The sequence below is a fragment of the Cloeon dipterum genome, chromosome 3 (assembly GCF_949628265.1).
Source record: "Cloeon dipterum chromosome 3, ieCloDipt1.1, whole genome shotgun sequence".
In the NCBI taxonomy this organism is placed as follows: Eukaryota; Metazoa; Arthropoda; class Insecta; order Ephemeroptera; family Baetidae; genus Cloeon; species Cloeon dipterum.
This window is the reverse complement of record NC_088788.1, coordinates 18,467,139-18,589,334: the sequence shown is the minus strand read 5'-3', so window position 1 is coordinate 18,589,334 and position 122,196 is coordinate 18,467,139. Positions and strand designations below refer to the sequence as shown.

At 40.7% G+C, this 122,196-nt stretch overlaps 12 protein-coding genes across 27 annotated transcripts; 8 read left to right on the top strand and 4 right to left on the bottom strand.

Annotated features, from left to right (window-relative positions):
- Positions 1-614: 614 nt before the first annotated feature.
- LOC135938344 (dnaJ homolog subfamily B member 4-like) lies at positions 615-2,560 on the bottom strand. The gene is made up of 5 exons (XM_065481959.1): positions 2,460-2,560; positions 2,155-2,403; positions 1,750-2,063; positions 1,201-1,372; positions 615-1,146 (listed from the first exon to the last, which is right to left on the bottom strand). The coding sequence occupies exons 1-5, from the start codon at positions 2,558-2,560 to the stop codon at positions 615-617; spliced, it is 1,368 nt and encodes a 455-aa protein (XP_065338031.1).
- A 22,547-nt stretch (positions 2,561-25,107) lies between these two features.
- Positions 25,108-32,578, bottom strand: eve (even skipped). The gene is made up of 4 exons (XM_065485857.1): positions 32,449-32,578; positions 31,285-31,387; positions 28,268-28,524; positions 25,108-26,464 (listed from the first exon to the last, which is right to left on the bottom strand). The coding sequence occupies exons 1-4, from the start codon at positions 32,500-32,502 to the stop codon at positions 25,964-25,966; spliced, it is 915 nt and encodes a 304-aa protein (XP_065341929.1). The 5' UTR covers positions 32,503-32,578; the 3' UTR covers positions 25,108-25,963.
- Positions 32,579-47,737: 15,159 nt separating this feature from the next.
- On the top strand, positions 47,738-48,899 carry LOC135940530 (protein N-lysine methyltransferase METTL21D-like). The gene is made up of 3 exons (XM_065485451.1): positions 47,738-48,002; positions 48,324-48,513; positions 48,573-48,899. The coding sequence occupies exons 1-3, from the start codon at positions 47,776-47,778 to the stop codon at positions 48,813-48,815; spliced, it is 660 nt and encodes a 219-aa protein (XP_065341523.1). The 5' UTR covers positions 47,738-47,775; the 3' UTR covers positions 48,816-48,899.
- A 357-nt stretch (positions 48,900-49,256) lies between these two features.
- Lnpk (zinc-ribbon metal-binding protein lunapark) lies at positions 49,257-52,563 on the top strand. Its single transcript, XM_065482356.1, has 9 exons — positions 49,257-49,556; positions 49,610-49,724; positions 49,790-49,831; positions 49,904-50,091; positions 50,146-50,332; positions 50,389-50,605; positions 50,660-50,821; positions 51,531-51,731; positions 51,784-52,563. The coding sequence occupies exons 2-9, from the start codon at positions 49,698-49,700 to the stop codon at positions 51,912-51,914; spliced, it is 1,155 nt and encodes a 384-aa protein (XP_065338428.1). The 5' UTR covers positions 49,257-49,556; positions 49,610-49,697; the 3' UTR covers positions 51,915-52,563.
- A 112-nt stretch (positions 52,564-52,675) lies between these two features.
- On the bottom strand, positions 52,676-55,669 carry LOC135938608 (3-hydroxyisobutyrate dehydrogenase, mitochondrial). Its single transcript, XM_065482361.1, has 6 exons — positions 55,510-55,669; positions 55,150-55,235; positions 54,899-55,077; positions 54,721-54,842; positions 54,322-54,659; positions 52,676-53,122 (listed from the first exon to the last, which is right to left on the bottom strand). Exons 1-6 carry the CDS (start codon positions 55,574-55,576, stop codon positions 52,934-52,936), a joined length of 981 nt encoding a protein of 326 aa, XP_065338433.1. The 5' UTR covers positions 55,577-55,669; the 3' UTR covers positions 52,676-52,933.
- Positions 55,670-55,807: 138 nt separating this feature from the next.
- Positions 55,808-58,950, top strand: LOC135938605 (interferon-inducible double-stranded RNA-dependent protein kinase activator A homolog). 2 transcript variants are annotated; one of them, XM_065482358.1, is made up of 8 exons: positions 55,808-55,960; positions 56,991-57,158; positions 57,562-57,661; positions 57,713-57,909; positions 57,956-58,041; positions 58,219-58,410; positions 58,464-58,647; positions 58,702-58,950. In XM_065482358.1, exons 2-8 carry the CDS (start codon positions 57,014-57,016, stop codon positions 58,749-58,751), a joined length of 954 nt encoding a protein of 317 aa, XP_065338430.1. In that variant the 5' UTR covers positions 55,808-55,960; positions 56,991-57,013; the 3' UTR covers positions 58,752-58,950. The 2 variants fall into 2 exon arrangements, with proteins under 2 accessions (XP_065338430.1, XP_065338429.1); XM_065482357.1 differs by having other exon boundaries at positions 58,464-58,662; positions 58,719-58,950.
- An 876-nt stretch (positions 58,951-59,826) lies between these two features.
- On the top strand, positions 59,827-66,316 carry CycB3 (cyclin B3). Its single transcript, XM_065482354.1, has 6 exons — positions 59,827-59,958; positions 60,199-60,563; positions 60,778-61,173; positions 61,236-61,661; positions 62,378-62,576; positions 62,637-66,316. The coding sequence occupies exons 2-6, from the start codon at positions 60,318-60,320 to the stop codon at positions 62,786-62,788; spliced, it is 1,419 nt and encodes a 472-aa protein (XP_065338426.1). The 5' UTR covers positions 59,827-59,958; positions 60,199-60,317; the 3' UTR covers positions 62,789-66,316.
- LOC135938603 (AP-5 complex subunit mu-1-like) lies at positions 62,972-65,520 on the bottom strand. Its single transcript, XM_065482355.1, has 9 exons — positions 65,380-65,520; positions 65,205-65,317; positions 64,987-65,140; positions 64,856-64,931; positions 64,578-64,799; positions 63,734-63,976; positions 63,434-63,676; positions 63,122-63,224; positions 62,972-63,069 (listed from the first exon to the last, which is right to left on the bottom strand). Exons 1-9 carry the CDS (start codon positions 65,442-65,444, stop codon positions 63,026-63,028), a joined length of 1,263 nt encoding a protein of 420 aa, XP_065338427.1. The 5' UTR covers positions 65,445-65,520; the 3' UTR covers positions 62,972-63,025.
- A 430-nt stretch (positions 66,317-66,746) lies between the features above and the next one.
- Positions 66,747-70,813, top strand: LOC135939906 (probable chitinase 2). The gene is made up of 8 exons (XM_065484514.1): positions 66,747-66,984; positions 67,978-68,199; positions 69,377-69,536; positions 69,593-69,689; positions 69,739-69,948; positions 70,002-70,205; positions 70,267-70,395; positions 70,451-70,813. The coding sequence occupies exons 1-8, from the start codon at positions 66,765-66,767 to the stop codon at positions 70,721-70,723; spliced, it is 1,515 nt and encodes a 504-aa protein (XP_065340586.1). The 5' UTR covers positions 66,747-66,764; the 3' UTR covers positions 70,724-70,813.
- An 839-nt stretch (positions 70,814-71,652) lies between these two features.
- LOC135940786 (protein XRP2-like) lies at positions 71,653-73,265 on the top strand. The gene is made up of 7 exons (XM_065485840.1): positions 71,653-71,799; positions 71,851-72,060; positions 72,117-72,289; positions 72,355-72,508; positions 72,567-72,732; positions 72,794-72,946; positions 73,016-73,265. The coding sequence occupies exons 1-7, from the start codon at positions 71,705-71,707 to the stop codon at positions 73,121-73,123; spliced, it is 1,059 nt and encodes a 352-aa protein (XP_065341912.1). The 5' UTR covers positions 71,653-71,704; the 3' UTR covers positions 73,124-73,265.
- A 563-nt stretch (positions 73,266-73,828) lies between these two features.
- Positions 73,829-75,278, top strand: RpL23 (ribosomal protein L23). Its single transcript, XM_065485392.1, has 4 exons — positions 73,829-73,929; positions 74,191-74,274; positions 74,613-74,741; positions 75,040-75,278. The coding sequence occupies exons 1-4, from the start codon at positions 73,917-73,919 to the stop codon at positions 75,234-75,236; spliced, it is 423 nt and encodes a 140-aa protein (XP_065341464.1). The 5' UTR covers positions 73,829-73,916; the 3' UTR covers positions 75,237-75,278.
- A 1,836-nt stretch (positions 75,279-77,114) lies between these two features.
- On the top strand, positions 77,115-117,930 carry LOC135940940 (bromodomain adjacent to zinc finger domain protein 2B-like). 15 transcript variants are annotated; one of them, XM_065486086.1, is made up of 31 exons: positions 77,115-77,441; positions 95,008-95,056; positions 99,948-100,070; positions 103,671-103,874; positions 103,933-104,070; positions 104,127-104,325; positions 104,508-104,531; positions 105,151-105,415; positions 105,479-105,704; positions 105,853-106,016; positions 106,071-106,395; positions 106,584-106,765; positions 106,818-107,029; positions 107,079-107,261; positions 107,318-107,399; positions 107,638-107,703; positions 107,847-107,892; positions 108,370-108,431; positions 108,656-108,863; positions 109,179-109,298; positions 109,353-109,610; positions 110,036-110,309; positions 110,367-110,613; positions 110,672-111,680; positions 112,033-112,178; positions 112,223-112,611; positions 112,809-113,046; positions 113,412-113,533; positions 113,588-113,732; positions 114,244-114,647; positions 116,729-117,930. In XM_065486086.1, the coding sequence occupies exons 3-31, from the start codon at positions 99,959-99,961 to the stop codon at positions 116,886-116,888; spliced, it is 6,210 nt and encodes a 2,069-aa protein (XP_065342158.1). In that variant the 5' UTR covers positions 77,115-77,441; positions 95,008-95,056; positions 99,948-99,958; the 3' UTR covers positions 116,889-117,930. The 15 variants fall into 15 exon arrangements, with proteins under 15 accessions (XP_065342158.1, XP_065342154.1, XP_065342167.1 ...); XM_065486095.1 differs by having other exon boundaries at positions 77,116-77,441; positions 105,838-106,016; positions 107,088-107,261; positions 112,238-112,611; XM_065486084.1 differs by having other exon boundaries at positions 77,116-77,441; positions 105,838-106,016; positions 107,088-107,261.
- Positions 117,931-122,196: the final 4,266 nt, after the last annotated feature.

The following is a 122,196-nucleotide window of genomic DNA, read 5'->3' as shown; positions in this document are numbered from 1 at the left end:
AAATCACAGTTGATACAAATACAGCAATTCATCGTAGTTGTTTGTTTTAATAACAGATTTAAATGGAATGGCAGGCGTGTCGCGTGGAGACATGTCTGTTTGCAATATAGGCCAACTTAAATTCCAGCTCTGGCAGGGGGGACAAAATATTCAGCATCCATTTAGGACACTTTAAAAAGCTGCTTATAAATGAAGTTTTCTTAATTTTCCGTGCAAAAGAGAGAAGAAAAGACCATCCTCGAATACAAGCTCGAGTCAGCTAGAATCCTCTAGATTTCATGAATTTAGATTTTAAAAGCCTTTTTTAATAATGATTTTGCCGACTCAGTTACCAGGGGCTACATTTTACTTCACCATAATTTAAAAAAAGATATCACCCTGAAAAATTGGAATTGCAAAAGAGTGACTTTGACCTTAATTTTTTTAAACTCAAAGGTTGTTTTAGAACCACTCTTCAGGGAGGGGAGTAAGAGATTTACGTTGATATCTCTATACTTGAACAAAAGCTGCAGACGATCTTTCGCAAACTAATTTTCCAGGATTTTTGAAAAAGCCTTAATTATGAAGCTCCATAATTATTATTTTGCTGAATAATATCAGCCGGTAATTTTAATTCAGTACTTTTTGTTGAAAGAAATCCTTTGTACCGGCTGCCGGACCAAATGATTAAGCGCTTCTGCGATGTTCCCTCTGCGATGGCCGGGCACGTCCGTCGGGAACGCGATTTTGAACCTGATCACAAGGTCTCCGTTCTCCACGTCCTTGCTGTCAAACAGGTTGGGGAAGCGGCCCAGCAGGTCGATCCTGGCCCTCTCGACCTCCGGCCGGTCGAAAGAGGCCCTCTTCCGCACCTCCTCAAAACTGACGGAGCCGAGACTGCTTCGTGACTGCCCCCGGACGTTGCTGGGGAAGAGGGTGCGTGGCTCCAGGGGGTGGCTGCCCTCGCAGTCCTGACGGTCGAAGGTTTGGCCGCAGGTCGAGCAGGGACCCATCTTGTCCTGGCACTCCTCGTAGAACTGCTGCTCGCCCACCCAGCCGGGCGTCACCAGGCAGCACTTGCGGCTCGGCGGCTCGATCGGCGGTGCAGGATATTCCGTGGCACAAATGGGCATGCCTTCGCCACTTATCCGCAGTTCGAAATCCGGACTGAAATTTATTTGGTTTAAATAATTTCTGCTTGATTAATAAATATTGTCTTACGTAATGACATCGGTGACATTGATGCGTAACAAACGCCCATCTAGAGTTGGTACTTGGATTATGCAGCCTAGAAGGGCTTCTGTCAAGGTCACTTTACAGTTGACGACCAGATCATGACGCTCCCTTGTGAATACAGGATGGGGCAGATCCTTCGTCACCACCAAAACATCGCCTGTTACATTGTAATTTTTTAATACAAGTTTTACAATTTTATTTTCCTGAAGAAAGAGAAAGTTGAATTTCTTATTTTTTAGCAGAATGTGGAGGCATTAAATACATACCATTTTGATTCCTTTAGTAACTAAATATTTTTAAAGGAAGAATTCAAAGAAATTTCCCATCACATAGTCAGTCTATATTTTTTAACCTCTCTGCTCAGCACATCCCGTGGGCTATATGTGATCACCCGGGTTCCAATAACATACCGCCGAGCAGATAACATAATATGGGGCCTGAGTGGCCGCAGAAGCTTGGGCCCAATGTGCTCATCTTTTCGCCTCCCCGCACCGAGATCTTGCATTGAAACGCCAGTTACATTTATTTTCCTACCTGGAACACTAAAAGGAGCTTGGTGCCCTGTTTTGGGGAAGAGGAACCCAGAGCCATTGGGCACGCCAGGGTTGATGTTGAGTTTAATTCTGTGCTCCTTGACCTCGACAAAGCAGCCGTGCATCTCCCTCCGCATCATAACTGCCTCAGCTTCGCCACCTTGCATCACCTTTTCCAGACTCAGTGGCAAAATCACTTCCTCCGGCTGTTCCCTAAACCACGGGCCAATCTTTCCGTCAGGTTTTCGCGTCGTAAAGTTCGACTGCCACTGCAGGAGCACTGGCTCCGAAGGGGACTCAGTTCCAAAGAAATTTCTGTTGGAAAAGAATAATTTTTTAATCATTTTTTTTTTGTATGGGGTTCAATTCTAAAACTGAACCGCCAGTTTTGTGGAAAAAAACTGACCTGTAAGTTTTCATCGCGTCGTCATGATAAGAGTAGGGTGGAAAGAAAAGCTCCGGGTCTCTGGCAGGTACTCCTTTTTTAACTCCAGCCTCGCCGAATTTGTCGTAGGCTGCCCTGAGAAGCGGTTGGCTCAAAACCTCGAAAGCCTCTCCTGCCAACTGGAACCAGTTGTGACGCAGCTCGTGGTCTTTGGGAGGACACTCTGAATAAGGTCGCTCAGGGTGGCATCGAATTGCTACTCTGGCGTAGCTGCAAGGAGGCTTGAAAATTTTAAAATATTTTTAAGAAAATAATACTTTTTCTACCCTGCTCTAATTTCCTCGGGGCTCGCCGTTCTCTGGACTTCCAGGACTGCATAGTAATCTATTCCCATTTTAAAAATTACAACAATTCCAAAATTTAACATTTTGTTGCAACAGAAAGGAAAATCACTACATATAACGGTGCTGCTCTGATTCCAAAAGCTAATCGACTTTCCTCGTCGTGCATTTAAGCGTTTGTATTTACCCTGAGGTGGTCCTTTGCAAAACCATAAAATCTTTGACGTCTCTTCTATTTGTTTCAAAATGATATTTTTCTAATCGTTTTATTGCTGGGAGATTATTGGCACGCTCGTCGCGAATGTACTTTTCTATTAATTTGCGTGCCAGTTTTCTGTGTCAAAAATGTGCTGACAAGGAGAAGGCGGCATGATTGAAGCTGCCGGCGCTGCCGCGAAAACTTTAAGCACACTCTCGGTTATTAGTTCGAGGAAAATTATGGCGGCTTTAATTAAAAGGGACCAGAGCGCTTTCAGTAATCGTTCCAATTACGTTTATGGTTTTATAATTTATAAAACTAACTTGAATAAAACAGATAAATCTTGATTTAATAATGGAGATCCAACATTTTATTAGATAGTTTTGCTCCTCTTCATGGCCTGATTACGGTCATAATTAAGTAAGCAATAAATATTTATGTGTCCACAAATTTAAAGATTAAGATCTTAAAATAGTTGCTGATAGTTAATTTTACAACAATTTAAAATATTTTGCATCGTTGGCTATGTTGAAAGTAGTGTTCAAAGAGTTTAATTATTGTTTGTGCCATTTAGCAAAGATTTACGTAATTATAACGTTGTGCAATAATGAAATCAGGACTGAAATAAACAGTTTTATTTCAGATTTTGCCTAATTTCTCGTAAAAAATCTTTTTTATGCTTTTTCGCTCGATTTTTATTTCTCTCATCGTGATCTATCCAACGGCGTAAAAAATAATTAAATAAATAATCCTGATTTTCATGAGGGACACAGTTTCACTGCTTGATTGTCATGCAAACTTTGGAGCTGATTTTCTCACAAATGGAAACAGTAGCTCTTTCCCAATTTTGAGAGGGTATTTCAAGTAAAGATAAAAAGGATTTATCTCCACAGATTTACTTCGAAAATTAAACCTTTGGGAACAACTGCTTTAGCCTGGTGTTGAAGCGGTTCATTTCACGTTTTAAGCCTGCAATAATTGCCCTCGTTGACAGCACAATAAATAAATGAAAGTTTTGCCACAGCGAGTGCAAAAAGGACCCAGGGGCTGTTGATCTCTTACTCGGAATTAAATACGTTTATAGCATATGATTACGCCAGCCGAAACACCGTGCGCAACGTTTTACACTTGTAACGAAAAATAACGCAGCGTGCGCAATTCGGTCGGCCGCTCTAATAATAATATATTAAAAATTTCGCCAAAAGATTTTTATGGCCACAAGTTGGCCTCAATTAACCGCGAGAGCAGCTACTGTTTCATCGTCGGGGCAAGCCTCCGAGGGAAATTAATCGGCGGCGCGCGCGTTTATTGTTGGCCAGAGGAGAGAAAGGAAGGAATCCGGCGCTGATTCGCATTAGCCAGCCGTTTATTGTGGAGCCAACCCTCGAAATTTAATAAGCTGCAGCCCTGAAGAGCCGGCATTGTGTTTGCTTTCAATTAGCGCCACACAGTTTTTGCTCAAAACAATCCTGGAAAAGCTAACTCTCATCGGAGTGCTTCATTAACAACAGTTTTCCGCTGTATAAATTGTATCTTTTAATAAACTTGACATGATAATTTATAGCACACACACACACACACACACACACACACACACACCAAGAACTCACATGATCTTAATTATGACAAAGATCAGCATGTGAATTTTATTTAGACTGCTAAAGGCTCAAATCATAAAATTAAAGAACGCAAAAATATTTTGATCGGATCAGTGACGAAGTGCTGTATTTTTATTTATAAATATTTTATTTATTTTTTGCCGCATGTTTTTTATCTCGTGAAGGATAATTTTTCCAAAAATGCATAAAATTGTGTTTTATATCTCGCTGGTTATTCAGAGTTGATCTCATTTCAATTTTAATTTTTTCTAACCTTTCTTTAAATTCTTTGTATCTCTTTTTGAGTTCTGGTAGTTTGTGAGGAATTAACTTTTTTCCAATACGTTTTTCTGCCTCTCGGCTTAAAATAATATATATCTTGTCGAGTTTTATGACGCACTGGCGAGGAGAGTTTTTTTCGAGTATGCGCTTCGATTTTATGATGCTGGAAAGAGCGAGCGCTTGTTTGTTTCGTTGGCAATGGCGAGCGCATGTCTCGTGCTGCCAACAATAAAAATCGTTTACACGTGGATTATTAGCTGTTTTTAGCATTCCGCGGGTATTAATGAGCTGCAGGATAAGACGTACCGACACACCATAAAGCGATCATCGCTGCACTCGCGGGATAATTAAAAATCACTCAGCTCGTTTTATGTTTCGATGCTCAACGAGAACAATGTGAGCGGTGATTGCATTTGTTGTCCAAAGAGAATCACAAGGTCTCATTATCGAGTTTTCCGCTCATAAAAAATCCAAATATTATTAAAGATCTTGTCCTCTGATAAAAATCATAAAATAATAAATTAACTTTTGGCCTCTAGTCTTGTCTCTATATAAAAAGGTACATTTTAGGGAATAAGGAGGAAAAATGAAAGCAAAAATAAATAATATGGAAAATCTCCTTTCCAACTAGGAATTTTTCGCTGTCTTTTGTCAGAATAAAGCTGTGTTTTCAGGGATTAAAAAATTTAAGATTAAAAAGGTATATTTTATCCGTGAAAACCGTCCGCATTTTAGCGATCCATTATTATTAATGGTTTATTAAACGCAAAATATGCGTGCAACACTCTACATCTAAAGGTTCATCAATTTTTACACATTTTCGCTGCTTCTCTCAAAGTAAGTTTTCTTGCTGTACATACACTTTTGGATATGATATTTTTCACAAGTCTCGCCACAGAACTTACATCTACAATCATAATTAGGCTCATAGTGAAACGTTGCATTATTACAGAAAATATAGTGATAGCCATGACAAGCAAATCTTGCAAAAATATGTCTATCAGGAAAATCAGGGCCACGCCAGTTGTCATTAATCATAGTTTCAGTCTCAAAAAATTCAGAGCAAATTAACAGTCTATTTGTTTTCTTTTCTTCACAGAACTTTATATACACATCAGTCTCTGGTAGATTAAATCTAACTTTTAAGTCAGTTACATATAAATTAGAGTCTTTCGCAATCAATTCATAAACATAACGAGATCTATTTTATGCTTAGAAATTCAAAGCACTTTTTTAAAATAGCGAGTTTTCACTCTTTCTAGATTTACAAAATCCATATTAGTTAGATGTGGCCAGATAATTTCAAATCCATATGAGGCTGTTGGCGAGATTTTAAGGTCGAAGAGTTTAACCGCAGTATTGATAGAAAGACTGTTTAAATTTTTAATGCTACAAGTAGCCATTAAAGCTGCTCGCACTCTTTTTTCTACGTGTCTCGAAAAGGACGTACCCGAGGTTTGGAACACAACACCTAAGTATGAGAATTCAGACACAAATTCAACATTTAAACCATCTAATTCAATTTTATCAGTTTTTAGCGATCCATTCAGTGTGAATTATTCGCTGCTGGCCGGCGGGAGCAACTAATTTTCCCCTATAGCAGGGCAATTGAAGCGTCGAGTGACATAATGAAGCCATTCATTTAATCAGTGACACACTCGCAGCCGCATCAATTGCATAGCCGCACACACAACGCAGGTAATTGGCCGGCGTTTGGTCGCATTGCCAGCCAGCACCTGCGATTCCATGCCAAGACTAATTCATTAACCCTCCCCAGAGCCATTAAACGGCATCAGTCTGAATTTATTGGCCAATTTGCGACTGCGGCGGGGTGATTTTTCAGGCGATTGAAACAAAAAAGGCTTGCCGTGATTTGCTACCTCGATGCATGCAAATCATTGTGAGAAATGTTTACGGCTTTACAAAATATGCAAAATATAATAAATTCTCCATTGACACCTTTTTCACATTAAATTTTTTGAGACATTTTCATGGAATGACGAGCGAGTCTGGATTTCCCGGGAAGGTATTTTATCGTTTTGGGATTTTAAAATTATACCATTTTCCTGGGGCTGGGCCGAACCCAGGAAATCATTTTCGGGAAAAGGAAAACTCGGGGCAAAAAAAATACTGGAGGGCGCTCTACTTTCTACCACTCCAAAAATGGGAAAACTAAATTTTCCGCAAGTTTACATTTAGCAGAGATGTACCCATTTTATTCAAAATCCATTTGATTTTTTCTTAAAAGATTTTTCATTGGAAAGAGCAGTATTGATCACACGATAACGCACAGAATACTTTCATTTAATTCCCTATTCATTTGCTCTAGAAACTCATTTATTGGCATGTGTATAATGCTGCCAAATTTTGAATGAAATAAATCGCCGTAATGAAGCAATAAAACGCAGCAGCGAGAGCAAGATGAAGTGATATATAGAAGGCTGCACAGACAGTCAGACACACAACACTTCATTTATCTGGCTGTGCCCGACGTTTTTCAAATTTCATGGCTGCTGCAGCGCGTGTGTTCTGTAATTAATTGGTGTTTTATTCGTTTGCTGCGAATCAACGGGTTTATCAAAAGCTGCTGAGCTCTTTATCGCGCTTACCAATCAAAACACCAGAGTTGTAAATAATGCGCCTAATAAAAAAGCTCTCGATTCAGTATGCGTGAGCTCAGTGTGTAGTTTAATTGCCCAATGATACATGACTCCTAATTGATTCAATAAAAAACTACTCGCTGCTTTCATGCGCATATGTCCTTAACAGCCATCATGCAGGCAGGGAGAGCTTTTTGCCTCTGGTGCGAGTATGGTGGTGTTACATCGACTATCAAGTACATTTGCCATGCTCTATGTGGCCAAAAATCTTGGGGAGGGGGGTGCAGAATAAGCTAAAAAATAATAATGCACTCGCTACGCTTGCCCTCCTGGGTAGGACATAATAGGTACACAACACGTATTTTCCGTTATGACCGTATTGTTGAGTCGCTTTCTTTAGAATTTCTTTTTCACTTGAATTTATTACCATGAATATTGTTCTCTTTGCCTTGTTGGAAATAAAAGTTAAGCAAGCAAATATGCAAGTTAAACTTGGAGCGTTTCAGTATACATATTAACCTGTACCGCTGGAAATTGGACGCATAATTTTTCATATGGACACAACATAACTATTGTGTTGTCAGATAGGTTCGTGCCGAGTGAAATGGGAAAGCTTGTATTGCTCAGTTAATGGCTTAGTTGGGCCAAGAGTTTAATCCAGAATTAAGACTGAAAGATTACACAATAAATAATCACAATATCGGTAGTAGTACTAGTAGTATAAAATCACAAAGGAGTCATTATATAAACAATTAATTTACGCAGTAAATTGCGAGTCGAAAATATAACAAATATTAATTGCCATAGTTATATACGTGTACAATATGCTTACCCCGGAAGTACGTCGGGTGTCTATTAACGGTGCGATTGGTTAATATATTAAGCGTCAACGAATTAAGCGTTGACATTGCCAGAGAGAGAAAGGTGACATGACCGTGTGCGTGCGAGGGTGAGCAGTCGTGAAGGTGGAAGATGGTGGCGCACGCTTGTCATACGATTACAAGTCACATTTTGAGGAGCGAATTATACAACTTTAGTTTACGCCAGAATGTGCTGAAAGCACTACACAATACCATATTATACGACTGACTATTTTTCTCTAATGTGAGCTGCATTTAACCGTCGAGGGACTATTTTTTAAACCAGGCGAACCATAATTTGTTGATAGATGCCCAATGGAGGGACAAGCACACGAGGTCGACGAAAATTTCTCTGAGTGATAGTTGTGATAAATCACAAGAATACTATATCCGGCCTACTGTTTACACAATGGAAGTGAAATTCTAGTTCGTGTTCTTGTGTTTATTTCAAACGGCGCAGGTTTGGAACCCCTTGAAGACGCTGTGAGCTATTATTCGCTGCACTTTTGTAATCGACTCTTGAGCGTGTTATATATTGGAAAAGAAAAAAGAAATTTCAGAGGCTCCGTCTAATGGAGCATAATGCACTGACCTTTTTGTTCCCATTTAGAGCGGTGCTTGGAAAATTTCCCTCGGGCAGAACGCTCTTTCACCTTTAAATTGCGCCTTAGGGACAACCCTGATTATTTTATTGCATCAGGGTCGTAGATGGAGAACAGTTAAGCAGGAATGCAACTACCCTTAGCTTCCGAGAGTTACAAAACCATGCAACGCTTCAATTTTCGCTGATGATCCTTTTCAAGTGGCGCGCATGCCACATAGGGACGTGAAAAATAGTACATTTGCTCACAAACCTTCGATGATGAGTGCGATTAATTTTTTTAATTAGCTCTGATTTGATTTCTTCACTGTCAAGGCTATCTCGTGTGATTGGAGTCAATGATTCACCTTTTTAAATAATCGAAAATGACGATCTAAGAAAAAGAATATTAACTTCTATATGTTTCACATCCCCTAGAACATTATGGAAAGATAAAGTTTTCTAGTTGGGTACAGTGACGACAGCTTTATAACATCATAGGATGAGCAAACAATATAAGACGAAGACGAGGCCTATATAAATCTCTCATGTACAAAAAATCGTAACGAAATGTGAGATATTTTTATTGGTGAGTGTTGAGCTGGCTGGTTTGTAAAAGGAGGCTCCGCGTTCGGACCTTTTTCCATTGTACACCAACCAAGGAAGATCTCCTCGCATATTATTGAAAAATCATTATGCCTAGTTAACATTTTAGTGCTTTATTGCTCAAGAAGAAAAAAGAACGAAATTTCTTCTCTCTTAATATACACAAACAAGAAGTGTTAAGGTGAATTATTGCACGGTGCGCTTTATTGCTGCTCCATCCTCACTCGCTTTGGCCGGCACACACTAAACCCATTTTATTGCTCTTTAAGGCCAAATTAATTCTTTAATAGAACTCAACCGTTTTATTACTTCTCCCACGCCGGCAGCTTTGCTTTTCGGCGGGCAGCGCGGCGGTGTTTATAGACACAAGATTTGCCCCTTGCGTGACAAATAAAAGGTCTCTTTCTTACGAAAATTTTTATTTTCTTATAATTTACATAACTCCTGATTTATTGTTGCTTTCATATATTTATAATGTTAAGACAATGTTATAAAATCCTTAAATAAAAATCTAAATATAGGGATTTTTGTTGAAGATGTACACCCTCCACGATCCACTTCTTTCACGGTTCATTTCTTTTGAGTTGGGTGACCCCTTGATAGTGAACAACACGTGAAAACTCCTCGTCTCAATGAACATCGCCAACTATTAACAGGTGCGCACCCGCCTCGATTGGAGGAAGCCTATTCCAGAAAACGAACAGCTTATGCTGCTACCCTCGCCCCGAGGTCTTGTTATTGAAACGCTATAGACAATCACCCTGCTTATAATAAATAAGGCATTCTATTACTTTGAGGGATTTATTTTAGGAATTCCCCTCGATGGCAAAGAAAAAGAATGCATTAAAATATGTTTAATTTTGTATTTACAACTTAATTTGTGAATTATTAATTGTAAATCAGAGGTTATATTGACTTATTATAAAATCCTACAAAATACTGCCCACTCAAAGAAAATAGAGGTAAATTGACTAATCTAATCACATAAATTCATTTCCCCCGCCGAAAAGAGCCTATTTTTTATTAATTATCCCATGGTTCCCTCTTTTTAATTTTAGCTCGCAGAGGCAAATTTTAGTTCTAATGACGAATGAACAAAATATCCCAAAATTGATTAGAGCAAATTGAAGTCGATCAAAAGAAGGGAAAATAATAATAATTACTGTTCATTTTTCCTCTACAAGTTGTACTGGCAAGCATTTTATAGAAAATCATATTCGTAAATAAATTAGATAGAGAAGAATGGGTGGACAAACACTATATTATATAGCATTCACCGCAAAATCGATCAATACAATAGTGTATGTCACGCCGAGCTGAGCCGTACTATCACTTAATTGTTCATCACGTATTCTTGCCACAAGAACTCTGCAGGAAAATCTTTCGTGCTGCAGTTCTTATTGAGTGTTGGCGGCAGGATTATTGCATGGCTTAATCGTTCTAAAAGAGAAGGATTTCGGGCCGAAACACTCTTCACTAATGGCGGCTGCAGCTTTTTGAGTGACTGCTGCTTGCATCGGCGCGCAATTGACGATTTATGTGGTGACTCTGGCACGTTCATCAAAATCAACTGCCGAGTTTTGGCACCTCTTAAAGAATATCAGATATTGAGATCCTAAGTTTAACTAAGAACCAGCCTGGTTTGGCTTGTATTTTTTGAGGAATTGCTAGCAGTATCGAGGCAATGCGAGATATTTGAGCATTTCGATGATCTATTACTGGATGCTCAAAGTCAGAGATGGTAAAGGTGGTTAATTAAGTTAGTCAATGTGTTAAAATAGGTTCAGCGGGCTGGCAGGCGCACCGGCCACTTTCTATTTTTTCCACCTTCCCAACGGCTTTATGGACGAAATTCAATAAAATTACTTCGCTGCGGAGAGGCGAAAAGATGGCCACATTGGGGCCAAGCTCCTCTGCGGCCACTCGGGCCTCGTGATATCCGCTTGGCGGTGTTATTGGGACCCAGATGAGCTCATAGCTCGAGCTCACAATCACAGCAGAGAATCAAGTAAAATAATCATACACGCGGCTTTGTCACCTCACATGAGGCTAGCTATAAACAAAATCATTCCACTGATTCTACATTTGGTTAAATGTCTTAATTCTTCTGTTTGTTAGTATTTTTTCAAAGAAATAATTGTCATATTGAACATTACAAAATTAAAATAAAATCCTGTTTGAAAGAGCGATGAAGCGTGACGGGAATAAGATATAAACGAAATAAGCTTTAAATTTAACAATGCGGAGCGAATGGATTGAAATTGATTAAAAGTGTGTAACTCGCTGACTGAACTTGGTCACACATCTTTTTGTGTTTCATTTCGTATAATTGGATTTTGAAACTCCGATCTATGATTACAGCTTAATGAAATACTCTATCCGCTTGACTTAATCTATGTATTTCTCTTATTTCACAATTATTAAACCCTCTTTTGATTATCAAATGCAATCCACATTCCCTGTTTTTAAACCTACGGTGCCGAAGCCTGCTGAAAAGCCTCTGCCGTTTAATAACTGGGGCCAGCGCCACCGCTCTAATTCGGGGATTCAAGCCGCAGTGTGATAAAGACAAATAAAGGCGCAACAAACCCCGCAATAAGACCGTCTAATGATCAATATCCAGGCACCTCATATTGCGACTTGCTAAGCCCCGAGCTCAGCCAGCGGGAAAGAGGGCGTGTGACACAAAATAAGCAGCTCGGTTGTTGCTGAATAGTTGTTGCACCGCTTCGCACACATCTCCCTCTATTGAAAAGAAAAACTATTGAAAAAGTTAAAACTATTAATGTTTTCCAATCTTTTGACATAAATTTTAGGAAACAGGTTGAACTCACTTCTCACCTCCCAATGTGAATTTAGAAAGCGGCGGAAATCAAAGCACAAAATTTGTTCATAGCATATTGACAAACGAATGGTGACTTCATAAATTGTCAGAGGGTCAGTGGCCTCATTTTTTGTATACAATGCCCCGAGAAAAATGGTTGCAATGCGTGCCTCACTTTGTAATTTCTAGATTTTTCTGCTAGGACTATATTTTTTCTTCCTTTCATATTCATAAAAATAAATTTATCAATCAATTCAAATTAATTTTTATAGAATTTCTGAATTTTGTTCCTTAACCCTAAAATATCAGGGATGGATGAAATTAAGCCAGACCACCTTGAAAAATCAAGTTCCAGTTTGTTTGAGTGAAAATCTCGATTTATTAATTTTATATTTACTACCCGCCCTCACATGCCACACACATCGTGTGAGTTTCAATTCTTAAAGAGGACTGTTCGTTTGCTTCAAAACGTCCATTCAGGTAAACTCGTGATTGAACTTCCAGAAATGGGCCCAGTAATTATTAGCTCTATATATGTGGATATGGGAAGGGCCAAGTATTTTGACCATTCAGTGTCACACAATGGTATATGTTCGCACCAGCTTAGTGTTGAACCATGAGAGGAATTAACATTTATTAGTGATTTGTCTGCGTGACAAATCGCTAACGTTTATTCCACAGCAGTCAATACATTATTGTCAAGCACACAAAAGCGGTCGGCTGCAAAGGAAACGTCTGACCGGCGAGCTTTTTAACCGTTAACAGAGGTCTTTTGATGCAAAGCCTAAATATGTGCACGGGCTAAACACCCTCGGAGGGTGGTCCGTTGCAAACTCGTCTCTCTGTCACAGTTGAAGCGAGTGACAGGCAACTGTGACTCGCGGCGATCGTGCCCAAAGTAAAACTTTCAGATTTTAATTAACTAAGAGCAGACTCGATTGTCATGTTATTATCTTGATATCAACACACATTTTAAATATTCGACGCGAATTAAGCAGGAAATCAATTATATTATAATAATTTAAAGTAGCATAATATTTTTAGGCTACAAAACCACCCTCAATAGACCTTCGCTAAGGACGAAACCCTGATGCCACACTTCTCCCCTTCCCACCATTCTTACTTTGGGTACGATTGCCGCGAGTCACAGTTGCAGCACCCTCATCACTTTCTACATCTATAATTGCAATCCAAAATTTTTAGTGTATTGTTTTCCTTTGGATATCATTCCTTCAAATCTGCGCGGCTATTAAAAGAATTGAAAATAAATGCTATTTCTTGTGTGTACATCACATGACGCCTTTCTGATGTTTTGAAACAGATGTTTTATAATCCAAGCGACTCATCCTATTCAATAAAATATTATTATAATTCACACACAAGTCAATTATCACTGCACAGACACGCACACATGCTCTGAAAAAGGGGAAAAGTTGCTGGCCAGCTAACGAGTTTGTAATACACTTGGCTTTGCTGTCGGAATCAGATTTTTTTATTCAGCTATGACATGCGGAAAGCACAGGGAGGAAAGGGGTGTTCCAGCGCACCCCCCGATTGTTGCGTCGGTTCTGGGGGTCAAGGGTTGTTATTCGGAGACGAGTTCATAAAATTATCCACACACACCGCGCCCCTATACTTTCGAGACAATATATACATATATTTTTACTTCCATTCGAGCCCGTCGAGCTGTGTTTTATAAATGTGTTTTTGCCTCCCTCGACGACGCACCAGCCGAGATAAATTGTGATTAAAGTCTTGTCAAAATATTGCTCGATGCGCGCGTGGATAATGATGCGCTGCTCATCTGAGGCTCTCTCTCGTTCTCTCGGGAAATGAATTCAATACATCTCTGCCCGAGCGCTTATTTGCCACTGCGAATGAGCAATCTCGCGCCAGAGTATCAATCTCTCACTCACTCGTGTGCAGACAGCTCAGCATTTATCGAACCGGGAAATCCTTTTCAAGTGCGGAATAAATCAAAATTATCACGCATTTGAATTTTCCCTAAAGTACTTGCCTGGTAAAAAATTGAAACAGGAAAATTTACTTTTAACGTTCCAAAGTATTGCATCGAATATTTAAAATATTAAAACGGCATATATATTCGTTACAACGCGTCACTACACTTGTCATCTGACGGACAATTCTGACATCATCGATGTTGAGGCAAGGAAAAATTCGGGGCTGGACAACACAACCCGCGGAATTTCTTTTGCAGCACTTGCAAAAATGCAGCAATAATTAATAGTCTATATTAAAATAACTGTTTATTGCTCATGATAAATGTTAACATGTAAAATAATGTTTAGCTCCTACCTTTTCTAAATTAATGAAATCCAGACTGACACACAAATTAGCAGACAATTAATTTTTTGTAAGAGAATTGTTTACAAGATATTTATTACCGGAGAAAACTCATTAAAACAACTCATGGCTGACCAGGATTTTAAAGCCTCTCGGAATTTTTCGACACCCCTGTTATGTTTGGTCAACCGAAATTGGAAGCCATCTTTGCTGTTCACGAGACTCGCGTGTCACGGGTTTCTCTATTTAATCTGTAAAAAGTGACCTATCACTCCTGCGTGAGGACTGTGCAAATTCTTGTGATAAACCAATCAACTTCTACCATTTCCTTGAATGTGTTAAGAACAATTTGACGCTGTGTCAAGCCTCCAAAGCATAAGCGAACTGTTATTTTCTTATTATGTCCTTGTCTGTAAAGAATACCTTCAAACTATTGAAATTCGTACACAATGGCAAAAATGACATGCATAGTGTCTCTGCATGAGCGCCCGAAGGAAGAGTTGATTCATCACGTTCAACGCTCACAACATTTTAGAAACAAGAACTGCTCCCACACGGAGAAGAGTTTTAATGCGTCGCAGTCCTTAAAAATCGGTGGCAGGTCGTTCCAGGGCTTGCATGCCCTGTATATGAAAATGCGCTCTAGCCGAAAGCGGTTCTCGCCAGGGGCCTTGCTGCAGGCGGGGATTTGTTGTCCCCTCGCAGGACGCGATTCTTTAACTCGCGGCGTGCACCCTCGCAAATTACGCGCCACAAAACTGAAGTCGCGGCGCCGCTTTCGGCCGCACGATGTCCGTGAGCACACGCCAGCGGAGGTCGCGCGCAATGTGCACGGCGAGCATTGAAGGGGCGCGTCATCAAGGGTTGTAATCGAAATGCAAGGGTAGCCGCTCTCACTTTCAAAATGCTCCTTGAGTGTGGGAAAACTTTGAGAGCCTTAGGAAAACTTGTCACGCAGTTTGAGGTGGGCTTTGTAATGTTTGAAAACGACATTTACGCTTATAATAGCGTACGTGTTGTGGGTCCATGACTAATTTGTGACAAAATAAAAGTGAAACAGCCTAGAAGATGCTGCTTGTCTTGTTCCCTCTCCCTTTTATTATTGGTCAACTATTAATAATAAAAGAGCCTATACGCATTATGCAGATAATGCAGTTTTCCTTGGTTCATAAAACGTTGAATACACATCAGCCTCTGGTAAGTTAAATTTATATTTTAAGTCAGTCACATACAAATTGGAGTCTTTCTCAAACGCAACGAGATCCTTAGATTTTCCAAACACTCTTCACCATTTGAAATACCATTTTTACAGCGTTTCCTTGGTCAATTTTAGCTTTGAATTTCCGGGGTTGAGCCTACCCCAACAAAAATCTGATTATTCGTTTTAAAGTGGATTGAGATGAAACCTATGAGTGAGTTTTAAAACAGCAATCAACTTGCTGCGAGGTCATTCGTGGCTCTGGGCAAGACGAACTAATAAAATACCTCGCTCTATCATGCATATTTTCGCCACGACTGCATGTGGGTTTACCGTTTGAATTGAAAGGCGTCACTGCAATATTAGTTTATTTTTGCTGGACCATTGTATGCGACTATATTTTTTATGAAAAGGATCAAGTAAACAAGGCCACTGTAAAGAATAGCGTAAAAAAGCTAATGTCTTTTCCACCCCTGGGTGACTGTGTTACATACAAAGCGTTCCACTAGCTCTATAGATATCGGCCAGCTTGGGCCCGAGCATGTAATAAATTTTTCTTTTGTAAACACATTGACAAAATATTAAAGCAAGCTTTTTTAAAGACGCGCTCCTGTTGGGGTTGCCAGTTCCTGGAAATGACCCTCATTTGTGAACGTGGGAAAAAATCTTAGACAAAAGGAAAACCTGCAGCTCAGGGTGCTTGTTACAGATAAATTATCTCTGCACTAAGCGTCCTCTTTGCAGGTCCATGCCCAATTTGCGCCGTTTCATAAATTATCTAGAAGACCTTGCTTGCGTCCGTTACGATCTCTCTTTTTTATGGGTTGACCTTTTATAAAAAAAGATTATACGCATGGCAGATGATGCAGATTGATTGTTTTTCATTAACACGTGCTATTAATTGTTCGCCTTTGCCGCCAACACAAGCGTATTTTCCATCTTTTTTTATTATGAAACTTCACACGCGCACGTAGAGAAGTAAGTGCGTAACACATCATCGTCGACTCTTAAAAGTTTAACACTCATTTCGCAACCGTAAAAGGGAACAATCAAGATTTTTATGCGCACCAGTGGCGAAATCATCTCCTTTCAATTCGCTTTGAAAAAATTGTCACCATTTTACATGCGCGACTTTTGTTGCATATCATATGAATATAAATAAGCGCGGTGATAATGCCACACGTGACACAATATTCCCCGCTTGGCAGACGCTACGAGTGAGCAGATAAACATCATATTAAATGCGTGCGTAGTAGCAGCAAGCATCCCTCTTTTATTTATCGTGGCCAATTTGTCACAGGCCACTTGATATTCATGACTGCACGGGTCATAATTCCGTATCGGAAAATGTACGATCAGCATTTAATGGCATGATGTATTATTGGAAAAAATGTAATACTGATATATCACGATAAGGAGGCAATAAGGACGGGTGCAAAATTCTATATTTCAACTCAAAATAACCTAAAAGATTGTCTTGCAATGATGCATTATTGAACATTTTAAGAATGTCTTATGTTCGATTATTTCCGTCAAGATTATGACAAAAATCCTAAAGGTTTAAATCATTCCTTCGTGAATAGGGCTTTAGTGATTGAAAAAAACAGCTCTATATTTAGTAACTGACAACATAAATAATATAATATCTTCATTTAATGAGATTCTGAGAGTTTAAAAAATGGTGCTTTAAAAGTATAGCACTGCTGGAATTTCATTTTTATCTCTGCCAGTCGATTCCAGACGGTCAAAATAGTCTAGTCAACCGAAACAGTCAGTCAAAAATTCGACTTGCTATGCCGAAAAAAAACACAAAATTGACGGTTTTTAAGGTTACACAGATTTTCGGCACGTCGCACGTCTTGTTGAATGGTCGACCAAGTGATTCAAACCCCAGGAATCGATTGACACTATCAAAAATTAAATTCTTCTTTAAAAATAAGACAGCATATGTGCGTGTTGTTAATGTTTTCTGAATTTTGCTACTAAAATACCTACTGTAAATAAAAAAAAGCCCTTAAATTCATGCGGCGCTGCGAGCTACTATTTCTTTTTTCGATTTAGGTTCAGGGTATTGTTTGTGTTTATTGATCAATTGTTTCTATGAACCGTTTGTTGGAAAATCGCAGTGAAACAGAGACATATTTTTAATTTGAATTTGATTTCACTGGACTTTCAACCAGTTTTACCCATGGTTTAAACCGTGGGAAAATACAAAGGACAATAATAAATTCCTCATTCAAATTTAACCTATTACCTAAGACATGCAATTCTTTGGGTTCATCCTGGCAATACATGGAACAAAGCATTTTGCCATTTATATGGGGCAATTTTAATCTATTCGATTTATTTTGTCTGCCAGCAAGAAGTGTTAACTAACAACACATATTTTTATCCTAAAAAGCTCATAATTTCTATCCTAACGGGTTTGTTAGTTTATTAAATAAATTGTTAAAAAAAACAGAGACAGAATTTTAATTTGAATTAGATTTCATCGGACATTCAACCAGTTAGATCGCAATAATATATAAAGTGCCGAGCGTTTAATTGAGAAGGACCCGGATCTAGCTGGTCAAAGTGTCATAATGATCAATTAATAAGAAGAAAACTCAAACATCCGATATGTAACTTTATCATCGCTCCTTTCCCAATTTAACCCGCATCTACTACGAAACTATGAAAACGAAGAATGACTCATGATAAACTGACAATATTGGCCTTTACATGGTTAAAGCTGATGACAATGGTAAAAATTCAAATTTCTTCCAGGTTAAACATTTTTTTCGAAATGATTTTTAATTATTTTGTTCAATTGGATTAAAATTAAGTTTAGTGAAATAACAACAATTTTCATTAACTGTGAGTCAACAATGTTTCGAGACCCACCAGATAGGAGCTATTCAGTGAAGCTGAAAATCAATGTTGTGTGTGTGTGACGTCCAATAAGAGCGAATCAGCAGCCACTCAAGACGGCGTTGAAAGGCATATTAATAATACTTTTAACGCGTCATTTAACAGTGTGCTATATGTGCATCAGCAAAGTAGCTGTTAGCCATGATGCCCCGAGTTATATGGTGCCCGCCATAATTAACTTATAAAAATGAGCATAGCGCGGCTACGCCGCTGCTGCTGTGTTCATGGGACCATAATGGCGTTCATGCGTCTCGAGACTATATGGAGGAAAATATATTGTATATTCTGAGTCATCACAGCATCCAGCAGCGGAGAGAGAGAGAGAGAGAGAGAGAGAGAGAGAAGACTAGACTCACACAAGGCGTATGATAATGGAAGTGCCATGAGAAAAGCAATATCACGCGCGCAGCACCAAGCTTGCCTCTGATGTGCCATATCTGCGCCCGTCTTTATTCTCTTTTGTGAGCTGTCGTAAAAATACGCGAACTGTGCTCATATTTCTTATTCCTCCTCATCTTCTTTTTTATATCCAACCTTAGAAGAAATGAATTGCTTCATATATAAATTGGCTGACGCTCCGCAGATCGATAAGAGTGTGCTCTCTCTATACTAGGGGACTAACTCGCGGATGTTTTCTGTTTCCAGACTGCAGATTCGGACAAATAATAGGTTGTTAAATGTGTTTTTAGATGTAACGGCTATAAACACATTTTCAATAATTTTTATTTAAACTAAATTTTGTGACAGAAGAAAAAATTATTTTTTAAATAAACTTATAACTTCTAAAAATGGAAAAATACAATTTTTATATACAACGATAAAAGCATCATGATGTCCAGCTTATAGAAACTTAGCTCCCGCCACTGTTAAACTTATTTCAGTAATAAAAATGGTATAAGGTTTTGAAACAAATGTGTCAAAAAAAGGAATGCGACGTGTGTGGGAGAATAAAGGAAGAATTAGACATTTTTGAAATAACTTTCTCACGGTTATACACATGAATGGAGTTTCATTAGACAAATTTGTGTTGGTGTAAGTGGAAATTACGTAATAAGTGTGCACCTTACGACGAACTTACAACAGCAGGTTCAATAAATGTTATAGGCAGTGATTCTTGGAGGTAAAAGATAAAATTATTAATTGTTTTTATAGGACCTGCTTCTGGAAAGAAATGACTTTAGGTAGAAGTGATAATTATATGGAAAGTATTTTGGTCAGAAAACTAATTGCAATGCTAATAGTGAATATATTAATAATTATCTACGTGTGTGAATTAGAGCGTCCATCGGGACCGGGAAATTTTCGGGAATACCTGGGAAATTCGGATCCCGAGCAGAAAATTTCAACGCCAAAACTCGTCTAATACCCAATCATGCTCCAAATGTCCACATATTCGGCAGGAACTGCTCCGATGGTTAAATTTGACAACATGCACCAGGGAAAGGAAAAATATGAAAATTAAATTTGACACCATTTACCCCAAATTAAAATTTTTGAGACATTTTGGTATGGACTAACCTGCAATGAATTTGTTTTCAGGTTTCGGGATTCCCGAAAATAATTAGAACATTTTCCCGGGACTTCAAATTTGTAAGCTTTACAAGTAAAGAGCTCTGGACTGGAATCCACGTGTTTGTTTTTGTTTCGCTGAATGGAATAGAGTCTTGTCAAGCCACACACGCTGAAACAGAGAAAATTGAAACCAAAAACAAGGGGAGATTCCGAGAAATCTAGCCAGGAAAGCTAATAATATAAGGCTCCATTTTAATGTTGAATAGAATCGGACAAAGCAAAATGCTCATAGAGGGCGAAGGAGGACTTTTCTATCATATCTTATTTCCTCATTTTAGTTCATGCATGCTGTTTGATTCATGCATTAATTTGTCTGTTAAAAATCTATCGCGGCGCCGTGCGAGGATCAAACGTGTCTCGTTCTCGAGGATTTTTCGTTATATTATGATAAATATATTTTTTCATATTTTTCCTAAATTAAAGCTTCAAAATATTTCGATTTATTTAACTTATCAATTCCTCATCCTCTCTATAGAGCGTTCGAGGCTGATAAAATATGTTGCAACTTCTGTCACGCCGTGCTCGTCTCACGGGCCACTTTTGCTTATTGTTAGCTGGAGAGGCGATCTGTGTGCCGAGTCCCTTTGGCAGCAAAGGCAAGGCAGGGGGGCATGATTCGCCGATGATGCAGGCTCCGATATCAGTCGGCCGCGCTATGATGGTTGGTCGGCGCGCCCATGGAGGGGCTCAGAGGCGCCGCTGCCATTGGAGCGGCGCCCACCATGGAGGACACATTTGACAAAGCGCCAGCCGCCCCATGATAACGATATTATGCCCGGAACACAAGCTGCCGCGCGCAAGCTCGCTCGCTCGTTGCCAGAATTTATGTCTTCGCTGCATTATTTAATCCCGGTTTGCATCCCCAGCGCCCGCCTGCTCGCAAAACGCTATTAACTGGGCTGATGCGCGCAGAAACCACCCTCGCTTCAACTATTTACTTTCATTAGCACGCGCTGCCGCCAGGCTAATTAAAACAGAGGCTAAATTGATCGACCAATGGGGCCCTGTTTTGTTTTAATCATTGACACTCATCTCGAAAATTCGCAAAAAATGAGTTGGCTAAATAGGAAAATAAATCTTGTGATAGAATGGTAATTTTTCCAAGATTTTATACAACCAGCACGACAAATAAATCTGGCATATTTTTTCAAAAGCCAAATCAGCTTCGCTCTTTCATGGCGTCATGGACTTGCATTTATCTACCACGGTGCATGAATCATTTTGAGTGTCTCAATAAAGAAAAAAATAATTACGATAGTCCAATTTAAGCGCACAAACCCGCGGTTGCTATTGTAGTGACTGACACCTGATGGCGTTAAACTTTACCCTGAGTTCACCTGTGTGCTATCTACTTTTAGAAAATGCTGAAGCATGCGATTTCTGATCGGCGTAGAAAGTTGTGAGTGCATAGTGCACCCTTACTGCACATTCACCTCCCACTGCACAGTCACTCTGCGGCTTTCAAATAAATTTAATCATGCCTTTTACTGTCAAAAAAGCTAACGTAATGGTTTTTGTTTCCCATCGACTTGCAACAAGTAAAAATGCTAACAATAAAAGTGAAATCGCAGGTGGCCGGTCTTTGTGCATCTTTTTCCTTTGATTTGCGGGCTTTTCAATTTCAATTCGTTTTTATTTTTCCAAATAAGCCATAATATTTTACACACACTTAAAGTCAAGAAAATCACGTTAGGAGAAATATGGCATCTGTAGTGTTAGCGATCAACCCGCTGAAACTTGTGAGTAAAATAGTAGCAAAATTTACCACTATACTGTAATCACTTGGCACACTGCAGCCTATACTAACATTAAATATTAACATTTAGGTAAACTTAGAATTTTAGCTTCAATGTGATAGTTAAAAATTATTTTGAACTCTCCGCTTTTCATTAAAAAAATGCATTCTCATGCTTTCCTCATTCAACATAAACCAATTCGTGACAGATTTGGCTTGTATGGAGTTGAACTAATGAGGCTGTCGGAAAAAAACGATTTATTTGATTTATAATAATAACGTTGCTGGTTTTCAAAAAGAAAAGCAGGTCTTTATGTATATCATTATACATTTTCGTCTCGGTAAAGTCGTATATAAGGATAACAATATCTTCAGCTTTGTGCGCGTTGTCATACATCGTTAGAGTATTCCCTTAAAGCCCTTAAAGTTATACAATTAGCTCCGGTGCCATTTGAAATGGTTTTGGTAACGATGTTAGAGAAATCATAAGAATTGTGAGGGCCAACGAACTCTGCTTTGTCATTGCACTATGCTGAGTCAACCTTATTGTTGGTTAATATGTACTATTTGCAACGCATTTCAAGAGACTTGCCCTAAAGATATTTAAGTGTTGAAATGACATTTCATTATCTTTAATTTTCCCATGGTTTAAACCGTGGGAAAATATAAAGGACAATAATAAATACCTCATTCAATTTTAACCTATTACGAAAGACATGCATTCTTTGGGTTCATCCTGGCAATACATGGAACAAAGCATTTTGCCATATATATGAGGCAATGTTAAGCTATATTAGTTGTATTACATCTGCCCGCAAGAAGTGTTAGCTAACAACAGATATTTTTATCCTAAAAAGCTCATAATTTATATCCTAATGGGCTTGTTAGTTTAATTAAAATATTGTTAAAAAAAGATGAGCATGTACAGTATGACTCATGGGACACCAATTTTGTTGGACGAGATTTTGTTTTTATATGCCATTAGGGTATCTATCTAATCTATCCGTATCTAAATTAATGAAATCCAGGCTGACACATAAATTAGCAGACATTGAATATTTTGTAAAAGAATTGCTAGCAAGATTTTTACTGTCGGAGAATATGTATATCCCATCAATAAATTCATAAGTACAAGATACTTATGAATAGCCAACTTAACTTTATTTAAAAGCACCCTGAATTGCACCTTTGGTCCTGAATTATTTTTGGATTCGTTTCACATTCAAGTTTTGCGATTAAATTAATATACACGCCCTTTTAAAATTGCGATAATCTAGAAATTATGAAGGCCTGTAAAATTTCCATTCAATCATTAATTGAATCACTTTAGGCATTCCCATTTGATCTTCTATTTTAAATTTTTTCTAGATTGGACATAAACTGGATGAGAAAACATTGAACGACTCTCAGCTGCAGAGCTCTAAAGAATCATAATTAAGTAGCGGAACTCTCCGTTTGCGTGGGAGCTGCGGGTTTTATTTTACGAGATCAAGAGGCAGAGTGACATCCAAAACCTTTTCTGGTTTGCGTTGGGTGGCTCCAAGTAAAGTGGCATTCCATTATATACAGCGGAACCCTTGTCTATATGGGAATGCTTTTTATTTCAGGCGCGCACAAATTGTCGCCGAACACTTTACTTCCTCTTTGAAAGTTCCGCCTCCATTTGTATTTTCATTTGACGACTAAAGGGCTGCGACGCGGGTGCGGAGCTGCGGACGCGTATAAAAAAGCGGCTTGATATTCTTGTTGAGCGACACGCACGCTCTCATTTTACTGCATAATGCTAGCGCCTAATAGCGGCCCGACAGCTTGACGACTCTCAATTATTTTCTGTTTATTTTGGATCGGGCCCAAATTCGATCTCGCCTCTTTTATAGCCTGTTCGGCCAACGCGAAATGCGTGTAAACCTAAAAGGGTCGTGCAATTAAAATATCTCGCGTGATTATTATCTGTGATTTCAGTTTTTTCTATGATTGTGTTTTTGTTTCGAGACTATTCCCGTCTTCATTTATAAATTGTGATCTTAAATGTACGTGTTGGTTTTATTTACTGTCCAAATAAAGTTTCGAGGGATTCACCGGCGTGGGCTTTACTCAAGAGAAATCCCAATCCGGAACGGGCTTAGTCTGAAAATATCTTTGAAAATCATGAGCTTTTGTAATACTTGCGTCACATATAGCTTGCAATATTGTGGTAATAATGCGTTTACAAATTTACTCAACCATATCACTCATGATATTCCCTGCGACCTGCCGATGGGTTTAAGGTTGTTTACCTTGGAGTGTGATAAATGATACACATCGGTGCATGGCATTTATTTTCCTAAGTATTGAATATACAAAGGAACAGAATAACTCAATAGCCCCTAAAAATCATAAATATCACTTTTAAACTTATTCTTTTCATGAAAAGAACGCCCTTCACTCGTTTAAGGATAGTGATTTACAACGTAGCTTTAATTTTAATCTCGCTTGTCGCCTCAAATATTTTAGTGCATTGCTTGACAATTTCTCCTCGACCAAATTCTGGGCAGAAGCGAAATAATACCAGAAAACGACCAGAGATATAATAATAAAGAGATGCAAACTCCGTGCCAAGTAAATCTAGGCAAAGAGCCGGAGATAAAGCCAGGAATAAATGAAAGAAAAGAAGGGAAAAGGCCAGCCAATAAGTGGCCATAATGGAAGAAAAAATTCCCGAGCCGAGTGGACGTCTCTATATATGAAAAGGGAAACGTCGCCCGCGCGTATTTTGAAAGGAATTGTGCTAAAGTTGCGAAACGACGAGAGCTGCGGCGGCAGAGGCGTCTCTTTCTTGCCCCTGCAAGTCGGCAGCCAGCCGGGCTTTATCAAATGAGATCAGGCGCCATCGAGCAATGTGCTATCATGCCCAATGATCAGTTGGCGTGGAGTCGCATCCCGCGGCCGCAGCAACTTTATGCCTGCATCATCACAATCTCTGCTGCTCAGCTCGAATCGCGTGCTATCTATCGCCCGGCCGAGACGCAATTATACGAGTACGCACTTTTATGGATGGCACGCCGGAAAATGAAAGTTTATTGCCCTGCCTCGAATGACTCACTCCGAAAAAGCAGCTTCCTCTTTTCATTATTATTAGAACCATTAATGCAAATATTGGGTGTGTACCGCAGTGAAATCTGATTTTTTCTGCTCTTGCTCCACGCTTGTTTCCTTATTATCAATATCTTAATGCGGAATTGCTTAATTGATGCACGCTTGACTAGCTACTGGAGCTTTCTATGCGTTTCAAAGTTTCATTGAATAATTATTTCTAGTTTTTTTTCTGGAATAAAAATATCTTTTTGGTATGTTTTCATTCGTTTTATTTGTTCACAGTGATTTATACATTTGAGCAACAGAAATTGTTCAAAAACTCATATAAAAGAAGCAGGTAACGCCGCTCCGACCCCCAATCAACCCTGCACCAATCTTATATAGCTATTCCCTCAGGAATGCGTCAACTATCTATTTTTGATCCACGCAATGCGTTTCTTAAATGAGTCATTGACCCCATTTTCCAGTTTATCAGTTGGAACTGGAAAAGAGCACAAATGACACCTGGGCCGATTTGACATAGAAGGAGCAGTGTACGCCAAATATAGAAACACTTGCTCAACATATATAGCTTAAACGTTAACCTAAGGTCAACAAATTCGAATAAACGTAAAACGTTTAAATATACTACCATTCAGTTCAGACCCATTTTCCATTTAGTGAGATAGGATTTAAAAATTGTTCCATTATGAGATGAACGAAAACATTTTATTGGAAACTGTCTATTTGGAACTTTACCGTAATGAGAGGAAATGAAATCCTTCTTTAAATTTCTTTAAAAATGAATTAAATTTGATTTATAATTAAATTAAGTTAAGTTGGATTTACCAGTTAAACAGGAACAATTTTAAAATTAATCCACTTCGGAACGAATAAAATTATTGATGGGTTAGACCATAATAAAGAATAAAAAAAATTGAAATCATCCGTATAATAAACCTACAAATATATTAACTAATCCTATTGTGAATTTCAAACTGCAAGGAACGTGGTGTGAAAGAAGCGTATGCGAGCTGTTGGTGATGTGCATGGATTTGATTTTTTATTGCTTTTAGCGTTATAAATAAAATTTTGATGAAATGCGAGGGGTGAATGGTTAAAAAAATTAACACGTTCCCTGGGTATGATAATCTATCAGCTAACATTTCAGTTGGAGTTGTCCGACTTGTACGGCTGAAAGAGTTGATGCGTTCGCGTGGACGTCGTGGCGGTGATGGTCTGCTGAGGGCTGCTGGGGCTGCCGAGGGAGCTACTGGGCGAGTCGGTTCTGTCCTCCTGCCGTTGGGACGGAATTCGCAGGCTGGAGGGGAAGGAAGTCAGCCTACTGGCGCAACGGCATGTCAACGGATCGGTGTGGCTGCAAAAGGCCACGTCGCCAGGCGGCGTCAGGGTCGGCACCCTGAGGAAAGAACCGAGCATCGGGGCGCTGCTGGCCAGCATGCTAGGGCTGGTCGGCTGTGGCCGCATTGGGTAGGGTGCGTAGCGCAGTGGGTTGCTGTAATACCCGTATGGCGAGTAAGCGGCGGGGCTGTTCACTGCCATTTGGTGCAGGAAGCTAGCAGCCAGGCTCGGGTCGACCATGGCAAAGGGCCACGTGAAGGCGACGCGTTGGCGCTTGTCTTTCATGCGCCTGTTTTGGAACCACACCTGCAACAATAAAGACCGATGATTAGCCTTGATTCGCGTCACGCCGAGCATACAGCTTTAAAATTTTCATTTTTAACAGAGCTGAGGGTAGAATTAGGTGAAGCAACCAAATGTGAATTACTCGTCAGAAATAAATCCACTATTTTAAATTTTATTCTTTTTTCTGACTCATCTCGCATATTTTTCTCGTCAAGGAATTTAAAAATTGAATTCTTTTATCTGTGAACCAATAAATTGAGCAACAAAAATGTTGTAATCACGATTAATCCTTATCCCGTACAACATTTTTGGAAATCGGCGCGGCACGCGGTTTCTTTTGAACAAATAAAAGCATTGATTTTAATAAGGAGTATTTCTAAAGGAAGATTATCAAGGTATTTAACTATCTGATTTCTTTAAATGTTCAGGTATGGTATTTCCCGACAAAGGGCAGAAATAAAAAAATTTATACGTAAGAAGCATTGAGCGGTTGTTTGGAAATATCGGATTTATTTATGTTTATGGCTTTTTTAGACCTCTATCTGCTCTAATGCACAAAATTATTGTTTTTTCTCTCAAAAAAATTTCCACGCCTAAAATTGTCCGATTTTTTTATTTTTAAGGGTAGAAAATATTTTCATTTCCTAAAAGAAACAAAAATCTTGACACGGTCCGAAGAAAATTTTCCAAGCCGGAAATGCGAGCGGTGTGGACAACAAAGTGTCCGCGTCTATTCATATTAATTAGCGCAGACGCGATGAAAACGGAATAAGAAAGAATAAGGCATGCGTCAGAGCAAGCAGCGCGCAGGTGTGTTTGGTAGGCAAACAGAAGGTGCTAACTGCTTGCAATACATAAGTGAGAATTAAACAGCAATCATGAGTGCGGAGAATGGAGAGGCACGGCGCTGGCGGCACGGTCTTTTGACAAAAAATGTGAGTGTTAACTACATTGCCCTGAAGAAGTGCTAAGTACTCTTTAATCCGAAATGTGTCCATCATATCCATTAGAGACGAGATGTTAAGAAATATGCGTGTGTGCGGCATTTTTATAGCGTCTTGTTCTTCCTCGCACGCCCCCGCGAGCCTGAACAAAACAAAACGCGGTGAAATCGAAACGGCTATTAATTCGTCCGCGCGCCATAATAATGTTGCAGAGAGGATGGTTTGCACCTGCGCCAGCCGCGTGCTATCCCATTGAAAATAGCTATACCATTATTTATCAAAGCAACCAAGTAAGTGATTATTCACTCAACGCGCTCGTCCTCTCCTATGTAATGTGCGGCTCTTGTAAACTTCACTTTCATCCTACTGTCTGCTGTTGTTAGCAGCAACCTGATTGAGTCCCAAACCAACAGCTTCAGCACGAAGCTTACGAGAAGTTCTTTAAAAATTTATCGAATAGAAGACTCAATTTTGTCGCCACTGTATTTCATAAACTCAGGGCTATACCTATTCTTTGGAAGGCCTCTTGTGTAACAAATCAAAACGTCAGGGCAAAAAGTAGTCTTTTTCCAACACACAATGGCATAATGATTTCATTTATTGCTTGTAAAAATGATTTATTGCTGAAATGTTGTTTGCAAACAAAGCAATCTCTTATATTTACTCAGCTTGTGTTAAATTTTGTTTTAAGCCCAAGCTATATCTTTTCGTAAATATATTATCCTACCCTCACACCTGAATAAATTCCATTTCTTGCTATTCGATCATAGGTGCTTATTTTACAAAGCATCTCTTTCAAAACAACTCCCAGGATTTGAAAAATAATATTCAATGTTCCAATCATATCAACCCTTCTCAATTTACGATGGTGATCACGTACCTTGATTGTGGCTTCTGGAAGATTAAGCTCGGCTGCGAGTTCGCATCTTCGCGGCCTGGAGACGTAGCTCTCCTTGAAGAATTCCTTCTCCAGGCGAGTCAGTTGATCACGGGTGAAGGCCGTTCTGTATCGGCGAACGGACTGGTCGCCGCCTGCAGCCGCGGCTGCTGCAGCAGCAGCGGCGGCAGCTCCTGCCTGTAGAGTCGAATTCATAGTGGACTCTAGGGGAAGTGGGCTAGGCGTTCGTCGCCTGCCGTCTGTAACAAATGAGCAGTGGATTAAAGGTAAATGACCTAGCTGGTGGGATTGGAAGGGTACATTTTGCTACCCCTTTCCTTGCTGCGCTGAGGACACGCACAAACAGGATAAACTTAAAAATATGTTTGCGTCGGTTCGCTGCCTTTCAAGATTAATGGATGTTACAAGATTAATGGTTACTTCTAAAATATAGAGGATGACACACAGAATCATCAGGGAAGAATGAGTCATGCAATTTTAAGTATTTTTTTAGGAAAACCAGCGATATATGCGATCTGATTATCGCCTACATTTGACTCTCTTGCATTGCAACGACGATTCAATTCGGATTTAGAAGGATTGTGAAAGCTTTCCAACACGCTAGTTGCTGATTTGCACCTTACCAGCATGCGTGATTTAATGTTTACAGGAACAAGTTCTTGGCGTTTCAATAAAAAAAGTACCCTGTTGCGGTACAATGAACGAAGAAGCTCCTCCATTGTGGCCATAAGGACGAGAGGTTACTATCGCAGGGGGGTCACCCGATCTCAAAAGAAAGACATTTAAAATGCTAAATCGCGTAACATCGAGCTGCGTTCAAAAGATTTTTTGGACAAAAGATATTTTTGTCTGTCATAATCATGGTGATGTTACTAGCTCAAGGGTGTGACCATCTTTGTTGACAATTTTGTGCGCATAGCGGGTGTCGACCCCATACATGGTGTTTCCAATGCGGTTCGTTTGTTTTCTCATAAAGAAACGTGAACTAACAATAAATTTTGACCTGCGCATAAACGGATATATGCGCACATCACACTGTGCTCGTGGACAAAAAAATCGCACCCCGCTTGTATTTTCAGGTATAGTGAAAATCAACCCCGCAGACGCATCACAGATCACAGACTGCAGTTAAAAGCGAGGCGACAGATTTCTCGTTACTTAAGTGGTTCAGGAAGAAGCAGATGATGTGAGGCAGGCGCTTTTTTAAAGACAAGGCGCCGGGCCACTTAATAACTCAAGCGCACCCCCGCCGCCGCAAAAAGTTGTCTCAATTAACGCACTCGTACAACTGCCGCAAAAAAATACTTAAAACCTTGTAACAATGGACAGTTTGAATAATGAATAATGGCAAAACTTTTGAAACGAGTATGCCAATTTGGAGATTCATATCTGCCTTGTAAGTGCAGCGCACTTAATTGTTGTCATGCGGCTGATGTCAGCACATAAATATGATGACAAAGTGCTTGCTGGCGCCCGGAAAAAAGGACTCTCGCGTCGCTTCCTGCACTTGAAATCCCGCGTGCGGCTTGGAAATAATGTTCTGCCAAACCAAACACGGACGGATTCAATGCAAATTGATATACATGAGTAAATCGGTAAAAATCACAGCAAGGTGTTTGTTGGCGCGGCGCATATTTAATAAAGCGTGCCAAAGCACCGTGTAATTACCAGGCATAATTGAAGGTGTTTAGAACAAATAAATTGCGAGCCACTTTGTAATTAGCGCAGCGGCCGAAGACAAAAAGTCGGCCGAGCGAGACCATTTGAATACGAAATGATAATCCCTGTGATAATAATAATTCATCTTGTGCGCAGATAACAAAGACAATAATATTCGGACATGAGCATGATTTATATGTTACTACCGCTCGATGACATGGGAATGTGCTCGTTTTATCGGTTTGTTTTTAGCGCCGCAAGCGGGTGATAATTAGCCGTTTGTTCGGCGGAGTTCTCGCGTTTCTTTTTTCAATGAAAAGGCTTCTCCCATGCGTGAAAATATGCAATTATTGTTCCATTTCCGCATCTATGCATCCGCGCGCGGTGCGGAAACAAAGAGGAGAAGAAAAATATTTATGAAGCTCGATTTGCTCTGAAAAAATTTAGCTCACGTAGCCTTTTGGAAACGCATCTCAACAAATAAATCGTTGTTTGTTGGCAAAGTGAATTGATTACCATCATTGAATAGAGCTGAATGACAAAGAAGGGAGAATCCCTCTATGTACGCGGGCAGTTTTTGTGGTGCAATATTTTGAGTGTTTACTGTAAGTGTAATGTAATTAATCCCTTTGCGGCACTTGACAACACCGACTCATTTGTTACGCAGTTACTACGTTTGTCATTTATGCCTCTGTTCGTTTTTTTTAATTGATGATACACTTTTTACGACTGTAATTTTGCAATTAATTAACAAACATTAATAAATGGAAATCCTTTGATGAAATGGTGAAATTGATTGCCTCCCGCGATTGAGGCACATATGATGCACTAAATTAACCGCGCCACAATTTCGAGTAGCAGGAGCAGGTTTCCAAACTGGCACGCTCGCTCGCGAAGGGGGTGCAATAAAGTAATTATTGAATGTAAATACTAATGTGCGCGCACGGTAGCGAGATTTCTCTGCTGGTCAGTCGAGTCATGAATCGCCGCCGGCGTTGCAGATGATAATATATTCCAGCAGCCAAAGCGAATTGTTCAGAAAAAGGCAATAAATTAATTTTTCGCCAATAAAAGTGGACGCGGCCGGCTGTAAAATTGCTGATCAAAAGCAGTTTCCAGCACGCAAATAATGAAATGCTCGAAATTTCGCAAAGGCCCGAATTCGTGCTAAAGCGATTAGTCCCGCGTAATGCGCCACTTGAAATAATTAATAACCAGAAAAGACGTAAGCTTTGCCCGAATTGCGCAATCGTTAACACATGCCGAAATGCGGTCGTTCCATAATTTTAATTACGATTAGCGAATCATGACGAGAATAATTTCAAATAATCCTATCTTACCTATCGGGTGATGATTGGCCAGTGAGGTCTGGGTCTGTCCCGGTGGTGATGGTGTGCCCGGTGGAGTGTGTGTGCTGTTATAGACTGATGGGGGTACTTGCGTCTAAAATCAAATAAAAAACAGCCTCTATTAAAAAAATATCCACTTTGTTGTCTGGTTAGAATCGAAGAAAAATTGCACCGAGTGCAGAGAATGAATTAACTCCTAACAACATAACAGGTGAACTTAATTTCCAGAGACTAAAAGCGAATCCTCAAAATATCCAAAAATTTCTGTCATACCAACTGATCGCCTTTCTTCCTCAAAGTTTTTTTATATAATTGTTTTTGGAAAAAGTCTATAAATGATAATAACTATCCAATTCCCCATGATACAAATCGAAACTGGTCAAGTGTATTAAAATCTGAACCACTTAATAAGTGATCAACCTCAAGTGTTTTATTTTCCTTCCACTTTTAACCCAACAATTTCATGCAGTTTCATGCCATACCATGAAAATTTGCAACATTTTTCTCTGTATTTCTATTAAAATTGCCAAATTTAAGCGAGTCTACCGTGATCTCCATCACCTACTCGCAACTAAATTAGGTGTTTTCCAAGTTTGTTCAACCTCTGGTAACAAAAATGTTCTATTGTAGGAGTTTATTTTCAAATAAACAGTTAAATAAGCGATAGTTCAATCTATTGAAGCTCAAGAAATCATCCCGATATTTGTAGCATTAAAGTGCATAATATGCATAAAGCGCGAAGCGTGCGATAAATTAAAATCAATCTAGATGGGATTGTCCCCGCAGAGCAGTCCACCATAAATTTATCATTTAAAACTCGTAAAATCTTTAGAGTGTAAAAAATAGTAATATTCCGGTTCACTCATAATCCGAGTGAGAATAGAGCCAACAGTGTGCGAGACAGGAGACGGCACGACGGCAGTGCATTTTTTGAGAACTCTTCGCGTGTATGGCACAACTCATGCGCCCAAACAAAACCAGAGAGTGTGTAAAACAAAATAAAGAATTAAACAACAACCCGCACCAACTTCTAAATTATTTGTGTAGTGATGGTTTATGTAAAAGAGTGCTATTCCCGCAGAAATACATAAATTTGATTGCAAGCCAATGTGAGCCCAATGAAAATACTGGCAGTAAAATTAAAGCTTGACTTACGAGATGAGGAAGGTAGTAGTGGCTGGAGTGTGATCTGTCTCTATGCTCGGGCATGACTTGATGATCGCTGTTTTCGTTGTTGCAGAGAAGGTGTGTTTGTGGGTGACGTCGAGCGTGCACTGAGTGATAGTTCTGCTGCTATGTACTATTTAGCTTCGACTAATATTTTGATGCAGCGGCGGGAGAGTTGGGGGAACGGCTTTGGCCTACCAAACTCCGCCCTTGACTCCGCCCTTGTTGTTAAACGGCTCCTCCTCCGTTCGAACAGAGCAACCGCTCACTATCATCTCTGTCTCATTAGCACAACATGTCATGTTTGTGATTTATTAATTTATTGAGAATTTCAGCCTGGCCTCTTAAAAGCAGGTTTTCTTTCATATCATAAGTCGTGTCGTTTAGTATTGCATGCTGTCAACAAAATGCTTATCAATTATTATTTTCGGCTTGAAATTCTTTAAGAACGTTTGTTAATACATATTAGATTTTCGAATTTTTAACAGGACATTCCCCATTCCCCCCTTGAGAGTTGCTTGAGAACAGACTTAAGAACTTCAGACATAGATATTGCGATGACTGGATTATTAGAATATAAGGCACTGCACCATCTCCCCCACTCCCCCCACTGCATCTTTGATCTCGCACGACATCAGTCGAACAAAATGTTCTCTCTCCAGCAAGGATGAGAAGCTTGATCTCATACCAATATAAGACCCGCACTACTTACGAGGTAAGAATATGTCTAATTATAAAATAATTGTTAATATTTGAAATCGATATTTTCATATTAAAATTATTTATGTATTATATTGTGTCATTTTAATTATTCATGTAATTTCATAGTCTTAACTTTACTACTTCCTACCACGAGACTAAATAAATAAGATGATTTCTACTGCTTTTAGTACGCATTTCTGTCACGGCTCCACGTATACCACAATAGTATACTGGACTCTCTCTCTCTCTCTCTCTCTCTCTCTCTCTCTCTCTCTCTCTCTCTCTCTCTCTCTCTCTCTCTCTCTCTCTCTCTCTCTCTCTCTCCTCTCCCTCTCCCTCCGTCAACCGGCACTGAGAATGGTAAAGTGATGCAGGCCGATAAAATTCAAATGAAAAATAACGTTGATATTTATGCATTGGTTTATACCAAAGAAATCCGATCATGCAATCAAACACCACACAATTATATAAGTGAAAAATCTTTTGCTTAAACTGACGGTATAGAATGGTAATAATAAGAACTATCACACCCTTATAGTCACACATTTATCTTTAACAGCTACTAAAATTACCCAACAAGAAAAGAAAATACATAATACAGAAATCGAGTTAATGTTCCATATATATTGCGTCCTCAAAAGCCCAATAAAAGTGACAAAAGAGCGTAAAGAGAAAAAGGTGCTTTTGGTCTGCTCGCGCATAATACGCACACCTAGCCAATATTCCTCTCGACATTTTAATCCGTTGATTCAATTCTACGGCTACGGCACAATAAATTGCGGCTAATTTCGTGGTTACGGCGGCCGACTAATTGATTGATGAATGCGCTATAAATATCTCGGATCAAGCCGGACACAAATCAGCAGCGGCCTATATTGCCCCTTAAATCACGGCAGCAAGTTAAATTGTTTCCCTGTGTGCGCCATTAATAATCAATACAATGCTGTTCCACGCGCTTCCTTCCACCCCGAGTGTAGAATTAACCCTATACAGAGGTCCAATAAATATATCCTGCTGCTGCTCTCGTTTTGTGGACAAAAGACGACTCTCGCTGTTTTACGGCCAATTAGTTTATTTTTATTTCTTCACACCCCTATTTCGTGCAAGCTGCGATCGAATCTCTACTATGGCACAACACGCAAGAGAAAATATAGAGCCCTCTGGTTGGAAAAGTTTTTGTTTGAACGACTTCCATTCAAATAATGGTTTGTGCGGTTTGTGTATACTCCGCTTCCTCTATAAAGGCCTGCACTCCCCTAACAATAAATTTAGAATAGATTTGAAACGTTAGGAGGTGATTAAATTTATTAATTTCAAAAGAAAATAATGACACTTGTTTTCGTAGGTGGCCTCTGGTTTTTCCCCAAACTGGAATGCCCAAAAACAATAGCAAAATGCGCGAAAATGCTTCAAGAAAGAAATCTTTTCCTCATTCGATCTCCCAGAGTTTATTTTCAATTTATTTATAATAATGGTCTCTAAACACGATGATAATGCAATACTCCCTTTTTCTATAGTTGTAATGACTCTTATAAACGATAGATTTATGGAAACGGTCATTGAACTTGACCTGGGAATGTGCGCGGAAGTGACAATACAACTGATTGTTTAACGACCTAAGCGGCCAAAAATAGACAAATTCCGATCATTTTATACCTGCTCGAAACACAACACGTTATTGTCTATTTTTCTAAGGGTCAAATCATTCTTCAACTAAGTAATGCACACGTCACCCTGGGTGTCCATTCACCTCCCTATGATCTATGGTGCAACCAATTTTTCGTTGAAAAGAGCGGCGGGGTTTTTCTTATACCGTGGGAACGTTGCTGATGGAAAACAGTCATTTTTTTATGAGTTTTCAAAATAAAATTAAGGTAAACCCGTCACGGCAATGTTCATGATGTGCTAAATTCCTTTTTTATGAGAAAATTATAAACTTACAATCCACTGCATGAGTCATACGACTATATAATAAAGCTATTTAATACACCCCTGCTTTTTTTGCTCTTTTTATCCCTGTCCGAGGACCGGGAAGGGCGCGCACTGCACTAGCATGAATGCTGAAACCCGGGTCCCAATAACACCGCGAACGGATAACATATGGGCGCACCAGGCCGCACAGGGACCCAGCCCACTGAAGGGTCACTACTTGTCTCCGCACCGAGGACTTTTTGTTTTGAAACGCTAGACATTCGTCCCGTGATACCAAATCACGCATGCTGGAAAGGTGCAAACCAGCAAGTAGCGAGTCAGCCTAGAGTTATGCAGCCGGCATGCAGGCTGTCACCCATCCTCCTATATTATACTGACTGCAACGGATGTTGCTTAACTTCGGTGATCTAATGAGAACTGGTGTGTCCAATATGCTACACCCTAGACAAAACACAAAGGTATTTATTTAGGTCAGACCCTTAATAAGCGAGTCTGTTTTAGTATGCGCATGATAATTAGGCTACCCTTAAATAATTGATGTTAAAGTATATAAGCCATAATCAGTCAAAGCAACAAATTTCTGTCCAGGGGTCGATGGATTTTGATGAAATTTTTTGCGTTAATTTTGCCCTAATTCACCAGTTGCATAAACCCTAAGTGTTTGAAGCCGCCAACAGATGGCGCCACCGTAGACTTCCGATTTTACGGCACTTCCGCTGTGATTTCAGACTCAATCTAGCTACCGTGCATTCTTCAATTAATTTGACAATTTGTTGGTAATCAAATGGCCCCATTGCGTTTTCATTAACGGTGTGAGGTCCGAGAGTCAGTTTCCTCCCTGAGGTTTACGAGTAAATAAAAACTCGCCCTCTAACGCCGATAAGAAGGTTTGTTTCTCCCGGATATGTTGAGGACAGAGCCGTGTGTGGTCCAAACTGACCTATTTGCATTAACATTTAAACTTAAATTAAATAAATGTTTCTTAATTGTGACTGTATAGGTGCCAACCAAGAGCAAACGGACTCAACTGACTTCCGAAATCCAGATAGACTCGGCTTGGAAAAAAATAAGCGGATAGAACTCAAACAAACCACTTACTAATATTTAGCAACCGAAAAGAACCTTCACGCACTAAAGCCACGAATTTAAGGATTATGTTTGAAATAAATGCTATTATTACACTACACAAACGTCAAGCGAAAGAATTTGATTGGTTCATTGTTCATTTAAAACGCGGTCCCTTTGAACTTTGAACATCATAGGCAATAAATTCCTGTTCAAAAGTGGAATTTTTGGAATTTTTTTATATTATTGATCAATAATAACATATTTACACAATCAAGATGATCTATGATATAGGAAAAGTTTTACTTAAGCGTGATATATTATATTACCGTGGATGAATGTTTATTTTTAATTTTTGTCAAATTTAACAATAATATGCGCAACCACATAGATGGGTTGTAGATCAGTAGATACGAAGTAAAATGGATAAAAAAACACAAGGAACAGGATTTTTGTATATACTTCTTGTGATAATTTTCGGGTCTTCTTGATCAAATCATAGGTGAAAAATGGAAAAAATAATAATGGTGGTACTTTGATGTGTGAAGGTTTGTCATTCATTGATATGCCTAAGAATATTCAATAAATAATTTTTAATCCTATAAATATTCTAAATTGAAGACGCAATTACATCAAATTTCTGGATCAAGTTGCTCAAATAAAGGAGTGTCAAAGCAATGGGAGGTATTTGAACAGTTCGGAGATCTAACACTGGCTACCCAATGTCAGAGATTGCAAAAAGTGGTTATAGTTTAGTGACTCGAAATGCTCAAATTGCTCAACGGGCTGAGAGGCGCACCTGCGCCAACTCGCTACTACTTGCTGGTTTGCACCTTTCCAGCATGCGTGATTTGGTTTCATTGGACGAATGTCTAGCGTTTCAAAAAAAGTCCTCGGTGCGGAGGCAAGTGGCCCTTCAGTGGGCTGGGTCCCTGTGGGGCTTGGTGCGCCCATGTTATCCGTTCTCGGTGTTATTGGGACCCGGGTTTCAGCATTCGTGCTAGTGCAGTGCGCGCCATTCCCGGTCCTCGGACAGGGATAAAAAGAGCAAAAAAAAAAGAAAGGTCGTTGATATTATTGTTAACCATATGAGTTATTAAAGTGGAATGATAGTGATTTATTTATTTATTTTAAAAAATGAAATTTCATGTAAAGTTAACCCTAACCGACATATTTTTTCCATGTACATCTGACCAAAAGTGCCCCAAAATCCAATTTTTCGAATTTTACCGGTTACGCCCTCTTGTTTAGCATAGGAAATTAATTGCTTCCGGGGTGAGAAAAAATATGAAAATTTAATAGTGAGAAGATAAAAAATAGTGCTTTTGAGTCTTGTAAGAAATTTTTTATTTTTTCAAAAATTGCAGATTTTCAAAAGGGGTCTGTGTTTGGATTCATTAAAATTCACTAGTTCATATTAGCGTTAAATTCAGAGAGTTGATTAAATTTCCAGTTTTCCCTCACTCAGCAAAATTTTCTCAAATTTAAAATTTTCGAAAAAAATTCGTCTGAAAATTTCAGATGTCCGTTAAAGAACGTTTAAATTGTTTTTGGGAAAAATCAAAATACCCAAAATTAATTTAATTTATTCAAGAATCATCTAAGAAAAAAAATTTCTTTCATTTTAATAATTTTAATGATTTTCAGAGGCAAACTCGGACCCTTATGGCTATCAGAGACTGCGTATGATATAAATAAATTTTTTATTGATTTTCAAGGACAGATTCATTGGCTAAAATGTGCGAAAATTTCAAATTTTTCTGATAATGAAAACGTAATTAAAATGATAATTGAGTTGCGCGCCGGCCACCTTCTGTAATTCAACCAGAAGCGACGGCGTGAAACGCCCCCCTCTGTTGGCCAGCAGCGCTGGGCGCTGACCAATCAGATTGTTTTTGCCAATTTTCTCCGAAATTTACAGTGCTGCACTATGTTTTCTCGCATGATTTGGAATCCTCTCATCAAGATCTATCGGACAGCCAGAGTCTTTTTTTGGGTAAATGCGGATTTTCAGAAAAAATCGTGATTACACAATTCCGTTGAAAATTCTCCATTTAAAACAATGCTAAGTTTGAGGCCGATTTTCTCGAAAATTTACAGTGCTGCCTATGAATTTTTTTAACTGTACATGATTTTTAGGACCCAATCTGTATGTGTGTTAAAGGATTTTGCGGGGAAATTCACTATCATTCCTCTTTTAAATGGAATTCCTGACGGTGTTAGCCCTCGGCGAAGTCGGATTATTCCTGGATTACTTTTTTGTGTGCTAACAGTGCGATAAATACTGGTAAACAGTTATTCAATATTAACAATACGGAGACAAAAAATGACTTGGGACTATAGAGGTCTGAGGTCTGAGAGCTACCCAATTTTTGTCAGCTGCTGGCTAAACCGGCTTACCCGCCCAAATCACGCGGCTGCGACGGCTCGCTTAATATAGGCGGCTGAAACGGGGTGCAAAATTCTGAAACGGGGTGCCCTGCGCTCGGTAATCGGTACATGGAACACTTCACCTTTTCACTGTCCTTTATAAGTTTTGTCTTCCCCATCGTTTATGGGATAAAAAAGCAGCATTTCGAAGATTTTCCGAGAATCATTTACCATATTTTCGCATGAAGTGTTGTAATGGGTTTGCCCATCTCTTTAGAAACGCGATGATGAAGCATTTTTTGTAAAGTCACGTGCTGAGCTTTTCTTTTATGTTGAAATTTTTTTTTAGAAAGTTGCCTTCTCAAGGCCTATTCAAAGGTTGTCACAGTTGAGCAAAGATCGTTATTCAGGGCTTTGTAAATAGTTTACTTTAGGAAGACAAATTGATTCCTGACACACGCATTACACGCATAATGAAACATTTTCAAAGGTTTGGTTCCCCAAGCACAGTCACAAAGCTATAGATCTCTGGATTGGTTCCATTACGTTAAGTGCGTGTTATGATTATATGACCGTGCTATAAGGTTCTGTAAAACTCACCAAATGTTTTTGAACTTTTGGGGCATTGAATGGGTTTTATTGGCATCATTGTCCCAAAACCCAGCATGAAGACCCCTTTTGTACATCAAATGTTAACCCCCGGATGCGCTTCCATCAAATTATCACCCCGAAAAAGGTCGAAGGAACACACGTTTCTGTTTAATTATCTTTTCTAATGTGCCCCTTGAGAAAGAAATATCGTTATGAGCAATAATGACATGCTTGAAAAACCCACTCGTGCTCATCCTTGTGAAAACAGAGATGTGATATCGTCAGTTTTCACTTTAGAACAAAAATCCACCACACTCAGAGGGGAACATAAACACGCAGCAATAATTCAGCAGGCGCAGCCACGCAGCAACTGCGCGTTTTTTGGGAGATCCACTTATATAAACAGGCTTTCCAGGCGCCACCAGATTTTAGCCTTGTCGCGCTTTCTTCCGGCACAATAAAGTTTAGATTGATGCAAGATGCAACTGCCACATTTAGTATCGTTAAACTTAAAGGGGCGCAATTATATACACTCTTTGTAGAGGTCAAATAAACAACAAATTAATTTTATTTGTAAGTAGAAATCTCGCGTGCTTCTGCCAATTCAATGGCATGTATCGACAAAACTAAAATGGCTTAAAAATTCTCCAATTTTCTCATGGTTTTAATTTTTTGAAATAAATTATTCAAAATGAATTAAACAGCTGAGCTTTCAAAATATATGTGTGGCAATGGTAAGAATTCGATCCCCGCTGAAATAAATTTGATTGTAAGCGAATTTGAGCTCAATGAAAATACAGCCAGTAAAAAAAGCTAAACCCGCGTGTTGAGGAGGCTCAGCTGATAAAGCTGGCGTTGTCTTTCTGCTCCGGCATGGCTTGATATTTTCCCATTTTCTTTTCACAGAATTAAAAATTTGAAAAAATCCTGCTTCTGAGTGTTTATGAGAGGCTGTCTTGGAAATTGAGGCATCGAAAATCATCTGCCCCGTTTTGGCATCACCTTTTAAAAGAAGTTCAGGAACTATTTTTATAGAGCAGAGATTAAGCGGTCACTATTTTTTTATTTGGGCTATAGCCATGACCACATGAAAGAGTTGATCGTTAAATATTATCTCATGCGGTTGAAAGAAAATTAAATCTGCGCAAGTTGTGCAAACGCCGACGCACCCTTAGCTTTTCTAATAGTCTTTGTCGGGAGTGGTGCAGAACAGAAGATTAAGCCTTTGCGAGAATGCTCACTCGGCTCGCATCATTTGCCGAGCCAAATAATAAAACTTTCAGTTTAATCAAGTGCGGATGCGCTGCTCTCCCCTCTCGCTGGAGAGCGTTCATTGATTTCCCCTGCCGCGAGGCGCCGACGCCACCGTCGCAGCTCGGCTGAGTGGCCGGTTGCTTCCTTCTTGGCCAGGCAGGCGCAAAGCGGCGACTCCGCATTTTCTCTCCGGCGGATGATAATGTAGTTTTCATTATTTAATAAAGCGAGGCGAAGCATTAATCACGCGCTGGCTGCGTGGCGCATGTGTTGGGATAAATTAACTGGTGTAAATTGAATGGGAGGGCAAGATAAATCATGGCGTTCATTACACCAGCTTAGCGAGCCAGCCTGCGCCTCTGCTCTGCACGCCACCTTCCATCCATCATAGGTCCCCGGGGGCTCGCCAACAAGGCCCCACTGCAGCCAGTAAGCGTACTCGTTTTTCCGCCGACCAGAGCTCTCTGTTTACGCTCTGGATATTTGCACAACTACGTGCTTTCCTGCCACAAAGGAATCAATCACTTCAGCTCTCTCTTCGTTAACAAACGGTGCGAAATAAATCAGAAACCAATTGTCCATTTTTTCGATTAAATATTGAAGGCATTTATCGAAAGTGGCTGAGCCATGATTTATCCTTCTGTACTTTTAAAGAGATGAGAGAGCTTAAAGCATCCAACGAAAAAGATTTTAAAGTTGGAAAATTCCTTAAGATTGAAAACGGAAAATTCTCGTTTATTTGCTGTACGCTCACGACGAGAAATTTCAAAATTGGGCAAGGAGAACAATAATCAATTGGACTGCATAGTTTTTAAATTTCTCGTCCTAACGAAAGCAAATGGGCCATTTCCGCATCTTGAGAGTTTCAAATATTTTTCATTCTTTGATCGACCAAGGCAAAATTCCACACTGACTCCCGTGTGAAAAAAATAGAATATTAACATCAATTCAACATGTTTAGATGAATTCGAGAAAATTATCCATTTGGAAGTTGGAAATTTTCCATTTATACTTTTAACCAAGTGAAATTAAAAAAAACTGCCTGGCGAACAATCATGGCGGGAATTTTTAAAGCTAGGCTTTGTGATTGGCCGAAATTGCAATACAAACCGGAGTTCCAATTGATTAAGTTATTGATTGATATTAAGAAACACAACATTTGACATCACATACAATGTATAAGAGATGCCAGATGACCAAAACGGTGGTTGGTTAAGGGCTGGGTAACTTGGCCACATGTTGGTTTTCCCACCTCACCAGCGGCTTTATTGACCAATTTACGGCATTTCAATGAAAGACCCTCCTGCGGGGAGGTGAAAAAAGCTGTCCACATTAGGACCAACTCACTCCAAAAGCTACGTGATCCATGTTATCCGCTGGAGGGTATATTTGTTATTGGGAACCCCCGTTGAGTTCAAGAAGTCCTTTGGGATGAACTGAGCAGAGAGGCTCCTAAAAAAAAATTGTCGTGAAACCATTAAAGAAGTGTGTTGCATATAGTCCTTTAGTCTGGGCACATTTCGGCTTTGTCCTCTCGGGAGAATTTCAACTCGTTGGTTGCTAATCTTGCCCTTTATTTCACTTATTTTCTCATTCTGACTAAATATTTTAAATTAAAATTACATAATATGAAAGATATAAACAAAGTAATTTGGCGTGCTTTCCCGCAGTCGGACAATTTGGCTTGCAACGAGGCTTAGTCCACTAGCCGATGAATATTTGATGCCGGCGCGTGTATAAACATGATAATATCTTTCATCTCCACTTATTACGCCATAACGCTTGGAGTGTGTGTTGCGGGGAGAACATATTGCCCGGCCGGTGCATCTCAATGGTGTGCGAATAAAGGGCTAAGAGAAGATAATTACTAGCCGGCGTGTGCACGGGCAGGGCAACAGCTGGAAATGAGCAGAGCAGCCTCCACACCTCATTAGCTGTGAAGGCCTTCTGCAGCCAAATTAAATTTCCCATATACACACACACACGCGCGAGGAGCTAGTGCGAGCATATTATGGCGGATAAGGAATCCTATGTTGCTTAATTAAGCCTGCTTGGGGAGGCCGACGACCGCAATATAATGGCATATCCTGGATCATGCTTTATGGGCTTTTATGCAAATAGGGGAATTTCAAAGTAAGTTAGAAATTACTTGTGGAGGGCAGAGGTATATTCTATAAATCTAAATATAAATAATTTAGATTTTGTTTTAAAGGTATAACTTCCATTTTGATTGAAGGTCACGCTTGAAAATTAATTCACGGAAGAAAAATTCCAAAAATTCCTAATTAGTAAAATGAAAACTATTTTAGGTCATACAGTATAAAATTACACAGAATCTGACATTGGATTTGCAGCAGGTATATTATTAACATTTATTAAATTTCCTATTACATGTCACATAGATAAATGTGCCCCTTTCGACACGCTCAAACAACAATAATATATCAAACAGTCGACCAAAATCGTGAAATATGTCTCTTTTAGCAAGGTGAATCGTACGGTGATTAATAGAATACAGTAGAAATTTTAAGGTGAAGATCGCTGTTGATTGCTAGACTATCAGGTGAAATTAAAATTTAATCTAGCGGTTCCTCTGGTTTCCTTGACTAATCAAGACAATTACCGACTAATAATTGAAGAATTGGCTTAATCAGCTAATACTATGTGAAAATCAATTCTGGGAGGTTCACAGTAGTGAAAATCAATGAGGAAAAATTAAATAACGTTTAATATTCGCAGATTAGCCAACCGGTGAAAATTAATTTTCCTCACCAGATTAAAGCAGTGCAGTTTTCTTAAATTCAATTTTTGTATTCTGTTTACAACAAACTTAAATAACTATGTATGTCTTTGTATAAAGGTAGCGCATAAAAATACGCGACGTGACTTATTGATGCCATAAAATAAATTACAATTTTTTTGGCAACAATGATCTTGTCCGAATTTCATCTGAATACCATTCGAAGGTAAAAACTATTTGTTAGAACATATTTTAAGTTTTACGAATTTTAAACTGTCTTTTTATCTAAAAATTACATTTTCAATGCGCGTATTCGTTGGAATAATCTACCGGCAGCTATGTATTTGTGTCAGACATGCGGAAGCAGGATTGAAACGCTGCACGATATGAAATGAGACTTACCTCACAATTTTTCAGCTGGCCATTAAATTGTAAATATTTTTAAACAAAGGTTTTATTATATATTTATCAGCTTTCTCTTGGCTTTGGATGTTGGCGGAGGTGTGAAAAAAGATTTGCACTGGGATCATTTTACCAATTCATGAAATGCAAGTGGTGTAAAAAAATAATACCAGCGGCAGCCGAAAACGGAAAAATAAAAACCAAGACAGCAAAAGAGGCGTGAAATAATAATTTTTTGCGCAACTTTTCCACCATAAATTAGAGAGTGGGCGGGTGGAAATGGCACAGCGGGTGCGAGCGAGTCGAGCGAGCGAGCGGCGGCGGCGTCGGAGAGCGAGAAGAGCAGTAGTTGATGTTGGTGAAATATTAATAGGGCAAATAAAGGAGTCCTTCTGCCGGTGCTATCAGCACGGCAGCCAGATTGGTGGGGAGATTGTTTTAACACACGCCGCGCACCTAGGGGTTGGAGCGAGCCATAAAGCCCGGCAATATGGCCGCCTCTATTCCCCGAAGATAAATTTGCGAGCGGGTGTGTATATTTTTCACTCGCACCGCTCTCGGCTCGAAGATTAAATTTGCCGAGGTTGGCGCTGGAATATTTTAAAGCAAGCAGCGCACTAAAGCGCCTCTGCGACTCATGATTCTCGCCATAAACCGAATCAGGCACTCTAATAACATTCAATTATTAAACAATAATCTGGCGCTGGTGCTGCCTCAGGGGAAAAGGCCTGCGAATTATTAACCTCTCTGATACTCTCTTATTCAGCACACTGGCAAGCTGCTCCACCCCAACCGACGCGAGGGCAGATTGCTTTCCCTCTGCCCCGTCTGCGCACCCCGCCCCGCTTTCAACCCACACCGCTCGCACGTTCGCTTACTCGTACTCGCGCCGGGATTTTAATTTACGGCACTCATAACCGGCCGACTGAGCAATCTTCTTTTATTGCCCCAGCACCGGCATAATTATTTTATCATTGCCTGATTTTTAATTAGCGAGCCGCGCGCTGTTCTCTCGCACTTGCCCACACGGCTCCTCGATTAAATCGCGCCAAATCGTGCTAATTGCACTTTTAATTCAGACCAAAATGGTTGCTGTGCAATTTTTTGCTCCCTTTCCCACCTTGCAACCATAAATAGTTTAATGTAAAAAGGGGTGACATTTTTTTATCGATAATTATAATTTGTTTCAAACTTTATTGATATTTATTGTTACCAGAAAATTAAGTCCACATTTATCAAGATTTTTAAACGAAAAGACAAAATCAGAATTGAACTACGAATAATTTTTCATTTTCACATTATTTGATGAGAGACGGGTTAAACTTAAAATTGGTACGAAAAAAAGGACACTCATTCCCTATTTTTTTGAAATTTTAGAAATAAAAAAATCACAAACATAACGCGAGCCAAAGTACCTCTTACGCTCAGTACGTCGACAAGCAGCAAATCAGCAGCGAGATCTATATACGGTTGGACGTGCAAATACGGACGCCGCGCACACGCTAAAAGACCGCACTATCGATAGTGCTCGGTTTTGCTTCCCGCAACCTGCATGGTGCACCGAGAGGGTCAAGAAGGTTGCCTGTCCCCCGTCAAGCCCAATCTTGACCTATACGAACCTCAAGCGTGGCACCCGACTATACGCTTAAAACCATGACTTAAAATCATAAATCCCAACATCCAAATGAAATATAGAGAAATATCTATAGAAACAGTTTGGTTTAGTTATATATATTCTGAGAATAATAGTTTCTGTGTTATTCTTCCTCAGCTGCATTTAAATTGAATCTGGAACGCTGAAAGGACGGGGAATGATGGCCAAGGTCAAGTTAATTCAATATGTAGTGTCGGACTTTTACCCCTAACATTCATGACACACTACAGGTAAAAATTTCCCATGCATCCAGGTTTAAGAACACCCACTTAGAAGCTGCGTAAACCATTGAGAAAGGCAATATATTTGCTCTATTGTATGTTTACTGTTCTGCATATATATAAAGGCGCACAGCTGGTGACATTCAGTTTAAAGCCAAAGGCCTCTACTTATTGTGAGCAAGATAGCATTAATATATTGTAATTTAAGTCTTTTGAGGGGAGGAGGGTGTTTGGCACAAAAGAAGCGTCTTGAGTAAATAGGTCAGTTCATTATTTTATTTTCCTTGAAATCAGACTTAAGAGACTCGTTCCGCCAGGGGGTCTCTCTATATTCATTAAAATGTTGCACCTTGCACCTCATAAGCGAAATCATCGTACTTTTTTAACCTAAAGGTCATACGCTTTCCACTATTTTACTATGCAAAATGCTCGGTCTGATGGGAAGAATCAATGTTAATACCTATGGGGCTGTGAAAAAGTAGGATGTTTTCAGAAAATAATATTATTCGTCTTTTATTAGACAGTTTTTATAACAAATTTAGTCACTTTTAGATGGGTTTATTTGGAAGATTCAAATGGTTTTAGGCAGTTATAAGTTTGGTTTAAATGGCTGATTAAATTTGCCATGATTCGTGCTCATTTGATGGTCGATGGTCCCACAATGATTTGAAGCTTAGAAATAAAAATAGAAATTTCACAGTCCTTTTTATCAATGCCCTATATTTTTTCGAGAAGTGTGAGTCCTCCATAAATTTATTGTTTCGTTATGCTAATAGTTAAATATCTTGCAGCATTTTCAAACTCATATACATATATAATACTGGCACTGCTGGGTGCACGTCGTGATAACCTCATTATAAAAACATATAAAAGTCAATGACTGAGTTAACCTTTGTTTAGTTGTTGCTCGTCCGTTGGGATAATCGTAAAGCCATTCGACAACATGAGGGTACTTCTTGCCTCAGCGCTGCTTGCTTTTGCGGCCAGCGCAGGTGAAATATTTAAGGAGTGCGGCTTTCGGAAAACTGATAACCTTTTTTCAGTGTTTGCACTTCCAGAGGTTTGTAACGAGCTATGCAGTTGCAAAACGGGACCAATTCACTGCGCTCGAGTCTTGTCACGGGTTGGAATCTTCCAGATGCAGTATCCAGGCTGTTTTAATACTTGCTTCAGCAACTGCTGCGAGGTGCAGAAAAATTCAAGTTCGATAGGTATATCGCGCCTATGCGGGTTTCCTCTTTTGCCGCTAAACACGCGCTTAAATCTTTTTCCAGGCTTCCTCAGTGAGATTAAGGAAGGCGCTTGCACAGATGACATTTTCGTTGAGGTAGCAACCGATTCAAATAATGGACCTGTTGGTCTAGTGGAACCTTGTCCTGGCTTGTACCTCGGTGCGATCCAGAAACAGAGGAGTGGAAATTGATGAGCAGTTGATTCGGAGTTGTAAAATTAAAACGTCAAAGCAATGGAATGATTTTTTGTTATTTAAATTTTTATTGTTTTCAAACGATTTAATAAAATTTATACTGATCAATATTGAACTTTAACCTTATTACGAATTTGATACCCTGGGCTGGAATGTGTATGGATGAAAATTGAAAATAGATTTATTTCTTCAAAAGCAATTAATTCAATATTGAGATTGGATGATCTTCGACGCATGAATTTCCATTTTTTTCCAAATGATCTCATAAGTTTGTCTTTGCGCGAAAAGTAGAAAAATAAGTGTTCAAACTAAAACTAAACTATATAAACCATATTATGAATCCAGCATTTTATAAATTATCACAGAGAATAGAATTTAAAGAAGTATGAATTTATTCAGAAAAAAATCGTGCCTCTTTGGAAAATAAATTGAAGGAAAAACCCGAAAAAACGTCGTCCCTCACAAATTTAATCAGGGTGGAAAAATGACTGAAAAACATTCTCAGCAGGACGACATAAACCTGTCTATCGAGTATTGTCTAGATGAAAAGATCGGGCGAATAGTTGAGGGCGCCTTTAAAATTATAAATTATAAAAATGCTACTGGGGAGATACTGGACATCTCTAAAAATACTGCTTCAATAATTTCAACATAAATTTTTGGTATTAACCTTTACTCCCGAATCAACATTCAATCATACACACATATATTCTCAAAATTTGATACGATTGCTTGGGAAATTGACAGGAAAAGTGGATTAGAAGAAGATGCTACTGAACCAGAGTAAATTTCAAATTTCCCTTTTATCCTGTTCTAATTTTGAGGGACATAATGATGTACCTATGATAATATGTAACGCCAATTTCGCGCCTCTTTTTAAAATCCCAGCTCTCCGGTTGGCTGTTTCCCGTTTATTTTGATACTGTTCTTACGACAACACGAACACAGGAAAGCAGCGATGGCAGCGTTTACACGCGAATTTGAAATTGAAAGCGAGAAAACAACGCTGAATTTCCACCAGAACGTCGATGGCGACGTCAGTTGCGTCGTGTGGGACGCAGCCCTTGTGCTGGCCGGCTTCCTAGACTGCGAAAACAAGAGGCGGAAAGGCTTTCTCAGCAGGAAGTCTGTAATTGAACTTGGCTCCGGGGTCGGATGTGTCGCTCTGGCCGCCGCAGCTCTTGGGTAATTTTTTGTTTTGCGGTACAAATTATTGCACAATCAGGCCGTGTACTGACTTGCATTATTATATTAATTTTCATCAACTGACATTAAACTTTTCAGTGATGAATAAAAAACACTGTTCAGAAAGGCTGTGTTTTTATTTGTGTTTCATTTTATTTATTTTGCTCAATTTAATAGTTTATGGACTCATTGCCCTTCATTAAAAATTATATTTTAAGCAAATTGGATGTTAATATGTAATGTTTTTAAACAATTAATTACAAATATAGTGTATCTCCACATCATTTTACGCAGTAATTTAAACATTCAGATATTTTTCAGTGCCAATGTAATAGCAACTGACCTGCCCAATGTTGTGCCTCTCATCGAAAGAAATATCGCAGCCAACAGCGATTCCATTCTCCAGTCGGGCGGTTCTTGCACAGCTCGGGTCTTGGACTGGTCTGAAAAGTCTTTTGACTTCATTCAGGCAGACTATATTCTGGTCGCTGATTGCGTTTATTACGAACAAGTAATTTTAACCTTGATGCTCAATGAAAATTTTCTAATCATTATTTTGTGTTATAACAGTCGGTGGAGCCTTTGGTCAGCGTTCTGCAAATGTTCAGTGATGACAAGACAATCATTTACCTTTCCCAAGAAGTACGAGACTATTCTTTGAAGCAGATCAAGTTTTGGGAGGACTTCCACAAGACGCTTCTCAAGTATTTTGAGGTGACAAAAATTGAGAAGGAGCGGCAACATCAATATTTTTATTCTGATGATATTTTGCTGCTTGAGCTTAAATTGAAAGAAAAGAGGAGCAACTCGTGAAATGTCTATCATTATTTGTGATCTCACATTGTCCATGTAATTAATATTAAGAGAATAAAATATCTTTATCAGCTCTAAATGGAATATTTAACTGTTTTGTGAAATTACAAACTCATTATGACCAAATCTTTAACTTTAACTAACTTAATTTATTTTAAAAACTATAAATAATTTTAATTTAACTTTAAAGAGGTGGATTAGAAAAAGCTTTCATTTGGGTTTTCTGAGTCCGTGCACGCTAATATTTTTGTATTCCATTTCAATTCCACGTATGTATTAAAACGATAAAAATAAAAACAAATTATTGAAGTCAAATTCTTTGGCAACATTGTTCATTTGATAACATTCAGCGACATTGAATGGAAATATTTGTGTTTGCCAATGAGTGACACTATTTCCCACTACAGAACAAACAACAAAGTATGAGCTGACAATGAGATTGATTTGATTTTATGATTGATAAGCACTGGATGGTAAGTAGGTGGCGCGTCAGCAAGGTCACGGAGAATTCAAACGAGCCAATGGGAGAGGTGCTCGACATTTGAGAGGCGAAATTCGAAACGAGTGCGAGCAGCTGTTATTCTGCGAGAAAGGACGAAGAATCTTCAACATCAGCCGTCGTCGTCGGCCAATTCGGCTGGCTTTGTGCTGCGGTTGCAGCCTCAATTCTCGATTTGCGTAGAAAACATCGAGGGGCCGGCCCTGCTGTTTGCGTGCGTGTTATGTGAGCTGGGCAAAAAGGTGAAACAACAGTGCGTAGGTTTGTTATGATTCTCATTACGCATCGTCTACAGGCTGCAGTCGCTCCCCTTTTTGACTATTCAAGCAAAACGCAGCAGTAACTTTACCGAAAAGGAAACTAGCAATTAATAAGTCGGCAATATGGGCATCATCATATCGAGATTCAGGGTACGTTTCTTTCTGTTTTTACTGATGGAAAGTCATGGTCTTACGTTTTTATGCTGTGTTTGCAGAAAAATATAACATCCAAAGAGAGACTGCAGTTAATTTCAAAGGTACGTGTCGTGTCAGATATGAACAGTGTACATAAAATATTATTCATCTATTATTTCCCTGATTCTCCTCAGGACATATCAAAGATCGAATCTTTTAAGCTGCACACTCAACAAAAACAAAGAGCAGTCGTGGGACGTGTCATTTTGTTCTCGGTACTACTCATCATCTTGGCAGCCTCTGCTCTCTACTTCTGGGCTATGCCAGATCGAACAATTGAAAAAATCCTCTACCTAGCACCCTTTCTACTCTCTCCATTTTTGTAATGGTCCACTTGGGGAAAAATACAGCAAGTAATGTTGACGTTTTATTTCAGGATCGTCTTTTTGAAAAGAATAATAAATTGGTACTACGCCAGGCAAATCAACCATAATGAAATTAAACTGATGAGACTGAAGGACGAAAAGAAGAAATTGCTCGAACAGGTGATGGACACGGAGACCTACAAAAACGCCAAAGAGATCCTAGAGCAGTTTGCTCCGGAACAATTGCGCAAAGAAAATGTAACAGCGTCATATCACAGTGAAAATGTAGATTATTTACTCAAGATAATCCACAGCTACAACAGCAGCAGCAGCAGCAGCAGAGTGTTGCTCCTAAAATGACGCCCCAAACTCAAGCTTTAGCCAGAACCAGCGCAAACACACTTCAAAGTGCACAATTGCTGAATCAAGAACTGCGGAGGAGAACGATGACTCCATTGCCGCCTCAGATTGCCGGTCAGCCTCTTGCCCAACCTCAACCCCAGCAAATGCCATTTCCTGCGCTACCACAAAGTAATCTAATTTGGTGCCCTGAATGAAATATATTTTAATGACCTTTCTTTTCAGGACCTCAGATGGCAAGGCCCATTCTGCCCAGAGAAAGAGGTGTGATGGACAAAATTGTCGAATTCATTGTTGGCGATGGTCCAGGAAACCGATTCGCTCTCATCTGCAGGCAGTGCGCATCTCACAACGGAATGGCTTTACAAGAAGAATTCGAGTATTTAGGTGCGATTTTATCTCTTTGCTAAGGTGAAGCTAAAATTCCAATTTAACTCAAAAGGGTATTGTGAAGGGTAATGATGGAATAATGATTAGACCAGCACACACAATTTTGAGGTTTTATTTTTGCTTAAATTAGCTGGAATTTTGTTTATAGACAATGTTAAATTATGATACAAAACGATTGGTGGTTAAATTTTTATATTCCAATCAGAAATTATAAATCCCCACAAGCGTTAGTTTCAAGCTTTGTAAGTTTTCAATAAATAAATTGTAGAGCAAAAAACTTAAAAGATTCTGAAAGCTGATAAAATTTACTATTTTTCTTTTGGGCCAAAAATTTCTTGCATAAATTTTATTTAGAAAAAAAACATATTATTGAACATGTAAAAATGAAGTAGTAAATAATTTACAATTTTTGTTTCCAATTTTCTCATCAATGACATCAATAATTGAGCTACAGGATGTGGTAGTCAGCTCTGAAATTTTTATAATATAATTTAAAACCGTCAATTAGTCACTGGCCAATTTTTGAGCAAGAGTAAAAAAATTAAGGAATTTTCCAGAGAGTCAAAAATTGCCTATAAATTAATTCGTCTTTTCAAGTAGAATCTTTCTCTTGAAACTAGTAAAACTAGTTAGGAAGTGATTTCCTTTATGTATTACTATCATTTATTTTCTTGTGTTGCTTATAGTGATTAAATTATTATTTCAGCCTTCCGCTGTTGTTACTGCTTTTGTTGGAACCCAGCACGAAAACAGCGCCCGCCAGCGCCTTTGCTTTGTCTGCCCTCTGCTCCAAGCGAGTTAGAAGGAGAATCAAGCCCATCGAGCGATTCTGAGCAAGAGGAAGGGCCCACTGACAAGCCAGACGAGGAAGGGACTCGTGAGGAAGTTGAGGAACAAGCCCTGAATGGTGAGAAGTCTAACATTAATTACCAGGAAGTATAAAGTAGTGTGGATTACAGAGGATGAACAAGTGGAACAAAGCAAAGAGGAAGCCATTGAACAAAGCGAGCCGGTGTTGAACAAAGTTGAGAGCAGTGAAGTGCAAGAATCGGAGGCGATTGTTGAGAAAGAAGCTGACGAAGCAGCATGAGATTGGAAGTCATTGAAAGGATTGAAGATGAGTACCTGCCACGTATGACCAATTTGATATTCAGCTCCAACTTACAATCAGTTTGAGCTGTGACGAAGGAAACGCCGCCAATCTCTGATTATTTAGGATTGTTCTCATCGACAAAAAAATCTCTGGTGTCAGGTTGAGAGGAATTTTTGCTTGGATTGTCCAATTTTTGCTTAGCGAGTGTGCATGAAAACTGTTAGTGTATCTGTAAATAATTACGTTCCTCTCACATCAATGCACTAAGTCACGTAGATATGATCAAAATGTTATTGTTTCTATATTTGTAATTCATTAATCAACTTCTTGTTTTTGCCAAACTTCTTCCCTTTTTAGACGTGTAAGAGTGTCTGTCAAGTACTTAAATAGCTTTTGAAGATATCCGCATGAAGATGCTTGCCAAATCAATTGAAGTGCCTTAAAATTTTGAATCAATCAACTGTCTAAACTGTGTTGGTGGCAAGCAGTTGTATTTTGCAATGAAGTCACACAAAGTGTCAATAATCCCACTGGCAACATGCTGTTGGTTATGGAGTTTTAATTTTAGTCATTGATATATATTTGTAGATATTGTTAACGGTTTATCCAACTTTTATTTATATTCTAAAAATAATTAAATCTAAAATCGCATTGTTTCCTTTTCAAGAACCCATCTCTTTTCTGAGCTACACCTAAGAAATTATACAATATAATTTATATCAGGAAATACAAAATAAGCAATAATGAAACTATATCTATTTAAGTTAAGCGATCTTTTGTTTTATTCAGAAAAATATCACGCTCAAGAGTGTTTAAACTATGGACAGAAAATTTATCAAAAAAATTAAATGGCACTGGGTAACAAAAATAACGTGGCATTATTTAAAAGCAGGCAAGGCACTATTTGAGCTGCTTGGAAGACAATATTTAAGGCTTTTTGATTTAAATTCTCATCCCTTCCCGGCTGATGACAGATCTAATCCTTTCACCGAAAATACAATTTGGGACCTTGTGATCTAGATTTTTTGACCATCCTGGATGAACTTGTAAACGCTGGAGAAGTCACGCACCTCCAGACCAGCTTTGCACATGAGGCGGTAGATTTGAGAGGCAAGAGCGCCCATCGGAATCGGTGAGCCTGTGCGAGTCGCCAAGCCCTGAGCCAAACCAAGATCCTTGGCAATGAGGCCGCTGTAGAATCCACCCTGCGAAAGAAAATTTTTATAATTAATATTATTCTGTTCCAATTGGGATATTTAAAAAAAAATACCGCAAGTGCGGTACATCAACCAGAATATTGTTGGTGACGTTTTTAATTTGAAGCCAAAAGCTCGAGTGCATTTTTGGAAATTTAATAATTTTAATTTCTCAATTTTTTTATCACTCAGAAGCTAGTTAACAAAAATATTTTTGATACAGGTTATGATATTAAACGTATCTACACTGGGAAAGTAAAAGGTTTGATTGGAATTGTGTGCCCCCAGTTTCTTGTTACAACACAGAGAGATAAATTATGTAGCCTCATGCGGTCGCGGCCCCTCTCTTGCGACAACCACCAATATGATGGAGGGACACAACTTGTTATCTGCTGAAATAGCTAGATAGGATTATTATACAGCTGCACATAATACTGTCTGTCATAAGTTGTTAGCAATTATACTGCGAGCTTTAAAATTTAATTCAAACTTCCATTACCTCCTTGATTAGGCAGTCATTTTTTATAAATTTTGAAGAATTTAATCGAGGAATGAAAAAATCGACCCTTGTGAAAGCATAATGAGCGCGGGTATTTAAATTTTAAGTTTTTTTTTAAATATGATGTGGAAAAAATTATACAATCGCACAAATGGGATATTTTTCCCTCTAAGTCAACAACTTTTTCTTTGACCTTCTTCATCTCTGAAAGATTTTGAAGGTGAATGGTCCAGGTACCAATACGAAATATTTATATTCATTTTTAGGAACGTAAGATAAGATTAGCTCCAAGTGATACCTCCTATTTCAAGTTCAATTTCCCAGAAAAGGTTCTAAATTTTTCTACTATTACAGCCCAGTATCAGGGGGTTACTTGTCTAAGAAGAAATAAACCGAAAAAATTAAAGGTAAAATTCCAAATGATGGTTAACAGTTGTTTCAGCAATGTTCCTTTAAAGGCTCATGTAAGATTAAGGTTCAACACAGCCGCAGTCTCATCATCAAACTGTTATGAACTTACGTGCCTCAGTTAACCAACAATTCCTAATTGGCAGTTACTCCAGAGGGAAAATAAAAATTTCAAGAACCCAAAATGCAACCTGAACGTAAAATCACGGGATCTTATAAATTGGATTTATGTCGGCATGTGAATTTTAAGATGTAATTTTTGGTCTCACAATTTTCATCATTCTAAACCAAAAAATCTTACTTCATAGTCCCGAGCAGAGGGAACATTTGGCATCAATCCAGGAACAGGATTGTAGATTTCAGACGACCAGCAGCGTCCAGTGCTGTTGTTGATGATGTCCATGAGCTGCTTTCCGTCAAGGCCGAGACGGATGCCAAGGTTCATCGCCTCAGCCACGCCGGCCATGCTGATGCCCAGCAGCATGTTGTTGCAGATCTTGGCGGCCTGACCCATGCCGATGCCTCCGCAGTGGACCAGCTTCTTGCCCATGCCGCTCAGCACGTCCTGCGCCTTTTCGAATATCTGCTTGTCGCCTCCGACCATGAAGGTCAGCTCGCCGGACTGGGCAGCGATCACACCTAATTTGAATGAGAGTGGTAGTAGGTCGTTTACAGATTGCCAGTATCTGCAGGGTTTTACCTCCAGAGACAGGTGTGTCGAGGAAGAAGGAGCCCTTGGAGTTGGCAATCTTTTCAAGAGCGGTGGGGACAGAGGGATCGACAGTGCTAGAATCCAGAAGAATCGAGCCACTTTGGAGACCCCTGAAGGAAATTCAGGTTGATTGACCGCACAACCATTTTGATTCAATGATTCGTACTCAAAGACTCCGTCTTTTCCGGTGTACACATTGGTAACGATGTCGTTGTTCGGCAGCATGGTGACAACGGTGCCAGACTGGGCAGCAACATCAGCCGGATTTTTGGCAACGGTAGCTCCGGCCTTGGCCAACGCTTCGGTGGCCGCTTTTGACACATCATAAACTACGAGTTTGTGGCCCTAAATTGATAAGGCACAGTTAAATTTCCATATCTTTGAGCATGTGTCATAGCAATTTTTGTGAAATGTAACCTTGTTCATCAGGTTTTTCGCCATGAAGCCGCCCATGTTTCCAAGACCAATGAAGCCAACATTTGTGGAGGCCTTTCGGCTGGCACCTTAAAAGAAAATATTCAAATGGCAGATCAAATTAAATTGAAATAATTCTTTAAAAATAAATTTTAATACATAGATACTCTCTTAAAAAAGCGATGCAAAAATTATTGCAGTGATAACAAAAGTTTTTATATAGCTCCGAAGGTCATCACCCGTGGGCTAAACTGCCAATCGCATCACACCACTAAATAATCGTTCCAATTAAGCCGGCCAGTTAAAGAATTAGACCAATTATGACAATCATGCAAATCCCAACAGGTTGGATGAAATACTTACGTGTGAAAATAATGGCATGGCTACGAGAGCACACCTGGAAGCTTTTTGCCAGTGTAGAAAAGGCCATTTTCGAGAGATGAAAGTGAAATGGCAAGAGGTAATTTTATTTTCGTCCGTATGTGTGCGCCGTCCAAAAGCAAAAGGGGCTCGCTTGAGCCTCTTGACCTTGAAATCACAGATGATGTTGCGGCCGCCCTTCCCATCCCGCCTGCCAATTGGCCAATGAGGATGCCGTTCGTCGCCGAACTCTAATTAGATGGTGGGGACTAGTGGGTGTAAGACTTCTCCTACCGGCTGGCTCATTCAAATATCAAAAAATGTAAACAAATGAGCAATGAGCTTCAGTTTCACAACGCTTTACAACAAGGAAACGAGCATCACGTTCGTTCTACAGGTGCAAACAGTACAGAAGCGTGTAATTCGAAATTCAACTGTTAGCTTTTCCGGAAAGGTAAGGTTAAAAACGTCTGACGAAAGTTTTGAACGATTAACAGCCTTATTAGAACCAGATTATTAGGACTTGCCTCTGCTTATCTTAAACATTTTATGGATTTATGGGGTTTATGTATGTATGTATATAGTTTGTTTTCATTGATATCAGGTTGACTTTTTGTTTTTTGTGCCTACATTTACACATATGTAAATACATGTTTACAATAGTGGCGGACATGCTCCCCTAAATACATACATTAGACAAAAAACCAGAAACCAAAAAACTACATTATACATCAAATACATAATATCGAATCTCTTTTAGAGGACGTGCTGCATTACATTCGACAGGTATGGAAGACTCACGCTTTCCGATCACTCACACTTCTCGCTCTGATGGGAAGAATCAATATTAATGTCCTATCCTAGCGAGAATTGTGAGTTGGTGTGCGTCTTCCATCTTCCATATCTATGTAAATCCCCCAAGTATGTATGTAATAACCGCAGAAATTTTCACTCCGCGCATCGCATTTTTTCTCATCGATAGTTTGGTGATTCCCCACTCAAGTGACACTATGTATATGTATTACTGAAATAATCATAACTGGGAAACAAGAAAAAAATCATCTGTTCAGTTGATTATTGCATCCAATTTTTAAACAATAATTAATTACATTTCATATTTTTTGAGGAATTAATTTTTTATTTTCGAACTCCTGGTTCAAAGAAAAACCTTATCAGTAGAACCTGACACATTACAAGTTCTTTTTTTTCACTTACAACCAAACAGTTTGCTATAGGTGTTTATGCACCTAATTAAATTTGAAACGTTTTACAGCTCACTAGCTCAGCCAATATCCAAGTGCAAATTAGAATAATTGTCAAAAACGGCGTTGCTATGCACTTTTAATTCTAGATTTGTTTAGTGTTTGAAAATGCGCTCATGTAAATGAGAGAAAGAAAGGCAATGAGGGAACTAAATAATAAAACATACAAATTTGAGATAGATACATAAATAAGATTTTTAATAAAATTGCAATTATTTCCAGATAAACATCCAGTTATTCTAAATATGGCTGCCAAGACACCAGTGTCTCGTCTGCAGGAAATTTCCACCAAATTGAGAATTTCTCCTCCTGAATATGAGCTCATCTACAGCAAACTTGAGGGCTTGAGTTCTTATTTCACATTCAATTGCAAGTTCCATGGCAGATCAGGTGCGTTGAATATTTCACTAGAGAGAATTCGCTTGCATTGAATTCTTGGAATTATGTTCAACAATAGGAAATAAAATATTATGCTGATTGTGAGCCTCCTCGATATTTTGTGTAGTGATCAGCAGACTCAGCTCAGCAGAGTCGTTGTTGCTATGATTATCAGATAACATAAAAGCACGAAAAGCACGAAAATTTCACGTTATCTCTAGGACAAATTTTTTCATTTTTTGTTTTCAAAAGGTGATAGCGATTTTGCACCTAAATCATTTTTTAAACACAATGCACGTTTTAATTAGTTTATGTGTATTAGACTGCCTCTGCACAATTTAAAATAAATTTCGCACAATTTTTCAAAAATTGTTAATGAAATTTATCACAATGACATTATTTTTTACTGCTTTAGCTGAAGGATCTGGGAGAAATAAGCGAGACGCAAAACACGAAGCCGCGGATGCTCTTCTGCGCTTGCTGGAGACCGATGAAAATACTAGACAAAACCTATTGTAAGAAAATTTAACTCAAAAAGCCATTATTTCATATGCTTTTTTTTGCAGGGACATTGTTCCATGTCCTGTTGTCCTACCACATGGCAACAAGGTTCAAAGAAACTTTGTAGGTGACCTGAAAGAATACTGCTTAGAAATATTACGTTCCTCAGAGAAGCCCGAATTTGAGGAGCGCGGTGCTTTTGGCCCATCTCACGACCCTACCTTCACAGTCAGGTGCACCATCAGCAATTTCAGTGCTGAAGGTAAAGCTTTTTTATTTATAAAACGCCCTAAGTATGTTTTTATTAGGTATGGGACCTACTAAAAAGCAAGCCAAGCAGCTTGCAGCCAAGCAAGTCCTCGAGAGGCTTCTTTCCTTGAGAGACCATGAGAGAGTGAGTTAATCTTTTGGCAAGAATGTCTTCGTCGCAAAATTTTGAAGTGATGGCTGGCTAATTTTTAATTAATATTTTAGTTGTTTTTTAGAGCTGGGCTCTTTTTATTTTATTTAATTGGTGCCACTGGCTGGGACCTCTTTTTGGGTTCATTATTAGATTATTTGTATGTTGCAGGAATTTGTGGAACCTGAAGAGCAAGCTGTGCAATATGATGAGTCTGACATGAGTGAAGAAGAGAAACTAACAGTTCAAAAATACTATTCAGCTTACAAAGTATCCCTGCCCAAGCTAGAGAATATCAACAAAAGCAATGAAATTTTCAAGAAATTCCATTACAGGGATAAGCCTGCCCTCAGGAACTACCATGTGAGTTTCTTATTGATATCGTACTATTAATTTTATTTGTTTATTATGATCAGGTTGATAAGCATTCCAAGGAAGGCTGGGATGCGTACTCAACCCTCCAGGAAGTTTGCAAAGGGCTTGGAGAGGATGATGAAGATGTGAAAACCTATTTTTGTAAATTCAAGCCCAAGGTCTCGCCCAGTGATATATCCAGCAGCAGCCTTGACGACTCAAGCTCCTCTGAGCCGTCTGTCAGTGGTGAAAAGCAAAAATGTAGACTAAGAGCACAAAAGAGGAGACAAGTAATATAAGTTGTTGTTCTGTTACAGCTCTCTTCTCTTGTATGTTGGTTGCTCATGTGAGACCTATTGACCTGATTTGCACTGGCTCCGGTGAAACCGTGGAAGCGTGCGTACAAAATGCATCAGAAGAAATGCTGTATTTGCTTTACTGCTTCATGTATGATCACTCACCGTTTGAGGTGGAAGAATAATTACAATTAATTGATGCATTTATTTTTCTTTTGGAATTGCAAATAAATTCTAATGTTTTATGGTAGAATCTTGTTAGCTTATTTGGAGAGTGGAAACAACTCCAAAATTTGCCAATTGGCAGCATTTAACTGAGTGCAGATTAATTTTGAACTCAAAACCACACTAAACAAGATGTTTTAACTTTTTGGTAAAATGTAAAGCTTCCCTTTTCAAAAGCAAAATATAATTCACAAAACAAAATGAACAAAGATTTAATTTAAAAAAAAAAAAAACGAAGAATAAGGGTCAACTTCCAAATAATTAACCAAAAGAGCATCTAATGGCTCCAATGAGTAACAGACCAAATGCTACCAAGTTGAAGCATAACGATTCCGAATTTTCGCTTATTCAACAATTAAATCAAATCATATTCCAGAGGAGAAGCGCTTGGATACACAAGTGGAAGCAAAAAGCAAAACCTTTCTCTATTTCGCTTGCTAATAAAATTGCAGACGAAATTTCTGCCAATATTACTGGAAGCGATTTTTTTATTGGAAAGTTAATTTTAAAAAAGTCAAGGAGCTAAAGCATAGGCAAGAAATGATCGTTAAAACTTTTTTAGTCATCTTTGTCTCATGCTTATAGGGCATGCATACACTTTTAGTGTTTGAATAAAGCTTCCCTGCTTCCGTTATTAAAAAATTGTTATAAACAATCAAATAACAAAAAGTTTTTGAGAGCGGAAATTTGCGGAACTGATCGCTTAAACGCTATTCAATTCACTTTTAGCCCTAAGGTCGCTAAGGTCCCTCAAATTAAATGGGTCAGATGACAGAAATAATGTTTAAATGGCCGGCTTGTTGTTTAAATCCCTATTGGCTGACTGAAAAATTAAATTGCTGGAGGTTTGGGAACGTCCAATGAAAATGGGGAAATGCATTCAAGCGTGATGATGATGGTAAGGGTGGGGTTAGCGCGCTAACCGTCATCCTTGATTCTAGCATCTCCCGTCCTGGCAACGCGGCAACCGTCAAATTTTGTCAGTTACTACCAGTTACCTATTACACTCACACGAACAAGCACGAACGTGAAAAAGGTATGTATGTGATATTTACATTATCGTGGGTATTTAATTTAAAATGTGCAACAGTTCCCAACTTAAAGCAGTTAGAAGGTTACAATAATAAAATCTTGATGCTTACTGTGAGCACGGAATTGTTGTCAAATTTATATTATTATATTTTCAAACTTTAAAGTGACATACGAACTCTAAAAACAATCCCATGAGATCTCTCAAAAGGACAACGTGACTCTGTTCTTTTAATTATTTTTTCAGATTTTGGCTGTCTCTACTTCGATTTTATTTTGGCTGTGGGATTTTGCTTTATTTAAGCAATTGTAAGAAAGTACTAAAACCTGCCACATTACAAGGTTTAGAATTAATATCTGCGAGAAATGCTGAATTTTGGCCGCAGTCGAGTTGTGGACGGAACTACCCAACCGTCAAAAATGTCTCGCAATGCGACTTCCCACAACTTGCCACGACTGTTCCGCAATGAAAACATTCAGCCGATCAGAAAACTGCGTCCTGTGTCCCGCGACGATAATACTGCGAAAAACAAGAGGAAAAATGTACTCTCACCCTCCCACATGATGCAAGGACTAGGCACGAAGAGATCAGCCTTTGCCGACGTTACAAACGTATGTTATGATATATCTTCTAATTTTATAATATGCCGTGTAAGTTTGGCTATATAATATAATTATGTACCTACAGCAAAATTTGCTTGCCCATTTTTTTATATTGTCTTTTAAACCTCTTAATAAAACAAGACACAAATACAAGAATCGTAGTTTAAAATCTAACCAATTTGGTCTGTTCAACTGCTAAGTGCTAATATTTTACAATTTTCAGGGAATGCAACGTCTTCAAATCCCAAGGAAAGTGTTGAGCATTAATGACAGACTTAAATCAAAAACCTCGGCAGCAAAGCGCCAGCCACCGACAATTAAGGAGGAGGTATCCACTGAAGAAGTGAATGCAACCCTTTACCTATCAGCCCTTGAGGAGCTGGATGGAAAAGCACAGTCGCAACCCGAGTATGAGACCACTTTGGTCAAGGTGCCAGAGAGGGCCAGTTCTGCTCCACCAGTGTCCGTCAGAAATAAAATCCAAGCCAGAGTTCCGCACATACCCACACCTCACACACCTCCTCCCGGAGTAAATGATTTTGACAAGGAAACTGCTTCTGACACCAGTTCCATATCTGTGTACGCAGCGTACATTTTCTCGTATCTGAAGTCGCGAGAGGCAAGCTGTCTATTCCACTTTGAATGAACACAATTTTTTATTTAATGCATTAATTATTTAAGGATAAGTACTCTGTGAAGCCCAATTTCCTGGACCAGCACACCGAGATCACAAACGACATCAGGTCAATCGTAGTTGACTGGATGGTGGAGGTTCAAGAAACCCTAGAGCTGAACCATGAAACGCTGTATTTGGCAGTAAAGAACATGGACCTGTACCTGTCGAATCCGAAGTACCCCAACATGAAGGATCCTGCAGCCAGTCGTCCGATCAAAAGAACTCGCCTGCGCCTAATCGCCTGCGCCTCAATGCTGCTGGCCGCGCAGTATGATGAGCGACTGCCTCCACCAACCTCTGACTGGCTCCAGATGTGCGACAATGACTTTACTGCAGCTGAGTTGAACTCTATGCAGCAGCAACTCTTCTATGCCCTAGACTTTAATCTAGGTGCACCGCTGAGCTACAGATTCCTCAGGCGCTACTGCAGGGTTAGTTTTCAGGATTTACCAACTCAATTAAAATCTAATATCGAAAATTTAAAAATTGGCCAAGTGGGATTTGATTTGTTTGCTGATTGACAGCAGCTGTTAGTTTTAGCAACTTGTTTTGCAATGAGCAGTAATGAAAAGAGCTTGCTACAGTTAAAATTCAAATTTTAATAACGCAATAATAATTGTAATATGGCGCTCGCCCTTATTTCCTTGGCAGGTTTTTGTCGAGATCTATCCAACGATATGACATATGACACACTTTTGGGGAAACTCTGTTGTAAATAAAAAATATATTTCATGTAGGGAGGCAGTCCTTACCGTTTGAAAAAAAATGCAAAATTTACAGTTACCATTGGCTTTAATTGATTCCATATTGATTTGTATTTGCATTAGGAGCAAAGATTTTCCATAGTTTTGCAGAATCATTCCTCTTTTTAAATTTCCCTATAATTGACCAGACACTATTTTCACCAGGCGCTATCAAATTCCTAAAATTGCAACTTCAAAACATTCTGTAAAATTGTTGGACAGTTAACTCTGGCTGTAATGTTAAAATTAAAATATTTTAATTGGAATGGAATGGGCATAGTAAAAACTGGTTTTATCCTCAAGGGGGCTGATTATGACAGCATCGCCATTGTCCTTTTTTTTTTTAAAAAAAAATACTAATTCCCTTGTGTCAGGTGGTAACGAAACAATTTTATGCTCTGCAGGCATGCTCAATTGACATTGACCTGCTGACCCTGGCCAGATACATCCTGGAAGCAGCCCTGATGGACTCTCAGTTCTCTAGCGAATCTGACTCCCTGATGGCGTCAGCAGCCTTGTGGTTGGCCATGTGCATGGTCAAGGCCCCGAGCGACAAAGCCGTCCGTCGGGATCTATGGAATGAAGGCCTTCAACACTACACAGGTGGGCTTTTCTCTCTATGAGCCTGGTTAACGGTGTTTCTAAACGTCTCTCTGTTGACAGGCTACAAGGTAACAAACTTTGAGGGGCTGGCAGCGCGACTGAATGCGTGGATCAGGAGTCTTCCCAAGGTGCACCTCAAGACGGTGTACTCAAAGTACTCGCACAAGGTGTTCCGCAAGGTTGCACTGATCCCTCCGCTCGCGGATCTTTGAACCAGGCACACGATAGTCTTCGGCCTTCCTTCACTGTACTCATAGTTTTGACTTAGGTGGGATTTTTCTCGCTTTTAACCTGGTGGGGAATTTTATGATTCTTTTCATATACATGATTTGAACTTAATCGTTTTAAGAAACAGTGATTTTGCAAGGGTTTTAAGTCTTATTTCAAAATGTAGATTGGTGAGTAAGGAAATATATTTGGAAGGAAGGAATCATCAGACATGTTTAAAATCAACCTAGCACAACCTGGTAACTTCCTGACAGGGTCTCAGAGTCTGAAACAGGAAGCAAAATTAACAATATGGATTGATTAAATTCGTCTATTACTTGTAGTGATTTTTATCTTGGACGTACTCCCGTTAACCGAAACTCCATTCTGGCCAATTTTCACACCACTCCAGCAGCAATCGCTGCTCATGCTGAAAACGGCCTGAAAGAAGCGTTTAAATTAGATGACTAATTTTTATATTTAAGTGGGGTCTCAGTCAGCCGCATAATTTTCAGAGTTAGCAGCTTGTCAGCCTGATTTTTCCAAATTTTTTTTTTACCAGTGGCTGAAAACGGAACCAAAAAGCTGGCTGGCACAGAGCGGCTGGTTGAGACCTCTAATCGTAATCACTATCACACACACACACTCACCTCAGCTGAAAATTTGACTTTTGTGCTCTTTACATCCGCGTTGCTCAGAACTTCGAATTCAGCACTTTTGCTCTTCAACTTTGAGACAGGAACATCCCATTTGATTCCGTTCTCATCCTCATACGCAGTCCCAACTGACATGTTGAATCTACTTATTTTCCCCGCAGAATTGAATTTGAATTCAAGACGCTGGAATGGAGTTTTGATTGGCGCCAACATTAATTTTTTGCTGATCACATTTTCCTGCAAAGGAACGTTGTTTATTTCTTTGAAAGAAGCTTTGGCTCGATGGAAGTTTACCGTTAATGTAAAGTCTAGAGGAGCCAAGCACGAAGTTGAGTAGTGAAGAAGCTCTGACTTAACACTCGATGGATTGAATTTAACAGTGGTGCTTGTGTCAGATGCCATTTCTATTTTCGCTCGGGGCGCCAGAGCCATAAATTTCATGGGGGAAGAGTGCGATATTGTCACTAAAACTTCTGGTCGATGGCTGGAAATCTCATTTATCGTCACACTTATAACTCCAGTTGCAAAAGTCTGGTTCTGAAATCCGTTATTTGAGCACATTTGACATTTATTCTGTAGAATTCACTTGAAGTATTTCCCATCGTCGAAATTAAAACCAGACATTGTAGTTCCTAGTTGCCAAGAGCGTCAATTTACTTTACCAACTATGATTGGCTTTATATCTCAATCATACTCTATGTTGAAAATTTTGAAATTAGTACATAATTTAATATTAACTCTGGTTGGGGCTATCACAAAAAATAAATTACACAAATTGATTATTTGTTGCATTACCTTTTTCATGTAAGCTGTTTGCTCTCCTGAGAAAAAGATGAAGAAACATAGTCCTGTGAATAAGGCAGGCGGGAATTTTTTTCCTACAAAATTTCTATTTTACTCAGAAGAGCAAACAGCTTCTATAAATTAAGTATTGAAATCAAATACAAATAAATAATATTCAAGCAATAAATATTGTTCTTGAAAAATATTTATCAGTGTAAATATTAATTTATTTACTAATTTTTACAATGAAGTATGGCAGAGATGTAAAACCGAAACTAGTCAGAAAAATAAACTGACGCTCAAGGTTAAGCAATGTCTGGTTTTTATATTTTATCTTGATTTCTTTATATTTTACCTGAACTTGGTGAATTTGTTCAGAAATGTGGAAAACAAAGTGGCTCTTGCTTTTTATTTGAGGATTTGGATTCCAGATTGCAACTTTAGTCTTATCCTGACGCTTTTCCTGCAAAGCGGCTTGGATCACTTGCTCCGTCAGAGCAATACTTTCAGTCTGTGGTCTTCCAAATGGAAAATTAACAGCCATTATTTTGGCCAGCTGCATTTTCAGATCTGTGCGCTGCAGGAAAATTTCACACTAAGCCTGGTATATCGATTTTAAAGAGAAAATTTTACCTGACTCAAATCACCACCTAGTCGTTCTGCAATAGCATTTAAACAGTCAAGAGTTTGCGCCACTTCCAACACAGAGCTTTCAAAGGAGTGACTTTGAATTGAGTATTATTCGTATCTGAGTCCACAGTTACCTTTGTGGATCCTCGATCAATGGTAATGCACACAAAAGCAATCCTCGGTGTTGCAAAATCACTACTGGTTCCAAATTCTCATCGCCAGTGGAGACTTGAAATGCTGGAGCCATACAAATTTTATCACATCGGTCTCGACTAAACACAAAGCTTTCTGAAATGATTTTGTAAAGGAATAAATTATACGTAGGCAAGAAAAATGTATCACGATTTCGTACCTGAATTTTTTATCCCAGTCTCCACAAGAACCGCTTCGACAAATTTATTAGGCTCAAACAGTTTCTGGTAATTGTTGGTTTTTTGAGCTCGTAACTCAACAGTTGGAAAGAGCCTAAGTTTTTAAGAAATAATGTTATTGTTCTCTGAAATGACAAACTCAATTCAAAATCATACCTTTGGAAGACGGGTGCACCTTCGTTCGGGCTAATGACCCAAAAAGCTCTCAATGCAAACGGCATGGTAGTAGTTTCAAAATTGATTAATTCTGTTTTTTATTTTAATATCTGACCATCACTGGCGCTATGAAGCTGTAAATAATGATAATAAACACAGTCACAGATCACATGTTTTGTGTTTACGCTTAGTACAGCAATTCATTCGTACAGCGCAAGCTCAGTCGAAAACGAGGGGCGGGAGCATAATGAATCTGACACGCACAAGCACAGTGCATAGAAAATCTTAAGAAATATTGTGAATGTCATGTCGTATTGATATCATTTTTTTAAGTTAGAAGAGAGTTAACTCTTTTAAAATTGCTAGCATTTTTAAAATGGACAGCATATTATTAATTTTAATTAGTCAATTGTCAATTGCAAAACATTAAGGCTTCTTAATTTTGTCACTTTTAATTTTGATATTTTTATATTTTGAATGTTTTAGTCTGTGCATATATGCAAACATTTCTTTCTTTTAACTTGGTAGTATTATTATACTTATGTTGTGAGCAAAACTTTTATATTTTTCACGGAATGATACACAAAATGCGACATACTTGCTAGTTTAGCACTAAAATTGAATTCTATTAAGAAATTAAATAACGGATGACTTCAAGTGCCAATTCTTTCTTAGTTTTGGAGATTGAAGTAAAACCTATATAGCAGGACATTATTGTAAATTTATGTCCTAGTCGAGTTAAAATTTTTGATTATTCTCCCTTTTTGCCAAAAGTCTATTCTATATATGACGCAAATATTTTATAAGGGTCAAGCTGTGCATTTAAAAAGCTTTTAATATTTAGGACTGCACCCTTTTTTAGGGGCTTTATGAATATTGATTTTGTATTGACATATTATAAGTAATTAATGGCTAAATAAACATTTTTTGCCTAACCCTGACTTAGTTTTATTTTACCAAGGTGGAGTAACTTAGATTACTAATTGAAAAAAGCAGATTAGAGCCACTTGCAATTTACAAGTTTTTCATAGACATTCATTCATTCTCTCTTGCCGGAACCCGTAAAAAATTAACTATTTTTAACTTAAAAACCACCAGCCACATCCTAGCTAACGATGAGCAAGCCTCGCTGACAGTTTGTGTAAACGTGTTAGTCAGCATGAGCGGACGAGGAAAATTGCTGTTCGAATTAGCATATTGTTAGCAAGAAAAATGGTCGCTTTTAGCAATATTTTCTCAACAGAGGGGAAAGGGCCGTGCAAGTGAATCAGCCTTCTTTGTCAGTTATACGAAGCGCCGGTCATCTCTCCTCTCTTCGCCCTAGCAACCAACACCCAGTCCCAGTAGATATGATACTTTTTTATGGGCTGTGCGGCCGGCAGGGAATGCAAGTGGTTCGCCAACATACGCGGGTATTGGATATAATTTACATCGTAGGCACCGGGCCCCACTTCTCTCCACTTCTCCTCCTGAGGCACGGACGGCTTCGGTGTTACCTGATTCTTTTGCGTCGCCGAGTAGCCGGCAATACGCGAGACACCATGGAGGCACTCATCACCTTTTTGCTGCTCGTCTCCACCCTGACTGCTGCCCAAGCTTACTCAGGTAAACAAATTCGACTTGAGGGTGATTTTATTCATTTTAGAATCATTATCAACACCTTAATATTGCTTAAATAGTGGCATTTAAAAAGTTTTTAAACCAGTTTTAGCAATTTACTGTTTGAAAATCTTTAATTTATTTACTGTTTGAAGATACTGGATTTTAGCTAGGCACAAAATTATTGCGAGGATTACCACTTCCCCAAAATAAATCATATCAAGGCTTAAAGAAATTTAGGAGTCATTACATAGTTATTATAAGGATGCGGGGCTTGTGGGAAAAGAATTAAATAAGCCAACTCAAGACATACGTTTTATTTATAACGAAATATTTTATTGCTTGCCTAAAAGGTAAAACCACGTTTTAATTTTATTTTTCAACAACATCTCGAATTCAAAGGATGTGCGATTATGGTTGGTACATAAAAATGTTAGATACTTTTTAATTATTTCCTATTGAGTCATCGTTCTAGAAATGATTCAGACATTGAGCTGGGGGTTTTAAAGTTAAATATTTTTCTAACGCGATAAATTTCAGTGGCCTTGTGTTGTTTTGAAAGATCTGAAGAAGCGTTTTAAACACATACATTTTGTGAAAAAGCAAATCAAAGTGTGAAAATATCACGTCGCAAACCAAAACAAACTCACGAGCATGCTCGAGATTCGGCACTGACTCACATTGTCAGTTTCTCATTCTCACTCTACTTTTGTGCTATATATAAACCATCCGTGCTAACGGTGCATTTTGTGTGATGATAACAGCACGCTCACTCCGATCGCTCCTCTCACTCGCCGCGACTCAAAGCAATTGCAGTAAAGTAAAATGCAATAAACAGTAACAATCCTCGCAAAAAAAGGCGGCGGAGAGTTGAAGGAGCGAAAGTTCCCACGCACGATCTGATATAGTTCTGAAATCCAAAAACACGCTTGCTCGTTTCCTTCCGCCCCCAAGACCGCGGCTGCATCGCTAATTTCAATTTTCCCACAATGTTTGCAGATTTGAAGGGACACGGCCAGGTCGGCAGTCATAAACGCGAGGTCGTCTGCTACGTCTCATCGTGGGCCGCCTACCGCCGTGCGCCCGGAAACTTTTCCCTCACGGACCTGGACCCGACGATTTGTACCCACCTCGTGTACGCTTTCGCAGGGCTGAACAGCACCACTTTCGAGATCAGGTCGCTCGACCCCTACAGGGACTTGGAGGAGAACTATGGATTAGGTGATTTTACTGGAATTAATTAATAATTAAGGCTGCATATATGCGCGTTTTATTTTTATTTTTTTGCAAATAAAATGTTTTTCTATTTTGAAGATATTAACTTAAAAAATTACACTGATGTGGTAATAAATTACACGAATTATATTATGTATAACTCAAAACCTCAAAAGACAACAGTTTTGACATAATTGAGCAAAATTTAGACGGTTTCAGAAGTCAAAATTCATTTACCGTCAGTTTCATATGTTTTCCTTGTCATGAGAGTTGAATATATACGTTCAGTAAAAATTCAGATGGTTTGCATGGTAAAATATCAATTATTTTAAGTATTCAAAATTCAATGGTTGACGAATTCAAACCATTATTATTATAATCCTGCAGCTCTGAGAAAAGGAAAATATATCTTCAACTTTGCATCTATTGGAAAAAAACACTCCTGAGTTCTAGATTATTTTTTAGTTCTTTCCATTTGGCCTTGACAGGATTAATAGACCAATATTTTGTAAGAAAAGTTTGAAAAAATTAATGGTGAAATTTCACGGTGATAAATTATCCCCCTCAAAATTGGTTTTAACTTTAATTTTGAGCTCCGCCAGAATAGATGTATTTGGATTTTTTGTTCGTTCCCACTTTAAAAAAATCACGATACATATAAAAAAACGGCATTAAAAAAAGTTAGAAAGGGCATCATTTCTGGCATTCAACTTGATAAAACCTTGATCTGGAGAGCTAAGTCAGAATGGGCCCAAATTAGACGCTACAAATACACGTTAAAAGCTTGCAAACACGTACGCCTTGCAAAGGGAGGGAAACTGTGCCGCGTAACATGCATTGAGCGCGGGTGGCATAGCATTCCATTGTTTCGCTAACAATAAGCAGATAATATTGTAAGAAATTAAACAGTGATCACGAAAAATCGCGTATATATGAAAAAATATACAACTGAAAAAATTAAAAAAAATTAAGGATTGATTTTAAATTATCTTCTGGGAATTTTAATTAGTTTTGAGCAAAGCAGTTGAATATTACTTAGGGCTTAAGTTGAAAAATATATTTTTTTTAAAAAAAAAGGCGCAGGTCTATATTTATAATTTAATTTAGAGAAAAACTATGTATAGGAATTTACTCAATGTTCTACACACATGTCTTTAAATAATAGTCCCATTTAAAAATATAGGTTGGTATCGAAAAATGACTGTAATGAAGAAACAGTATCCACACCTGAAAGTCACCATTGCCATTGGCGGCTGGAATGAAGGCTCTACTAATTATTCCAGAATGGCAGAAGACCCGCAAAAGCGACAAATATTTATCCAAAGCGTCATCAAATTTTTAGAGTAAGCACCAATTTAATCATCACTGTACAGTCAAATAAAATCGAAACACTTTCCAGCAAATTTGATTTTGATGGTTTGGACCTTGATTGGGAATTCCCGGCGAATCGCGGTGGAAAACCCGAGGACAAGGAGAATTTTGTTACTCTCGTCAAGGTGGGAAAAAAAATAATTTTTCAACACACCTCATTGAATTCAATCCTAGGAACTGCGAACTGCAATGCCGAACAAATTGTTGACCGCCGCTTTCGGCGCCGGAGAGACCATTATCAAATCTGCTTACAACATTCGCGCCCTTTCGACCCACCTGGATTTGATGCACATCATGGCCTACGACTATCACGGTACTTGGGAAGGAAAGACAGGCTCTAATGCGCCTCTGAGAACAGTCGATTCGCACGATCCTCTTTCAATTGTGAGCCACGCCAATTGTTCGATTTTTTCTCAATTAAATTCCCGTTTCTTCAGTCCTACACAATCAAACTTCTGAAATCGCTGGGGGCGCCTGCAAGGAAAATTGTGCTTGGAGTGCCAATGTACGGTAGGACCTTTTTGCTGAAAAAACCGGCGGTCGGGGAGGACCAACAAGTGCAGCCGTTTGGTGAAGCAGCCCAAGAAAGAGGTTTCCAGGGACCTTATACCGGCGAGGACGGCTTCATGGGCTACAACGAGGTATTGATTAAGACACGGGATAATTACTTTTGTAACACATGATTAATTAAAACAATTGCAGATTTGCAAAGAGGTTGAGTCTCCCTCAACCACTTGGAGACTGATGTGGGACGAAACGAGCAAAACGCCCTATGCAGTGAGTGGCGATAAATGGATTTCTTACGACAACGAGAGGAGTGTTGCCGAAAAGGTTTGCAGACGAGAATTAAAACAGATGCATTATAAAATAGTGAAATATTTCACAGGCGAAATTCGCGATTGAAGAGGATTTGGGAGGAGTAATGGTGTGGTCCATCGACACTGACGACTTCCGTGGCGACTGCCGCTCCAATGGCGAGACTGGAGGTCACTTCCCTCTCGTCACCGCCCTGAATGTAGCCATGGCTCAGGTGATCAACGAGCGCAGCTCAGAAGTAATTACGACGTCCACCACTGAGCAAACATCAGGTTCTTCCACTCTGGTCACGTCCATTGCAGTCTGCGCCATATCATTTGTGATGATGCTCAGAAATTTTTAATCAAAGCCAAAAATATTGTATTTTGATGGGATTTTTAAAGAATGTACAAAAAGTAATAAAAAATGCGAAAACTTTTAAAGTTGCTGTGAATTTGAAAGTTTCAATGTTTACAATGTTTACAATAGACCCTAAAAAATGGGCTGAAATTCCAATATTACATATTTAAAAAGGGATCAAATTTTTGCTCGGGGATTTTTGAAAAGGTGATATTCTTCAGAGGATAATAACTGTTGCCTGGGTTTAGATATAGATAAAAATAAAAAAGAACATTTAAAATTTGGTGTTATACTTTATTCTCATTTTAAAAAATCTTTCAAACAAATATATCAACCAGATTTGATCCGAAATCGATTGAAATGATTTAATTTTGACTTTTCGAGGTCATCGTTGGGAGGCCTCTTCAAGGCTTTACCCCCGAAAGCGGATTTAATTAAATTAACCTGGTTAGAGCAATACTGGTGTCGTTTCATTTAATTTTCGTCACGAGAAACTCAATTCTGAACTCATTTTAACCGCGTTTTCACTCCCGTTGAATAAATGGAAAATCATCGCACTGTTTCAAGGGATCCCCGCTGATGCTTCAAGACGGTGTTAACTGATGGTATACACAATGATGTTTTTATTTGAATCACTAATTTTTGGAGTAAATGTTTGGCTACGAAAAATTCAAAAAAATTCTCATTTTATCTTTATATTTTTTTTTTATCTATTTAACATCGTCTTAACAATTCTAGTCTTTATTCCTTAAATTCTTTTATTGGAATTTTAGATTCAATTTACGTTTGTTATACTTCAGTTATAGGCAACACGTTGAATGAACGAGAGCACAGGGATTTGAACGCTAGGGGTTGCGTGCCGCTATATATTGATTTTTCAGTTGAGCGAGCGCCGCCCTGGGCAGCACCTGCCGATTTGGACGCACACCAGTTTTTGAATGTGGTATTTGCCATGCATTTCTAAGCGGATCACGCAGCAGACACAATGGGCTGTATTTTGTGCAAGTTTTACAGCGAGTTTTGCACCAAAAAAGCAGACGAATCGTGTTTGGTCCCGGAACCAAAAAAGGAATACTCCTGGTAATGTTATTTTTCTCTTCTGATATATATTTATTCACTGAACATTCCCAGGGACAAAAAACCAAAATTCGATCCAAAAGATTTCACCATCGAAGGAATAATTGATTCGGAAATCGTGAGGGAACCAAAAACAGTCAATGGCAGACAGATGATAGTTCAAAACTGCAAGAACTCCAAAATTTTTGTTCTGGACCATTGCAATTCAGTCATCATAGACGATTGCACCGACTGCCAAATCATTTTGGGACCAACCAGTGGAAGGTTTTTGACCTTTTTTTAAGTAATCAAAGCCATCAATTATTCAATTAAATACACAGTCTTTTCGTGCGTGGTTCGGAGAATTTGTGCCTGATCGCCTTGTGTGGGCAGTTCCGCGCCCGCGACTGCAGGAATATAACTGCTTTCTTGTGCTGCACATCACAGCCGTCAATTGAAGCGTGTTCAAAACTGGATTTCGGCTGTGCGCTCATACAGTATAAACAGCTACAAGGTCTGTTCTTTTCATATTATTTACCGTACACGCCAATTTCAGTTAAAATAATCTCGCCCTCGCAGGTCAGATCGAGAAATCCGGCCTGAGCATTTTTAATAACCAGTGGAATCTGATTTACGATTTCACGCCAATCGCCTCCGACGACCCAAATTGGCAAATTATACCACCGGATAAAGTCACGGAATTGGTTCAAATCAGTGAAGAAAACGCCGAAAGGTGCTAAAATATAAGATTTTCTTTAACTCTCTGTCAGGAAAATAATCTGATTTCTTAGATTTGAACTGGTAATTGGTGAAAAATCAAAATCACTTGTCCCCTGCTCACTCGGATCACCAGATGTCGGAAATTTTGCTGCGGAAATTTGCATTGTGGCAATAACAGAATTTCGTAATCAGGAGAGCATATTTGCTCTTGAGTTTATTGCATCGCTAAATCACGAGGCACGTTCTATACACGCAAATAACAATAAATTTATTTCACAATTTAATTTATTTATTGCAGGAAGACTTACGTTTGACACGAACTAAAGAAGCAAAAGTCTGTGACGAGGACATGAAAAAATTAAATCCCAACCAGAAAAAGCTGGACGCTAGTCTGGTGAATTTAATCGTGCTTCAATTTGCGGGATCAAACTGTGTAGCTAAATGTCAAGAAGTGCGTGCAAAATTTGCAGTGTTAAAAGTTAAAACCTATCGAACTGACGGTAATATTATGGAATTTCAGGCAAAGGAAAAAGGGAGTACAAAATTTGGTGAAGAGATGAAGGAAAACGTTCACATCTATGACCGTCCATCTGGCAAGCAGCTGATAACATTCATGCAAAGTAGCTAAAGAAGGACGACTTAATCTGACAAGAACAAAATAGCAAGGGACGCGATTAAATCTAGTTTTATTTTTGGTCTCTATGTAATGTATGTCAGTCAGTGAGCCAAAAAGCTATTTGTGTTGTAATAAATAAATGAATGGAATATAATTATTGTATTTTAAAGAGTCGTAAAACTGCACGCAGAAAGATGGGAAACAAGTTAAAATGTTTGTAACATATTATATTGTCAATAAAATGAATGTTTTCTTGTTAAAATAAATGCAATTATTTTCATTATTTTTTCTTTCTAGAGAAAGGTAGCAATAATTCGAGTGAAATATATAATAATAAAGATGATGATCCAGGCGTGAAAATTACGAAAAATGTTTGATTTACCAGTTCTTATTGATAGTTGCCAATGAAGGCAGAATTACGCAAGGTTTTCGTAATTTTCAGTTGAAGTTAAATGCAGCTTCCTCGGTGCATTCGAACTACCCGCCTATATATCTACATAAATGTCCCGCTCAACTAGTTTCGGCTGCTGGTTGCAGCCATAATTCATGAGCTTACTGTTCCGTCTGCGGGCTGAGGATAACTAACAATAAAATGCTCGATATACACCGAGGACGCTGTATTTAATTTAATAATTATCACTATTATTGAAATATCTGCAGTCGTCTCAAATCTCAATGAAACACACTCCTCACTCCTTTCCTTCCGCGCCACTCTCGCTCGAACATTCCACACACGCACATCGACACCAGCGCCGCCAAGCTCCAAGTCACAACAACTCTTTAGTCTTGGCTCCATCGCTTCACGATGTCGAAGAGAGGTAAGTTCAGTTTTCAATTTTTATCCTGATTCATCATCGAATCAGCATGTGTTATCGTTTTAATTTCTGCAAAATATTTTTCTCGCTAAACATAAATATGTAATGCCCGATGAGTTTTTGCCTGAAGTAGCATCAATTCCGAATTATACCAGCCCCAAACAAACCTTGTCGGCATCGGTCTCTCATGCCACATGGATAACACAACACACTGAGTTAATGCCGGAAACTGTGAATAATATCTTGATTTCTGGATTATTTTAGGAAGAGGAGGATCCGCGGGAGCGAAGTTTCGCATCTCCCTGGCCCTGCCAGTCGGCGCCGTCATCAATTGCGCCGACAACACAGGTGAGAACGACTTTGTACTTAACGTCAGACTTGACCCCAGATTTGTGTGATCAAACAAACACGAGGGATCCAACTTAACGAGAAATTTGGACTGAAAGATCGCTTTGTACTTTTTCAAATGTCAAAGTTCATTGCCAATTGAACCAGAGATGGGAATTACAATTCTAAACAATCTTCCGGACTGATAATCATCGTACATGCATCCAAGTGCAGTTCTTCCATTTTCTCTTAATGATTTTAAGGGGGATAATGATATTCTGCATCTTTGTAATCTTCTTTAGTATCCATTTAAATAAAATAATTCCTCTTACATATTTTAACACTGATTCAAATTTTAGGAGCCAAGAACCTGTACGTCATTGCGGTTCAGGGTGTGAAGGGTAGGCTCAACAGACTTCCCTCAGCAGCTGTCGGAGACATGATTGTTGCTACAGTGAAGAAGGGAAAGCCTGAGCTCAGGAAAAAGGGTGAGTACTTTCCTTCTAAACTCATAAATCATAGCAAAATATTGCGGTTAAAAATCTTGATCTGATTTGTATATAAATGTTAAAACACTGAATTTAATTTTCATGTACAGTGCTATAAAATAAGAAATCGTCTATTCAGGAACACTAGTATAAAAAATCAGTTTCAGTTTCTAAGTTTTTATTGATTTTAAAATTTTTGCAATCCTGGAAAAATTGGAATAATGAACAAGTTCTCAGTTTTCTTCAGTTATTAATATAATATTTGTGCCAAATTTTAATGAAAATTTATTTGTTTTAGTAATGCCTGCAGTTGTCATCAGACAACGGAAACCGTTTAGGAGGAAGGATGGATCGTTTATCTATTTTGAAGACAATGCAGGAGTGATAGTAAACAACAAGGGAGAAATGAAGGGTTCGGCGATTACTGGACCCGTAGCTAAAGAGTGCGCCGACCTCTGGCCGAGGATCGCATCAAACGCCAACTCTATTGCTTAACCTATTGTATCGCTCCTCTTTAATTAAACTTCAAAAACAAAACTACATGATTTTTTGTCCCGGCTCATTTGAGATGTACTTACTGCCACAGCAGTGTTTGATAGTGAAATTATTTAATTTGGTGAAGTGAAGAAATAAATACTGATAAAAATAGTACTATTAAATCCATTTGATATATTTTGCGATAAACTTAGTCTTTCTTATCTCTTATTGAAGGGGAAGGTCATAATAATTTGAAGATTTAAATCTTATTTCCCTTCGTATAAATTTGATTTTACTGCTGGTCAGCAGGGAGGAAAAATGAAGTAATTACAAGGGATATGAAAAATTCATCTATTTTTGAAGATTATTGTAATTTGTACCCTTATTCTAAACAATTTTTTTAAATTAATGAAGACACTAAATTTGAAAATTTGCTATGGCAGCGTCGGTTGCCGTAACCTCGTACAATTGGTTTTTTGTATTGATTGTTTCAACTCTAAAATTAGCGTCATGTCGCAGTTATAGGCCACTGCCACAGCGAATTATACTTTTGTCATGAAAATGAATGATAATTTTACCTTGTTTAAATGCTATATATATGTAGCTGTTTTTCTTTATTAACAATGTGAGGTCGTATGTAAATGTTAAACAAAGGAAATTCGACAAAAATTTGTCATATTTTGATTTTTTTCAATCAAAATAAACTACCAACACACGTTTTAATGAGGCATTATTTCTGGGTAGAGAGCTTAATAGCTTCATAAGCTTTCTACATCTGGGAATTTTAAAAGGGGTGTTGTGTATGGGCGTGGTTCCCCAAAAATCTTGAATTCTGCAGATGCCAGAATCCGCGGGTGATTAAAATGTGTTCCATTTTACATACTAGATTCTTTTGATGAAATCATGACAAAAAACGATTAATGTTTAAGTTACAAATTTAATATAATTTTGATTTTGAAAAGGTGCCTTAATGCTTAAAATTCATATATAATTTGATCTCATTATTTAACTCTCACAGAAAAATGTCGACAGTGTATTCATCAATACATTGTCGAAATTACTTATAATTTTGGAACCATGTGTGCCTAATTATTGAGTTTTTTTGAATCTCCCACGAATTTTCCGGTTTGAGTAGTTCGACGTGCGGCCAATAGGTGGCCAATCCATTGCGTTTCCCTCGCTGTCACGTGCCAATGTAAGGATAAGGCACGTGCGAGAGTTGATTAGGGGGAGGATGAAAATGATAAAAAAAACTGCTGCATCGGTGGGGCACCCGCAAGGAGGTGGGAGAAGGGGTGATACTCATTTACTCATTGAGTTTAGGTGGACATGAGCATAAATAAATAATCGGGAGTGGGTGGCTTGGAGAGGCGTTATCAATAAACCAAATGGAATACACGCAGGAGCGGAGGGAATGAATAAAGTGTGTATGGGAGAAAGATAATGAACATATATTTATGTATGCGAGGGGAGAATTTTGGGCATTTACTATATCATTATTTTCCGTTTATGTTGGCAATATTATTGCGGTGTTCGGCTCGCCACCTGTCACTTTCGCAGCAGGAATTGATGATATCAAGAAAAGGGTTTAATTATTGCAGCGTGCAACGGAAGGAAGGAAATTCATCGGGAGCGGAACTACGCGCGAAGACGTCAAAGGGTTGCGAGCGGCTAAATCAATGAGATAAAAAGCGGCGAATATCGTATTATGCATGTTTTGATTAAATTTGCGAAAATCGGTCAGGTGCGTGAGGCGAAGGTGGAGCGGCGGCGCGAGGCGCCGCTGGGTGGCGCCGCCGCCGCGCCCCCGCTCGCGCGGGGCAGTTTGCGTGGCCAGCGGGAGCGAGCGAGCGAGCCGAGCAAACACGGGCGGGCAGGGAAGCAAGCAAGCAAGCGGACATCTTGCAGAGTGCACGACACATTACGACGGCTCCTGCTCTTGCCCCCTCCCCCTCGTCTCTCTCTTTTCTCTCTCGGCCGCTGTGTGCCGGGCGGCACGGCACAGGCAAAGGAGGAGAGGGAACGAACGCCGTTCGCGTTTCGTTCATTTGTTACGAGTGCAAGACCGGAGAAGAACCGTAGTGTTGTTGTTTGGTGCGACAGTGCCCGAATTTGCAGGTCAACCCCGCGTCCAAGCCCCGAGTCTCGTCCGGACGGATCGTCCGAGTGTCCGAACGGCGCGCGTGACGTGTGCAGCAGGCCCACGGCGGCCGCGGAACCAAGGTAGGCCCCGCATCTGCTCCCTAATCGAGCCGATTTTTTGTGCTCTCTTCTCGTTTTCCTTCTTCCGTGACTGCGTGTGGGGAATGCAAAGCTGCTGCTGCTGCTCGCTCGTTCGCTCGCTCGCTCTCGCTCGCAGCCGTTGTTGCTGACTGCCGAATTATGTTTGAATCGGGACCACCGGACACCCGCGAGACACACGGACGGACGAATGGATTACGTACATACGCTGTTTGTAAACACGCGGACTGTGTCCCGCGAATTATCTGCTCTGTGTTCGCCGATTGTATAACGAATGGCTTCTGCGATGCGCACTTTCGTCCAACGTAAACAACAGACCATTTCACATTGCAACCGCTGCTACTGCTGCTGCTTCTGCTTCTAGTACATTATGGGGCAGTTTTGCGAAAAGTTTCGCTTGTGCACCGAGTCTTGGACTTGAACTTTGGTTTCTAGGCGAAAACCTCTAATATCGTCGGCCAAATAAAATTCTCGGCTTGCTTTGTTTTTCTTTCTCAACGGGGCCCCGATGGTGAGCGCGCTCTCGACTCAACGAAGCTGAGCAATCAAACTTTCAATGATCCACCGGTTTTATTTAGATATTCAACAACAATTCGCGGCCGCTCGTCCGGTTTTCAAGATTCAAAACAGTCCAAGACTGAAAATATATTCCAATAATTGCTCATTATTTGTAAACGATTTCAATTTGTGAATTTATTGCTCCAGTGAGTTGTTGAAAAATCACCACACAGGGGGAATATTCTTGTTTATAACTATGCGACAGGTTTAAAGGAAGACCCCCATACTTATTCGTTTACAAAGGTTGTTTACTGAGTTGGCTGAGTATTCCTTTGTGAAGGTGTTATCCTTTGCTACGAATTTCCGAGAGCACGACACGAAAAGAGGATAGAATGCCACTTTAATTGATGCAGCCCGGGCTCGGACTCGAATTTCACCATTGTCACGTATTTTGCCAGCCGCAGCGCTGGTTGCGTTTCCATTCTCTTTAATTGCATTTTTCGTAATTCGTGCAGTTAGTTTTTAATTGGCTCATTAATTTGCCTTTCGAGAGCAACGGCGACAGTAATTAGCCTGTGGAACATGCTACTGGATTGCTGAAAATTAAATTAAAAGCACGGACACACCTGACTACCCTCCATGAGGGTAGAATGCAATAATTTCGATTTTTATTTTTTGTTATCCAACTTTTATTTTCTTTGGTGATTACGGGGATGATTTCGCAATGGCAATGGTGCGTGAGTCACACACATGTCATGCCGTGGCCGTGCGGACCAGGTGCGTTTTCCTTTTCGAAATTCGGCGCTGAATTATTCATGCAGAATGGTAATAATAATTATTGCCGCTTTAGCAACAAAAGCGGCAGGACAGAAGGTATAACGCCGCTGCCGCCGCCGTCGCGGAGAGAGGCTGCGCGGAATTATGGCGGCGAGGGGAAAGGCGCGAGCTGCACGGCACGGGCAGTAATTTCGGCAGAAAATTATCATTTATTAGAGGTGGAGAGACAGCAAACTAAAATGGTTGCAAAGAGTGCGCGAGTGAGCGAGCGGGCAGAGGCAGGCAGGCGCTGTGTGAGTGTGTGTAATTCCGCTCGCTCGCTGCCTGCCTGGCCTGGCTGGTGGATACTAAATACATATCGCCGAGGGATCAATGTTGTATTGTTCGCCCCTCGCCATCATGACTGACTCACACTCCCCTTTTGAGGCAACTCTTCATAAAATGTTTCCCAACCAGCGAGCAAGCAACCTCTTCTTCTCCGCCGCTGCCGCCGCCGCCGCTTGAATAAATTTATTGCACACTCTGCTCGCGCGCGCCTCTTTCTTCTTTATGCGCCGCCGATTCAATTCGCACGAGATTCACGCCCCCGGAGTCGCCTCCTCCTGCCGACTTTGTAATTGCGGCCAAATCGCCGACGTTGACATCATGACCGTGTTTTTTATTTTTATTTCGAGAGAGAAAGAAAGAGAACTTCAGGTGACACCCGGCAGCAGGGAGCATGCAACACTCCGAGTTTTGAGAGTTGCCATTTGCCCATTCGATCGTTTTTGCTGTTTGGCGTTTGAAATCTTGCTTTTCGTCCGGAAGCACGGATGTGATAATTTGCGCATTTTGTTTTTATTTGAATACAACTTATCAGCAAACGGCTACACTCCTTTTCCTCATATTTAACCATTTTCCTGTTTGCAAACTGGGGTGGGTTTGGTATTTAAAATATTTCATCATGCACCCATTTATTTTGTTCTGCTATTCATTATTTCAAATTTTAATGGGAATGTTAGTTTTCCGCCTTACTCTTTTAAATTAAATATTCACAATACCGATTTTTTTAATCTCTGCTCAGCACATCCCGAGGGCTATGAGCCCAATAACACCACCGAGCGGATAACACGGGGTCCGAGTGGCCGCAGAGGAGCTTGGGCCCAATGTGGCCATATTTCCGCCTAACCCCGCACGGAGTTCTTTCATTGAAACGCCAGACATTTGTCCCAAAGCCTCCCTATTTGAGAATTTAGAGTCACTAAATTAACCACCTTTTGCCATCTCTAACATTGGGCAGCCTGTATAAAAGATCTCCGAAATGCTCAATTTATCTCCCATTGCATTTACATTATGAAGACTGTCTGTAACAATTCGAGCCAACGGGGTCGTAAAGTAAATTTCGCTTATTTTTCCCCGAATACCTGCTCCAGAGATCTTTTATTAGTGACAAGAAACTTTTACCATGAAAAGCACATACAAGCTCTATTATTGGTTCTATTGGTATTTCTTAGAAAGTATCAAACAAAGAACGCACTATTGCCATTGAACCCCCACGCTGTAAATAAATACCCCCGCTATTAAGTTCAAGGTCCAACAAGCTTTGGTTGATCTTTTGTTGTTCTATTTATTGAATAAAACTCTTGGATACATTTTGGATCCTCAAGGATGAAGATTTTAAGGATCTCCTTTTTTCTCGGTAGTGTCATACGAAAGAATTACAACAGAGACAAATTTTCTAAAATCTAGGTGAACCATAATGCCATCTATTAAGCGTAGCATATTTTATTTTACAGCACACAGTTTTACAACGGCTGATAGTGATGGTGCACTGATAAATAGATGAATATGACTTGACGAGCTTGATTTGCCAAACACTGGTGGAGTATACTACGCTGCATCAAATTAAAACCCCTGCATATATAGTGGACATCGTTACAAAAGTTCAAATTTGCTGAACGTGTTCATTAATTTATTTGAATAAATAATTCATTTAACACGAAAGTATACAACAAACTTTATCAAAACGTGGTAGCAGGGGTTCACAAGTTCATTTTGCGGCTTCAAATTATGTAAAGGAATTTGTATTACAATTGAAGAACTGGTTAAATGCAATAGGTAAATCACATTTGACGCAAATACAATCATTCGTCTGCTTTTTATACAAATTGGAAAGTGGAAGGCACGGGATAGGCGTGTCGTTTGTTTGTGAAAAGACTCGCAATTCTGGTCAACCATTGCAGGGGTGACAAAAATTCAGGATTTCCTTTGGATATTATTTTAAAAAGTTTGTTCTGATTGATTTTTTCATCACTTACTGTACAATAAAGAACATTAAGTGATAAGATCATCCATACAAAGAAGTTCGAGTAAGCAACAGCTTGTATGACTGCTTCGGTTGGTGAAGAGTGCCTTTTTCTTAAAAACTCTACACTTAACTGGTTCTATCATTTTATTTACATTTGCATTATTTATTTAATAACTGGAATACATAAGCGAAGTATGTCGAAATACTAGAGTCGTCGGGGCCACAATCACAATAGTTAAAGCCTAATCACGTCAAGCAGCAGCTTCCCTTTATCAGCGGTGAATAAGCAGCGAGTGCGATCTTTTTTATTGACTTGTAAATATACGTGCGCGTCTGGCTATTGCCGGTGTTTGATAAGCAGCTCGCGAGGCAGCCCTGAAAAATCGGCCCGGCAATTGATCGGTGCGCGAGGCGGTGAATGCGAAAATTATTTAGCTGAGCTGAGCGAGAGAGAGAGAGAGAGAGAGAGAGAGAGAGAGAGAGAGAGAGAGAGAGAGAGAGAGAGAGAGAGAGAGAGAGAGAGAGAGAGAGAAAAAAAGCGCCGCCGCCGCCGCCGCTGCCGCTCTGTGGATGGATGTGATGCGGAGTGGATAGCAATAAAGTTTCATCCAGAGCACACCATATTATTGATCTTGGCCATACTTGGTCGCTTACAACACACAGAAGAGGCTGGCGAATTTGGAAAGGTTGCCTGCGCCTGCCGGACGCGCGCGCTCCCCGCTTCCCAGTGTGCAAAACGTATGCAAATGCGCCCCGGCGTCTAACAAGTAGCTCGCAAATCGGCCAGCCTGCCTTCATTACCAGCTGCCTTGCTGTTGCTGTTTCTTCTCGCTCGGGGAATGCGTGCGAGCCTGCAAGCCGGAAACTGTTCGAGTGAGAATTCGGTCATTCCGAGAAACTAGCGATTCCGAGATAAATTCCGGCCTCACGGCGTTCTGATAAGACAGTGTTTACACAAGCAGCCGGCACGATCGGCTTTGTAGCGTGTATATTGATTATTGGTCCGTTTTATCTAATTGAGTGGAAAATCCGCTCGCCGTGTGCACTGACATTTTCGACAAATCTGCTCATCAACATTAAAATGCGCGAAATCTTTGAATGAATTCTCGTATTTACGAGGAAAGGCATTTTTTAAGAACCTGGAATAAGCAAAAATTGTGTAAACATGTCCAGTAAGCACTGGAATGTACCGAAAAAAATATGAATTTTTCTTTCAATGCCAACATAATCACCTAATACCGGGAGCATGCAACTTAAATGCTTACGTTAATCCCCAACACTAACTCAACAGGGGTTTAAGCCGGCTGCTTGGATCAGAGTAAAACTCCTGGTATTCGATATATATCTATAATATATCTTGAATGCTAAAAACTGCTGCATTGATATATTGGATTTTGATTTAAAGGTAAAAACGAACCTTGAACAAGAATGCATCTCCTTACAACAAATCGTAACAAAAGGGAAATATTTATATTTTGTAAATTATGGGGAGAGATAATTTATTTTATCCTATAAGATTGTTTTCAAACCTAAATGTACGCATTCTTCCTTAATTTTGAATTTCGAGCGTAAATTACCGGCACACAGCTCAAACCGTTTTCCTGCTCACTCCACTGTTACTTGAATGATTACTTTTAAAATCTACCCGACATGTTCAATCACGTGCTCAATATTCAAATCCCACAAATCAGGTATTAACGTACATTTGATAAAAATAAATGCTTGCCAATTAGCACACGCTATTTTTAGGCAAACAAATCATCAAAACGAAAATGGCTAAATTGACAAGCCACCAAAGGCAAAAATTAGCAGCATGCGGGGGTGGCGATTCTGGCGAAACAATAATTATTACATTTATCACCGCGCCCACCTGGGCAGGTTTGAATTTGCACCCTTTTCGTTCGGCAGAGGGAGAGAGCGAAATAATTGGCACTGTTTGATCAACACGCACGCGGCACGCACGACAAAGGAGCGGAATCAATTTGTGTAGCGCGACAAGGATATCGCGCGGCGGATGATGCGCCATTACGCGCCGCGCGGCCGGTCATATTTATAGAAATTTTTGTGCCGTCGTCGCACCGCCGCCGCCACCACCGCCCGAGCTGCTGCTGCTGCTGCTGTTGTCTACAGTAATAGTTGCTTTTGCTTTTTATTCCGAGATGATGGAACAGCACTTTGAGGTGAAGGGGAGGCGGAGGGGCAGCTGACGTGGAGAGCAGGCGAGCGAGCGAGCACAGCCAGAGAGCGAGCGAGAGAGAGAGAGAGAAATATATGTATTTTTTGTATTATTTGGAAGGAGGCAGAGCGCGAGAGAGTTGCCATGGCGATATTCCTTTTTTATTCTCTTTCCTCTTCTCCTCTTTCTGCCGCTGCTGCCGCTGCCGCGATGTCTAAAACTCTACTTGATGCTCACCCATATTATCGTCGTTCGCAGCGGCGGCGGCAGCGGTGGCGAGCCGAGCCGAGGAGCTGCAGCCATCCAGATTCGCTGCCGCCGCCGCCGCCAAATTACAAAGTTTGCAGGCCGTCAGCCTGCCAGCCCGCGTGCTGCAATTACACAAGCCGATGGATGGATGGATGGATGAATGAATGGCATTCCGAAAAGCCTTTCTTTCTTTCTTTTCTTACCTCCTTTCAATCCTCATTGTGGGCCAATGAAATTGATGTTGTGCAATCCCGAGAATAAACAGCGGCGTGTGTTCCGAGATCAGAAGAACACTAGACCGCGGCTTTTCTCTAAGCCAGCGAATTCCTGCCTTCATTGATGGATTTGCCATGCTCTTTCTTTCTTTCTTTCTTTCTTTCTCTCTTTCTTCCTAATTCACTGGCTCAACGATTCTTGTGTGCAATGTAACAAGAAGGCTCGCACTTATCTGCTACATTGGCAAAAATCAATCTGGCGAAACTCAAACGGGAAATCCCTGCGCGTGGCAGCCGGGTTTCCCGCTCAACTTTCTTTCTCTCTTTCTTTCCGCGCCGCAGCCACCACATTGTTGATCTTTCAACTATGAGAGCGCAGAGTCAATGGAGCTACTCGAGCCGACTGTGCGTGCGTATATGTACAGTACACGTGCGCATATGTACATCATGTACTCAAAGGGGGAAGCGGAGCGTAAGAAGTTTGCGAAAAGCAGCGGCGGCGGCGTTTTCGCGGCGCCGGGCCCATTCACCATCGAGAACACTCAGCAGCGCGGTGCGCTTGGGTCCAAGGACCCAGAAACGGCGGTTTCGCTCTCGCAAATGCCGGGCAGGCCGCGTGACGTCACACTACGGTGAACTTCCACCCACCCAAGGTCAATGTCGGCCTGCAGAATGTGGGTCAAAGTCAATGACCTATCTCCCGGGTGCGATACTAAACGCCCGCCCGCCCGACGCGCACTCCCCCCGGTGATAGTGGCGCGGTCGGTGCGCGGTAATTGCCAATTTAATCGCGCCCGCCCGGCCTCTCAAGAGGCTCCCCGTGCAAATTTGCGTCGATTCGGACAAACGCCCGACCGGCTGGCCGGCCGACCGCAATCTCATCACACGCGGCTCCGACACCCGTCAGCAGGGTTGGCGGCATTCGTTAGTAATATCCAGAACTGATAATTTCAATTGGCTGCTCACACGTATTTCTTAAATTAATATTTACTTCAAAAGGAAAGGAATAAAGCAAATAGAGTCCACCAGAACCAGGACAGAGCCAGTTGTCAGTCAATTGGTGTGTTTTTAAAGTTAGAAAAAATTGAGCAGTAAATTTTCACTCTTTAATATCGTTTTAATTTAATTCAGTTTAACATGTGATAAATTTTCAAAATTAGCAAATCTTATTAAGGAGAAATTGGACATTTGTATAGTATTAACGAGCAACCCGTTGAAACTCATAAATATAATAGAGGCAACGTTTGTATACAAGCCACTAATTCATAATAGAGGATGTGATTTAAGACTTGTGAATTTTTATGAAGGTGAAGTACTGCTGATCTGATGCCTGCGGAACCGAAAAAAGCAAGCAGTACAATACGGACACTTGTGATTTTTTTAACAAATTTCATGAATAGTCCTATCCTCATTAAGATCAGGGCACAGAATGATAGCCATTTTGTATAATTAATAAGTTTAAAAAGAAAAAAATATTTGTCGATACAACTGACGATATGACTGGCAAAAATTCTCTTTCGAAAACTTCTTTTTAACTTATTATCGCACTTTAGATAATGATTGTTTTAGTTAGAGTAAATTTTAGTGAAAACTCCTAACAAGGTTATAAAATCCTCAAAATTTTATAAGCATGTCTGTCAAGGCTCCCAATTTTTTTTATGATAAGCAGAGGTGAGACAGAGCTTTGGCTTTGCTTTACAGGTACCTTAAAATGCTGTTCAGCAATATTAACTAACGGAATTTATCTCATTCGCCCCCATTTTTGGAAGAGGCATGACGGTAATAAAGAAACGCGTGGCAGTTGATTTTGCAATCGGCCGTTCGCATCGCAGCTGCACCCGAGTGCAATTACGTATTATCCATGGCGACACTTGATCTGTCGGTGCTGCTTGCCGTGTCATCGCTTGCCGGTGCACTTTATTATTTATTTTGCACCACACCTCGTTGTGCAACGTCAGCCGGCTGCACTGCACACGGTGGCAGTGGGTGAATCTATAGCTGCATGCAGGCCACGGGTGTTCGCCGCGCGCGTTTCGCAATCGCAACCCCCAGGCCTTGTATAATGGAATCAAAGCTCTCTCGGTGCGGTCGACGCGGCATATATCGGCTTAGTTGAAGACACGGCTTGCCCAACCGCCGGCGGACGGTGCATGCAATTGCGGGTTGAACCAGGCTTTCGGTGTCCACGGAATTCCAACTTTCGTTTTCCAGCCCTTAGCTCTAAATTACGCGTAATTTGCTGCGGAGCGTTTGCCAAGCTCCTTACGAGTTGTTTAGGTTCAAGAGCAGCGGCGAAGAATACGGGCGCGCTGCAACCATTTTAATTCCTAAACTTTATTATCATTCCGGTGGAGAGGAGACTGGCGTGAGAGAGAGGCTGGCTGCTCTCTTAGCTGAGCCCCTTTTGAAGATTTTCGTTACTTTCGCACCTCAGTCGTCGAGAGAAGTGCTAATTTAGCCATTTGCGCATTCCATCGGCGAGAGAGCGCCGTGCCGAGTGAGAATCGCCAATTTTGGCCGAGTGCCTCCGCCTGGGTGCTGCATTAAAACGCTCGCTCTCGGCAGCCTCAGCTCCGCGTCAAGGATGATAATACGTCCGGCGCGCATTATTCTTGAAACACAAACTGCGCCTGCATGATAAAATGCGTGTGAACAGCTTTGCTGTCCCGTTACATTTTTTGTAATAACAATACGCACGGCGGCGTCGGAGAGCCACCGCGATGCGCTTGCTGCCTTCGTAATCTGAAGCAAAATAAGCGGAAACAAAACCGCCGCTCGCATTAATAATAAAGAGAGAAAAAAACTACAGTAATGGTGAAAGAAAGAAACGCACTTATGGCGAGAATAAAGCAGCCGGTCCTCGGCATTTCCTGATAACTTATTAGCTCAGCCTGATTTCTCACAGCTCTCATAAAAAGCCGGCTGGACGCACACAGTGTAATTATTGAATCTGGAAAGAGGTCCACCGGTACGGATTACTGCGAAGCGGATTTGGCCATAATGTCGACGGCGGCGTTGAAAAGGTGTCTCGAGATGTGCGAGCGTGTGTTACGCCTCTCACATGCACTTTCACTTTGGGTTCAGCCGAAGCTGCAGCCTCTTACTTCATCCCATCAGCTGGAGGAACGATGACCTCTAATGTTAACTGTGGAACGAACTTTCTGCCGAACGTTAATGGCCTCTAATTTCCTTTTTTATTCTTGCCATTTGCCTTTTGGACTTTGGACTTTATTCATATCACTGGAAGTTATGAATGGATCGCTGATATGTTGGTTCTCAAGCCAACAGCTATTTTTACAGTATTATTGTAGTGTGGAGTGGAGCAACGTTTTCTCTTGGAAAACGTCTCTCGTAACCTTGTCGTGTAAATTATTCCTATTTAAAAGTTACCCGAAACTTCAGTGCTCTCCCAAGCACTCAAACTTTGGGTTAAGAGACTCTGGGTTATACAATTGATTTGAATCTCTGTTTGCTGCACTTTGACAGTTGAGTGTAAAAAGGCGGCCGCCAAGACTGCTGGCGAGCAGCAAAAAAGCAGCCCTTGAACGCTCACCGAACAACAACACAATTTGCATCAATTCGCGCGACGCTGTGCGCGCGGGCAAATGAATTCCGTTGTTATTCTACTCGGCCGAACGCGCGCGGGGAGTCGATCAATGCTGGCTGGCAATTCTGTCTCTCTCTCTCTCCGCCGCTGCCATACTACCATTATTACTTGTCGCCGTGTGTTCCTTTTCAGTTGGGAGTGCGCCTCCACTTTGAATTGGAAAAGTCGATAAACACGGTATAACGTTCAGCTGCTGCACAATGGGCGTCATAAGTAGATTGGAATGGAATTCTGCTCGCTCCTCTCTTTCTCTTTCACGCCGTTTGAATTTGACGCACCAAGGTTGCGCGACGCCAGAGTTGCTTCATTATTTTCGTTATGATTTTCGTTTTTTCCTGCTCGCCACCGCTGCCGCCGCCGTCGCCGCTGCCGCTGCTGAAACTTTTTCCTCTTGCATCTAGCACTCTCGCAGTCGGTCGGCCGCGGCCGCAGGAGGGGACGTGGGATGAAAATAATTTGATCCACAGCTGCATTATTACGTTATATGTATATGCTGGAGGCGCATCAACCGCGGTGATTTTGAATGCGCGTGTACACAAATCCGGCCGGCAGGATCCGCTTTCTTACAGCGTGTGCCTGCCGCGCATCTGGCAGCCACGTTATCAACCAGAGTCGCGTTTTCGCCTGCCAATTAGACGCAGCGGTGGCGACGACTATTTTTTTCTCGTCGGTAAGGCCTCGCTTATTTTGAATTTATTGCCGATAAATAAAGAGTAAATAATGCGTCAATATCAGTAACACTGTAAAGCTGCTTAGGGCTATCTCGCAACGAAATGTCTGCGGCTGCTGAAATCGAGTATTGTCATCAGCAAAGCTCCTCTGGGAAAATGCAGCCCGCTAGAATGCTCTACAAGGAGGCAGTAAAGTTGCAAATTTGTATTCAGGCTAAGTGTACTATGAATTCAAAGAAACGCTGTCACTCGGCCAAGCCTCGTTAATAGTTCAGCTTCAGAAAATGTGCATAGATTGGAAATTTATCAAGGATAACGAAAATATGATTTAACAATTTGCATTTTGACTTCACCGCGAGTTACCGATGAGTAGAGAAAATATTTTGGGGAAAACATGAAGTTTTATAAAATAAAACAAATATTATGGTGCAAGAGTAAATATTGGTTGATGATTGAGTCAAAATGTATTAAAGTTAGTCTGAAGTGGTGGATAAAAAAAGCAGCTAAACCTTATTCACTTTCTGAGGAAACTCTACTTGTGATTATAGTTAAAACTTGGACTGGTAGCATTTTTTACATCAGACAAACAAACAGAAAATTTGACAAGAAATCTCTTTTCGTTGATGGACTAAACAACTCCTCGCCAGAAGAACTGATCATCAAAGAGTTCGATGCTAAAAATTATGGGGAAGACGTTCAATGAGCAAGCTGATTTAAATTATTGACCATTGATTGTCCTGTAAAATGATATATGTTTGTTAAGTAAAAAGTCAAAAACGGAGAACACAAAAAATATGTACTCATCAATTAAAGAAAAGCACAGCTATCCTATATAGCTGTGAATCACATACGTCCCGGCTTAATCTGCTTTGTAATAATAAAACCCACATTTCTGCGCAACTAGAGCGACTTGTCAGTAACCCGAAGAAGCAGCCAACACGTGTTTCTTACCAAGTTTCGTCGAGTCAGCAAAACGTCCAAAAGTGCATCACTTTCCGAGTCTACGGCAGCGATAGCAAAACAAAGGCACAATTTATCCGCTTAGCCACTGCCGCGCGAATTGGACGCGCGCGGTGACATCAGCTCGAGAAATAGCCTGCTCGATAGGTATTTGAAAATGTCGCTGCGCTGCTCACACTCGAGTGCTCGGCTCTACATATTATTATCACGAGAATAAAAGTGGACGCATAAGCAGCGGCGGCACGTCATTCGCACTGCTGCCAGCCAGCGGAGCAGTTGCTTGAAAACCGACAAGACAGGCTACATTTTTTATCATAAGGGCGGCCTCTGCTGTTGCTGCTGCTGCTGGTGCTGGTCCGCATGTTATATCAAGGCCACTATTATGACTCGCAGTCCGTCTTATTAAAACGGCGCAGCGGCCTATTCAAACAGCACACACAAACACACTATACACGGCGCGCAGGATATTCTCAGAGCAATTGAGTCGCAGGGAGAGCCTACTGCACCGCATGCTAATGGAGAAGATGGATGCTTGTCGGAAAGTTGGCCGCGTGATGAGTTTATGCATTCAATTTTCGTCTGCTAATTGAATACAGACCTTTGGTACGAGCTCAGCACACATAAATTGACAGAGATGAACTGCAAGTCCATTGATAGCGTTTATTCATGAGTGTCGATAAAAATATTTCACAAGGCAACACCTAGAAGACAATTAGTTCTTGCAATTCTTAATTAAACTTTCAAACGCAATTGGCAAATTTTTAATGAAAATTCGGTTGTTAAACAGTGAAAAAATTCTCAGTCAGCGCTAGTCGGAAAGTGCTGCCGTGTGAGAAACGGATGCACGCAGAATCGGAGTGGTTCCGCAATGCGTGCCGCACCTGCGATCGGTCGCACGGGTGCAACCCCACGAAATAATTTGAAAAGTATCAAAGGCGCGGAGCAGGCAAACGAGAGTGCTGGATCGGTGCGGCCATCAGATAAGGCAATTTCTTTCACGGAGCCGGTCTCGTCGTGCTGAGATCTTCATTCGCATCCTCATGGCGAGTGCGTAGGCGTGCGAGAGGCGCAGCCGACACGCAGAGCCGACTTCAATTCAATGCAGCACACGGCAATAAAAGGCGAGAATACCTTGAAAGCTGCGCGCTGCAATTGAAGACCAAACAAAGAGCGCCGAAAGAACTTTGCATTTTATGCAAATCTGATTCGGTGATTACCTGCGGATTAAAGAGCTCCTTGACTTTTATTTCGTCGTAATCAGTTGTGTGCTTCTGTCTGTAGGCTTGGACATACGTCAATTCACATATTTGTATCTGTTTCGGAATGATCCCGGACTGTAATATATTATATAATATATGGTTCACTTTTAAAGAGAAAAACAGTGAATTGATGAGTCCACTGATGGCTTCATCAGTTGATAATTATTGAAGCTGCAGGACAAAAGACAATAGTCAAATTTGAACGAAAAACCAATACTTGGAAATTTGCCCGACTTGACTATTTTGTGTTTGATCTCGATTTCTCTCGTCGAGATATCAATCTTGTACCAAACATTATCATGTTTTTAAGGAGACAGACAGTGTTATCATATATAGTCCCATAAATGAAAAGCACGCACTGAGAGCCGATCTTACAATAAATTTACTCGACAACCAGATCTTTGGACCGTGGCATTAGCAGTTTCAATCTACTTAAGTCATAATTTCTTTTTCTTACACGAAAACTTCTGCTCATTTTTATCATCATCAAGGAGGGTTCTTGCCGGAATCGAATGAATTTCTGCCTGATCCCCGAGAGACTGCTTCATCAAAAAGGAATTTTATTGAGACTGAAGTTGCGGTGCGAGCGTTGTAGAAGGGTTTTCTGGCAAAATTCCGCCCGCACGCTAATCTCGAAGGCAGCTCGTTGGCCGGTGCGACGGATTGGCAGAGAGAGGACGGGCTGGCGGGCGAGGAGCACTCGGCGCTGCTGCTGCTGCGTTTGATATTATTTTATTATTATTTCTGGAGCTCGTCGGCTGGTTGGCTGGCCGGTTGGCTCGGCGCATTGGGTTCGCAACGCCCGCCGTCGCGCCGTGGAGCAAGCGAGCTGGCTGTTTTTTGCCCCCGTGTGTGTGCGAGTGTGTGGACGGACAGTCCGATTGTTACTCTATACATACACACGCACACTCACGGAAGAGTCGCCCTCTCGCTCGCTCGGCGGCTCGCTCTCGCACGGCGAAGAGTCATACGGGTGGCGGTTTGTTCAAATCGATCTGCACGTACGCTGGCTGTACTTTATGCGAGCCAAGAGCACAGCGGCACAGGCGGCTGCAACGCAGCCATGTTTGCCGAGCCACTCGGCTGCTCGCGCTGCCCTATTGAAAAAGCGATTCCGGTCATTATGCTGCTAAATAATTGATCAGCGCACACCAACTTTTCGTTCGTTCTCTGCTGCTGGCGCGCAACGGCGGCGGCCGCCGCGGCACCTCACCCCTCTTTTCTCTTTTTCGCCGCCTCCGCTCTCTCTCTCTCTCTCTCTCTCGCTCGCTCTGCGCCCGCGAGCTGCCTGCCTGGCTGCCTGGTGCACCGACCGACTCGCTCGCCAGGCAGATTAGGCTGACGTGTAGGCTCCATTATCAGATTAATGCCCGCACGTCGTTTGTCAGCGGGCCCAGCTCGTCCTCCTCGTGTTTGTGTTTGCGCGCCGGCCAAAAATTGCCGCTGCCGCTGCTGAGCAGCATCCATCTCGCGCGGAGCTGACGCACAACTTTTCGACTTTTGATTCTGATTAAAATATTTAAGCCCAGCTTTCTCCGCGAGCCAAGGGCACGCCGCGAAAACGGACCACTGACTTCGATTTTCTGCGCCGACTATGCAAAATTTTGTCTGTGAGTAAATTAACATGATGGTTGGTAACACCTGTAGTTGAATAAAATCTGACTAATTATTTCAATTTGGTACATTGTAAAGTAAAATGCCCCGAAAATGGTACTGAATAAACGTTATTCCCTATACCTCCAACCGAGCACGAGTTAAAATTTGTCCTCTGTGCCAAAATCCGAGAAAGTCAGCTCCTTTTCTTATGCACGCCAGGCACAAGGGCGAGCGTCGCGTCGTCTTTTGGATGTGCAAGGCAGGCTGCGTTGGCCAGCTCGATTTTGCTAGCTTCAAAAGCGGCTTTAGCAGCTTCAACACACCGCGTCGAGATCAAAATCAAGCGATAAACTATTGACAAGCTGTTTAATATTTCGAGAAATTTGGTGAAATCTGAAATTTGAAATCTGACATTTATGTGGATTGTTTCGCAGAGATCAATTATCTTACAATGCAAAATGTTATTGATTGTTGTCGTTTGAAGATTTTTTAAAGATCACGCAGAAATACATTATATTGAGACTAATGCCAAAATTTTGTGGGAATTTTAAAACATCAAAACGTCACGATACCATGAATTTAATGCGATGTAGCTAACCTTTAAACATTTAACAGGGCAAACATGTATGCGATTATAGGTTGGTCTGTATATGCTCTGTGTATTCGGGTTGTATTAAAATAGAAGATTTGAGCACACTACCTGACATCATTCGCGCCATTTTTAATGGTGAGTAAATTTTATCTTGGCCAAAACACGTTGCGCGCGTATCCGTCCGCTCCGAAGCTTTTACAACAGCACATAGGCTTCATGTTGCTTTTTACGGACGTATATAAGCACTTTTCAATTTGCTCGCGCGTTTAGTGGTTCCGCGAATTTCGTGTTTTCATTCTTGATGCTTGGTGAACCGAGCTCAGTCGGTTTGGAAGCCTGATGATTTCAGGAATTCACCGTGAATCACTTGATAAGCTTATCAGCTCTTGCTCGGAGCCACAGCAAATGAATGCAATTGAGCAGAGGGCTCTGAAAAGGGCGACGAATGCGGTGAAGATTATGATAATTGCAAAAAATCTACTCTCGCTTAAGAGATGTTATTGATTAAAAAATATATGTATTGTGCAGCTTGACGACCAATCTGGAAAGTTTTGAACGCTGCTGTGCGCGATCGAGTGTCGGCCAACTTTTCTTAAGAGAAACATCAGACTCGTTAAAAGTTGAAATTTTTAATGCTGTCGGCGCGCGGATCAAAGCGTTGCCCGCCCCATGTACTCAAACATAAACGCCGGCTGCAGCGCTCGACAAACACTTCGCTCACACTTTCAGTTTGCACAATATAAATTAATTGAAACACGCCGCTGTGCGCATAATTGGCGGGGAAATAGCGCAAATTTTGCAGCTGCCGCGACCATTAGTTTTGCAAATAATCACCTGCTCGGCGGTGGTCAGCACCAGTTTATAGCTCGGGATCGAATTATCATGCTACCGAGCAGGGGATGGGGGATGGTTCAAGTGAGTGAATCAACTCTATGAAAGTGAATCGCGTGCGTTCATTCTATAGTTTCACTTTCATCTATTGATGAGATTCTGACCACGTGATGCACCAGTCGCCGAGATATTTTGGGACCAATGCATAATAATTAATTCACTCATCAGGCTCGAGTTAACACTTCACGAGATGATTTTTTAATACGGGCCTGCCTACAATTTTTGAGAAATATTTCTCGTTTCTTTAAGTATATCTGCGTATTTGTGACGCACTTGCCAAGATTGTAAAAGCAAAGAACGATATATAATATTTTTAACAGCCGTGCTTTCAGAAATGGCGTGAAACGATTTAATTGCACTCATCTTTTTGCCTCTTTAACGTCAGCCGACGACTCAATTAGGGTGTTCCGAGTGTCTTTCGTCCCATTCATTCCCCCTCCCCGCGTTCTCCACTCAATGCTGCGAGATCCTTTTGTAATTAGCCACACAGCAATCGACGTGACGTCACCCGGAGTGTGTGACCAAAGGATCAGTGCACGCTGGATCCAATTAATCAGACGCGACCGTGGATTTCCGCGTAGGAAAACGAACAGGGCCGTCTGCGCGTGTACGAAGTTGTCCGTCGGCTCGGCTGCGGTCTCGCGGCTAATAATGCGTTTGTAATTAGGGAGATTTTGGGGAGCTTTGCCGCGAATCTGGGGACAACTGTTGCTATCAAAATGCGCATATACGCACTCGACTCTGCTTGCGAGCGCGTGAAGTAGCGATGGGTTCATCACTTTATCGCGGCGCCAGCTGTGCAAACGTATTAATTACTCAAACACATAACGTAGATGCTTGTCTAATATTCAAAACAAGGCCTAATCTGCATCGCCGGGGCTGTTTGGCCCGATTGCTGCGCTCCGTGTCTTTTATCAGCGCATGAGGCTTCTGTCCTCGACACAAACATGCATACGATCCGTGTTTTATATGCATGCTTAGTGCGCGTAATTGCCGATGTAGCGGCAGATAACCCGTCGCAGTCTAATTTATTATTTTCGGCACGACGCTCTTTGAATTAATCCGCGCGTGGCGGGAAATCTTGTGCTGGACCAACTCTGTTTGAACTTTGCCAAGCAGACTTGTTGCTACTGGCTATGAAATTTTATCGCATGCTATCAGTGCTTCGAAGAAATGGTGCAAAATAAGTAGTACTCAATACGATCGTGTACTCTGATATAATCCTCTACTTAGAACATTCGAAAGGCCACTGTTCAGATTTGATTGATCCGGATTTATTCCTTGATGCCACGTTTTAACACAAAACTTTGATGGGCACTGATAAAATATACACATGTTGGAAATTTCAGAAAAAGTAAGCTCCAGATTTTGTGCTTTTGATGTGCTTGTCTAAAACGTGATTTATTTATTTTGATAAATGGAAATCTTCGCCGTTTTTGGATAGGTGGTATGATAAGATTAAAATCAGATATGTATGGCCTCTGATCTATCCTTTTTTCTGCATTTTTAAGAATAAAATAAACTAGAAGCATTATATCCTGACGATTCACGCAGGCCTGTCATCGTCTGGACAACAAAGTGTATCAGTAAGGCGAAATCCAACCTGTCAATCTTGATAAATTGCGTTGATAAGTGGTGAACCGTGTGAGGGTTGAGTTCGACAACTTTTTCAATCGCTTCATTTTCCGCTCGGGCTGTTCCTCTTAAAGTTCTTAACAACAAACACTCAGTCGACTCGTTGGTCCTAACCAGCACTTTTATGTGTTCCAGATTCACCCGTGACTCACAGGAATAATGAGGACCTCAGCGTGACTGCCTAGTAAGTTTGTTGTGAATTGGCAATAAAATCGGCACGATCTGTGCGGAATTCGCGATAAATGTGAGCGCCGCGGGCCACCTTGCGCACGCAGGCGGTGCAGTGTGGGGCAGCCACGCGCGGCCCTGTCGCGGCCGTCGCGGGGGCTGCTTTTTCCGTTCCGTTCCGACGGCAGAGAAAGAGACAGAGAGAGCCGGCCGGCTGGCTGGCTCTTTTATTTTGGCGAGGAGGACGCCAGTTGCTGGCTGGGTTAGTTGCTGCTTACTTGCTCTACGTGTATTGATTGCGAGCCCTCCCCCCACCGCCACGGCCCGCTGTTTCTCTTCTCCCGATGATTAATTGTCGCAGTACACAGCGCACCTAGAGTTTTGCTGCTTCGTTCGTTCGTTCGTTCGTTCGCTGGCTCGCCGCCGCCGCCGCAGCCGGGCCTCCACCGCCGCCGCCGCAGCCGGGCCTCCACCGCCGCCGCCGCCGCCGCTGGTCCGCGTCAGCTCCCCTACCCGGAACGCCTTAGAACTATGAAAGCTCATCAAAAATGTCGCGCGCGCCGCGGTGCATCCGTCGATACCTTCTAATCGGCACGCTGCACCCCTAATCCCCCGCCCGATTGCCAACCCTTTCTCTCCGGCCGCCGAGTGGCCTCCTTTCCTTGCTTTCGCAACTCCAAGGTGCTCGCTCGCTCTACTGGATGCCGAGGTGTGCTCAGGGATTTGCCTTTGCCCTTGCCCGGCACTCAAGCTGCTCTCTGTTTCGAGATCAATGCTACTTAACTCGCACGGGCTTGTGATTTGACGATGGAGATGATGCTTTTGATTAATCATTTAACGGCGGGTGGCTTTCAAACAAGCTTGCTACTACAATAATAATAAAAAAAAACTATTACAAGTGTTAGCTTTTAACTTCGTGACTAAATTTCTAACCGAAATAATGTTATTCCTTCGTACATGGTGTCAGTTCATTAAGAAATTGCTCTGAATGACAAAATTTAAGCAAATAAAATATTTGAAGTATTTTTAAGCCCGTTTGAGTCGTACAAACCACCTTCTTAATTTCGCTGTTTTCCATTCATGGGATTCAACTGTTTATAGGCTGCTGCTTGTTTTGATGCGACTGTTGCTGAAGCCCAACAATCAGGCCAAACTTTACAAAATGCTTACGTGCGTTGGTAATCTATTCGACTCGCAGTGCTACCTTTAGAACACCTCTCGTAGACATTTGAATGTTTTCATTAAAGCTATTTGAAATTCGTAAAGGTTGCTTCTGTCTGGATATAATAAATGTTTTTTAATCTCTTAGGAAAATTGTATGTTTGCCAGTGCTTAAGCGCATGGGAATAGTTTCCGTGAGTTGATTATTCAAAATAAAACTTGTTGATATCATAGGCTTTCCTTGTAGAAACAAATCCTACCTAACAAGCGGCGCTCGTGCTATCAAGGAGTTGAAACTTGATATCTTTAGTCCATCGTGTTGACTGATGCGTTAAACAAAGAGGTTTTTTATGTAATAAACTGTATTTTGACGCCTTGAAAAATCCACTTAAAATTATCCTGTCAGAATTGTAGCTCTTTATCTAGAACAAATTAAATTAAAATTGATTTTAAATAGATTTGAAAAATGAAGTTGCAGTTAAATGTTTCATCCAGTTGATTTTATAATTATATCCCAAGAGCCTCCGCACGGTGTTAGGTCAAGAGCAACTCTGCCACAGGTTCCCATACCTGCTCTAATTGTAAGCTATATTAGGGAGCGTGCAAGTTGTCCGAAAAGAATTTGTCCGAAACGCTTCAGACGGAAGTTGTTGGAGAGAAAAATTTTCGAAATGTCAAACGCTAATTCATCACATTTTGCTACCTAAATTCCAGTACTCTATCGTTCAAAATGAACGGAAGTGTCGATCATGCCTTACTCATACTAAATATCTGATTTTGAGTAAAAGCGTTTGAAGTCAAATTCGAAGTCCCCAAAAATTCCCTCTTCTTGGCAAACTCAATTACTGATATAAATCCTTCTTTGATAGCCCGGACAGGTAGTAGTGCAATAATTGCCATGAGCATGGAGACGCGACGCACTTGTTGTTTTCTCTCTCTTCCTCATACCGTTTCTTCAGAACACTTGTTTGAACTGTTTCAATAAGTACATTGAAAAATTCAATAGGATAATTTAAACTTAAAAAAAACGTAAATGTGTAGCGAATATACCTGTGAAAAGTGGAAAAAAGCAATTCGGCTTCAGGAAAGCATTTCTTCATAGCCCATACCGTAAACCTGTCTCAACCTGCCCCTACTTATATTTTCTCCTCTTGCAGTGACTACGAACGTCTATTCGCATCTTTACTAACATTACTAACGAACATTCTAATTTCGGAGTAATTACATTTGGGATAAATTCATTTCGGACATCATTCGTTTCGGACAATTTCCAACCATTCGGACAACTTGCAACACTCCGTACAATAATGTGCATTTTCGCTGCGGACAAGAGTAATAATTGCAGGCCGGGTAGCTGCTCGCACACTTCGCGCACAAAAGCCAGGATGCGAGCAATAATAAAATTGGCCGCCGCCGTTTCGCAAGCACTTTCCTCCCCTTTCAGGCAAATTGCGTATTGGCCCTAAACGTCGTTTTTGTGCAGCACATATGCGTTTGTCATCCATGCTGTGCGTTTTCAGCGGAATTTCCACGCGCAACTCGCCCGCCCATAATCGCCAAAACGAGCAAACGAGAGATGCACGAGGGGGTGGGCGGGGGTGGCTGCTTGCCGCTGCCGGCTGGGAATTTATATGCGCGTGCAGCGCAGGGTTCTGTCTGTGTGACTCGAGGGCAAATCCGCTTTCACTCGTGGGGTGAGTCAGGCAAAGAAAGGGTTTAAGTTGCGCTCAATTCACATCAAAAGCTTATCACCCAAGCAAGCAATGAGCTCTGCGAATCAGCCACCCTGCCCTACCCACCCTCCCTCCCAAGGGCACATTCGCAGCCACCAGTTGTGCTGCTGCTGCAGCAGCTCTTCATTAGGGCAGCGTGCGCTGGGCGCCCCGATCCGCGCAGATTGGCTTGCAGCGACAATAAAACAGTAATTACACGGCCTGCAAAGCAAACGACCGCCCAACTAGACCGCCGACGGTGCGATTGATTCGCCGTTTAAGATCTCGATGTATCGGCGGCTGGCTATACAAAATGTGGCCTATTGTTTTTCCTCTCATTGACGCTCTTCTCGGCGAGGTTGTTTGTTTCTTTCTATCGGTTTATGTTTGCTCTTTTCAAGTGTGGAATATTAAAGTATCGCGTCGAATGTGGGAAATTGTTTCGTAAACTGTCAAAAAATTATTTATGTTAACAACATAAATGGGGTTTTTATTGATGGTTTTTTACCTGTAAATTTGAACCAATTTCTTGCTCAAGAAATAATTCATCGAACTTTTTCTTTTAAGTAATACCATGCAAGTTATATTGGCTAACATTATTTGAAAAAAATCTCCTTTCGCCACAGTCCCCACCAAATTAAATTACCCCTCTTAAATTGTGTACTACTCTTCCAAACTCATAAATCCTGCTGACATTTTATTTCTTTACAACTTTACAAATTCCTGTCTGCTTCAACTAAAAAAGACAGTTATTACCAATTAACTGCATTTTAAAAAAATTATGGCGTTTTTCAACCCTGTAGAACAAAAGCTTGACCTTAAGAAAGATAATTCGATGACTGAGAAAAACTGCTTCAAATGTTGCAATTTGTTTGCATATTTTTATGAAAGAGCAAAATTGATTTTCAATAAAAATTTACATAAGCAGCGCGTGTTTTGGCGCAATCACCCAAAAAGAAATTAGAGCTCGTGTCACGGTTTATATCATGCAATTTGTATCTGAACTGTTGATTCCACGCCGATAAGAGCGCGCACCACTTTTCCGGTGGACAGAAATGCGTTCTCCTATCAGCCACGTGCGTTTAGGTTTGTTCGCAGCAATCAATTCGACCAAAATACTCATTCAATTAAGCGAACGATGCCAGCCCGAAACGCTAAACAAACAAAGAGGAACTGGTGCAAAGAATGAATTATTCATCTTTCCGCCGATGCGTATGTACACTACACACGAGCACACTTTTCTTACTTCCTCCTCGCGCACCCACGCAGCCACTCGAAAGAGGAAACGCTGAGCGAGAAAAAGTTGAAAGTAACGGTAATGGGCCTTTTCGGTTTGAACAAAGAGCAGCAATAATCTGGCGGCCTTGTTTGCGTTTGACACCTCTTAAGGTGCACACCCGATAACGAGCTTTGATTGTTTAATTAGCGGAGAGGGATGAATCCGAAATCGGCGGCAACTCGCTAAGGCCGGCACACGGAAACCTGATAGCATCGATCACACACGCCCGCTAGCACAGAAAAACCGGATCCGGGGCGCGCACTCGGCGGCGGCTCGCTCCTCGGTGCGCTGCGTTCACAGAAATGGAATCTTGCTGGCTGGCTCGCTCGCTTGCTCGTCCTTTTTATATATGACTGGAGGCGGCTGCTTTTAATGATTCCGCGGGGGCTGCTCAGTTGCAGGCTGCCGCTCGCTTAATTTTTGATCCCCTAGCCCGTCCCTCCACGCCCATTTTGCAGCGCAATCAATCACCACCGCACTCTTGTCTCGATTCACGTATTATTATTGTTTTTTTTTTCATTTCACGATACGCGGCGTATTTGTATCTGATCGACTCGGCGTGTAGCCGGGACTTGTTTGTTCCCACGCCACTCGTCGGCCGTCGGTGCATTTTGTCGCGCGTACGTATCTCGCTTGTAAATGCTAATTCCGTTGCACAACACCCGATTCCGCGCAACCGATTGCCAGACTGTCTTTTTGTGTGTGGGTATGTTTGACTGCTTGCGCTCATGTCGCGGTGCATTTTCGTGTTGCAGAGAGCGGAGATATGGACAAGGACGGGGGCAAAGAGTCCAGAGGAGGGTCCTCCAAGGATCACCATTCATCCATTCCTCACATGCCCCCAGGGGCTACCCCTAATCTTCTTGACAGCCTGTTCGGTAAGTTTTCTCTTCCTACTCGTAAATCAACTCGATGAGTCTGCGATTAAAATAAGTAAATAATTTTTTTACTAAATGACGGTAAAAATCGACTTTCGAGACAGGTTTATTTTTATATTTAAATGTTCTAACAATATTTTAAAATCTTGTAAGCAATTAATATAGAATTTAAACACCATCCTGTAATTCCTCAGGTGTAATCGATCTCATGTTAGGGATAATGTTTCACTAAAGACGAAACATCTCAAACGAGGAAAGAGTCCGTCTCGGATGTTGAATATTGCGATACTGCTTTACTTCAGTTTTCAATACGAGCCAGAAAAGCAAATATTCTACAAGGTTTAATGTAACTGAAAAAATAAGATGACTCATATTTGCTAATTTAAAAAAAAAACATCTTCATTTCATGGACGATACATTATTTTTTATTATTATCAATATTGACAACAATATTATCTTTGAAAATATTTTGAATACAGAGGCGAAAAATGTTTTTAGGGCTTAACCTACTTTTTGCAGTTGGAATCGTGAATTTCTTTAATTTGAATGCATCGCCTAAACATTCGATTTATTCTGCTGTTTGTACTGAAGATTCGCTTTGACTGTTTCATAGCAAAAACAAAAACATTTATTTTCAAAGGCTCTAGAGGTTTTGAAATAAACTGATAATATATTATCTTTTTCACATCCGATAACTGGGGGGTCTATTCCGTGTGATAAAAATATAATTGAATTTTCCTTAGTTAAGCTCATAAAAGTAAGAAATTATTAATCCAATCGTGATATGTTTACATTTCAACGAACAAGAAATTAATTTGATTTTTATTTTTGATTTAACTTCGTTTAGTTAAGTTTAGATTCGAGCTTTTATTTTTTGTAGTCAATATTTACATGGGCGTCTTTTACATATTAATGAGTTAAATATAATAAAAAATATTATATGAAAGGAATGAAGTTTAATGGGCAATATTCACAATCAGAGTGCACGTTGGAAATCATTTTCACATAATATTCCTTGCATTTTTCTAAGAATTCTTTGGTGATCATTTATTATTATTGTTGTTGTTTATTCTCATATTTTGTAAAATACATACATTATAGTGCACATAGTCCAAAAAATTATAAAGGCAACACTCCTGTCAAAAAACTTACAACAACCCTGTCCAGGAGGACAGAGCCGGCAAGATATTTTTCAGTTCTTCTGGTAAAGAGTTGTAAGTTGGAATCAATCACTAACAAGAGATTTATAGCCAGATTTTATCTTTGTTCAGTTGGTAGGACCAGGCTGGTCTCCTAGTTCCATAACTATGAACATTTTTCAAAATTCTAGTATCCTTGAAAAGATAGTAAGGAACCTCATCGTTTATTTTTTTATTTTTTTTTAACCAATACTCTCTTCTACACTTTGTTGAGTAATGTAGAGTGCAGAAAGTTTAAATCGAGTATAAAATTTGCGTCTGTTCGAATGCACGCGCGCAGAAGGGTGCAAATTTCGCCCGGGACAAAGCATGGCCGGGTGTTGAAAGTCGAGCAAGCCAAGCCAAACGTACACCACTCACTGGCACTGGCGCAGCACAAATAAAACACACAGGAGTGAAGCAGACGTGAATGCACCCGCTCGACTCGATTCTAAAGCAATGCTCTCGTTTCGAAAGAGTTTTAACGAGTATTATGTACGTACATCCGCGTTGCTGGAAGAAAAAAAGGAATAAAGGAAGAGAAGAAGCCCCCTTTCGAAACGCGGCATTTAATTATACAACCGAGCGTACATCCACCCACCCACCCACCCACCACCCCTGTCGCAATCGGGAAAAGCAGCCAAGCCAGGCTCGCCAGCCAGCGAATTTCAAAGCGGCGTGCAATATTTAAAAATGGAGGGTGGATTGCGTGAGTGTGATATGATTAATCTGCATCAGCGGTGGCGGCGTCTGCGAGGGTGGGTGGGTGGTCGGTCGGTCGGTCGGGCGGGCAGGGTGGCCGGGGGAGTGAGTTCTTTCCTCCAGCAGCACAGATATCGGCGCTGCTCGACGGTGGAGCGAGAGGGAAAGAGAGAAAACTGCCGCCGCCGCTGCTTTTTACCCCGTTTGCTGTGTACGAAACAGACAGAGAGGCATAAGAAGGGGTGCAAGCAGGCGAGCAGCAGTTTTAGTCTCTCTCTCGCGCGCTGTGTGTGTGTATAGTTGTTCTAAGAAATACAAAATCCATTTCACGGTGGTGCGAGGTGGGGGACTTTAAGCTGAGTGGATGTTGTGTGTATTGATTTTCGCGGCGTTCTGCCTTTGCCTATCGTCGTCGTGAGCTCTCCACCGGCACATCATCCGCCAATAATAAATTAATTATTACCAATGCGCGCCGCCGTATCAGTCTCGCAACGCACGCGCCTCCTGCGCCTTTAATTAGAGCCGCTTGCTGCCGAGCCACCCGAATTAATGGTCTCGCTTATTGGAAATGACGATTTGTGCTCGACAGCTGCTGATTTATCATTGGAAATCTGAAAAATGTCCGTCCCTCAGTCCTGACACTCCGAGGCTTGCGGAAGCCAAGCTGGCATCAAAATTGTTCAATTGATTTTGGCCGAGGAGCGGTTTTTTCATATTTTAAATTGGCTCTTGGCTCAACATGTACATTTACATTAGTCAAATGATATTATTAGGCTCTCCGCGTGATTAGTGCAGACGATGACAGAAATTGATTTTTTATTATGTGTAAAATTAGATGAAGACTGGGATAGGCCTTTTTATTATCCTATTTAACACCTTTAAATGCTTGATACTAGTCTAGCCTTTATTCCATAAATAAATACCCTTACGGGTAAAATTAATCTATTTCTCCTTCTAGAAATTTAAAATGTTAATTTAAATTCCGATAATCCGGCCAAAGAGATTTCACCCTGGGCAAAGAGCTATGGAAACCGTCACCCGGGTAACTCATTTTAGCAGGTCAACTCCACCCTTTCGCACTAATTTGCTTGAGTCTCGTCACTCACAAAATCGCCCACGCACACGTGCGCAAACAAATTCGCAACTTGAATTGATCCTCCGTGATGCCATCTCGCACGGTGGGCGGGCGGGAGGCGAAAGGAGGCCAGCAGTGGCGCATTATGCAGTTGTGGTGCATCCTCGAGGAGCAGATGAGCGCGCTCTGCTCGCACTCGCACACGTATGTACCATAGAGTGCACTGCAGGGGAGAGGCGCGCGCGCTTGCAATTTACTCCCCCGCGGCGCCGTGTACGGTAGCGGCGGAAAATGTGCTTCCGTGGGGGTCACCGGGTCACACATACTCACGAGAGAGCAGTCGATCTCGCCTGACCCCGTGAACTAGCGCCAACTTGGACTATCAACATTCCACTAATTGCTAATGCGCCTCTCGGTGGTCACTCTCACTCTCGGCAATTATCACTTCTGGCGCGGCAAGGCTTCAATGCCGAGCCTCGAGTAGTGCATGCAGCCAGCGGTGCTGTTTATTCGAGCACATTGTTTATTTTTGTAAGACGGTTTGAACGACCCTTAATGCCAGAGAGAGCTCTGGCATGTACATATAATTATGCAATTCAGTCTGGGCGCTTAATTACCTCTTGTTGGTATTTTCACTTGTTTCAGCCCAATCTCTTTTTAACGCGGCCCAACCGGGAGGCTTTGGCAACCACTTTCCAGGATCCTACAGCATGCTCGGAAGACCACCTCCGTCAGCTCAGAACTCTGCCTACGGAATCCCGCCCAGCTCTTCTGCAGGGCCCTACGGGGGACTGGGAACCCTGAGTGCGGCCGCCAATCAGGCAGCCTCTTTGGGAATCAATTCAGCCAGTAAGTGTTCGCCCTCTCTCTATCACTTGATCCACTTCATTAGGAAATCATTGTCCAGGCGCGTGGTGGAACATGGCCTCGCAGATTGCAGCCCAGGACTACCTCGCCAGACTGTCCGGTAGTCTCCCGTTCGGCGGTCTGACCGGCGAAAGCCTGGTCCCGGGTTTTGATCTCCTTCAGGCCCAGCAAGCCTTAGGTATTTTTGCAGCCCGCGCTGCCTTCTTACTTAATACTAATCGTCCGTGTCTGCAGCTGCAGCAGCGGCCACTGCTCCGGTCAAGTCCTCCGGAAAACATTCCTCTAAGTCTGAACGAAGGAGCAACAGTCACGCGAATTCTTCGTCTAGCCACCACACTTCTACCGCATCGACAACTTCGAAAAGTAGTCCCTCAGTAACCACGTCCAGCTCGTTGCCAGCTGGAATTCCCGCTTCGTCAGCCAGTAGAGTCAGGTACATATAAAAAAATGAGACCGATAGCAAGGCAGTCTCGTAGCGTGTAGACCGAATTACCCTTTGAAACCAATCGATTACCTTTTTGATGAGTTCAGTGTCACCCAAAATTTAAAAACAAATACATCACATATTTGTACTTCACACGGGAGGGTCCTAAATTTGCTCTGTCTTTTGTTCAGTCCTGCCCCCTCTGAAGGAGCAGGGTAAGTTGGTAGAATGTAGATAGAGCATCCAAGTACAGCATAGTGCTTTAAATCAGTTATTTGCCAGTTTCATGTTTTATTGGACATGAACTGGCAATAATATTCACCTTTTGTCTAACTCAAGAGCCGTCTCTTTGATGTCACTGCTGAAATTGAGATTTTAGCTTTTTTAAGCTCAAAGTGGGATTGTGTTGGCTTGAGGGAGGAACTCTTTGGTCAAAATAATTTTAATTTCTAAAAGCGTCAAAGACCAGCTTAAATGGCCAATTTTTATTTCGGCAGTGGCAGCTACTATTGAATTACACAAAAGGGATTTCATTTATTTTTCCATGAACTTGCCTGCTTTGTGTTTAGTTTGCATCAAAATTGGTAATGGTCTGCACCATTCATTTATTTTTAGATAGAATCTGCCATGATATTGGCCCGCACTGGCCAAATATCAATGGCAATTTATGTTGTACTCCTGTTTCCATTGATTCGAACGGAGCCAAGAGCTATTTCTTTATCTAGTTATTAGCACAAATATTTAGTTGATTTAACCAGATTACTTTTAAAACATTTCTTGCTACGGGTCATTTTTCTGCATGTGTTGTTGATTTGTATTGGTTATGGTGGGCAGTGATCCGGCCAGTATTCTGGGTGGGGTGCGTCTGCCTCCCGACACTGAAATCATCAAATACACCTCATCCATCGTGGGTCCTAAAATCCCCGGCACAACCAACAGAGGCAGAAAGAAGACCATCTCGCTGGACCCACCCTCCGTCAGTGTGTTGCCCACAAACATGATGCACCCTTCAGCGTCGGGACCCACCTCGGCCAGCATGCTGATGACTGACCACCACCGGCGGGGCAGCAGAGGCTCTGGAGCCAAATCTCGACAAAACGTAATTATTCCCGTTCGAAATAGGCGTTGCTTGCTGACGACATTTTCGTTCTCGACTGAGCAGAAAGAGGCTGCGCGGCGGTCCGGCTCGCCAGTTGACAGGGTTGAGGTGATCAAGTTACCCGCATCTTCGCCGGCCACCACCAACGGTGGCTCGGGCATGTCCAACCTCGCCTCTCTGACCGTTCCCTCATACGGAGGCGGCAGCAGCGAACAGGGAGAAGATGCTCCACTCAATTTGTCCATGAAACCGGCGCATAGCACAGCGCTTCCCGCTTCTGAAAAGCAATGTGAGTTTTTTTCGAATGTATGATTGCGTAAAACGTTGAAATGTACCTTCTGTGCCTGTTCCCTCCCACTTGTGTGCGGTAGTTAGACGTTCTGAAAAAGGCATTAAACATGTTGACACTCTCAATTAATTAGCTCGTCGTAAACCAGGCCCTAGGCCCCGACGAGTGCCGCAGAACCCTTCAGGTCCATCAGCTCCATCTCCCAGTCCGTCTTTCGCCCAGCTGTTCGCCAGTATCGACGGACCCAGACCCACAAGCTCAGCCTACAGCTCTGCTAACTCTGGCAACGAAGACTCTGACTCTCAGACAAAGGTAGCTTCTGGTTATAATATATTAAAGAGGGCTTAATCAAACTCTCCTTTGTAGGACCGACCTCGAAACCTTGGCCGTGGAGTGTCCAAGCCCAAGAAAAACACTGTGGCGTCTCTGTTGGCCCAAAGCAGAGCTCTTGGCATCAAGCCCACCGTGGCGTCGCTCAACCACCACCAAGTGTCCCTGCTCAAGCCGCCCTCGCTGCAGTCCGATTGCAAAAAGATGGGTATCACGAGCGATGACGACAGCTCGTTGCCAGACGTGAGCAGCGATGAGAGCGACGACGTAAACGCCATGCTCGGCAGTGATTCTGACAGCGCCGACGAGGAGAGAGGCCGAGGCCGCAAGAGGGAGTCGACAGACCCTGAGGACGGACCTAGTAAGGACTATTGCATCTTACTGCCTGATTTTTCATTGTTGATTTATTTTGTTTAATTCGTCATTGTAACCTACTCCTAGCGCTTAGCAGCTATAAATTTCACACTTCTTCACAATTGTTTATTTATTCATTTTCAAAGTGTAGTCTAATAAAGTCATGTCATAGCTTAACTAATTTTTTTCTTACAGGCTCTGCCAAAAGGCATAGGAGTAGTGCGTCCATGGAAAGAGATCTCCGAATTCCCCTATCCCGTGGATGGAAGCGAGAAACCTTAATCTGTGGCCTAGGAAAATCTGGTTCCGTGAAGGGAGAGGTGTCTTATAATTCGCCGTGCGGGCAGAGGTTCAAAAACTGCACTGACATATTGAAAGTGAGTTAGAGTTGAGGATTTTTAAAACTGATAAACTGACTGTTTTTTGTAGTTCCTCGAAGCGCAAGGCATCACGGACTTAAACAAAGACAATTTCAACTTCAGTTCAAAACTGGTGCTGGGTGATTTCTTGCAGCCTTTGATGCAAGGCGCGAAAGCGCCTGAGGACTGTCTTAGACTTACTGAAGAGGAAGTAGTTATGAGGGTGGAGCAACTGCGAGTATACAAAGCTGCCACTGCCAGCAGCAAGCCTAAGCAAAGCAGGTGCGTGACACGCCAACACTCGTTGCAATCCAGTCTGATTCACGATTAGGAATTACAGGAGGATGAGAGAGGAAGAATATCTGAGGAGACAATATGAGGCACAGCACTTGGCAAGAATCGCACAAGGACACAAATTGGCACAACAGTTGGAAAAGGAGAAGAGCCAGATGGCCGCGCGAGAAGCCAAGAGAATCGCCAAGGAGGAAGCTCAAAAAATCAAGGAACAGTTGAGGTTTGTCTCGATCTTTTGTACAACGTCACGTGGACTCATTTTAAAATTTCCTCTAGAATCATGAAGGAGCACGAGAAGTTTGAACGGCAAGAGACCTTGAGGAGAGAGCGTGAACACAAAGCTATGCAGATGCACGAGGTAAGCAAAGTGCGATAACACTGGTGCAAAATCATAACTCATTTTCTCACTAAATGTCATTCAAGTCTGGTGATAGCATGAATTTCATAAGCACAACAATTTCGGTGTAACATGTAACACTACTTTTTCTCTCTCTCAAACTCTTTCGTCATGCTGGGCTATGTTGCGCCAAGTCTTAACCCAAAAGATCTGCATGGTTGGCTAACAACTGCATGTTCGTTCTGTCTCGTGGGATTAGGCTCGACGGAAACGTCAGCAAGAGCTGGAAGATCAGCGGTTGGAAGAACAGCAGCGCAAAGCCAAGGTAATGGCATGCTTGCTTGGTACCACAACTTGAAGCTTTCCTCTCAATGTTCACACTCATTCAATTTGCAACTAACTTTTCACCTTCAAACCCACTGCAGATCTCAAGCATAAATTCAAATATATATGTTTGTTTTCTTGCAGGAAAGAGAACACAAGAGACAGCAGGCTGTTTTGTTGAAGGAACAAGTAAGTGTCTCTATAGTAACGTTCGGTGGCATGCTCTCTGCGGCAGAGAGCCAATTATTTATTTGATTCCGTTCTATTTAAAAATTTGCGAATGATTTTTCGAAAGAGCTCAAGTTTCAAGTCAGGCTCAGACATTTTTGTTTATTTATTGGTCAGTGGACATCATCCCCTTTGCCTCGTGCCTGCAAACTGCTTGCTTGGCCTGTAGTTTAGTTTTATTTTTTTTCTGTTGGTTTACGCAAAGAACCATTTTAAATTTTGCTGTTACACCACTTTTCTTTTACGCTCAGCATCTGTTGGGACCTAGGAAGTGCATTGTGTGAACGTTTCATCTGATTTTAGTCTAGAGAGCCCGTTTATTTCTCGTATCGTTGTTGTATTATACACTCACTACTTGAGGTCCGCAAAGGTTTCTGTAAATTAGCTGTATTGTGTGTGACAAATTGATGTGAACACGTTTCTTCCTTCTTTCCACATGCTGTGCAACTGTACATGCAGGAGCTCACTAAGCAAAGGGAGATGCTCTACTCTGTCGAAATGGTATGTTTTAAGTACAGCTGCACTCGGCTACCCTCTTGACAAGTCTGATGCCTTAGTTCTCGTCAAAATTCGATCCTTTCTATTGCTTTCCTATGGTGTGTTTCGACCAGGACGGTTTCGTTTTTTTTCTCTTCCTTTTTTTAACCTCTGAGCCGAACATCACGCGGCGTGATGAGCCCCGCTGTTTGCGCGCAGCTTCTCACTCTGCTTGTCGAATGTGTCAGGAGCGAGAGCGGCGACGGCAACACATGGTGCTGGTGAAGTCCCTCGAGTCCAGGCGGCGCTTCGAAGACCGCGAGAAGAGGCGCTTGGAGCAGAAGGCGGAAAAGCAGGCGAGCAGAGAGCGCCGCGAGGAACAGCGACGAGCCGAGATCGAGCTGCTGAGGGAGCTGCGCAAGCCTGCTGAAGATATGGCGTTATTCGCAACTCCAGGTACAACTTTTTTATCGGTTCATCAGCTACCCCCTAATAAAACTCACCTTGATACCACTCGCGACAATTTTGTGTCCCAATATAACATAACAAACAATTAACATGGGCTCACGAGCCTTGATTGGAGGAAGTCCAGAAAAGTATCAGCTCGTATTACTGCCCCGCACCATGGTCTTTAATTGAAACGCTACTATTCTTCTTTACCACGGATGCTGGAAAAAAACCAGCAAGAAGCGAGTAGGACTGCCTCCGCAATCTACCCAAATCCAACGTCTTGGCTTGATCTGTCGAATTTTAATTCATTTTTGTCTACAGAACACAAGGACATGCCGATTTTGAACCGCATTCCTGGACTAAAACTGGCTGGCGAGGCGTTTGCGGACACTCTAATGGTGTTTGAGTTCCTGCACAACTTTGGAGAAACGCTCGGTTTTGGTAAGTTTCCCGATTGTTAGTTTAAACTCCTGACTGATCTTTTTTCTGTCACAGATATGGAAAGTCTGCCTTGTTTGAACAGTCTACAAATGGCTCTCCTCAACGATGAAGAGGCTGAAGAGGAGCTTCTCTCTGTGATGACCCATTTGCTAGTATGTGCAATAGAAGATCCAGGAATACCGAATCCAGCGCGGCACACCACACTGCTGGGCCAGTCGCTCAGACAGGCTGACATTACACACACAAACTTATCAGAAATACTACGCATCTACCTCTACGCAAACGCTACTGGAGAAGTGAAAGCTCTCTATGGTGAGTTATCAACATTTAATGTATTGAAATTAAAAATTAACGAGTAGCTAAACACTGCTAAATTCAGGATGGTTAGCTATTAGTCAAATTAAAGTAAAACTGTCTTGTACTATGCAGCGGCTGTTTCGGCTCCTTGGAATTTTTTGCCACAATTTTATTCTGAATCAGCAACGTTGAAAACGTCCAAATCGATTTAACTTGTTGCTAAGCAAAATCTATGAAACAAAATCTTGTCAATTCAGTCACTTGCCCTTTTTGTTAATTGGCCCTCCCTCGCAAATATTCACAAGCGTGTCATCCAATTCTGTTTATTTCTCCTTTCATCCTTTTCAATATAAAGCTTATTTCATAGAGTAAAATTTTGCTCATTTTTAGGGTGATAAATCTAGAAGGAACAGAATTAATCATTAATTTAATAATTATAGGTGTAACATACGAAAGAGAACGAGAGAAAAAGGAACCAAATCGCAACCAAGCATTTTTGGACCGAATGAAGGATAACCAGACGTGCATTATGTCCGAGTGGCTGCGCACCACGCCATTCCTCGCACTCAGTCCCACGCGCAAAGCGGCCATTCTCGCATTTATATGCAACGAGTTGCTTCAGAACAAGGCCGTGTGCCGGCAAATTGATGCCTCGATCGAAAATGTTGCTCAGCTTAGAAAAGACAGATGGGCTATCGATGGAAAGATTAGAAAGTATGGATTTACTGAGTATCTATAGATGGCATGCTGACTAAATATTATTTCCCTAAGGCTTAGGATGATGCATGGCCGAAAGGCTCGTATGGAGCAAATCGCTGCAGTAACAAAACAGCATGAAAATTCTCTGGCGCCGCCCACGCCTGAGAAAGAAGGAATGGATGGCGGAGAGAGTAAAGACGGAACGAAAGACTTGGAGAAAAGCGAGCCTGATAAGAAAAACGACATCGATGATGACGATGATGAAGAAAGTGGAAACGAAAGTGAAGGAACCACAGCAGAGGTTGAGGTTCCTGAGGAGGTACTTCATTCACTATGAAGTGTATAATGGGTAATTCATTGTTTCTTTCGTTTTGCAGGATGAGGATAAGAAAATGACTGCAGAAGAGTTGCAGAAAAAGCTGGAGAAAGTGTCCAAGCAAAGTGAACAGTGGATGCAAGACTTGAGCAGTGCAGCTCAGCAACTGCGCGCCATTTGCTTTGGTCAGGACCGGTATTGGCGACGCTACTGGTCCCTGCCGCGAGCTGGAGGCATTTTCGTAGAAGCTATTGAATCGGCAGAGCCCGAGATGTTCAGTGAGGGCGAAGACGGTCCAGAGGAACCAGAGGAGATTGATGAGGCCGCTGCCGCTGAAGACGAAGGCAACAAGGAAGGCAAAGATGCTGATGAGGAAAAATCAGAGGAGGCATCTGAAAAGCAGGATGAAGATGCCGAGAAAAAGGAGGCTATCGTGGAAAATGGTCTGAAGGAGGAGAAAGAGGACACTCCTGATGTCGAAATGAAGGACGAGTCGCTTGTAGAAAAACCAGAAGCGGAAGCTGTGAAGGCGGAGCCCATCAAGGCTGAGGCGACGCCTAAAAAGGAAGAACCTGAGGAGATGGAGGAAGACGACCTAGACAACAGCGAGCGGTTCAACCCCATCAACCACTTAATGCGCTGGGGCTCGCCCAGCATCTACAACGGAGCCAAAGATCTCAACGGCAGCTACAACTCCAAGCTGGAGAACAGCACCACTTCGACGTACAGCGGCATGGCCTCGCCGGGCAACCTCTCCCTTGTGGACAAGCAGTGGTTCAGTTTGATCCCAAAGGACGCATGCGACGAGAACTCGCTGACCAAACCGCCGTACCGCAGCTCTGCCATCGGAGTGCCGCTCACCAAGGGTGTAGGCGAGATCCGAATTCCATGGTTCCCGCGGCCGCAGACAAGCGCCTCTCCGCTACCCGCTGCCTCGCCGGCGCCATCCAGCAGACCCAGCCTCTGTGATTCCCCGCCTTTGTACTCTGCCGAAGAGACTGCACTGCACATTGAGCACCTCAAACGGCTTGGCGAAACTGTTGAGTCTGAGCCCAGACCCATTCCAAGAGGTAGGATTTTTTTAACTTGATTTCAAAATGTTGCAGCTAATAATTGGCAGAAAAAGATTCAATAATTATCGAATTTTATTTGAGTTATATATGGTTCATTTTAGGAGAGGTTCTTGTTCTCTTAGTTAAAATAAAATTATAAGTTTTTATTCAATTGATTCAATTGTGGGGATATTTTAATGGTATACTCTACTAAACAATACGAATCGAATGATGGATCCATTTTATTCTTAATAGGTTAAACATAACGTTTTAAAACTCTCTGGGGCAACTATCATTTTCTTTCAGTTAAAAATTTGTTGAATTTTTTTAATCTAAACAACACTTAAAACAATAATCATATTTATTGTAGACAAAAGACGCGGCTGGTGGCGGATCACGGATCCGGAAAAGATGCAGACGTTGATCACCAACTGCCATCCGCGTGGCGTTCGTGAGAGGGAGCTGAAGCGCACGGTGAGCAGATACATGGAGTACGTCGCCGAGTCCGGCAGCCAGGTACGCAGTTCAATTCGAGCCTCAACAACCTCACATTCAAACAGTTCTTCCTTGTGAAGCTCTGCGCTCCCGGTGACACGATTTCAACCGATCTCAGCACTGGCGACGAGGCCAAGCCAGTCAGCAAAAGCGCTCCCAGCAGGGATGAGCCAGACGCGTGGAGCGAGAAGGTGGCGCTCAGGGTTGACATGCTGATGCTTGAGCAGGTTGAGGCCTTGGAGGACAGGGTGGCCAACGCCAGTATGCAGGTCAAGGGCTGGAAGGTGCCGCCAAGGGCGTCCACAGACGAGACCATTCAGTTCAGAGCCTCGTGCCTCACGCCTGACGACGAGGATGAGGAGCGACAGGATCCCGTGATGATCGCCAAAGAGCGGCTGGCAGACCTCGAGGCCGCCATCGAACGACGCTACCTGAAGCCACCATTGGGAACCAGGTAATTAGCCAACTCAACTATATATTTGAAGATTATTATAATTTTTGTCTGTTTGGGCATTCCCTTATTAGCTCTAAATCGTATCATTTCCATTAAAGGCAACTATTTTACCATTCAACATCTAATTTTTTTTCGGTCTTAAGATATACCAATCATTCAATCATATTTATTTGGCAATGTTAACGTTGATTTTTCAGTTGTGAGCTGTCCCTATCCAACTTGCAAGCGTCCGATCAGCACAAGGCACCGCCGAGTCCGTCGTCTCCTTCTGGGGAGCCGGACACCCTTCCCAAGGGTCTGGTTACCTGGAGGGATGGCGTGGTGAAGGCAAAGACTGCCGCCCAACTTGCCATGGTGTTCTACATGCTCGAGGCGTCCATTGCCTGGGACAAGAGTATCATGAAAGCAGTGAGTGATTCGTCTGCTAATATGAGTGTGGGTATCGCTGCTTTTTAACCTGGCCCACTGCAACACCAGATTCGCTCGCATGATCAAAAAGCGATACCTTTTTGATGTTGTCATGTTCTGTGCTTAATTATTATTTTCGATTTATTAACTAACAGTATTAGCAATTATTGTTACGTTTAGAATAAATAATTACTAACAAGTCACGTTATATTTTAATTTTCGGTAATGTGGTGTTCCAAAGGGCAAGGAATCACTCTTTTACTTTAAGAGCTTCGCTGCACAACTATTAACAATTTTATTCAAAGCTTTATTATCATTTAAGTTGATCGATGTTGTGCTATGATTTATTTCAACTGCACGTAATTATCTTCTTGCCTCCACAAATATTTCAGAACTGCCAGTTCTGCAGTTCTGGAGACAACGAGGACAAACTGCTGCTTTGCGATGGCTGCGACAAGGGGTACCACATGTACTGCTTCAAGCCCAAGATCGAAAGCGTCCCTGACGGAGACTGGTGAGTTCGCCGCTGCTTGATCCTAAATGCAATTAACCCTCTCCTCGGGAACAGGTACTGCTTTGAGTGTCGCAACAAGGCCACCGGCGAGAGAAACTGCATCGTGTGCGGGAAGCGTGGCGTTGGCAAGAATCTGGTGCTGTGCGACTCCTGTCCAAGGGCCTACCACCTTGAGTGTCTCACTCCCCCCATTGCTAAGGTAGGAACTACTGGCTTTGTTATTTTTCGTTTTTGTTTTCCCACGGCTTTTTTATAATTTTTCGCTTTTCTTGGGCCAAAAAATGCCGTAAAAAACAATTTTTGAAGTTCTGCATCTTTTCTAGATGATAGAAAATTAATAGCTTTGAAAAGCCGAAAAATTTGTGCAATGAGCCATACGGGAAATGAACGTTAAATTTTTCCGCGACACAATTTCTAGCACTTCCTGGTGGCGAATTTTTGCGCATTACAAAATTGACCATGATAAATAATGGAATTTACAAAAGTTGCGTCCAAATTTTAATTTCAATAACTTTTTGTTATCGATACTACATTTCGTCTGATAAAATTTCAAACGTGGCTACAAATTAGAATTGAAACGTAATTTTTTTCAAACATTTTTTTCCCCAAACAATAGTTGTCAGCGAAGTAGTTTTACCGGTTTTTTTATCATTTTACTGTTATTTTTCTCTTTCTATTTTTCAATCTGAGGATTCTGATTTTGTCCGCAGGTGCCTCGCGGGAAATGGTTCTGCCCCAGCTGCAACTCGAAGAACCCGAAAAAGCGTGGTCGCCGGCCAAAAATGAGTGAGTCCGAGGGCAGCTCCGTAGTCGGTGGCGACTACGAGGGTGCCGCCTCCACCACAGTCACTTCCACCTCCACCACAAACACCTCCTCGAGCCCCCCCTCGTCCACCCCAGCCAATTCCGCCTCCCCTCCAGCCAAGAAGGACCGCAACAAAAAATTAGCCCGCGAGCTCACGGCATGCAAGACTTTGCTGGACGAGCTGGAGGCGCACGATGAGGCGTGGCCCTTCCTCTTGCCGGTGAACACAAAACAGTTCCCGACGTACCGTAAAATAATCCGATCACCCATGGATCTCAGCACAATTAGAAAGCGACTCACAGAAGGAGTGTGAGTGTGACTACTACCACTTTATCAATGTTGTCTCGTTTAGTCGAATAGCTGCTCATTTTTCTCGATTAATTTTATATACTCTTTTCGTTACTGGAGTTTATTACTTTGTTACATCTCTTGGAGTACGCCTTGTTCATTTTGACAGTCCAGAGTTCGTTGCAAGCTGAGGAGGGTGATTTGAAATGCTGAAACCCCCCTAACCCCGCCCCTGACTGAGTTTAATTTTACTTCGCCACACACCACATAATTATTGTTTGAGATTATTTTTCCTTGATCATTCCACAGCCTTCATTTTTGGTTGAAACCAAGTGAATCGCTGGGATTGGCAAAAATAATTGCAACAATTTGTTCGAATTAACTTTTGCTCTGAACGCTTTTATTAACTGCAGACAGTTGCGAACAAACAGAGAGACTAACTCGCTTTGATTTTTGCCACCTGCCGGCTTTTTACTTGGCTTTTTTATTGATTATGCGCCAGTGCATGATTGATTATTTTACTTAAGAAGCATGACAAATTGCAAATCCAGCTCTTAACTCTAAAAGAATTGCTGGATGACCGTATTTTCATCGCTATTGTTCGTCTCTTGCACAAGACCTCGTTAAGCCATTGTGTTTGAGGTTAGAAGCGCCTACAGATGACATCCATTTGCCAGTTTTAAGCTTTGATTTATAATTTGTTATGTGTTCCCGGTGTGGAGAGTTTTATTTAAGTTTACTATGTGTTAAAAAGGAAAATTAAATGCCTAGAGGAATGAGATATTTTTGCTAAATTTTGCGGCCAGAAAATTGATTATAAATTTTTCATTGAAGTCAAAAGTTTTATGTTTCAATTCCTGGTCGTTCTAACTAGGAAAAAAATCTAATGCTAACTTGAGATTTAATTTTCCAATTTAACATATTAAAAATAACGCTATTGGCTTAATCTTATGTTCCAGAAATTCCCTTGCAGGTAACAGTGGAATTATTTTAACAGTTTTAACACTGAAAATCCGAAATCAGAACACAAGTGCTCAAAATTTGCAAATGGATGTTTAAGCGATCTATGGATAATCTGCTCCGACCGCCCTAATGATTTTCATAATTATTATTACAAAATTAAAAATTACTTGCATAATAAATTAATACGAATATTTTAAAATTTGCTTCCTTCCAATTGGATTTTCAATAGGATTGGCAGCAAAATGATAATTTGAGTGTCCACTTTTGCGGCTAAAAACCACATTGAATAGATCTTTAATAGAATTGATTTTATTGACATTTTTAGAAAGCAGAATTCAAGTGGTTTCCCGCACGCCAGGTGGTGTTAATAATTTAATTTTCCGAACATAAAGAAACTACCATGAGATTATTATTATTATTATTTGCTTTTTTTCTGATTCTTAGGGTTTGACGTTTTATTTTTTAGCAAAACTGTTGAATTTCGTGATGCCTTTCCTGACGTGAAACCCAGACAGTGGGTGAAATTTTTATGTTTGGTGATAATAGCAATTTATGGAAATGTTTAGATAATTGCCTAATATTTCAAAATTGATTGAATGATAAAGAAATATTGGTATTTAGACAATTCGATCAGTGAGTCAAAAATTTTTTTTCCTAGTAACAAAAATGAAGCTACATGACTTAGTAGTCAGCTCAGAATTATTAAAATAATAATTATTCAAACCTTTAATAAACTGGAGAAAATCTAAAATCTTAGAAACTTTTCCGGAAAATAAAAACCGAACTACCGATCGATTGTGTTATTTGAGTAGAGAAATTACCTAAAAATTTTCACCCTTATCCAAATAAAAACTAAAAGGAGCTTCAATACTTAAAAACTGTCAAATCAAAAAATTGCCCCTTAATTTGATTGGTATCACACGATTTAAAACATTTCATTAGAAATTAAAACGTCTAACCCTAAAAGTTTCCTTATGAGCACGAGGGACACCTGCGAAAGGCGAACATTTTAAACATATCGCGTCTCAGGGTTGTGTGATTTGCAATTTTTCAAGTTTCCAAGAAACAAAAATGGAGGCTCGTGGCTCACGTGCCATGCAGAGCAGGTCACTGACCTCTCGTGTCTCGTTCTTTTGCAGATACAAAGGGCGAGAGGAATTCTGCGCCGATGTCCGAGTGATCTTCAACAACTGTGAAACGTTCAACGAGGACGACTCGCCGGTGGGCAAAGCCGGGCACAGCATGCGCTCGTTCTTCGAGGCGCGCTGGATCGAACTCTGGAACGGCAATCAACACTGAGGAAAGCGACCCCGGGCGTCGCAGCCGGACGACTCGGGGTAGTGATACAAAAAAAACAAATACTGGAACGAACGCGCAGAATTTTAGGATCGACAGAATGATTGGTCATGCCTTGGTGCACCGCCACAGAAGGTGCTCGTTTTAACACACCGCGCTATCTTTTCCTTTGTTAACCTACCCCACCCACCCAATCGCCCACCCAGCCAGAAACCCCCGCCCCCTGACGGGGAGAACGACGAAGATGGTCCTTTTCTTGTAAATAATAGTAAATATTGAAAAAAAATATTGATGCTAAATATATTTGTGACGACGACGATACGTTCAACTATTTTATTTTCGCAATTTACCCAGTTGATTCGCTCTGTGGGCAGAATGTTCATAAATGAAATAGCGTTGTATCTATGGCTGTAATGTTTTTAGATTCTTAGAAGGTAACACAAAGCAGAAATTACACGAACCGAAAGGGGACAGTGTTGTATACAAGGAATTTCACTTTCACTTATCTGCTGCCGAACGTTTTCAATTACTTCAAATATACATGGAAACTGCATCATCTCTCTCTTGTGTTGAACAGATGTGTGATAGAAATTGAAAAACGATAATACATATATATTTATTCCAGATTGGGATACACGATGAGCGAAACCTCGTACTCTCTCATTATCTCCAGCTATCTATTTCTCTCTCTCTCTCTCTATCTCTGTCTTAAATACCTTCAGTGGGCCAATGTATTTTTGTATGTTTCTCTTTGAATTTTATTTTTCTGTTGTTTTATGAAATGAAAAGAAAAAGACGTCTCTCTTTGTTCCGAAAACTCTGTGTCAACCAGGGTGCCATACACGTAATTATTCTTACGATTTGTTCTCTTTTTCCACTTCTTTTTACTCTCCGTTGTGGAAAATTACATTTTATCGACTTACACAATGCAATTCTTGGTGTCTGCAAGGAGTTACTTGTTTTTCAAAAGATTTGTGTGCACCAAAAATAATGAAAATATTTGTAGTTGATGCTTATTTATTAAAATTGAGAAAATAAATTTGAATTCTTTCGTTTCATTTCCCAACTGCAAAACCCCTTATTGAACTCGACTTGATTGGGGCTGCGACATTCTATTTTCCTTTGCTTCAAATCGTTGCGGGACCATCAATTGAGCATGATTCATGCAATTTTAAGCCATTTGAACTATATTTAAAACCATCAATCGATTCCAAAAACTCTAAAACCGTATAAATTAGCTGAAATTTCTAGGATAAGTGTGTAATTATTTTAGTTTCACGTCAAGATTATTTTCTTTTATGGTTTCAATTTTGAGGAACTTACATTTCTTTAAAGGATTGTTTTCACAATCAAATCAAATAATTGCACGGGAACTTTTGTTGTGAAATAAAAAGGATTTAAAGAAAGTAGACAATGCTCTTAACCATTTGAAAAGCATTGCTCACTTTAGCAGCCACTTAACTAAAAAAAAATACAGTGCTTCTTTGGTCAGTTTTGGCTTTCAACTGAATCCTTAGGGAATTAATGCAAATTAGCAACAAGGATTTCGCAGGGCTTTGCAGTATTAATCCTCTTTAAGACTAGTTATACGTCGTAAAGGAGGGGAAATTGATCGTTTACGGTGGCTATGTATTGCAAAATAACGGCATGAATTGTGCCAAAACCTAGGGGCATGTTTTTTTGTTCTGTGTTGCACCATCGACATTCCGATTCTGATTAAAAAGCTTTTGCGCCGGTGAATATTACAATGCCGAAATCGATCTGCGTGCTTTGGAATATCCGGTACCTTCACTTTTTGCCTGACGTGCCTCTTATTAGCCACGCCTGATTGTGATAACATTATTTTTGCATATTCGATCGGCGTCAAAAAAGCTAAATTTCAATTCGATGTGCAACGCTTAGCTGCCCCTGCCAAGTGAAAAAGAGTGGCGCGGGCGGACATGCGGAGCATAGAGAGTCAAGTTCACTATCGTGCCATGCAATCGAAGCACGCTTGAAATGCTTCATTAAGCGCTTAGCGGAAAAAATGATGAGTTTTTCGGCTTTATTGTGTGGGTGGTGGCGCAGCACTTCCTTCCATGCACAAGTGAATCGAAAGGGAGAGAGTTCATCAGAAGAAACGTGCACTTTATTTCAGAGTTGATAAGATAAATGAAAGGAGAAAAAATAAAAATGTTTTTCTGCAAGAGATTGTTTGGATTTAAAAGGAAGGAAAGAATCATGCTGGGCTGAAGAAAAAGTTTTGTTCATAGTACATAAACAGTATCAGAAAGTCAATAAAAATTAAATTTTTATAAACTTATAACATTTCTAGGGCTGTGAAATTTCGAGTTTTTTTTCACAAAAATTACTACTTTTAGACTTTTTGTGGTTCCTGAGCAGATTTACATGGATTCTTATACACCCTTTGGGCCAATTTTTTTTATAAAAATGGCAATTTCCTAAAAAAAATTAGGTTTTTGACGAAATCTTGATGAAATTGCCATTTGCCAAGGGATTTTCTTGCACGGAATGCACGCCTATTTTTGAATTGGAATTGGAGGATTGTTCAATTTTTATTTTTTCTGAATTGTAAAATTTTAACAAAGAAAACTTTGAATGATTTTTTTTCTCTGTTTTTATGACTTGAAGCCCGTTTTTATCACAACTATATAAGAATCGTAACTTCCTTAACCTTTTTTTTAGTATTTGCCCTTCTTGACTGCCATCGAAACGGAAAAGGCACGAGATTTTTCCGAGTCGCGTAATTATGGGAATTATTTAAAATGATCAAGAGTAGCAACTAACTATGCTGGATTTTTATTACGAAGAAAAAATATAAAAAATACACTGAAACTATGACTTTACTAATCACGTGGTAAAAATAATCATGACTATAAATCCGTTCAAAAATAATTTCAGGCTAAGAAATCTCATTAAAAAATAAATCGTGAGAGTAATATCCTGACGCGAAACACTATTTCGTGCTTTCAGCCGATTTACTGTTATTGGCCGAGTTTTAAACGGTTTCAAGTTAAAATTTGAATGATATTTACGCTCATTTGATCTTCCAATGGCTTATAAAAAATAGTCGATAACCGTCTCTAATATTCAGAGCACTAAAATTCATCTTCTCGGGCCTCATATAAAACTAAATTGATATTCGCAGTATCAGCTGTAGATATAGTTCTGAATCAGCGATCGTTGAAAACATAGTTTCACTCTTTGCCGAGCAAAAGTCGAAAAGAGGAGACGATTGACGAATTTTAAATATCATAAATTACCTGCGTGTGTCCATGTGAGTATTTCCTTTTTTCTTTTGAAGTAATTTCCTAATTCTGTTTGCTGATTAATCCTGAGATTCAGAATTTCTAATTATGTTTTTTTAAACAAATATGCCACTTTCTTATTTACAACTCTATCAACACACTTGAATCTTCGCTCTTTTCAGTGAGAAATGTGTCAAATTTCACTGCAATATGTTTTTGGCATGATCGGCTTAAATATGTCATTTAGCAAGAAAATGGCAGCTAATTATTGCTCCACAAAGAGGGAAACATCTTGTCTAGAGATTTTATTTTCGCATGCAAGTGTCGTAAACGGAGCGTAATTACGCAAAGTGCCGAAAAGACGCGTCGGTTCAAGTGCCACAAACCGCATTGTATAATAATCGTGCTCCATTTTTCCCGCTCTTGCACTTTTCTCTGGCGTCGTCGACGGATCTCGCCAAATTGCATTATGTAAAAGACTAAACGGCTGCTGGCAAGTGTCATGGGAACCGAGTCTGCTTTTCTCATCTCGCGCGCGCGAGATCGGGACAAAAACGCATTTGCGCGCGCGGAGAAAGTTTGCGCGTGTTTTTCTCTTCTTGAAACGCATAAATAATTGTGCTCACTCGCTTGATGTTGTTGTTTGCCTCGGAACCATTAAACTCGCGAATGCGGACCACGCACTTTTCTGCACAAAAATATTTCGGCTGCGGGCCGGGCCTTATTTTCTCCGCGTCCGCTTTTCGGATCGTGCTTCGCCCTTTTTATTTCCTGGTTTGTGTGATTCGATATGTGTCTCGTGAATTTACAACTTTCTTGCACGCCGCCGGTTTCGTGGGAACCTTTTTGCGTTTTGCATCAGACGAGATTCGAGCTGCCTGCCACTCGGCGCGCGCGGTTGCAGCAGCTTTTTCGGCTTTTTTTCCTGCCGGCGACCGCGGTGTGTGCACCAAGGCGTGCTCGGCGTGCTGCCTATACGCACACAAATCGCCTTCTGCGAACACAATCTTTTGATTTCTGCTTATGCAAAAAGGCAAAATCGTGCGCATGGCCGATTTCGTCATACTTTCCATTTCTATTTTCTATAAATATCATCTCATTTGAAAGTTTTTGTTGATATTGCAGAAGAAAGCAACTAGTTATGATAACATGGGGTTTAGCAAATATGGTGGACAGTTGATAAAAAAACTCTCTTGTCCAGCGTTTGGTTATTTATTCTTGAAAACTCCGGAAATTGCCACCGTTTTCAATCATTGCATTTGAGAAAAAATACTCCACCACATTGCTCTGTGATTTGAAATATTTCGAAAAATTACTGAAGAATCCTGAAGTGCCTGCCAATAGGTGGCACTCTCCTCCACCTTTTCCTGATTTGTGAACCTTTCCTTAGTGGCAGTGGCACTTCACCCTTGCGTGAAACGTTATATACACCCTCGCCGCAGACGTTTGTGAATAATTTCGCTCAATAACTTTCATTGCAAGAATGAGTGACATTAAATTATTTCTTGTAAGTGCCTCGATGTTAGTTTTAATAATAAATATTGTATTTTATAGTGCTCGTCAGTGCAATTGAGAACATATATTCTGTTGAGTCATATTATAATTGACTGACCCGGATTAACGGGGTAGGTCTGTTTGTTTTAATTTATTATTAATGAATTGTGATATTTATTTCGACTATTTTAGTTGTATATAATTTTAATGCATGATTCAATGTTATTCTTATTGAATTTTTATAATGTTACAGTCCAAATTACCGAGGCATAAATAAAGGCATACAACGAATTTGAGGGATTTACTTAAGGAATACCCATCAATCCCAACAAGGTGCTTTCTTACACGTTGAATTTAAATTCCAGACAATATTTTTATAAACATTTCTTAAATTAAACAATCCATTTTCAAATGGTATGAAAAATAAATTTTTGTAGAGCTCTGGTGAAACTCACTCGCATGTGAAATGAGTGAAATTCATTGAAACGAATTAACTTGTTGGATTGGCCTTTTAGCTGACCTTTAAAACAATAAATTTAGTGTGCACTTTAACTGAACTTTACCAGAGG

Bases quoted from the DNA above. Each gene is read 5' to 3' on its own strand.
- LOC135938344 (XM_065481959.1), bottom strand. From the start codon at position 2,560: ATGTTAAATTTTGGAATTGTTGTAATTTTTAAAATGGGAATAGATTAC. The intron at 2,064-2,154 runs GTCAGTTTTTTT...CTTTTCCAACAG, and splicing joins GACGCGATGAAAACTTACAG to AAATTTCTTTGGAACTGAGT. The intron at 1,147-1,200 runs GTAAGACAATAT...AATAAATTTCAG, and splicing joins AATGTCACCGATGTCATTAC to TCCGGATTTCGAACTGCGGA.
- eve (XM_065485857.1), bottom strand. From the start codon at position 32,502: ATGCCCGAGCATAGAGACAGATCACACTCCAGCCACTACTACCTTCCT. The intron at 28,525-31,284 runs GTAAGATAGGAT...CATTTGTTACAG, and splicing joins GGCCAATCATCACCCGATAG to ACGGCAGGCGACGAACGCCT. The intron at 26,465-28,267 runs GTACGTGATCAC...TTATTGTTGCAG, and splicing joins TTCCAGAAGCCACAATCAAG to GTGTGGTTCCAAAACAGGCG.
- LOC135940530 (XM_065485451.1), top strand. From the start codon at position 47,776: ATGGCAGCGTTTACACGCGAATTTGAAATTGAAAGCGAGAAAACAACG. The intron at 48,003-48,323 runs GTAATTTTTTGT...GATATTTTTCAG, and splicing joins CTGGCCGCCGCAGCTCTTGG to TGCCAATGTAATAGCAACTG. The intron at 48,514-48,572 runs GTAATTTTAACC...GTGTTATAACAG, and splicing joins ATTGCGTTTATTACGAACAA to TCGGTGGAGCCTTTGGTCAG.
- Lnpk (XM_065482356.1), top strand. From the start codon at position 49,698: ATGGGCATCATCATATCGAGATTCAGG. The intron at 49,725-49,789 runs GTACGTTTCTTT...CTGTGTTTGCAG, and splicing joins TCATCATATCGAGATTCAGG to AAAAATATAACATCCAAAGA. The intron at 50,092-50,145 runs GTAATGGTCCAC...GTTTTATTTCAG, and splicing joins TTTCTACTCTCTCCATTTTT to GATCGTCTTTTTGAAAAGAA.
- LOC135938608 (XM_065482361.1), bottom strand. From the start codon at position 55,576: ATGGCCTTTTCTACACTGGCAAAAAGCTTCCAGGTGTGCTCTCGTAGC. The intron at 54,660-54,720 runs GTAAAACCCTGC...CATTCAAATTAG, and splicing joins CGACACACCTGTCTCTGGAG to GTGTGATCGCTGCCCAGTCC. The intron at 53,123-54,321 runs GTAAGATTTTTT...TTTCTTTCGCAG, and splicing joins CCTCTGCTCGGGACTATGAA to GGTGGATTCTACAGCGGCCT.
- LOC135938605 (XM_065482357.1), top strand. From the start codon at position 57,014: ATGGCTGCCAAGACACCAGTGTCTCGTCTGCAGGAAATTTCCACCAAA. The intron at 57,662-57,712 runs GTAAGAAAATTT...TTTTTTTTGCAG, and splicing joins AATACTAGACAAAACCTATT to GGACATTGTTCCATGTCCTG. The intron at 58,411-58,463 runs GTGAGTTTCTTA...TATTATGATCAG, and splicing joins CTGCCCTCAGGAACTACCAT to GTTGATAAGCATTCCAAGGA.
- CycB3 (XM_065482354.1), top strand. From the start codon at position 60,318: ATGCTGAATTTTGGCCGCAGTCGAGTTGTGGACGGAACTACCCAACCG. The intron at 60,564-60,777 runs GTATGTTATGAT...TACAATTTTCAG, and splicing joins CCTTTGCCGACGTTACAAAC to GGAATGCAACGTCTTCAAAT. The intron at 62,577-62,636 runs GTGGGCTTTTCT...CTCTGTTGACAG, and splicing joins AGGCCTTCAACACTACACAG to GCTACAAGGTAACAAACTTT.
- LOC135938603 (XM_065482355.1), bottom strand. From the start codon at position 65,444: ATGCCGTTTGCATTGAGAGCTTTTTGGGTCATTAGCCCGAACGAAGGT. The intron at 63,977-64,577 runs GTAAAATATAAA...AACGGATTTCAG, and splicing joins AACAAATTCACCAAGTTCAG to AACCAGACTTTTGCAACTGG. The intron at 63,677-63,733 runs GTAAACTTCCAT...GTTCCTTTGCAG, and splicing joins CTCTAGACTTTACATTAACG to GAAAATGTGATCAGCAAAAA.
- LOC135939906 (XM_065484514.1), top strand. From the start codon at position 66,765: ATGCAAGTGGTTCGCCAACATACGCGGGTATTGGATATAATTTACATC. The intron at 69,949-70,001 runs GTGAGCCACGCC...CCGTTTCTTCAG, and splicing joins CGCACGATCCTCTTTCAATT to TCCTACACAATCAAACTTCT. The intron at 70,206-70,266 runs GTATTGATTAAG...AAACAATTGCAG, and splicing joins GCTTCATGGGCTACAACGAG to ATTTGCAAAGAGGTTGAGTC.
- LOC135940786 (XM_065485840.1), top strand. From the start codon at position 71,705: ATGGGCTGTATTTTGTGCAAGTTTTACAGCGAGTTTTGCACCAAAAAA. The intron at 72,733-72,793 runs GCACGTTCTATA...TATTTATTGCAG, and splicing joins TTGCATCGCTAAATCACGAG to GAAGACTTACGTTTGACACG. The intron at 72,947-73,015 runs GTGCGTGCAAAA...ATGGAATTTCAG, and splicing joins GTGTAGCTAAATGTCAAGAA to GCAAAGGAAAAAGGGAGTAC.
- RpL23 (XM_065485392.1), top strand. The intron at 74,275-74,612 runs GTGAGAACGACT...TTCAAATTTTAG, and splicing joins CAATTGCGCCGACAACACAG to GAGCCAAGAACCTGTACGTC. The intron at 74,742-75,039 runs GTGAGTACTTTC...TATTTGTTTTAG, and splicing joins GCCTGAGCTCAGGAAAAAGG to TAATGCCTGCAGTTGTCATC.
- LOC135940940 (XM_065486082.1), top strand. From the start codon at position 99,959: ATGGACAAGGACGGGGGCAAAGAGTCCAGAGGAGGGTCCTCCAAGGAT. The intron at 106,766-106,817 runs GTGAGTTAGAGT...TGTTTTTTGTAG, and splicing joins ACTGCACTGACATATTGAAA to TTCCTCGAAGCGCAAGGCAT. The intron at 107,893-108,369 runs TAAGTGTCTCTA...TCTTTCCACATG, and splicing joins TGTTTTGTTGAAGGAACAAG to CTGTGCAACTGTACATGCAG.